Source organism: Clarias gariepinus, chromosome 25, assembly GCF_024256425.1.
Source record: "Clarias gariepinus isolate MV-2021 ecotype Netherlands chromosome 25, CGAR_prim_01v2, whole genome shotgun sequence".
In the NCBI taxonomy this organism is placed as follows: domain Eukaryota; kingdom Metazoa; phylum Chordata; class Actinopteri; order Siluriformes; family Clariidae; genus Clarias; species Clarias gariepinus.
In genome coordinates, this window is record NC_071124.1 from 3,466,473 (window position 1) to 3,610,651 (window position 144,179).

Here is a 144,179-nt window from a genome sequence, read left to right on the forward strand (position 1 = left end):
AGACACCAAACACACCCACGCTGGCCGACTTTATTTAGAGCTCACTGAAATATGTGTACAAACTAAACATGCATACTAACTTCGTTCCATTCGACAGACTTGGGGGAGTTAAAAAAAGAAACAAAACAAAATGACAGTCGGAATCTTGGGGGACTTCACGATGCAAATTTAAGAAACTGTATAGACCAGCATCCCTCGTGATGTGCAGGCTAAGGGACAGCCAAAGGCCAGACAGAATGAGCTCATACTGATGCAATCCCTTTATCTGAAACTTCACTGCAACACTCATGCATATTTAAAGCTGCAAGTCTTCTGGGTCCGCAAGAATTTTTAGTCCAAGAGTGGAGATTTGGAGCCACTGGGCAAAAGAGGATCTCCAGCCAAAACTCTGCACACAACACGAGGCAATCTGGAAGCAATCATACGTTTGTTATTCATAAAAAACGACCTTTTTAATCACAGCTTGAAAAAAAAAAACACATTGGCTTAGATCTGGTGCCTGTGGGAGTCTCAGAAATGTAATTCTACTGTATTACAAAACTCTATAGCTGTATAATCACACATCACCCGACTGGGCAACGTGAGGCGCTGATGTATTGTCTCTAAAATGTCACTTTGAATGTATAATTATTTTAATATTCTTCTTTGGGCCTCTATGGGGGTTTTCTGTTGTGCATTTGGAAACATGATTTTAAAATTGGCTCCCACGTATTGTTAAATTAGGCATGAGCTCAGACTGGCACCCGGTCCAGGGTGTAGTGTACCCCGCCTCATGCCCCGAGACCCCTGAGATAAGCTCCAGGCTTTCTGTGACGCTAAACAGGATAAGCGGTCTAGTGAGTAAGTGAGGTTTTAAATATCTTATATACCGTGAAATATTTATTATTTTTTAAACAATATTAATCGGTATGACCTAATAGAAGGTAAGCATGATTATTTTTGGTGTTAGTCATTTTAATCATGAAGGAATATCACTATTTTCAAATAGTCTTTATAAAGACTATTATAAACTTTATTGTCTTTATTTTTTTTATAACAAAATCCTGTTGCACTTATAACAACAGTTTGTGTATATATATGCTGTGCGGTTGGAACAGACAAGAGGGAAAATGAGGTTGCTGCGCTTAGGTCACTTCCTGAAGACACTTTGCATCTTGTTGCACCAAAACATTCGCTCCCATTTTATATCTTTCATACATAAAATTTTAACATTAAAACCAATAAACCATTAACATTAAACCTAGACTTTGGGTTTCCCTTGTGCCACTGGTCTGGCTCAGGCCCTTCAGATTGTGGCTCCTTTTGGCTTCTGGGTGTGTGTTGTGTTGTCTGGCAATGGATCCTTTGTGCCATATCCTTTGGGTGCTGTTGGATGCTGGGTGGGGGCTCCATAGATTGAACTTACTTGCATACTGTGTGTCGCCAGCTTTGGGCCTTTTGCCTGCTGGGAGGCTTGAGTGGTGTGTTGTTCTGTATTGGGAGTTCTGGTGCCTTTCTACCATGGCCAGCATTGTCTGTTTTTCAACAATGGCTTTTGTTTGGGATGAGACCAGATGGGCTTGCCTTTGCTAGTTATATAAGGGGTGTTCAAGCCATCCATGGGACTTGGCCTCGCATGAGCAGATAAATGAAGTAGTAAAACTGATTGACATTTACAGAAGACTTCGAGCAGAGTACGGTGATGAGACGTTTTAAAGCAGGCCATACAGGCCGTGAATGATGACCCTGGCCGAAGTGGCTCGGAGCCTGCTGCAATAATTCATGAGAGTGGAACGCCTGATCATGAAAAATCGCTTTCTGCTAATTTGTGGTAAAGGAACTTAAAATAACCTATCACAGCTACCAATCACAGCTCAGACCTACCTTGATGGTATCCAAGCATTAGAGGAACACTGGGATAAGTGCATTAGTGTAGCAGGAGATTATATAGAGAAATGAAGGGAGTTTTTACTCTCAGGACTGTGCGCAATTTCTGTTCGCAATTTCTGCACAATTAAAAGTCCTGGTTTGACTTGAACGGCCCTCGCTGTTATAGATATAGTGATATTATATTATAAGTGGAATGATACTCAACTCCAGCATGATAACTTACTACCAGGTCAGTCGTTAGATTTCCTGCAACAACTTGACGTTGTTTTTCATTTCTTCAAAGCCTATTGTTTTTTCCCACTTTTATGCATGACTACATCATAGATTAAAAGCAACATCGTTCATTGCATATGAAATCAAATCTACTTCGAATGACTTAAATCAAACGACCCTTTTACTTCATCCGCATCACTACCCGATCCATTTTTTATTACTCCCTCTTTGGTGCATTCTTCCTCCTTATTATTATAAACCTCCTGCCTCCTCGAACACTCCTTCCTCTGGCTGACCGGACCCATAAATCTCGCTCCGCCAGGTCTCCGAGTGATTGATAAGCTCTCAGTGATGCTGATAGGAGCTCGTTTGGGAGCTCTGAAATGGTTGCCTTCTCCCCCAGATGGGGCTCTCACTTTCAGAAATAAATAAGGTAAATCCCGAACAGCATTCGGGGGAGTCCCAAGTGAGATAAATTATCAATGGATAAATTGGAAGTCATGCACGAACAAGCTTGTTTAGGCACCTAAACAGATCAAGAGGAAATCTTTGAGATCTTTAATTAGCAAAGGATTTGAGTTTCTTCAAAGCCAGGGTTTAAGCTCAATGCTTAGTTCAGATCAAAAGGTCTCAATGGATTCAATTCAGTGTTTGGAAAGTATTGCATATTTTGTAAGAAAACTTGATGCATGGATAAAATACATAAGGTTCACACGCAATATGATGTATTTGCTGCTAAACACACATCCATTCATGATGCTTTCAATCAATCAGCAGAATTGAAAACATTAAGCTAGAGTCACTGGGGTGCAAAAAAAACGAGTGCTTCATCATGGCCTGCTAATCTAGGTTGTGTGTGTGTGTGTGTGAGAAAGGAAGCTTGCCATCCAGTGTTTTTGTAACACCCTCACCCCAAACCTCAGCACTTCTTCCTGCCATCCATGATGAAATGGTTTTCACAGCAAACCCAGAGCACTGGCCCTTATCTCCACCACCGTGACACCACATCCGACCGTCACGTGACTCACCCGTAACCTCTTCGTGTTTTTGTTTTTCTCGCCTCCGAAGCTGTAAACCACCAGTAGACGTGTCCCAGACGCGTCCTGTGATGTTTTAGATTTCTCATGTGTAAAGGCGTCACCAATCAACGTCAGCTTTCGTAAAAGAATGCACATTAAATATTGACAAGGTTTTTAGGTGGAGAGACACTTTTATACTCGGATGCGGTGGGGGGAAAAAAACAGAGAGTTCAGTTTGAAAACATTACAATTGCATGGACGTTCAAAATCCAGGAAGTAGAAAACAGGAAGCAGGAAACAGGAAGTAATGTGTGTGTGTGGGGGGGGGGGGACTTCATCTCGAATTTCTAGAATTGTTACTATGAGGATGAATTGTGCTTATCTATAAAGAGCGATTTAGTCCACTTTACACTGACTAACGTTACACTTTATCACTTCTCTGCTAAAAATGACATCATTATACATCTTTCTTTTTTTTTACATACAATATATGAACAGCTTCACAATTTTCTCATCAAATATGGTGCCAAACCAATTCAGTATGAATTCTGCTATTAGCTTTTCTTTTTTTTTTTTTTTTCATTCTTTTTGGACAGGTGCAGAACTACAGAATACTAAAAGCTGATTTATTCTTTTTTATTTTAAAAAAGCAGAGAAATCCACTTCCACAGCATGCATTTGGTTCGGGTTTTGTCTGAAAGCTGCCTCTCACCTAAATCCCATTTGGCGATTTGAGAGAGTGTGTGTGTGTGTGTGTGTGTGTGTGTGTGATTACTGACTAGGACCAGTGTGAGATGACCCAGGCCCTCTGAGTGATTCGTAATTGCAGCTTCAAGCAAGAGTCCGGGATTCTCCAGGGAAGCTAGGGGAAATAACTCGAAACTCTAGGCTTTGCAATGTTGAGGATGGTTGAATCCCAAATGGCTCGCTGCTCCCTATATAACTGCACTTCACTGGGTAAGAGAAAACGCCTAGGGCACTATATGTGCATTAGGGAACCATTTGGGAGCCAGTGCCCTACTTCCTAGATCAGCGCACCACACTAGACAGTATGAAATAATGATTCTATGGCTTTGGTAGTACTCTGTGTGTCTAACAGGAAAACATTTAGGATTCAGGGTTAATATGGTAAAAGCAAACCACATCAGGTTTCTGTACATTTCAGTATTTTGTAAACTTACCATAGTCCAGCTGTTTCAGCATCACACACACTCTATGTGATTATATGATTATATATGATTAGATACTCATCAGTATTCTGTACGTTTCATTATTCCTTACACCTTAATACTCCATACTGAGGGCGTTGGTGTCTCTATGGGAGGTTCCTTACCTGCCATGAGTAAAGCCCAGGTTGAATTCCCACCCAAACCCCAGCTACTGAATCCAGTGCCAGCATCCAAGCCCAGGAAGCCTCAGGAAGGGCATCCGGCGTAAAACCTGTGCCAAGTTGTGTGGATCGGATGGTCCGCTGTGGTGACCGCTCGATGGAAGCAAGACTAACAACAACAACACTTCAGTATTCTGTACACGTTACTGTTCCAAACACTACAGTATTTTATACGCTTCGGTATTCCATACACTTCACTACTTTCATCTGTACACTTTCACATTCTGTACAAATAATTATTCCATACACAATAATCTACAGACTTCAATGTTGTATTCCATACACGTCAGTATTCTGTACACTTCCATATCCAATGCACTTCAGTATTCCCTACAGTTCACTATTCACTTCCTTATACTTCAGTATTCTGTACACTCCAGTAGTTTGTGAACTTATCTTTCAGTATATGTCCACTATAATTTTCTGTACACTTCATTATTCCATACACATTGATATTCTGTATACATTAGTACTCAACTACTCTAGAGTATTCATTATACTTTATTGTTGTGTACACTTCAGTATTCCATTTGGTTGAGTATTTCCTATACTTAGCTATTCACTCCATAACAGTGTTCTGTATAATTTATGGTTTTCTACACAACAGTGTTCTGTATAATTTACTGGCAGCTACGCTATAGTACTCCTTACACTTCGGGATTCGCTACACCTCTCTCTGCACTACACAAATATTTTATGTACTTCATTATCCTATACACTTTAATATTCCATGAACCTATATATTTCTTAGAATGAACTATTACGTACATGTATATTCCAGAATGATGCTGCAGTGTTCCATACGCTTGACACTTCATGCCTTTGTATTCTGTAAATTTCAGTATCATGTACGCTACATAGTTTTTCTACATTTTCATTTCTTGCACGTCAATATTCTGTACATTTGAGTATTTTTTAACCAAATCCACTAAAAGATGTAAAAAAAAATGTACAGAACAGCGATGGTATGAAAGGGGGAAATGATTTCTTTATAGGAAATAGATTCATCATCATGTTAGCTCGTGTTTTCCAGATGGATGCGTTTAGATTTTTTTTTCTTCTAGTATACAGTACAGGAATGTGCTTTAATTATAGACTCACAGATCATCCATCTCGGTTCCTTAAAATCTAATCAGGATTGAGTTGGAATAAGCGAGGGAAGGAGGTTCGGAAGGTTGGCAGACATTCATTCCGCGCCGTTCTTCTTCAAGAATGCTTCTTTGAGAAGGACATTCACTACACATACACACCCTGACAAAAGGTTCGACCACAAAGAATGGCCCACACTTAAAGTGACAGCCGCATTGAGGAACGGCCTTCATGTGGCATCTCTGGGGGAAAGTGACATTTAGCGGCACACCCAGAGAACTGTCAGCTATTTACCGCGCACGACTCCGGGACTCACGCGGGCGGGCGGCCTATTGTAAATCACCGCCGACGGCATTGTGGGACACTCGCATTTAGGCAGACGGAGGGGAAAAAAAAACCTTCCTCAGGCACCTTCTGTCAGCAGCGTGACAGGACGGCGAGAGACTCCTGTCTCCTTCGTTAACTCGCCAGACTCTCCCCGACTTTGGGGCTCATTCGAGCATTCACCTGCGTGCGATGAATTCCTCATGCTGCATCAGAGTGAAGGTTTAATAAGCGTATACAAGGACAGGAAGTGGAGAACTCGGCCGGCTTTCAAAGAGAAAACAAAGAGTCCATCAGAAACGCAGAAAAGTTCGCGCTTGACATTTAGAACCCGCATCATTTCGGACAAAGTCGGTGAAATATTCCAGCAGCTCCCTGGCAGCAATTCCGTATCATTACCTTCCTCCTCCGGAAAAGCGGCTCAGCCCCGCTGTGACACATGCCACTCAGGTGCTAGAGCTGCATTTTTCAAGCACAGCTGCAGGGTTCTTCAACATAATAACTAGGTTATTTTCTCCAACTATCCTCCTCCATACGCCGGCACACACACTGGAAAAGACGAGCAGGTTGCTCGGCTTGTCAGTCACCGCACACCTGATTGACACCTAGACCATTATCGAGCTTTTTTTTTTTTTTTTTAATCAGTTGTTGAAAAATTTCAGTTTTTCCAAGTTATTTATTTCTCATTAATCATTCTGGAGTCAATAAAAGTTTATTTTATATATATATATTCTTCTTCTTTGTCTTTCGGCTGTTCCCTTTCAGGGGTCGCCACAGCGAATCATCTGATTTTATATATATATATTATATTATAGAAAATCTGTATTCATATCATACTTCTATATCTGTTTGGTTGTTTATTAGCATACTTGCACATGTCCACTTACACACTAGCAGACATGCGTACTAACATCATTACATTCTTGAACACTTGTATACTACAACACTACGACGTATATGTATTAGCATTAGTATATAATTTACTTGCATACTTGCACACTTCCAAACCCAATTTTTGAATTTTACCTTATTTAGTAAGCCTACTTACATACTAATGTATATACAGTATTTGTAGCACATATACACATACATATACATACAGAACAGAAAAAACACACTTCGTCAGTTTCTAGCATTCAAGCATACTTTTACTGCACACTAGCACACTCATATACTAAATTATATATATTATATATTATCGGACAAGCATGGTTGTATGGACATTTGCATGTTACAGTAGCATACTTTGTGTATGTGCAATACGTGTACGCTATATGTTAGACTAAAGTATTTGGCCAAACCTGTTAATTATTGAATTAAGATGTTTTAACCAATCAAGCCTCCTTATCCCCAGTAAAGAGCAAACTTAATGCTTCAGCTCACCAAGACAATGCTATACTTCCAAATTTATGGCACCAGTTTGGGGAAGGCCCTTTTCTATACCAACATGACTCCGTCCCAGTGCACAAAGCAAGGACTATAAAGACATGGTGTGATGAGTTCAGTGGGGAAGAACTCGAGCGGCCCGAACACAGAGCCCTGACCTTAACCCCATCGAGCACCTTTGGGATGAACTGGAACAGGAAGTGTGAGCCAGGCCTTCTCGTCCAACATCAGCGTCTGACCTTATAAATGCTCTACAGAATGAACGGGCACGGATTCCCACAGAAACACTCCCAGATTTTGTAGACAGCCTTCCAAGAAGAGTGGAAGCTGTTATAGCTGCAAAACCAACTGGGGACCGACTCCATATTGAAGTGTTTGGATACAATGTCATTGCAGGTCTGGAAAAACACTTTTGTCCATACCATATGTATGTATGTATGTATGTATGCATGTATGTATGTATGTATGTATGCCTACTTTCATACTTCTTTATTATCACACAAGCATGTTTATGTATAATTGAACATACTGTACTTACCTGCACACTTACCTGCTAACGTGCACTTTCAAGGTAACGTGAATAATAAAATATTTGCACATTGTTGTACATTTCCACACTTTCATACTAGTATATTACATACTATTACTCTTATATGCTAGTACTGCTGAATGATTTGACACATGAAAGAGACACACACACACACACACACACACACAGAGGATGTGTGAAAGAGCGTGGAGATATGGGCGGGCTGAAACTCTTCACTAAGCTGTGATTGGATGTCGCTGATCCAAGGACTAGTGAGACGGATGAAGTGTCATGGCGGTGAGGAGATTAGATAAGTAAAGTCCACTTGGGTTTATTTCAATTTAGTCTGATCGCTAGAGCGTTACAGAGGTCCCTAATGATGCAGGAGGGGGATGGGCGAGGGTGAGGGTGAGGGGTTACACTGTGTGTGTGAGTGAGTGTGTGTGTGTGTGTGTGTGGTGTTTATCCCTCACACATTCAGAACAGAAAATTGTCCAGAGATAAAGGAGAAGTTCACAAAAAAAGCATTTGCATGGGGGCTCCGAGGTTAATCTTGCTAACAAATAAGGGACGCGTAGAACTACCGGTCATTAGTTAGCATCGGAAACTCGCTCATCTTTGTCGACACAGACTCACCTTCAAATGTCTCATCAACGTTCTACAAGCATAAACAAAACGATTCAAAGCTTATGGTTGCGTCTATACGATTATAAATTCAAACTGGTATACTACATACGTACATACTTGCTTACTTGTATACTACAATATTTTTACTTGATTAGTGCATACTAGTACAGTACACTCACATTACAGGCCAGTATAGCTGTACAGTGCCATACATGCATACTAGCAGACTTACATACTCATTTACAAGTATACTCATACTATAAATTCCGTACTCACTCTGCAGACTAATATGATGTATGAGCGTTTTATCAAACTTCTACAGCACAGCAACATACTTATAATATTAGTACATATTTATACATTAGAACACACACAATGTATAGCTGACCTGCATGTTAACATTTATACTTACCAGCAGACAAGCATACTAAATTATTTAAATACGGCAGCACACATACTAGCACAGTTGCTAACTACTAGCATATTTTTTTAGCACAGTAGCACAGCTGTATGCTTTTACACTTGTCCATGTTAGCATACTTAAACATTTTCATTACAATTTTTTTGTACAATAGTGCGCTTCCGTACTAGCATACTTGTGTTACTGAAATTCTATAAAAAGAAGTTTCTGAAAATTAAACTGGTAACTTTGAATCACTCACATATAAATCGGTACATTTCAGGTAACAGGAAAACGGTAAAAGTAATATCAATAAATTTACATAAATTAACAATGCAGATATCTAAGAATCTTAACTTTTGTGCATGCAGTGAGTATAATATATGTGCATATTTCAGAATATGTACAGGAACCCGAGCCCTGATTATATTGAACATTAATAGTTAAGTGCACTTGACTGTAAATAATAGCAGTTGCATGTGTGTGTGTGAGTGTGTGTGTGTGTGTGTAGGGGTTTATACAGCAGTAGCAGTATAATATTGGTGCTAAAAGGATTTGTACAGTGTGTTACAGAGCAAGGTTACAGCTCGGGATTAAAACTAAAATACACAAAACATCTCTCTGCCTTGGAGCGCTTTAAGTGTTTTGCTAGTTACACAGATTTTCACTTTATCTGAAAATTAAGTGCACTTCTCCACACGCACTCCTGTTCCTGACATTTCAATAAAAGCTCTAATGAGTATTTTTTATAAGAGTTGTGGAGATCAGGTAGCGTGTAATGTAGTTCGTCCTTGGACAACACCTTCACTGCTGTCGAAAAAGAAATTCCTGATGAGAGAGGATGAAGTCAGGGAAATGGCGCCGCAGCTACAGGGCACGCACAGGGTGGAATTATTATTAGAAAACTAGAACATTTACGTACTTTCACACTTAAATGCTAGTATACATGTTTACAGGCATACTTGCACACTAGCACACTTTTTGCTAGGGTATGCAGACCACTTGCATATATGCTTGAATAGATGTGTACTGGCATACTTGTATACTAACCCATTTGCTTACTACCATACCTGCACGCTAGCACACTTTCATGCTAGTAGTACTGCATGTTAACACACATACATATTAGCAAAGTAACATTTTAACACATGAATGATGGCACACTAATTACTAGAATACTATAATACTTGCCTGCTTGCACAGTGAGATTCTTGCATACTTGGACACTAACACACTTATTGCTATAAGACTAAAATCCTTGCCTACATGCACACTGTGATACTAGCACATTTATTGCTAGGATACTATAAGACTTGCCTATTTGTAGATTGTGATACTAGCATACTTACATACTAACATACTTACACACTAGCATGCTAATTGCTAGAATACTATAATACCTGTCTACTTACACAATGTGATATTGGCATACTAGCATACTAGCCTACTTGCATAGTATTCTATCACACTTATTGCTAGTATACTATAACACGTGCCTACTTACACACTAGCTCACTTATTGCTAGGATACTATAACACTTGCCTATTTGCACATTTTAATACTAGCATACTTACATACTAACATACTTACACACTAGCATGCTTATTGCTAGGATACTATAATACTTGTCTACTTACACAATGCGATATTGGCATACTTGCAAACTAGCACACTTATTGCTCGAATACTATAACACTTGCCCACTTACACACTAGCACACTTATTGCTAGGATACTATAACACTTGCCTATTTGCAGATTGTGATACTAGCATACTTACATACTAACATACTTACACACTAGCATGATTATTGCTAGAATACTAGAATACTTGTCTACTTACACAATGCGATATAAGCATACTAGCATGCTTGAACACTAGCCTACGCATTGTTAGGATACTATAACACTTGCCTATTTGCACACTGTGATACTAACATACTTACATACTAACATGCTTGCACACTATCATGCTTATTGCTAGAATACTATAATACCTGCCTACTTACGCACTTCTGTACTTGCACACTAGCACACTTATTTCTAACATATTTACATGCTTTACATTTACACTTGCATAATAGAAAATTTACATGCTTGTGTTTTAGTATACTTATTGCTTTACTTACTATAGTTGGTAATATGCTGTACCAACATACTGGCATACTAGCATATTGCATAATTACACACGCAGACTTCCATGTTAGCCCACTTGGATGCTAACATACTTGTATGCTGGCACTCTTACTGCTAGAATACTATAACATTTGCCTATTTGCACTCCTAGATACTAGCATACTGGCACACTAGCACACCTACATATGCATATACTTCCATACGAAGGGACTTGAGGCAGACATGGTAACATACATACCTTTTTGTTCTTGCACGTTAGTAAACATGCATACTTCTGCACTAGGAGACCCACGTTCATGCTTACTTACATACTTAAGCACAAATATCACAATTATTGTTCTCATACTTTCACTCCAGTGAACTTTTCTGCATAACAAGACACTTGCTTTCTGGAATACTAGCATTCTATATATGCATACTAGCATATTTACATGCTAAGAATTTTTTAACGGGGTACTTACAGACTACTTCCTAAAAACTTGTACACTTACATACTAGCATACTAACTCATGCACATAATTGCATACTTGCACACAAGTACACTTAGAAGCTAGCATACATAGTACTTGCATACGTGCACATTAGAATACTGCTGCTCATATGTACACATATGTGGGCATACTAGCATACTAACAATCAGGTGAAAATGCAGCAGTATGGGAAGATGGAGTACACCTAATAATATCTAATGCAGTTTTCAGATTGTTATTTATTGTGTGTGTGTGTGTGTGTGAGAGAGAGAGAGAGAGAGAGAGAGACTGACTGACTCAGTGTGTCAATTAACTCAGTAGTAGACATTTGACACAAGACACCACCTGGTGGTTTTAAGAAGAACTGCATGCCAATTAGGAGCTACAGGAAGAGCTCTGTCTAGTGCAGAAGTACAAGTGTGTACAAGTAAGCAAGTATTTAGTTTGCCTATTATAATTATTATTTTAATTATTATACAACATTATACCTGTTTCTATGCATATTTGCACACCATTATATTTCTATTTGTACAGCACATTTCTATTTTCAGTTTCTATTTTTAGTTCTATTTTTCCTAGTTAAATTTTATTTTATTTATATAATTTTTTTATTTCAATTTTCTATCGTATTTCTTTTATTCATATTTATTACTATTATAAGCTTCAATTCTCTTTTTAAGGTCACTGGCGGTCGTGTAAGCATTTCACTACATTTCGTACTGTGTATGACTGTGTATGTGACAAATAAAATTTGAATTTGAATTTCTATTTATAGTTCCATGTAATGCCTGTAAAATGTCTTCTTCTTTTAGTTATTTCTGTAGAAGCATCGGTCATTCTCCAAATGTGTGTGTGTTTATGGTATGCCCTACACAATACAATAGCAACTACGATTACAACTACTTCTACAACTGTTGCCTGTTGTGTTACTATCATTGCCACTGGGTGTTTAAAAATCAATAAAGTATCTATCTATCTATCTATCTATCTATCTATCCATCCATCCATCCATCTTTAACAATTTAGAGTGGTTCCTTTACTGCATCTTCAAACTTGTCATATGAAAGAAAAAGTTCAGTCGCTCACAAACTTAGATTGCTTACAAGAAGCTTTTCCATATTAGTGAGTATACAGTTTTGTTTCGCCAAATAAATAACCTGTTTATGGCTAGTCTTAGATCATGTTAATCGGCAACTGGACAACTTACTTTAAACGAGCTGTTACCATGGAAACAGCAATTAATAGCATAATCCTGTGATTGTTTTCTATACAGCCGGTGTGGTAATAAACACCCTCGGACCAATCAGATTGCAAATATAAAAAATATGCTGATTGATAAAACAAGTGCTTCTGAGTTTATGTATAATATTTTATTAAGGGGAAAAAATGTGAGTACAGGACATGATTCACTATTTAACATTAAGTTTAACTTATTAACAGTTTTTTTCATGGTTAAAAAACAATCTAACATCTTTAGATTATTCCATATTACCATATAAGAGATCTGCCTCGTATAAACCAGTATATTAAGCTCCTCGTTCAGTCAAACACACATCGCAGAACGTCGATGATTCGGTGTCCCTGGAGGAAACCTCAGCCCTCATGGGCAGCCATCTTGGACAGAAGGTGTGTTGGTGCTCCACGTGATTTCTCCTCGGCTCAGCATCTGCTTGCACACACCCAGGCCGGGTTTGACGTGCAAGCTTCATTAAGAGCAACAAAGAGGAACCCAAGAGGAACGCACGTTTTACAACGATCTATTGGCGACGGCTCTCCGTCTGAAAGCTGGTCAGAGACGTGCTGAGAAAATACACTGGACCACGAGTGTTTACGAACTAAATTAACTACAGGAAAAGCACATTTTCCTTTATCACAAATATAGTTATTTGTTTAGATGTTTTTTTTTTTGCTAACACATAAGGAAACCTGGCTTTAAAGTTAGCTCTCTATAAAGCACTGGTCTTAACCGTAGATTTCATTGACGTTGATTTTCTTCGAACTCAAAAGCACATGTTAATAAATTTGAACAGAGATTATGAACAATAGTGTTCATGAAAAGGCTCATTACTATAGTAGTAGCCACACCCACTCAACTCTATAAAGCTCAGATACAAAATATGAAAATGAACAAAGTGAGAAAGAGCGCCCTCTAGATGCAGAGTGAAAGCAAAGTCTTCCAATAATGCAGCTCAGCCACCACAGCTCTTCAGCTACCGGAGACACTCCATCAGATTTTGCGAAGTATTCGCTCCCAGGAGTTTATCAGGACGTTATCAAGCCTTATTTACCGCGATTGTGTTTTGACTTAATTTTCTTTTCTGGTTTCTGCTTGTCCTGTTCTACACGGTTTGCCAATCGAATTTGCGTGTGTTTGATTTCCTGCTTTGCTGGTATAAAATAAACACAACATGTCTTACCTGCTATCTTATTTAACCTTTCATAGGGTGCCATTACTTTTGCCCAGTTTGCCGATTTGTCTTTTAAGGTTCAAATAATATGAAACTAATACCTTTTGCTGAATGTTCGTTAAACTGTTGCGTAATTTAAAAACTCAATCTTGATGTAAATACCCGTACGGATTATTAACGGATTAACTCATTTCCTGTAATTTGATTTCCAGACTGCCCTACGACTGCGTTTAGCAAAAAAGTGTCAGAAATTGTACCACGCTAATCTAGTAGCTATATGCTTTGCGCAGTAGTTAGCTGATTTAGCATCGCAGCTCCAGTAAAGAAACAGTATGTAATTATGCCTCGCTTGTTCCATAAGATATTTAAAAGCGTGGTTCTGAAATGAAAATTAAAATGATGTCTTTGGCTTAAGTGTGTGTTTGCATGATTACAGGTTGTTCGTGTTCCGTGTCATGCGAGTGCGAGCTTGACGTGGCGTCGTCAGAGCCTTTTTTTTGGGAGGAGCCACTCTGGTTGTCTTGATGATGAAGTTGTTGATGTTGATCATGAGGGTGATGATGGTGGTGATGATTATCATTGCGCACGGGGAATTCTTCTTCTATTGCGGTCATGTTTTGCTCAAAACCTCTTTCTGCAGGCGTGTTACCCGTTGTTACCTGCGTAGAGTTGGAATGCATTTAAAAAAAAACATAATAATAATAATAATAATAATAATAAAGGCACAAAAGTTGTTTGTGAAAAAAAAAAATGTGTTTTTGATGCGGCATCGTGCTCACCGTGCAGTTACAGTTGTTTTGCTGGTACGTGGCTCTGATGGCCGCCTCCACGTAGGGGTAGTGCAGGAAACTGTACGGCAGGACGATGTGAAACGTCAGGAGGCCGCATCTACTCACGCAGAGAGGACGAGGAAAGAGGAGTGAGAATTCACAAGGGGGTTTAACCAGTCAATAAGATGGCGCAGTGGTGCCGCTCCCTTAAAGTTAGGCAGAGAAGACTGCTACTTTAACATGTAATTATTTAACATAATAATTATTTATTTTAATATTGAATTAAAGTCATTTAGTCACACTATTCCGCTGCATTTCTTAATATAATTTATTTACAATAAAAAAATTTTTTAACTGTATTACGTTCGTTCGTGTTTGTGTACCGTGGCGTCGGACAAACCAGTGTCTATGTAGGCACGTGAATTTTTGAAAAGCATGTGACTTGCGGCTGAGCTCTAATTGGATTTTTTAAATCATCCTTGGGGCGCAGCACTGTGCGCCCCGAACCCTCCCACTTGTTCTTAGCAAATCAAAATTGTTTTAAAATATTTAGGCTCATGTGATTGGACCATTTTTAACGAGTCTCATTAACGCTCAGCAGATTGTTAGTTAATGTATTGAATAGTGATTGACGTGGAAGGAAGGAAATTCTGTAATTTGCTAAAATACCCCTGCGCAAGGCGATTGGACGAAGAAAGAAAAAAGGTTAAAGAGCTTGGACCAGATCGACCTGATCTCCTAATTAAGCATCAGTCACGTGATTAGGGCCGAGCTTACACTCGGTGCTTTGTGTCCAGCACTTGCGGAGCTGAATGATTAATAGTAATGATGCTTAATCACCTGATAAATGGCTATTTACTGACGATTATTAAAAGTTTAATTTTAGTTTTGTTTGCGTCCCCCCAATTTTTTTGCACCAGCCGCCACTGGGTTCAACTGATCACACACTATCGAAATGAATGAATATATTACGGTGTACGAAGAAAGGAAAGGAATCTAACGTCTGAGCGTACCGATCGTAGACTAAGAAGTCGTCCTTGTCCCCATCCAGCGTGTACCAGATGTCGGGGTTCAGCGGGCTCTGCTGGTACACGGGGATGTCTTGTGCCGTCCGTCTCTTCAGCTCCCAGTACATGGCTCTGGAGTGAGCGTCCTGGTCGTTCACGATCAGAAAGGCCACGCTGGTCAGGTTTCCCCGCGCCAGCTTATCACGCAGTTTTCCCAGCCTGCATTCGTCACAACGTTCCGGGATCAGATCATATAAAATTCAAACGAGTGCAGAAATTGTTCACAAGTAAGAATTATAATTTTTTTTATTAGTGTAATGTGATCAAGTATAAATTCATCTAAACGTGTAAAGAACTGTCCATGTTGTTTTGTACACGGCAAACGCGAGCTACAAAGCTAACTAGATTCTAACACGAGGCTGAATGCCGAATCCCTCTCTAACCCCTGATCTAGGGCACTACTTTTTGTGTGGAACGAGGGATTGTACACCCTACATAGTGCACTAGCTTTGTGTCACTAATGCTAACACTAATGCTAGCAAGCGTCACCGGAGTCCGCAGTCATGATTGATATCTGGGTAGTCACATGACTGCAAAAGGTCAACACCCCAATTTAAATATAAATGGAAAATACCAAAATAAATAAAAATGATCTTTTTAAAATACATTACAAGACAATTAAGAAGTGTGAAAATATAATAATAATTATTATTATTATTTAGCAAAATCAGCCTTTAAATGCTAAAAATTTTTAAATATTATTATTTTCCTCCTAAATGGGAGCTAAAGAAAAAAAGATTTATTCCACATTATATTATTGGTATGTAATAAACACGTGAACGTTAGTATTTGGATTGTCACAGCTGAATCCGAACTCACTTAGCGGCCTGCGTGAGGCAGAAATGTCAGCTGGCTTTCAGCAGTGCTACCACCACCACGTTTCCCAGCAGCTCCTTCATGGGGGAGCGTCCATCGATCTCCCAGTGCGGCGCCGCTTTACAGATGGCCGAGCCGCTGCCTTCCCTCTCTAAGAACAGCGAAGCCCAGAACAGGGCCGGGAGCGAGGCCAAGCACAGAGCCAAGAGAGTGCGCATGACCCCGTCTTTGTCCTTACCCTCTCAGCTATGGAAGGATGTGAGCTCAAATCCCACAAATTCTATCGTATAAAACAAAATAAAAGCATCAAAGGACGGCTCAGCTAGATGGATGAAAAGATGAAAATGTAAAAAGCAAGCTGATCAGAGAGACCGAGAAGTGAGCACGTACCTCTCGCTCTGCTTTAGGAAGAAAAACAAGAGGTGTCCGTTTACCCGGATATTTTTATCTGAGTCCAGTGAAGGCCACCCCCCCCATAAAACACACCCACACACACACCCCTACACACATACACACACACAGTGACCCCGTACAGGAGGAGGAGTCTAGTGTTGTTACAACATTCACAGCAAATCTCTTTACGACAATTTATTATAATCATTAATCTGAGAAGATCAGAGCAAAAACAGGGCAAAGATTAAAACATCAAACGTGACGAAAGCGTAGGCGTGAAAAAGATCGGAGGCAGATGTTGATCAGTCTCGAGCGTTCGTTTGTTTAGGGGGACAGCTGACCATTTGTCGCTGTTTGTTCGAGTTAAACAGTTACTAATCCCATCAGGTACAAGGTTGTGATAAACACACGAAATCCCACGCAGAGTCCTTTTAGACAAGATAGACAAGGCTGACTTTAAATACAAGCGGAGGATGGGACCACAATCAGGACTAATCAATAGTTTGCTTCCAAAAAGCCAGACGTTCTTGTTTTTTTTTTTTTATCTAATCTTAAGGAATAGCTCTCCAGACTTCTGTCCCTGTACCTGAGGAATGTTTTTTGTTTTTTAAGCCACACCGTGAGCTATGAAACATTCAAGCATAAAAAACCCTCTAATGTCAGGTATAAACCAGTGAGAAACATCAGGTGCAGATGATTAGTGGACTGCTGATGCTGAAGGGTTGGAACAGATGAGAGGGGAAATGAGGTCGCTGCTGAAGTTATTACATAAACAACCAGCTTTTAATTTTATCTTTACGCACTTGGCAGCCTGTCGCAGTACAACGTAACGTTTAGACATTTGGCCGACGCACTTATCCAGAGTGCCTTATATTTTTATCTCATTACACATCTGAGCAGTTAAGAGTTGAGGGCCTAGTTCAAGGGCCCGACATGGCAAAATCCTACGACACCGGCAGATCGGTGGTCATAGGATTTGAACCTGGGACCTTCCGAACCTTCTTAAAGGGTGATTATAAATGAAAGCAGACACTCCATTTATAAAACATTAGTGTTATTTATTATTGTTCTGTGAGAAAGTGTGAGCAGAAAGCATACACAATTTAAATGCTTAAACAAAGTGACGTATGCCACACATATGTGTGTGTGATGACATGAGGAGAAAAATAATCAGTTCCAGTTCCCTAAACTCTCCAGTAACTAATGGAGTCATTAATAAGTCAGTAAAGAAACAAACTCCAGACACTGAGAATGTTCTGAATTTTTTGCTAAAAAAATAAACACACTCAGAGTCGCGTTGCTATAAGGAAATGAATCTAACACCCTCTGGTGATGAAGCAGACTTAGCGTCACCACCGCGAGATGTCCTGTAGCAACACATTTTAGAGTGGTTTATTCCTCTTACGCTACAGCAACCAGACGAATAACAACTTTTATTGACTACAAAAATGACATCACACTTTTTTTTTTATCTATTTGGAGTCACAATAAATGTCTGTGAAACACGTTCAGCCTCTCCTCTCTGATAAAGCATCGACTCCTCAGTCACAGTTTAATATCCAGCGTTAAACCTTAATCTGTACGAGTCTCTGTAAATTAGCTGTTACTATAGAAACCATAGTGTATTAGAACACACACGCTAATTAGAAATAACACCTTCTGACCAATCAGAATCCAGAATTCTACACTTTACACACATTCTCTCTCAAACACACAACAAGCCAGTCTGTTATGTCATCATCCCGATCAGCGCTTCTTCGCTCGCTGTGTTCTCGTCCGCGCTGTCGCAGGCGGTGATGATCCCCAGCCCAAGTTCTGCCAGATCCTCCTGCATGCTCTCGCTCATCATTATCCTGGGTTCGAGACGGTTACACAGGGTCCGGTACGAGGGCAGGGGGTAGCCGAGCTCACGCAGGAACTCGTATCCTTTTACGCCGACGGCGCAGCGGATCTTTTGCGCGGTCAGGACGGTGTCGTGGGACCAGACGGCGCGGCGCGAGCGCTTGCTCAGGGTCAGGGCGCGGATCTGATCCTCAAAGAGGAACACCTGCAGGCCTTTTTCCATCCGGCTCAGCCGGTGCAAGCGCTTCTTCATCTCCTCCACCTGTTGGGGAAAAAAAAAAAGCATGAGGACGATAAGGACTTTCAATCCTGTCATGATGCTGTACAGAGTCTAGTCAGATCTCATTCATCCATCTTTAACAAGCTGATGATATCTTTATAAAGAATAAAGAGTTGGACCTCTCTCTGCAGCCTGGCCGTGTGCTGCTGCTGCTGCTCCAGCTGGGATTTATAGTGCTGACACAGAGAACATGGCCGCTCTTCCTCTGCTCTCAGCAGCTCGTCTTCCTCCAACTCGGCTCGGGGCTGCCGTCGGGCGTACCCGTGATCCCCGACCTTCAAATCGCTCTCTGCTGAATTTAACAACAAGCAGTGTCACGGTTCAGACACCTGGGCGATAGGTTATATCACAGATATTTACATTTTATTTTTTTCCCTTATTTTAACTTGATTTATTGAGGTTGACATATCGACCTATAGAGATGGGGAAAAATCTATTTGGTTATAAACCAGTTGATACGCCAGTGACCAGAATTCGCTGGTTTTCAGTTTGATTGTCCGTGACCGCTGATCGGCCTAACAGCTTGGACGTAACCGACTCTGAGTTGTGGTACTTTGGAGGCGTTTGCATCAATAAAACATCACTGTTTTTTTATAATCCTACAGGTGACAAAACCTGAACTATTTACACGTTATTATATCATGTGGTAGGAGTGAATTATTTGCTAAGTTTAGAAATAATAATTATGGTGGATGACAGAGACACATGCCGGGAATGGCTACATTTAATTACTCATTAAACTTTTTTTAAAGGTTTAAAATAGTAACTAAATTGGGGAAAATGTAATAGCGTATTATGATATTTATTAAACATTGTGATACGTATAGAATCACAGGTTTAAGCGAATTAGCACCAAGGTATCATGATATCATAGGTGACTGGTGAAACCCCATCCCCATCAGCCTTGTTTTATTTTTGTTCCCTTAAACGGCTATTCGTAAACACAACCCCTTTTTACCTGTCTCGGGTTTGTACGGCAGGGTGGAGTGTGTGTGCTGGGCGATGGGCGAGGGCGGGTTTGGAACGTTGAACAGCGTGGGAACTGCGTTGGGTTTGAGTTTCTTTCCTCCGGTGGGTGATCGGGCAATTCCCTCGAACTGACTTTCCTCGAAATGATCCTGCAAGCAATCAAGACACAAAAATATGAAAGATTATATGTTAGTCTAGATTTATGCTTCGCGAGAACAGCCATCTTGGAAGGGTCAACTTAACACTGCTAAGATTAATAATAATAACAATAATAATGATAATAATAAAAGTTCAATAAAAATAATTATATTTGCTAGGTAAATAAATGCTTATTTAATTATATATATATATATATATATATATATATATATATAAAATTATATATATATCAAACATGACACAGATTAGTCGATTTATCACAGCATGCGCGCTTCCTTTCCATAGACTCTCATTAACTTATGAGCTTAGCGAGACCTTTCCAATATGGCGGACGCGTTAGCGTGTTGTTTTTCTTTTTGCTCCCGACTGGAAAACATTTTCTCTCGCTCATAGTTCCACTTGCCTGGCAGAGTCTGGAGCAGGGGGTCGGCACGAAGTCCCTCCGACAGTTTATCAGCCACTTTCTCATTCGAATCGGATCTTTTGGAAAGCGGAAAAGTTGTTTTCCGATGGTTGTAGAATTTGAGCAGTTCGGAGCAGAACATCCACCCATTGTGATATTCTATTATTTCAAATGAGCTTAGCGATATTTCCACAGCTGTACCCGTATTCCTACAAATCCCGCCCTTCTTACGCTACGATTGGTTGGTAGTACTCTGTTCCTCTGTGTGATTGGAGGACTGTTTTGCGCGATTGAAGTTTTAGCCAATCGTATCAGGTTTCCGGAATACGGCTAAGAAAACAACGGTTAGCAACCATTAGCTAATAACACTATGACACGTCGCTAAATGATATTTGAAAAAAAACATCGTTAAAATAAAAGAACAAATAAAATGCTGTTGACGATAATAAATCGGATGGCAAGCTCTTTTTTTCAGATTATATACAAATATCATACAGATTAGACCTTGGAAATGAAGTGCAACCCGGACTTTCTTTGAGCCAAAATGGCGCCCGCGTTCTTCTACACGGAGTTATAATAACAGGAGGAAGACATGACGTCATTTCTGCCTGAAGTCAGGGGGCGGAGCATGGCGGACATTTTAGTTAACTCAAAACAAAAGATGCTTTTAAATTAATAATAAAAAAAATAGTAAGTTATTATTTTAACAGGAATGTCGTCCTAAATATAACATATAAAATTTACATCGAGTAAAGTGGAAAAACAGAACATTATTTATGGTCGTAGTACAGTATTATGATTATTATTATTATTATTATTATTATTACTTTTTGCAAAACGCACCCAATGGTTTTCGATGTACTACTCATAGAGGACGTACACGATCACCACCAAACTGGGTCGATATGATCACAAGACATTGAGGATGCAAAATTGCAAGGGGATTTTCGATATCTCAAACGGCCTTAAACTTATGGCGAAAAGTGTCTACTTCCTTAGTTATATAAAATCTGGTGACCTACTGGTACATTCGATGAGGAATTCCTGTGACGCTCACCGTAGGAGCTACTGCTACGTCACATTATGAAACATTTCCCCTGCATTTGCTGACTGTCTTTTCAGGTCACCTGAATGGCGATGGAACAGGTGCTTGGGCCCGATCATTATTGCTTTACAACTATATTTACTGTTGTTATTGCTAAGTAAATTATACTATAATTTTATATAAAATATTATATATGATCTTACATGTCAAATCAAATTCATGAGCAGACATTGTGTTCTGTGGAAGCATTATTCATAATTTAATTACTGTGAAGAGTTCTGACTATATATAAAACTACACACACACACACACACACACACACACACACACACACCAACTATTTCCATGAACATAAAGACTCACCTGTGAATCCTGAAGCGTGCTGGATGATCCGTCAGTGTCGCTGTGCCACCTCTCAATAGTCCGTGGGTGAGGCAGGCAGGTATTAAACATCTTTCGAACGTATCTGTAGGCACGCGGAGAACAGTAATGTAACGTCTGAGCGAATCTCTTCAGTTCTGCAGAATATGAACACGGTAGAACTTCGTTTAACTGTTTAGCGGTGTGTCTTTTCAAAAGGTCTGCCACACCGGTCGGAGATTTTTCAAACACCTGCAAGCTTTCGGAGCGCATCGAATTTTGCTTTTTCAGATCAGTAATCATCGATTTCAGACGAGCGTTACGTCTGTTCAGTCTTCGCTTATTTTGCAGCAGAATTTTTATTTGCTTCCTCGACGACTCCAGCTGTTGCTGTGAACGGCCAAGCTTAAGCTCGAGGTGAAGGTTTAGGGACGTGTGGGCGGGCTTCGCCGCACCGGATGACGCTTCTGGATTCGGCGATGCAGAAATTGATCCCGCGGAAGTGGAGGAAGTCGTCAATGGAGTGGAAGAGAAGCTTGATGCGGTGTAATTGAAGGAAGCCAATGGCATAGTGAGGAAAGGCGCAGATGGTTTGGATGTTGACGCTGGCAGTGACGAAGGAGTGGAGGAAGTTGATGGCATGGTAGGAAAAGTTATTGATTCCGTAGAAGTGGAGGAGGTCAATGTCTTGGAAGTGAATAAAGGCAATGGCAAAGAAGTGGAGGAAGTTGATAGCACGGTGTGAAACGTCGTCAGTGGTGTGAAAGCGGAGGAGGTTGTTGATGGAGTGGAGGTAGAGGAAGTCACAGTTGTGGAAGGTGAGGAAGTCGATGTCGTGATGGGAGAAGTCATTGATGGCGTGGAAGAGGATGAAGTCTCTGCTGATGAAGAAGCAGACAAAACTGCAGATTCCCCATGATCTACATCCTTGAATTGTTCCGAAGTAACATCTGAAGATAATCTCCCGGACTTCCTCTCTCTGACTTTCCTCCCTCTTTTACGTGAACGTGATGGACAATCCGGAAAAACCGTCGGGACCGCATTTGCACGAATCCGAACACAAACTAGACTCGTCCGATCGATGTCCTCTTCAGCGAAGTGTCTCGAGCACACGACGGCTGACCTCCCCGGGACAAAATTCTCTCTCCTCAGAGCATCTACCCAGCGCTGCCTCTGAACCGGGTCATGTGGGAATCTGCACACGAAACAAGGACATCCGTTCATACGTGAACTAATCAAGTAATTACGTAGCATCCAATAACGCAACATAACACTGCAGAGTAATGCAGTCTTTGTGATTAAGGGCGTTTTCTCACTGGGGTCCGGGACCCGTTTCCGAGCACAGTTGGCCGCGGGATCAGTCGATTTTTGTCAGTGAGCATGCAATCGTTCCAAACTCGGAAACGAATCCCTGGACCGGATGCAGAGGCGGAAGGCGGGACATAAGTATGCGCTTGTGCTTAAAGGAGGAAGTGACGTAGTTACTGTTTGACTCCGTACACAAAAAAACGTGGCTGCTAAAAAAAAATCTCTGTAAAGTTCAGTGTTTGCTCAAAATTTACACAGACGAAAACACCCAAAGACAATCAGACACTACACGCAACTTAGATATTTACGGAGGTATCCGTAAGTATTTAAACGCGCGCGTACAGCAGTACTGCACGCTACGCCGTGCAGAGTTGAACAAACTTTGGCTTGAGCTGCAAACAGTGCGCGTGCGATACTAAAGTGAGGAAAATATTTTTAAAAAATTAGGATGAAAACCATTCAGTGTGATTGAGTCGGAACCCCTCTGTCTCACGACACCATCTACCTTCATCATCCGAACCGGACAGCGTGAATCCTGGTCCAGCAGAGAGCCTGCGAGCGAGCGTGAGGAAGTTAAATACTAACGTTATTAACACTGGTAAAGAGAGTCCCGTATTATCACAGCATCTCCTGGGAGTTGTCTGTGGATCTTGTGCTTTCACATTAACTCACAACAAGGTTAACTTGCCCCTCATGTCTGCTTACTGTAAGGCCCCAGATCATTTCCCTGTCCAAAACAGTAGAATGTAATCAACCTATGTAGCTATTAGAGTTACAGGTACTTTACTCTTTACTTATTATTTTATGTATAACCTTTAAGTATCTACTCCAACACATCTCAGTGAGACTTATGAATATTGAGATGCTGATGATCCACATAAGCTCCACACACAATTTTAGGTTATCTGTGATTGATCTGTGATTACTGTGACAAAATTTGGATGTTGGAAGAATTAAATTTGTACAAGCTGTTATGGTTGCAACCTTCAGCTAATTTCTTGCTTTTATCCTTTCTTGCAGACAGACACTGGAGGAAACACAGACTGAGACCTCTGACAGTAGCACAAGACCAGCTAACAACAGAAGAAAGAGGAAAAACCTGACGTGCAGGAGACTCATAATGCCTGGATGAAATCTTACATTTTGATGGAGGATCGCTGACTACAGATACTGGGGAAGGAACATCCAGAGATCGAATAGGATGTTGATGAATATGTGGACTAACTGGACTTAATTTCATTAACACACAACCTCTTGCTATCCAAGTACAAGTAAATATAACAATACACTGGACAGCTACTTTTAAGTTACAACACTTGCTTGAATTATATTTAATAAAACATTTTGCACTCTAACCAGTATTTTGTCTCTGTTTCAAATCACCCACACATCATGGATTTTACAGTATACATTTATTTTCAAAAAACGGAACGGAACAATCGATCCCAGTGAGAAAACGCCCTTAGACACTTCAGTTACATTATGGCACCGTTGTGAAAATTCCCTGCAGGACTATAGGAAAAAATATTGTTGTCATCTTCAGTTTCAATATATTCATTCGATTTACATACAATATACATACATACATACATACATACATACATACGTACATACATACATACATATTTCAATAGCTGTTTCAAAAAAGGTCAATCTCAGATACCAACGTTGCCTTCTGCAAACCTTTAAAATCTACATGATTTTTCACCCTTTTTTTTGTAATATTAGTAAGATTTTTCTGTAGTTGGAATGGACTATCCGTTATTTCTTATGTGAAAATTCTTATCTCAGTAGAGATTTTTGCTTTAAGAACTCGGGGACAATTAAATGTATATTGGTTCTGCTGTGTATACAGACATAAAAATGTTAATTATTAATTAATATCCAACTCAAATTTAAAGAGTATATAAACCATATGATAGCATAACATGCTAGGCTTTATGTATTCTTATTTAAGTTATTCTTATTAGTGTTTTATTATTTTTTTAACTAATGTAATTAATCATTATTCGTTAATATTAAGTTGTCACTTTAAATGATACGTTCTAGCTTTGAGATTACATTAAAAAAAGATCTTTCTAAAAATATAAGAATTTAATTTAATTTCCAATTAAATTATTTTTAAAGAAAAAAAAAGTAAGAAAAAATTATAAAGCAAAATTTAAAAAGTAAAAAAAAAAATAATAATAATAATAATTTGCCAAATAAATAAATAGGTTTAAAAACAATTAAACTCAATTATAATATTTTTAATTAAGTATTTTAATTTATTTATTTTTAATAAATGTATAATATACATTTATTTTTTATTTTTATTACTTTGCATCAGAGTACAAAAGTAATGCATAACTCATGCTGTCAATTATTACCGGCGCTGTCCTGCAAGATAGAGCTGTTTATTATTATTATTATTATTATTGTCGTTGTTGTTGTTGTTATTAGTGTTTATTATAAGCCCGGGCTTGTATTTATTTATTTATAACTCACCTATGAAGCGTGATTCCGTCGCTTACGTTTCTCTGTAAACACCCGATCACTGAACACGACGGCATTCTCAATTAAAAAACAACTTATTAAGGTAAATATAATTTTAAATAACAAACTACATGTAGGATATTACTTATTCGGCATGCCTGTTACTTTTGAGTCAACTAAAATGGCCGCCATTCTTCCAAACAGCTTCTTCCACCGGCGCTTGTTGATGACGTCGTATTAATAGCTGTCCATGCTGCTGCCTGAGGTAAATACTTCATATGTTTTTTATATATATATTTTTTTAAAGTGGAAAATATAATCGTATATAATGTGTGACACAGTTTAGATTTAGTTTCGTTAACGTTTAATTCTTACTTTAGTATTCATATTCATGAATACATGTTTTTTGTGGATAAAAAAATTAAGATTGTATAATGTCGCCTGTTTTCTGTAGGACCCAAGGCCGTGTCTCAAATGGCGTCAAAATCCCCTAGATACGAGCGTATTAAGAACGTGTTTTGACGTCCTAAGTAGGGCACTTTGCAGTTAAAGTGTGGTCTTGGATTTGGAAACTAACCTTATCAACACTGGGGACTCACATGGAGGGAAATGTGGACACAACAAACACGCTTAGTAAATAGTCCAGGCACATTTAATGAAATGAATCAGAGATTTCATGTTAGTCCTAAAACTAAATAAACCAAGCACACTATAGTGTCTGTACTGTATTATTCATTATTTCTTTTATTTTTTATTGTGACCTGGAGAGCAGTTAGTGATGAGCTCTTCACTGGTGGTTCCTGTTATAGATGTTCAGAGTAATAACTTTAAAGAGTTATGGCCTGCTCTAGTGCTCGCCTTTAAAACCTCCTCCTTTATCGCCCTGGACACGGTGAGACCCACACACACACACACACACACACACACACTTTTATCTCATTACTCATTTCCCTAACCTCTGATTTTGTCCTGGTTGTGTCTCAGGAGCTCAGCGGGCTCGGGGCGAGGAAAGCTCTTCTAGCAGAGTGAGTATTAAAGCGGCAATCAGTAAAAATCCACATCGTCACTAAACCTAAAAAAAAATCGCCGCTTGTCTGAGATTCATGCACGAAAAGATTCTTGGTAACATTTCCATGCAGAAAATTTGACGAAACTCTTTGTTTTTCTTCTTTGTTGTTTAACGGCGGTTGGAGTCCAGTAGGTCACATTACCACCACCTGTAGACCTCACAGTCCCTCATCTTCCAGTCCCGCCTTTTTAAAATATCTAATGCATCCTTCTCTGACTTTATCTCGTTTTGACTTGACCGGCACTTCCACACACACTTTCTACTCGACACATTTCTGTTTTAGTAACACTCTGCAGTTAAAGTTCCGTAAGTTGCATCACCGCTACCTACAGATCTTTCTCTTTTCATCTTCCCTGTCCTTTAAAACAACCGAATAAATAAATTCTTTTAGGCTACTGGTAGCTTGGAGTAACTGGTAGCTTAAGCCCCCCCCCCAGAGATTCTGGTCTGATTGGGCTCCGAGTGGCGCAGTGGTAAAGCGCTCGCCCTATCATCCAGGGAGCGCTGGTTCGAACCCCGGGTGATGCTGTTTTCCTCTCACAGCCGGAGGCACAGAGAGAGCTGATTGGCCGAGCTCTCTCAGGGGGGAGTGATGAGAGGTACTTGTGCTCCCACATTAGTCACGGCGCTACAGCCAATCAGGGGCGTCTGTGAGCTCGCGCACACGGAAGGAGCGGCTAGCGCTTTCCTCCGAGTGTGTTACTCCGCCCCTAACGGTGCGTGAGCGAGCAGTTCGAAAAGATGCGGTCGGCTCGCGTCACGTGGTTCGGAGGAAACACGGGATAGCTTTCGTCCTCCCGACTGAGTGGTTGTAGTAGCCTTAATGTGTGTGGGAGCCCCCTAGTGACAGGGAGGAACTGGCCACGACTAGATTGGGGAGAAAATCGGGGAAAAAAGAATTGGACAGGACTAAATTTATAAAAAAAAAAAAAAAAAAAGAGATTCTGGTCTGATTTAGAGCTGAGACAGAACACCTACACCACCTTCAGTGGTGGGCCGCCCACGTTTCTCTGGCGGTTACTTACGGAGTCGGGTTGTCAGCTTGTCGCCCGATCGTCATTCACACACTATTAGCAATTTGGAACTAAAAAGCATTTATTCTAACCTGAATGTTTTTGGACTGTTGGAGGAAACCACAGTTCCCTGAGGAAACCCAGCAAGCACGTGCAAACTCCATGCACACAGACCACGAGATGGGAATCGAACCCTCGGCCCTGGAGGTGCGAGGTGACTGTGCCAACCACTAAGCCACCGAGCCGCCCCGATTATATTTGCCCCGTCTTTATAAGAATCTGTTTGAGAAGAAATGTGAAAGTAATAGATGAAATAAATCCAAATATTGTGTTAAAGATCATGTGTAATTTCTTACTGTACAGTCTGTAAATCCTGCGTAATGTTAATTCTATGTTATTTTGGTAACTTCTGCATGTATTGTAAATTTTTCAGCCAGAATTTTTATAATTTATTATTCTTAAATAAAATTACATTTAAATCTCACTGTACTCTCAGTCGTAGAGGAATCTTTCTTCTTCTTCTTTTTTAAGTCACTCGCAGTCGTCTGAGCGTCTGGCTGCGTCTGGCTTCGTCTCACACTGTGTACAGTTTGTGTACGTGATGTGATTTTAGACGGCCCTTTTTTCCGCCGCTCTTGTAGGTCGATCGAGGATCGTTATAAAGCGATATGCCACGCCGCGCGCACGCGCTCCATCCTGTCTCTGGGTCTGGCCTGTTACAGGAAACTCGATGGCAAAGTGAGTGTAGTGTGAGTCTCTCTGTTTATTTATTGCTTGTGACGCCGGTGTGATGTGTAACCGTGTGTGTGTGTGTTGGTGGTGATGTTTTTGTGCAGACGGACAGCACGTACCTGACTCAGGTGTACAACCTGACGCTGCTGTGTGCCGAGGAGTACGTCATCGAACCGCAGTCTGTGCAGTTCCTGGTGCAGCACGGGTTCGACTTCAACAAGCAGTACGCTCAGGGAGTTCCCTACGACAAGGGCAACGACAAGGTGTGTGTGTGTGTGTGTGTGTGTGTGTGTGTATCAGGACTCTCCCCTTACTGTATGTGTTGTTCCTGTAATTTGTCAGGATAAGATTCTTATTTGTTGAACGACAAAATGTTTTATGCGTTTATTTGTTTATTTGATCTTATTACTTATAGAGAGAAAGAGAGAGGAGACAGTAAAAAAAGAGAGCGTGAGAGAGGTAAGAAGAAAAGATAAAGATGGACAGAATGAGAGAAAGTGAGAGAGAAAAACATAGATGGAGAAACGGGGACACACTTAGTGAGAGAGATGGAGGGATAGAAAGAAAATGGAAATGAGAGAAAGAGAAACAAAGACTTAAAGATGGGTGAGAGAGACAAAAAGAGGAAGAGACAGTGAGAGGTGTATGAGGGAGATAGTAGATATTGAGAAAAAAGAGAGAGAAATTGGCAATGAGAGAGAAACCGAACGAGAGAAAGAGATGAGAGAGAGATACAGAGACAAAAACAGTAAAAAGAGTGAGTGAGGTAAGAAGAAAACACGACAAAGATGGACAGAGTGAGAGAAAAGAAGAGAGAAAAATATAGATGGAGAAACAGAAAGACACTTAGCAAGAGACGGAGAGAGAGAGAAACAGAAGGAGAGATTGAGAAAGATGAGAAAAAGGAGAGACAGTGAGATGAGACTGAAAGTGAACAAGAGAAAAAAATAAGAGAGAAATGAAAGACAAAAAAAAAAAGAGAGAGAAAAAGAGAGAAATAGTGAGAGAAGTAAGAAGGGAACAAGACAAAGATGGAAGAAAGAGAAAAACATAAATGGAGTAATAGAGAGACAATTAGTGAGAGTTAGGGAGAAGGAGAGATAGAGAGAGGAAAAAGATTGAGCAAGATGAGAGAAATGAGACAGAGTGAGAAATGAGACAGTGTAAGAAAAAGAGAAATGAAAAGAATCGTGACAGAGTGAGAGATGGATAGATGAATAGGTGAGTTAGTGAGTTTAACGTCAGATCAAACTCAGTGTGCCGTGTGTGATGTGATGAATATAAACGTACAGTAGTGAAGTACATTTTGTTGTCTAAACAAACTGACTGTGTGTGTGTGTGTGTGTCAGGGCGGAGAACCCCAGGGTGTGACGATGCGTACGCTGTTCGTGGAGCTCCTGAGAGCCAACAAGCCGCTGGTTCTCCATAACGGCCTGATCGACCTGGTGTTTCTGTACCAGAGCTTCTACGCTCAGCTGCCTGAGAGACTCGCGAGCTTCACCGCCGACCTCTCGCAGATGTTCCCCGCCGGCGTCTACGACACCAAGTACGCCTCCGAGTACCAGCTCCGCCTCACCGCGTCCTACCTGGAGTACGCCTACAAGAAGTGGTACGCTCACACACACACACACACACACACACATACACACACACACATCGAGAAGAAATAACAAGAGTTCGCTGTCGATGATTACTGAAATAGGTCATTAAATATGATAAAAATTACAAATGAATGATCAGTAAGTGGGAATAAAAAACCAAATGGTAATTATCTACTTAAACAATCTTATTTAAAAAGGTTACATGTTAACACAATTGTTACTTAAAAGTAGCAATTCATTTTATTTAAATAGCTTCAGACGCAGCAGGGGTGAAAGAGGCGTGAGCGCTTGGGGGCGGGGCCGGAGTGGGCGGGGCTTGTGAGTTCTAGCGAGCGTTTTTATTGAACGTTTGCATGAGTACAGGACGAGTCATCGAAATCTGCTTCACTGTTTCTTTAGATATTATATGACCTCTGAATTAAAGGAAGAACAAACAAGGGTGAGTCAGAAATGATCCGCACTTAGGTTATATTTAATTGGTTATATATCCGTCTCTCCAGTCATGGCTGTGCAGGTGTGAACGTGTTACATCAGTTCATTTCTAACTGCCGGGCGAGTAAAACCTGACGCCTGAAAGCAGAACTACGAGGATGAAGAGTCACTTCTGATGAAGAACTGAAGACAGCGTTGCATTCGTGTCTCTCGGCTCAGAATAAAACACGAGGGAATACGAAAGCTTGTCGACAGACAGATAGACAAAGTGTATTGGAAAACAAGTTGAAAACTTTATAAAAGTTTACATTTAAAATCAATTCTACAGCCAGAGTGTGGATAATTTTTGACTCACCCTTTGTATATAAAGAAATCTAAGAGCCTATTTCAAAGTGGAGCTCGTGTTTAAGTTCGGAGGCATGGAGGCAAATTCTGAGCCCTGTGTGTGTGTGTGTGTGTGTGTGTGTGTGTGATTTTAGCAAGCTGGACAACAGCAGATCCATCGACACCGCTCAGGCCGGACCTCACCTGTTTCTGGAGTTCTGTAATTACACCGGGCGTGTGCAGAGCTATGTGGACTACAGACCCTGCGGGGACAGCCACGCCCAGGACGGGCCGCTGAACGTCTGCGTCCAGTTCTCGGTGAGTTCCTCTCAGAGCCCTCAGATTCGTCTGATTAGTGAAACCCCAGCTCCTCTGCTTGCTATTATATCCCCCTCTCACCTTATAATAACCCCCTCTCACCTTATAATAACCCCCCCCCACCTTATAATAACCCCCCCACCTTATAATAACCCCCCCCACCTTATAATAACCCCCTCACCTTATAATAACCCCCTCACGTTATAATACCCCCCCTACCTTATAATACCCCCCGCACCCTATTATAATAACCCAACCCCTCACCTTATAATAACCCCCCTCACGTTATAATACCCCCCTACCTTATAATAACCCCCCTCACCTTATAATAAATTTCCCTCTCACCTTATAATAACCCCCCCTCACCTCATAATAACCCCCTTACCTTATAATAACCCCCTTAACTTATAATAACCCCCCCCACCTTATAATAACCCCCCCTCACCTTATAATAACCCCCCCTCACCTTATAATAACCCCCCTCACATTATAATACCCCCCTCACATTATAATACCCCCCGCACGTTATAATAACCCCCCTCACGTTATAATAACCCCCCTCACGTTATAATAACCCCCATCACGTTATAATAACCCCCTCTCACCTTATAATAACCCCCTCTCACCTTATAATAACCCCCCTCACGTTATAATAACCCCCCTCACGTTATAATAACCCCCCTCTCACGTTATAATAACCCCCTCACGTTATAATACCCCTCCTACCTTATAATAACCCCCCTCACCTTATAATAACCCCCCCTCATCTTATAATAACCCCCCCTCATCTTATAATACCCCCTCACCTTATAATAACCCCCCTCACCTTATAATAACCCCCCTCACATTATAATAACCCCTCTCACGTTATAATAACCCCTCACCTTATAATACCCCCCCACCTTATAACAACCCCCTCTCACCCTATAATACCCCCCCACTTTATAATAACCCCCCTCATCTTATAATAACCCCTCACCTTATAATAACCCCCCTACCTTATAATAACCCCCCTCACGTTATAATAACCCCCCTACCTTATAATAATACCCCCCCTTACGTTATAATAACCCCCCTCTCATTTTATAATAACCCCCCCTCATCTTATAATAACCCCTCTCACGTTATAATAACCCCCCTACCTTATAATAATACCCCCCCTTACGTTATAATAACCCCCCTCTCATTTTATAATAACCCCCCTCATCTTATAATAACCCCCCTCACGTTATAATAACCCCCCTACCTTATAATAATACCCCCCCTTACGTTATAATAACCCCCCTCTCATTTTATAATAACCCCCCCTCATCTTATAATAACCCCCCTCACGTTATAATAACCCCCCTACCTTATAATAATACCCCCCCTTACGTTATAATAACCCCCCTCTCATTTTATAATAACCCCCCCTCATCTTATAATAACCCCCCTCACGTTATAATAACCCCCCTACCTTATAATAATACCCCCCCCTTACGTTATAATAACCCCCCTCTCATTTTATAATAACCCCCCCTCATCTTATAATAACCCCTCTCACCTTATAATAACCCCCCTACCTTATAATAACCCCTCACCTTATAATAACCCCCTCACGTTATAATAACCCCCCTCTCATCTTATAATAACCCCACTACCTTATAATAACCCTTCTCACGTTATAATAACCCCTCACCTTATAATACCCCCCCACCTTATAATACCCCCCTCACCTTATAATACCCCCCTCACCTTGTAATAACCCCCTCTCACCCTATAATACCCCCCCACTTTATAATAACCCCTCTCACGTTGTAATAACCCCTCACCTTATAATAACCCCCTCACGTTATAATAACCCCCCTCTCATCTTATAATAACCCCACTACCTTATAATAACCCTTCTCACGTTGTAATAACCCCTCACCTTATAATAACCCCCTCACGTTATAATAACCCCCCTCTCATCTTATAATAACCCCACTACCTTATAATAACCCTTCTCACGTTATAATAACCCCTCACCTTATAATACCCCCCTCACCTTATAATAACCCCCTCTCACCCTATAATACCCCCCACTTTATAATAACCCCCCTCTCGCCCACTCAGCCCACATTAGCAACACTGAAACCGGAGATTCCTTCCATAATTACTAAACCAACATCTTCTTACAGAAAATCTCCATCATTTTTCTTGTCAGTACTTTAGAATATAATTGTGTTGCAAGTGCGCTTTAGTCAGAGCTGCTGTTATAGAAAATGAATCAACACCTTCTGACCAATCAGAATTCCTGTTATATAAAATAAACTCTTGTCATATAGCTGATTTCAGCTGCTGTAATTTTAGCTGCCACTAGATGTCGCTCTGGCCTCTGTTTTCGGTAGCTTTAAAGCTTAAATATGTATTTTTTTTTCCTAAAAAAGACAAACATAAGTGTCGCCTGCCGTTTTGTTTCTATGACAACGATTATACATATAACTGAAGCCTATGAATTAAGATTCATGTTCATGAGTCATATAAGAATAAATTTATATAATATACAGAACGATGAACTCAGGTAAACTCGTGGTGGTGTTTGTCGCTGCAGGCTTACGGATGGTGCCCCAACGGCTCTCGCTGCCCCATGTCACATGACACAGACCTCATCATCCGGCAAGATGAGAAGAGCAAAGAGGACAAGCGGAAGAAAAGGAAGCGCAAGAGAAAGAAGAAAAAGGCTGCAAAGGAGGAGGGGGAGGAGGAAGACGAGGAGGACGACGAGATGCCGCAGGATAAGAAGCCTCACACCGAGGACATGAACGAGGACCCTGAAGAAGAAGACAAAAATGTTGACGGTAAACACTGCGCACAGGACGGAGAACTGCCGAGCGCCGAAACTCCGGCTGCAGATCCTGTGAAAGAGGGGAGCGACGCTCCTCAGAGGCCCGATCCCACGTCTGACGGCAAAAACCGGAAGGTGGAAGCAGGAACGCACAGAGCCGGTTTCGACGCCTTTATGACCGGATACATTTTCGCCTTCGCGAGCCTCAACGCAGACGGATCGGACTCCTGGATTCCCGAGTGCGCCAATAAGCTGTATCTGAGCGGCAAGAGCGTGCCGCTTCACATCGCCAAGAGCAGCTTCTCGAAGTCCACGAAGGCTCATGTGACCAAAATGGAGCAGGTCTGGAAAGGACAGTTTCCCAAAGCGGAAGAGATCGTGTAATGGAAATTTTGATTTTTGTGGGAAATGTGATTATTTTTCATAGTGCCCTCTAGTGGCATAATAAAGAATTTTGATTTTATGTAAAACATGAGAGAATTATTCTTTGTTTTATATAATATTCTAAAATTTAAATTTTTGATTCTCTAGAAAAAAAAATGTTATCACAGTTCATGAAGGAAATTCTTTCTTGTGATTAAAAAAACGGTTATCACAAAAAACAAATTTTCTTTGTGCGTTCTTGTTTGCTTTGGGAAACTGTGATTTAATACTTTTCTAGAGTGCCCTTCAGTGGCATAATCAAGAATTACAATTTTATAATATTACATAAAACGGTAAAGAATAAATTGCGCAATGTTTTACATGAAATCAGAATTCTTTATTGTTCCACTAGAGGGCACTCTATAACACACTAAATCGGAGTTTCCCAAAGGAAACGAGAATGCATGAAACATTTTTTTTTGTAATAAATGTGATTTAACAAATTTTTTATATAGTGCCCTCTAGTGGCACAATAAAGAACTTTGATTTATGTAAAACACGAAGGACTTAAAGTCTTAAGTTTCATGCAAGACAAAAAAATTCACACATCATCTGCTCAGGGTTGTGGAGGGATAAGAGGCAGGAATACACACTGGAGATGGTTCCATGCAGGTCACCGTGCACAAACACATACATTTACATCTTGGAGCATTTTAGCATCACCAGTCGACCTACTTGCATGTTTTTATGACTTTAAACAAAATCGGAACACCTAAAATATTTCAGAATTCCGGTTAACTTAAAGAAAAACCAGAAACTGTAACTTCATTGTGTAAACAAATGAACCTCTTTCCTAGAATATAGATTTCATTGTAGCACCGCCCCCTTTCCTGGACTTATCGAAGGGGTGTGGCCAAGCAGACAATTACAAATCTTAGAATTACACTAACAAACACGTTCCAGGCAGAATTACTCCCTCAAGATTAAACAACACGAAAGCAAATCATTTATTATCTTTTTTTTTTAAACAACTGAATATACATACATGCACTTAAACATAAAAAAAAAAAATGAAACCTTATGAACGGAAACAAAGGAAGGTCCTGATCTGTCTTTGGTAGAAATTATACATCTCGACATCGAATACAAACCTGCGCGATGAGGGGAAAAAAAACAACAACAAACAGCCAGGACTAATGACGTCTAAACACCTGACGTCTATTTACACACATCTTGTGCTCATCGAACTGTATTAACACGACATTTTCACACACAGTTGACCAGCAGGGAAAGTAAGACATAGAAAGTAAAATTCTTTTCATTTTTTTCTTCTTTTCTTCTTTATAAATATCAAAATAGAGCATCTCTCTCTCTATATTACTATAAAACTAGTTTGCTTCGGTTAGATTTATTGCATAGAAATGTAGTGACAAATCCAACAACAAAAAAAAAAAAACGATTAAAAAGATTAAACCCAACAAGTTCTTCGATTCAAGTGCAATTTAACGACGTTTTAAGTAGTTACAGACACGGACGTGTTTAGTTTTTTTCTTTTTTAATCTCTCAGCAAGAAAAACACTCGCTCAGGACAGGGTGAAACTGCGCGTACGGAATGTTTCTGTCTCTTCCAGCGATCAGGTGTGCTAATTACAGTGCAAAATTACAAGTGAATAGCTGTAATACCCAGGAACAATCTCTAGCTTTTTTTTAATTTTCTGAAACAATCGTTTTTCTCTCGCAGTCGCAAAAATTTTGTCCGATTAAGATAATCATAGTGCTCGTAAAGAAACAAACAAAATACATTCATTTGATCTCCGTGTGTGTGTGAGCTCACGAAGACATCTGGTTGAAAACATCAGGCTGCGTTGTCTTCAAGGACAAAATAATAATAATAATAATTCTCTGAGTGTTAAATAATACGACGTTTTCTCAGATGTCGCACCGGGACACGAGGTCGGGTGATGCGGGCGCGCGGCATGGAGCGAGAACGATGGAGCGCGGTTCCTGCAGGTCGGCTGATGCGCTCAGAGGAAGCGGGTTCCTGTTGGTCAGGGAGAACAAGCTGGACGTGTTCTCCTCGCTTTCGGCCTCCATGTCCTCCCCGTTTCCGTTAGGCAGCTCGTTTCGCTCCTTGTCCTCGTCGTAGTCGATGTCGAAGAAGCTGCCTCTGCTATTTGAGCAGTCCATGGCTTCCTCGGTCTCAGACTCCGGTTCCACTCTGGAAGGCTCGCGAGGTCTGTAGGGTGGGATCTCGGGCACGGCGTATCTCCTCGCCCAGCTGCTAATCGCTTTGGGCCGCATGTCTCCGGCCTCGCTCCTCGCGCCGCAGAAAGCCTCGGACAGCGCCTGCTGCGGAGACACGGGGAGGGAACGGCACTGTCGTCCTGGCAGCTGCCACAACTCAGGCCAGGAGTTTGTCTGAGGCTGGTACGAGCTCATGCTGCCTCGCGGCGAGTGCAAATCGAACATGAGCGAGAACACCGACTTGCTGGGCATGTCGAAGAATTTGATCTTGCCGCCCTTGAGGTCCTCGCGGGCGCTAAAAGGGTTGACCTTGGCAACGGCCCGTGGCCCGGGGTTGTAGTAAGGGTCCTGGACGTTCACCTTACGCCCCGGTTTGCGGGAAAAGATATCCGACTGGCTGCGCGAAAGCCAGATGTTGCGGCGTGGGCGGGGCGACTTGGGCGGGATCTTGTCGTCCTGAAGGCCAAGAGGGTTCAGTCTCTTTATACCCTGGAACTTCTCGCCTAAACAGGGACGAAGAGACGAGAACACACCTTTTACATGCTGAATATTGGACTTTTTAATACTCGTGTCATATTGTGCAGTCCTAAAAACTAAAGGCAATTGCACAACATACCCACTTCTACATTATTTACAATCTAATTAATATGACTAATAAAAAATAAACACATTATAAATAAGATAAGAAGAATTAAAAATAGAAATCCACAAAGTTTTCCACATATAACATTTGAATGGACTGCTGCATCACTGACCACCAGGGGGCGTCATGAAAAAAAAATAACCCCATGATGGACGCCGGCCAGAACTGAAGGTAAGCGAGCACCGTGGAATGTACGTAGCTCTAGACTGAATTTGTGGTATGTAAGGAATTACAAACATTACACACATTGCGACTTTCGAAAAAAAAAAAGCCTTTAGGTTTAGCAGACGACCAGAAACAAAAAACAACAACAAAAAAAAAACCTAAAACAAAATGCGAGCGCTGCTCAGGTGGCTAAATGTTCCCGTTACAGGAATAGAACAGAACTGAAGGGATGCTGAATGATTGATGGGACGCCCAGTGAGAGCGCCGGGTGCTCGCGCACTTCCTGGATTAGCTGCCAAAGGAAATTAGAGAACAGGGTTATAAAAACGAGAGTGTAACTGGAGCTGGCGGGGGAGAGAGGACAGCTCGCTCTGAGAAAAGATGCAAAGTGGCCGCGGATCGCCCCGAACGGTGGTGGGGTGGGTGTGGAGGAGCGTCAGGTGGAAGACCTGGCTTTATCTTTTACAGCTTCCTGATTCAGATGTAGGAGGAACTCTGCACACTGCCCGTCTGCGTCTGGGAGGACGTTTATTACTTTATTAAGACGCTAGTTTCCATGTCCTGATAAAGATTAGGTTCGAGGATCCTAATGATTCACTTTAACTATTAAATATACAGCAATGGTGTAAAGTGTGTGTGTTTGTTACACACCTTTAGGGATGCTCTTTTTATCCATCTCTGCTTGTATATGGATCCTCTCTCTCTCTGCTTCTTCAGCTTTCAGACGCCGCTGGATGTCCTCCAGCCTCTTGACGATATCGGGGAACGAAGGCCTGAGCTTTGGGTCCATCTGAAACACGAGAGAGAAGGCAAAGTGCTTAACATGGAGCCTAAATCTTTTCCCCTTACTCCAAATGCCACCAATCGCTATATTATTGAACAATAAAACAATAAAAACAATACACAATGACATGTCAGGTGTGTGCGCGCCCAAGCGTCTGGTCCATGACCTTTACATCATTTCCAACACTGAACATAAAACATAAAGCGTTTTCTGCACTCCGGCCTCAACTGAATTTGATTCGTACAGGTTTTAAAGTGTTCGAAAAAAAGGTTTGAAAGTTTTTAATGAACGCTGAAATGCTGTGTAAATTGTGCGGCTTAAATTTCACGTCAGTATTGCACAAACCACCCATAAGCTAAAAAGAAGAAGTAAAAGAAGAAGTTGTTGCTATAATCTTACAAAACGTGAGTATTTTAAGTACTTTACAAAGTGGTTTGTATTTCCTTCGAAAGCTTGAGGTAAATTTGTATGTAATCGTTAGATTTTTAACTATTTAAGTTCTACCAAGTATGTTTACCTAAATAATTGAAATAATCGAAAACCCGTCCGTCAATTCACTGAACGGGATCGACCAAAAAAAAGACTGATCTAATCAGACCATTTTATTATTGCTCAAACTATACAACACACTCGAATATAAAAACGAAAACACCTGATACTGAACACGGGAAATTCCGCTATCTTGGAATGACAGGAATCACATGAGCAGCAGAGGTTTTCCTTCATGCATGTTACAACACAAACACTGCGTCCAAACCAATGCACTTTATAAACTGTGGATTTAACGAAACAAACAGTTAAGAGGCGTCCACTGCATAATTACCGCAGTGATTAATGTGGTTCGGCTGCAGCAAGTTATTTAACCCTAACTGACTCACTGCAGTGAGGAGCTTCTCATTTTTTTAAACGACCTTTTTTAGGAGAGGTATCCTGTGGGAGAAATGTTCCTCTGCTTTAGAAGGGTCAAATTATTGTTCTGCGTCAAGCAAAGAAAACAACTAAAGGAGATTGCTTAAACTACTAAAATTGAGTTTAGAACTGTAAAACATGGAAAGGTAGTGGTGACCATCTTCAAGGAGGTCAGAATCCTGAATAAGCGTAATGAGACATCACAAACACTTGGTGAAAAACAATCAATCAAGCAATCAATTTTTTTGTCATTAAAACAAAAAACAAACAAACAGTAGAATCTATGGCTATGTTTAACAGTGAAGTAAGAGCATTTCCTCACGAACAATGTGAAGAGAGCTGAAGGAAATTGGGATTAAACCGCTGTGTAGCCTTAAAAAAAGGCTATCACTGCAGCTAATCGGAGAATAATGGTCCAGTCTGGTGGGAAGCATAAAGAATGGACTATGGAGCGATGGAAAAAGGTTTTGTGGTCGGATGAGTCCAGATTTACCCTTTACGTCTAGTGGAAGCAGTATAATGATCTGGGGTTGCTTTAGTTGCTCAGGTCCAGGTTTAACAATGTCAAGGCTTAACGCAGTGGTCCGACTCTCATCCTCAGTATAAGATCTCGGAGAGCAACGAATACGACTGGACAGATATGTTAATGTTGTGAGGTTGCATAAGCTTATGGAAACGATGCCACAGGAGAAATCAAAACAAAAGGTAAACAAGGTGAAATATTATAGCCTACAACTTTTTTTAATGTTGTTTTTGTCCGGGAGGAGTATAATCAATTAATGGATTGATTTGGAGACGTACAGACATGAAACGTCTACAGTTCTAAATTAAATAAAACCTCTTTACGCAGTGGATACTCACGTTGCAGCAGTTGAAGGCGAGCTGAAGGAAGTCAGGAGGACAGTCTCCGACCATGTGCTGGAACACGTGATAATCCAAACCGAAGTTCTGCCAACACACACACACACAAACTAATTTTAAACAAAGGTTATTCATCTAATGTTAAACATTTCAGCCTGTATTATGAGCCGTAATCAATTCTTCTAGAAGGAGTTTGTAGATTAGATCATATCTAAATTATTTATTTTTTTTAAAGGAATTTCTCAAAAAGTTTCGAAATAAGGCTGTGTGAGTGAGACACTCGATCATTTCTTTTATATACACCGAGACTGTACATGCAGTTTCAGTTTCAAGGGTTTAGTGAGATGAGCGACGAACTGACTTCGGTGCGAGGCAGGAAGTCGGGATCGGCCTGTATCCTGGCGATGATCTCACACAAGATGATGCCGTAGGAGAAGACGTCGGCCTGGAGACGGACACAAAGGAGCGGTTGTTTTATTATTGTTATTATTAATATTATTATTATTGTGATCATCTTTGACTTGTTTGTGCGTTCCGGGTCTCATGGGTTCACCTTTTCGTTATACGGTTCGTCTCGCAGAACCTCCGGAGCCATCCAGAACGGAGAACCCACCACCGCCAGCTTCTCTCCGTCAGCCCTGCGCGTACAACAGAGAGAGGGAGAGATTGTAAACATTCTCAGACAAGTTCGAACACGTTCTATGAAGTACCCCCTGGAGGTAAAGGGGAAGTTTTTGATCATGTTAATGTGGATGAAAAGAAAGAGAGAGAGAGAGAGTTCTTCAGTATTATTAGCTTTAGTATTATTAGCTCTTCTATTAGTGAACTACTGAACGCTATGTTCTGCCAGATCAGATGCACTTACTACCACACACACACACACACACACACTCGTGTGGTGACTTACTCATGACTGGGGATTTTTTCTGCGAGTCCAAAATCTCCAACAATCGCAGTGTAACCGTTTTCATCTGACTTGATCAGGCAGTTCTGCAAACACACACACACACACACACACACACACACACACAAGGTATAGTCATGAACTGCTAAATAAAAAAAATTCATTCTCGCCACCCCTCTGCAGCTTCATATTTTAACGTGGAGGCTGTAAAAAAGTTTTAGCGCCCTACCACGTCGGTTTCCGATAATCATTCAAGAGTGATTTATGCGTTTGAGATAATTTCGGAATGATTTATTTATCTTGTAAGCCTGACACGGCTTTGGCTTGGCGCGCTGGGAATTTCCTGTTCATGTTCAGGTAGCAAAGTTAAAAGCAAAACTAAGTGCGCCCACTGAGAGGCTGCGTGTGTTTACATTCCACGTCTTTCCTTATCGCCGATACGATCTGGAGAATATCTCGGTTTCTCGGTTACGGTTTGCACGTGAGACGTCAGGAGGTCATGTGTATCTGAGGGCAGGCGCTATTTTCGGGTTCGTATGGAAAAGTATGCGGTTCTGCAGCTTGGTTTTTATCATATCTGGACAAACAGAGAAGAGAAACCGATAATTTTTTTTTAGATTCCAGATATGAATGAAGATGGTGTCTAATGTTTAGCTTTAGAACAAAAAAGTATGTCGAACTAAAGTTGTTTCTTATTTTTGGTCTGTTAAAATATAAAGAGATACATACGGAAGAGGGCGGATCAGACGCCGCAGTCCTCGTGGTGTGATGCGTCGCCTTGTGTGGGACGCAGCACGAGCAAGCGGTTTTTTTAAAAACTCAGTGAAGCGCGAGTGTAGCGTCGTTACCTTAGAGGTGAGGTCTCGGTGAAAGATGCCTTTGGAGTGCAGGTAGGCCAGACCCATGGCGATGTCTGACGCCAGTTTGACCCGTGAGGTCCAGCTCAGGTACTTGTTGCTGTCCAGCAGCTGCTCCAAGTTCCCACCGTTGATGTACTGCAGCACAAGACGAGAACATTCACTCACATTGACACGGGACTCGACAAGCAACAACCGGAAATGCGGAAATGGAGTATATTTTTCACTTAAACAAATCAGAAACAAATTCTCACTTTTGGAAGACAAGCGAATTTTTTAAATGAATGTTACCTTTTTAAAAAGTTTTTAAAAATGTAAATTTTAATGAGCGAGGCCTTGATATGCGAGTGCTGTAGTACGCTTTGTCTGTCGAGTGTCACGTGATCACAACTGATCCAATGGTTCTTCTCTCTCTTGCAAATGTAGTTCATAGTTAGTCCTGCCAGAGTCCCTGCTTGCACTCTGCACTAAATGCAGATTGACCCCTGCTATCTGTTTTCACCCAGATGAGGATGGGTTCCCTGTTGAGTCTGGTTCCTCTCAAGGTTTCTTCCTATTACCATCTCAGGGAGTTTTACCTTCCCAATGTCGCCATCATCCTTAGCTTGCTCATCAGGGACAGCCTTATCATTTTGATTCATTTACATTCACATTTCATACAGACTTAAATAATTCTTTTGATTGTGTAAAGCTGCTTTGTGACAATGTCAATTGTAAAAAGCGCTATACAAATAAAATTGAATTATAACATTGTGACCACGTGTGTGCGTGCTGGTTAAGCATTTTTTAAAAGCATTTTTTGTGTTTGTGTGTGTCGTCCTACACAGTAGCCTCTCTGTTCCTGCTCCTTCTCTCGTCTAACATAAGTCATGATTCTTTTCAAAGGTAGGAAAGTGCAGGTTAATTTTTTTTTTTTACTTCAAATTTTGTATTAATTACTTGTATATGAATATTTTGGGTTGTGGAAAGAATCACCTGAGTTGCTATTATTTCTTATGGGGGAAATTTGCTTTGATATACAAGCACGTGTCTGGAACAAATTATGCTCGCAATCTGAGGTTTAACTATTTCTTTTTATATACATTTCTCATTAGATACACAGATTTTTTCAATTTCCTTTTTTTCTTTTAATTATTTAATTTTAGACATCCTTTTATATTGTGTTTTTATTAAAAAAAAATATTTTCTCACATTCAATTTTTTTCTTTTTATTACTTCACTTTTTTCCATATTATTTTTAACAGTTTTTTTGTTTTTTGTTGGTTTTATTTATTGCCTTCCTATGATTTGCCGAGTTTACTTAAAATTTTTTTTTATCTTTTAGCACCTTTTTTAGCACCTTAACTTTAATATTATATAAAAATATTTTTTCTGTTTATCTTATAATGAATGTGTGCACCAGAAAAAAAGTTATTAAAATTGGATTTTGTATGTTTATATTTGTAATTTTAACTCATTCTGGAAAATATTAGAATAACAAATTTAAAGATAAATTAGATTTTTCTTATCGGTGGTCTATTTTTGAAAAACATAATATTTTGCACATACACAAACAGTTTATTCCGAACCAATTATTAACGTTAAGACCTAAGGTAAACTTTACAACTCTGAGTCTCAGTATAACAGAAACTCCACCTGGTTGTCAGTGAGACCCGTTACAGTACATCATGAGAAAACCAACGGCATCAGCGCAGACAGATTTCCCAGCATGAAATCCCATCCTTCTAAAATACTAAGTGGTTTAATTTTTTTGTTCCACCTAATACGTCTCAGCTCGGCTGCTCTATTAATCATTTTTTTTCCCCGTGCATTACGTGACGTGACCTGACCACGAAACAAAACATCTCAGTGTTCCTCTTTGCCCTACTTTCATGTTTTCCTGAAGCTAAACGGAAATCAAACTGCATTACGACATCGTGAACAGGCAGCCGAGTAAGCATTAAAATCAGATCAGCTGTGCTTCCTCATCCTCCTCCTCCTCCTCCTCCTGCGCTCACTGACCGTAAATAGAACTGTTCTCCGAGGCTTCTGTCTGTCCATCTCCTTTATCATTTATGTTTAATCTGTGCTAATGGACTCTCTAAAGTTCACGCTCTGAAACATGGGAGGCGTCGTTTACACTAGTGCAGACAGGCAGGGTGAGGACGAGGGCAGCGATGACATCATTGTCTTTCGAGATAGAAAAGAATTTCACGATGGGATGCGCAAGATTCCTCTTTTGCCTCACACCATGACGCAGATAAATAAACAGTTCTACACAACAACATTTTCCAATTTTACATTAGTGTTGTTTGTACTGTACTGAGACCACAGAGTGTTACATTCTAAATTCTGATTGGTCATTAGGTGTTCTATAAACAGTACCTCTCTTTATATTCAAGTCAAACTGGGACTTTTGATTGTGCAGAATAACAAAACACAGTTCTAAGAGTAAAAACTCCCTTTATGTTTCTATATAATTCCCTGCGACACTAATACACTTATCCCAGTGTTTCACTAGTGCTTGGAGAGCATCAAAGTAGAAAGTTTACTCAGTACACCAAAGTCATGATCAGACTGTCTGCTTCACGCCAAAAACGCTGACCGCCCAGGAACTCCTTTAATGTTTGCCCAGACATGTGGAAATGTCTCAAAGCGAGGTCAGGAGTGTACGGCGGATGTGGCAATAACTCCTAGCCAAGTTTCTGTAATGTGTAAGTAGTGTTGGTAAATGATTGTATGTCCAGTTCACACAACAACTTATCCGGGAGAAATCCCCAGACTGTAGCTTTCGGACGTCTTCATGACCGAGGAATTTACGCTTTAAGGTTTCGCAGTAACACAATGTAACAAAACATATTTCTTAAGCAAGAGAAAGAGAGACTGTTGAGGAAGCCAATGGTTATAGCTGCTGTAACATAAGTGGAAAACTGGGACTCGCTTGTTTTACAGATCGAACCTACCTTCAATATAAACTGATAAAATCTATGTTTTAATAATAAAGTAAATCTATAAAAATGTACGGTGTGGAGTGACTCTCTTCAGGAAGTGCTGTTATTATGTGTATCTCCACCGCTTTTTGATAACGGCACCGTGTTTTACACCCGTCTTGTCATTTCGAGGGTCCCTGTTTTGTTTAAAAGGTATGATCTTTCTGCTTTCACAGAGCGCTCGAATGCAAATAACGTCTCCGATGTCCAGACGGGAACTAGACACGGGGGACGCCGCACTCTCGCGCTTTCCTGCTCCTGTGTAGGCGAATCAATCAAAGAGAGAGAGAGAATTTTGAGACAGATGAACGCAGCTGATGTAATGGCTATATTTAAGCAGAGGTAATAGTGTACGTGTCTCTCTCTCTTTCACTCTCTCTCTTATTTCTTTCAGCTCATACATCTGAGGCTAAATATACAGTCTTGCTTCTTTAGGCTTGGATATTTTTTGACCTGTTTACTTCATTTGACCCAAACACAGCTGACCTGGTAGGTGTTTAATGAGAATAAGGAATATCAGATTAATCAAACCGTAACCAGATGGAGTACCTTATTATAATCAAGATATCATTTAAGCTTCGTTATTGTCTTGCTAAGCCAATTGACCTCGCCACTATCCCTCCTTGTGCTTGTAAATGTCCAGATTCCTCTGGAAACATCCTTCTCCTTTCTTCTCCTCAACTTCTGGCGCAGTGTTAAGGTGCTCGTCGCTGTCTTTATGAGATCGCAAGGTTGATCCTCGGGTGATGCCACCACTATCCGTAGCGACACGTGCCAATCATTTAAGGGATTGCATAGTACTTTTCTTCTAGTGTGTTACGTCACTCTGTAATTGTGAGTGAGCGACAAAAATACAAACAAAATACATTTTATCTGATACTATCAGGTTCTTCGTAATAAGTCGATTTTTAAAACAGCAGTGGTCCTAGAATCCATCCCTGAGGAATGCCTTTAAGCACAATATGATTTTTTTATTCCAATGTTTTAGAAGATTTTTAATATTGTGTTACGTCACTCCAGAATGGTGAGTGGTTGGCATTCACATGCATCGGAGGATCCCTAGTTTGCTGGCTGTCGCTGATGTTTGATCGCCCTAATATGACGGTGGGGCTTGGAAATGACTAAACTAGGAAGAAAATCTGTGGGCCTAGGGTTATCCTACGTTACCCATAACACCGCACTGCTATTGGTGGAAAGGTAGTCTAGCTCGTAGGCAGGACAGCATTCTGGGACTCGAAGTCTAGCGTGTACACCAACCACACCAACTGCAACACTCCCTTTGTTATGAATACTCTGAATGGAAAAAATTGCTAAATGGAAAAAAAAATTCAGCATTGGTTTTATGACCTTGAGACAAAGTGGATTTTTTTTTTCCATTAACCTTGTCATAAAGAATAGAGCGGAGAACAAACAGACCCACTGTTCCATCTCGATGGGGCGTTTAAGATAAATAAATAAACATATCTGATGAATATTCCCAGCCTCCGTCATTGGATTAGGTCTGGGACGTGCCAGGTGGCCGATGTGCGGCATGTATTATTTAGTGTTACGCTGATGACAGGCTTCTGTTTGTATATAACACACAGGAGGCTGCGATCGTGGTGTGTGCTGAAGCTGCACATGGCACTGGAGCTCGTCTGTTATTTATCGTGTTTACCTGAAGATCCGGTTCACGCAGGAACGCCGGCTGATAACGCCTGGCATCTGTAACTCGCCCGGCATCCTTTGAAATATCTGTCAATCATCAGTCACATGTGCGCTTTAACCCACCTGATCGATACTAATCTCTCCCACATACACACACATGGAGTCAAGCCTGAGGGAATAACTGTTTTGTTCTTGAATAGAAATTCTGCCTGAGGCTCTGTTAAATAAAGACTGGATTGTTTTTGCCATCTTTTCACGCTGTGTACTACTCCACACGATCACAATAATCCGTATTGTCGTGAGCAATGAGTTGAAATGAAATTTTTGTAACTGAAACAGGAATTTAGCTCAAACAAACTGAGCCACCGTAGAAAATAAATGCTAAACAGGCACACTCTGACACAGCAGCAGTGTTTTCCTTGCTTGGGTTGAATGCATCATGGTTTGATTCGTAACCCTGTCTTTAGGGTGACAAACCCAAGAGTCAATGTTTATTTCCTGTGTACGTGTCTTACAGAGCAGCGATGTGACAAGCAGCACACATATCGAGATTTCTCAATTCTTCCTATGCAGGAAGCCGTGATGTGACAAATCCTAACGCTCTAGTTCTATCAAAGCTCTATAAGTGCCTGTACTGTATATATACACTAATATTTCTCTAATAATAGCCCAATCGAAACAATCAGACTATTCAGACTAAACTTCAGACTATTATTCACTGAGTTTCTGCCTGAAGTAGGAACTCTTCCACCATAATGATCAATACAAAATGCGTCTTTCCCTTATACCATCAGGTTCTTCTTAACAAGACAATTTTAAAACATCAGTCCTAGACTCCCTGAGGAACGCCTTTAAGCCTAATATTTGTTTATCCAATATTTGAATAGATTTTAAATATTTAACATTAACATATACAAAAACGATCATAGATGAGACCGAATGCTTGTAACCAATCATAATGCAGAAGGCGCTATTTATCAGCACAAAAATGGGAAGCCCAATCCAACCTTAACATTTGAATAAAAAAAAAAAAAAAAAAAAATTCTTTTGTTATAATTGTGGTAGATTAAATTATTCACACAGAGTAGAAACAATTTGGATGTCAAATAAATTATAATCTTGGTTAATCACTTGTAAAAAGGATGTAAACCCACATCTTATCCCCGCAGTTAGGTAAACAGTTAATTTGGCATGTTTAATTGGAAGGATTTTAGATTAAATAAATATTGTCTGAGTAAACAGAGCTTATTAAATCTTATCCTTCTTTAAACATATATGATGCCACGGAAATGCTATTTTACTCGCGTTGTATTCGTACTAATGTGTTGCAATTTTGCAGATAAAATCAAGCATTTTCTAAACATTTTACCATCATAACTATCATTACAAAATACATTTTTCTCTAATATCATCAGGTTTTTCCTAACCAACCAATTTTAATATAGCAGCGGTCCTAGACTTCATCCATAAGGAACGCCTTTAAGCTCAATATGACTTTTTTATCCAAAATTTGAATGTTTTTTTTTAATATTCAACATTCTTAACATCGTTGTGTATCGATGACAAGTTTACAGAAATTAATTAGCTTCAACTGAGCACATGATGCAACGTTACTTGCTTTATAAATAGTTTTATTATGTCGAGAATGACACGCTTAGCATAGTATAAGGTTTTTCTATGGATGTAGAAAGTTGTAATTAGTGTATCTTTAAGGAACATACAGTGTTGGCCAAAAGTATTCAGACAACATAACCCATGTATTATAGTTCTCTCACTGTACCATAAAACAGATGATCACTAATTACTTCGAGCCTATCTTGCTGGAAAACTAGTAAAAAACTGGCTACTTGACAATAGTGGTGAGCTTCTGGAGCCATGGCATGGGCCATCTCCAGACCAAAACCCAACAGAAAATAGTTCTTTTGTGAAGAGGGAGCAGAAGCAGTGAAGAAACATGATCTTCAGGAAGCGATCAAGGAGGCATAGATTAAGCGAGTGACCCCAGAGTACTGCAGATGTCTTCGTTTTTACTCTACACCCATCCGGATCTAGCAGGTTTTAAAGAATAAAGGACTCCTTACATAATCATTGACCTCCACCAACCAGTCAGGGCAAAGGCTAACATTCAAAGGAAAGCACTCCCTACTCCTTCCACTTGTTTAAGATCACAGACTCATATGATTGGCTAGTCTCACTATGATTGATTTTCTTGTTAGCAGTGCCAGCATGCCATCCATCCCTGCTCCTTGAGAAAGTACAACCAATTTGCTCTCGATGTTCACGGTTACAGATGGCTTTAACATCGCACCGAAATCTAATTTGCAATCTGTTTATGATTGATCGTGCCTCACCGGTAGGACACAAATGCTAAACTTTTAAAACTTTTGTTGTGTTAACATGAAACGTCTCGTCCATCGATATACTCTAAAGATTCGTGGAACAACTTTTTTGTTAGCAGTATTGGTACTAGTGCTGTAAAAGATAGCAGTTCTTTTAACAGCCTAGTTTTAGAACAGCAGTAAACCTAGACTCGATCCCTGAGGAATGCCTGCAGTAACTCGGGTTACAAATGCAATTCAATTCATATTTTTTAATGTAAATACATTCCAGAATGTGCTCGAATTATAATAGTTCACATATTACTGGCTCAGAAAGTACGCTCAACAGACACACTCCTACTGCATTAACGACTGCAGTAGCGGTAAGAAGCAACCCTCCAAGCTCTTTCTCATTTTCTTTCTATTTCTATAATTGTTTTACTCTCAGGTTGTTTAAGGGTTGATATTGGTGGGTGTAGATTATAGCAGCACATGGCTCTGAAGTTTAGCTCTTACTTTTGTCATTGTGTAGAAAGTCATCAATAATAATCATCAGTAAACACCAGAAACTCATTTGGAATTCTGCTTCATTATCATTTTATGATTAGTTTCCTGTTCACAGCTCATGTTAAAGATTTATCCTTCACCAGGTGCATACACCATGATCTGATGTATGCATAATGATGGATGATGGGAGTTCAAACATCTACATTTCTAAAACCTGCAACTGAATCTCTGAAGTCCTTGCTTTTGCGCACTACAAGAAGACGACCTCGGGGACGTGTGCAGGCTTGAGTGGTTTAAAGTGGCATTCCTTTAGAGTTTACGAGTTTGCACCCCCGTACTCCTACTCACCCGCTAAACACACTTGGCTAACTTTTAATTAACCCTGCTCCTACAGCTGCTTTTATATTTTGCTGCCAATCACTGCGTGATTACACACACACACACACACACACAAACACACGCAAAAGGGCGACTCAGACATTCTTACTGCACACAAACATGGCTTTATTGCTACACTAAGAGAGTTTAAAATGCTCTTCATTCCTTTTTAAAGCTCAATTCTTAACAATTTAACACCAAATTTATAAATAAAAAAAATGCATTCACACCTTCAAAAAAATTCTTAAAAGCCAGCTTCATTTTTCCTTGGCTGGATTTTGCTTTTAAATGAATAAAAGTGTGGAGACTTTTTTTTAGGTTTAAACACAAACTTTGCAAATACACACAAAGCTATGTTAATAACTTTAGACACAGACAATGTAACCTGACCTCTTGCATTCATTTTGTTGCTTTTTTTTTCTCTCTCTCCCCTGGTTTTGAAGGCGGTATCTTGGGAAACCTACCACCTAAAGTTTAGTCGTTTTAAGTTTATGAGAGAGGAGGGGTGGGCCTTGCTTCATGTCGAGTTTCGTGTGCATATTTAAAAGATTGTGGTGACTGACAGAGAAAACCAAGACGAATTTTGGGGAGATTTGTCAAAGCGAGAACTTAAATAGGTTTCAGATGAAGAAAAGTCAGTTTGGCGCAAATTGAAAACCAATCCTGATAACACGGAAACACAATTTTTTTTATCTATATATATAAATTTCGGGAAAAATCAGACGGTCCCATTTCTTAACAATAATAAATAACACACTATTCTCAACTGTAGGTAGGTTTATTGTGAGCCACAGCTTTGGAAGAAAACATTTTCCTATTAATAAAAAAATAAATACAAATTTTAATTTAATGAAAAAATTATTTGGATGTTTTTATCTTTGAACGACTAATTATTTAAAAAAATTGGACGATGCAGCTTGTGTTGAAGATGTGATTTGTAAGGAATATTGTAAAAAATTCATGGTAGGGTTGGAATCAACCAAATTGTTTTATAAACTACACCGGACAACTCATGACAAGGATGCTTTAAGTATGAGCTGTTGAATGCCTTGAGACTTACCTCTGTAAGGGCATGGAGCTGACCTTCCTGCACGCAAACACCCATGAACCTGCAAAAAAAACAAAACCAAAAATGTTATATTCATCTCTTACTCTATAAAAAGCAGGACTTCCTGTCCCTGTTAGCAGTCACTGTCCAGGATTTATCGCTGGCGAAGTGAAAGAGTGAAAGCAAAAGCTTCTCCAGCTTCTAAGCCGTGTCCTTTCAACAAGTTAGGATTGATCGACTGCAGATGGAGCACATCCTGTAATTTGTCACTGAGGATTAGAGATAAGTGAGATGCTTCTGGAAACGCGCAGTGTGCATGTGTGAGGGTTAAAAACGTCTACGTTTTTAAATCGGTGCTTTTAAAAGTGATATTTCTGGAATATTCATGGTCTGCTAGGTCTGTGACGGATCATGACACTCACAGTTAGGATCGTATTGCTTTTTTTGGTCAGGGATTGGACTGTTAAAAAAAAAAAAAAAGATTAATACAACAACAAAGACCGCTAGATCACACTAATTAACTAGATAGATCGAAAAACTGTTAGATATATTTATATATAAATGCAGTCTACATCAGTCAGTATGACAGATGTGTGAAACTAATTAGCATCGCATCATTAGCTATGCAGGTGAAAAAATAGACAGAACTTATTTTCTGGGAATTATATACAGTTTTGTATAGTGCTACTTCTGCAAACAATGCACAAGCAAAGTGTGTGTGTGTGTGTGTGTGTGTGTGTGTGTGTGTGTGTGTGTGTGTAATATTGTGAACACGGCATCTGACACTCTTAGCTGAGACGTCAAGACGAAGCGAAGAAACACAGGGCTAAGGGATAACACTCGCACCCTGATAACACATCACTAACACATCACTCTGCCTCCTCGCCCGTTCTCGCTTCGTCACACACGTCGCATGGAGGACACGGTGATTTCTGAACCGCTTTGTGTCTGAGACATGTTTACTGTTAATGTGTGTGTTGCATTGTAACTCCGGCATGACCCAGAATTCATGTTGCAGGTGAACGGATGTACAGGAGTGTGTGGACTGTTGCAAATACAAAGAGGAAAGCAGCTGAAGAAGTTAGAAAGTAAAAAACACAAGATCTTCACAAGATCTCACAGACTAAGAATAAGAATATAAAATAAAGCCTGGAAAGAAAAATTTTAATAATCCTTATTTGGTCATCCACTAACCGTTACATCATCATAAAAAAATATTTCTGTAAACGCAGACAAAAATTAAACAGTAGAAGTGAGAAGTCTGCAAATGGGCGCCAAGGGAAACGGTTATGGATGCAATAACTCTCTTTTATGACTGTGAATGTTACCAAGAGTACAGTCGAAAATGAAGCACGGACTATAGTGATTAGTGATTTGTTGAGAAGCGGGATGATGAGGGGCTGGTCATTAGGGAAGAATGGTGAATAGTGATTGGTTTTTAAGGAACAATGGCGATCAGTGAACAGTTGGGAACAATGTAGAGTGGTCATTTGGAAAATGTGATTGGCCAATGGGAACGATGGCCATCAGTGATTGGCCAATGGGAACGATGGCCATCAGTGATTGGCCAATGGGAACGATGGCCATCAGTGATTGGCCAATGGGAACGATGGCCATCAGTGATTGGCCAATGGGAACGATGGCCATCAGTGATTGGCCAATGGGAACGATGGCCATCAGTGATTAGTCATTTGGAGCGATGGTGGTCAATAACTGGTTGTTGGCGAACAACAGATATCAGTGATTGGTCCATGTAAACAGTGGTGATCAGCTAATCGTTAGGAGCACTGGTGAGCAGTGATTGGATTTACATACTTGTGATACTTGTGTGTAGGAGGGTCCCTAAAGCCTAATCAGAAAGTCAATAAGTTTATTGCAAGGCTCTGTTTTATTAGTCACTGAAAACCTAAAGGTATTGTGACAAACACACCGAGTTGCCATCAAGAAGTGTGTGCATCCTTTAGAGCCTCCTACCCTGTGTCCCCCGTTCTCGCCCCGACCGGGGCAGTTCCACACCACACCGATTTAGGAGTGACTCTGGGGAGTTATGGCGTAATAAACATCAGGTCTGACATTTATTGCTGCTGCTCGTAGGGTCTTTTTCCAAATAACAAAGACCCCCTTAGTCAGCGCTCGGGGCCTTCCGCCTCCGTTCTGCAGGACACAACAATGACGTGATTGTGAAAAACACACACAGGCCTCCCCTCTCTCTCTCTCACTCTTTTTTTTCTCTCCCTCTCGCGCCCTCCCTTTTTCTCTCTTGGGCCTGTAGCTCAAGCACACATTCTGCTGTACAAACACAGAGCACGGAAATAGCGCGAGGCCGAAGCGAGCCGTCTGAATCGCAGTTCCATTTATAGACAAATGTGCACGTCGAGCTTTTTTTTTTTTAACGAGACTGTAGTTTTCCACAGGCGGTCACTCAGACCCTGAATCACAGACGCTACGAATCGAGTTAACAGGCGAGGAATGAGAGTTGCAGCTTTTACGCTGCTCCGTCTTTTCCCTGAACTTTGGTCAAGTCCAATAATCAGTGACTGCCAACTTCCAGGCTTCGGATACGGACCAAGAGAAGTGTGTGTGTTTGGGTCGGATAAACAGCTCGAGCAATAAGGAATCTTCCGTACTAATGTCTACTGCAAACAAGAACCAACCACACTAATACAGATTTAACGATCACTCGGGTTCATGTTCAATTAACGTTACAATGTTGCCATAACAACAAGACTATTTTATGACATCACAAACAAGCTTTATCTAGATCATATATTACTTTGCAAACTTGAAAACTTTTTGAAACTTAGATCCTTAAAACCTCGGATTCTATTTCTGGTAATTAACCATGAATAAGATTAATTAAGACCAAAAGGAAAAAAAAAATGATGATCGTTAAGATCTAAAACTACTCTGTGGGAGGAGTCAGGTACAAGCCCAATTTGTTATACAAACATTAGAGATGATTACAGTCATGTTGCTTAGGATAATTTTAAAGTTTGAGTATATTTGATATTTTCGCTTTCTGTTAATTAAATGAATCGTGTTGAAACACTAGCTTAACACTAAAGCACGGTGAAAAGTTGAAAGTTATCCCCGGCTTCTTGGTTGCTAAGCTTCCATCACACACCATCAGATCAGTGGGACAAACAACGGTTTCTATTAGTGACAATTGTGCATGTGTGTGTGTTTTTTTACAGAACCTATACATTATGATTACAATAGATATGATATGTGTGTGTGTGTGTGTGTGTGTGTGTGGGCGTGTGTCTAACCTGAGGATGTTGGGATGCGAGAGTCTGTTCATAAGTTGCACTTCTCGCAGCATGTTGGCTCTGTTACTGCTCAGCTTGTTCATCTTTAGGGCCATCACCTGGTCTGAGGCTCTGTGACGCACCTACACACACACACACACACACACACACACACACAATCATCATATGTGCATGATATTTACTTTTGCTCAAGCAAAAATGTTTAAATATATTTTATATTTAAAAATATAATAAAATGCTTAAGCTTTCAAGAAGATAATCCGAGACACAATGTGATGATTAATAAAAAAAAAAAAAAAAAAAGATGATTATTTCCATTTAACAACGTGTTCGATTCTATACGCTACAGGATTGTTAAAAGAATGCAATAAACAACGTGTCGTTAATAAACGTGTGATTCGCGGCTGCACTACGGTCAAAGCTTCTGGAAAACTAGTGAACACATTAAAACCAATCAGAATTGACAGATTTTACACAGAGTTTACGGTGTAAAATGTGGTAGAAGAAATTTAATAATGTGGTGGAGAAAAATTATTTAAAAGTGGGCAGGACATGTACGTTTTGGCGAGGCATTGACTTTTTTCCTGGAGGTAATAAAATAATAACAAGAATGGGTCACGTTTAAATACACTTTTAATTAATTATGGATCTGCTTAGTCATGTTAGAAGATTGAGAAGATCCCAGAGCTACACGCGTTTAAGCTTCATGCAAGCGACTTGAAACATCGAACCGTTTCTTCATTCGCTTCCTCTCCAGATCTGCGGTTCTCTGATGGACCAAATATGTCGAAGAGCAATAAACCACAGGAAGCCTCGGTGACAAGCGTGTGAAGACAGAAAAAAACTTAACTAACTTCCTAAAGCTGAGCTAGATAAGAAAATGTGTGAAGCAGAAAGAGAAAACAGTCACTGCGTAAAAACTGTTACTGAAGCGTGTTACGGCAGGTTATGGACGTTAATGCAATTAACGTAATGCGAGGCTGTTACGGCAACGCTACTGGCGAGAACCTGAGGTGAAGTTTCATAAAAAGCTTTAACTACACAGTCCAGTTATTTTCTTTGGATCATACCAACCTACCTACTGTTGAATTCTTAAATCTGATTGGTAAGAAGGTCTTGATATATTTCGCTCTAGCAGAAGTGCTTACTCGTCCTAACGTGCTGTTGGTTCTACAGTAACAATTCAGACACCATGTTCAGTTAACATTTACGGAAGCTCAGGGAGGGTCTCCAGCGTCAGGTCAGGACCTTGTAACACAAACTTAAAATAATGAATTTTTCAAAAAGAGTTTAGTGGTGATTTACTGTCGTGTAAGAGGAATAAAACACTTTAGGGATATGAAGTTGTACAGAACTAAGCAACGTCTGGGTAGTAAGAGTAACTCGGACCCATCCCACCACCCTGTTGATTCCTTTCAGGTCCCCTTGATTAGATTTTGTCTTGCTGAACCAACCCACATATACAAATACATTTTGGAAAATCGGACTACAATATCTGGACCTGATTCTGGATCTGAGGAGAACACGAGGAGTCAGATGGCAGTGTAAAATCTCCTCATGCTAATCTACAGCCCACCTACAGAGCGGGCAGTCTGGTTAAAACGCGAGCCCAGACAATCCCTCTCCAGTAAGCACCTGTCTGGACAACCTGGTACACGAGCACTGTACTGTGGGGGAAGGCTCTCTTTTTAGATTCGCTACAAAAACAAATCCTTTAAACGTGGACTCCATATTAATTTAACACCACTCCTGTTTTATTGAGCTTCCAGTCTCCTAACACACACCAACACTGAGTGTAGATCAATCCCTGCTATCTGATATCACCCAAATGAGGATGGGTTCCCTGTCGAGCCTGGTTCCCCTCAAGGTTTCTTCCTATTGCCATCTCAGATAGTTTTTCCTCTGGACGCCGCCCATATTGTTTTAATTCTGTAAAACTGCTTTGCGACAATGACCGTTATTAAAAGTGCTACATAAACAAAACTAAATTGAAACGTGTTTTGCAGACTGGCCAGCTAGCTAGTTTTAAGTAAGTGAATGATAAGTTGAAGAAAAAACCTCTTGCTGTCCTTAACCAAAAGTAATAAACAGTTCCTTCATGCTGTGCCCTCTAATAAGATGTGACCTATAAGATTGCCACAAGATTTGCAAGTTCCTTAAGCACTTGCGACTGCGCCCTTTTACCTTTTTCAGCAGATGAATTTTATTTGGTGTGACCTGCAACGAAACTTTTCTCCGATAAGTATATAAATAAGCTAGGGAAGCTTGGTTTTTTAGTTAGTTAAACTGGTGTTCTCTGTCTTTCTTCTATACTGCGAGCTTCAGTCTCATAACACAAAAGCCAAACAAATGCACCATTTCCAACACAGCACCACTGGAAGCTCCGCCCATTCCCTAAAAATAAATGAATTAATCAATTAATAATTAAAAAAATTACTAAAACTAAAAACAACCTCTGACTGCCAACCTCTGACTTTCATCTCTCTGACTGTGCAGTTTAAATGCTTTCTAGTAATGGTGAAGGCAGGAGAACGGCTGGCTGTTGTGGAAAAGAGGTATTTGTACACTTCTTATTTTTAAAGCCAAGGCTGTGAAAAACAAACACATTTTCTTACAACCTAACAGACAGCAAGCAGCCTGTGATTATTTATCACTATTATTATTTTGTGATGGTTTATTCGTCAAATTTTACAAAATGGTGTACTGAGGTAAAGTATCTCATTATAGTTTTGGTCCCAAATAATACCTCTAGGTTTAGGGTGGATATCAAACATTTGTTTTACTGTTTTTTGTCTGTTTATTCTTTTCACAAACAAAAACTAACATTGTGTTGTTCTTTCAAATACGAGCGTCCAAAAGACCTAGCAAACTCTTTCTACGGTGATGATATTCAAATGCCTCTACACAGGCCATCTGTTTAAACCTCCAGTGAAACCTTTCTACTTGCCTTTCCTAGGAAACCTTTCAGCCATGGAGACGAATTCAAATGCGCTCTGAAACCAATCGTTCGACTACAGACATCGGTTTCACAGCTTATTTGAAAACTCGTGCGATCTCTTAAGAAGATCTGCAATTAAACTGGTTATCTGCCAAAACAACCACATCCATTAATCGGATCAATTTTCTAGCTTGTGACAAGAAAGAATGCGACTGGTGTTCCGTGGTATTCTGTTTGCTCCTACGAGATAACGCGTTCATAAAAGGCCACCTGGAGAACAAAAGGAAATCATCAGGCAGACATTTACACCGTTGTCACGGATGGAGATGAGTACCTGAGCCTGGGAAAGCCTAGTCATGAGTGAGTCTGATCAGAACCAGTCTAAAGCATGACTTTATCTCTGCAACGTTTGAAACTCTGTCATAATTCCTGATTGTCTTAAATGATCTTCAACATGAATACACCATGTTGTCAGTCCTACATCCTGTCTCGCCCGCTGAAGCATAAAACACTAGCGGCTACGTCCAACAAGGATCACCATTCCAACAGTGTCTGGTTCATTCGCTGTGACAGAGGGATTGATCTTCACGGATGGTTTGATGTGAGCAGACGAGCAGCCCTGTGTGCCCAAAACTTATCTCCCCAACTATGCAGGACGCTTGCAGGGTATTGCATCAGAGCAATTCGTGCAAACTATCAAAAGATATTATGAGTTCAGATTTTTTTGACAATATAACATTTAAAAAGAAGAAAAAAAAAATAGATGATCTTAACTCTGGACCAAAATCTCTGAAAATCTGAATAATTCTTCACCTTTAACTTAATGTGTACCCCAAAAAAAAACATGCTGTTATAGAAAAATAATCAATCATGGGGTGCGGGGATAAAGTAAATTAACTTCCTCCCATAGCCGCAGAGCAGTTTGCTGTAGTTTTATATTTATTAAAGAACTATTCAAACTAATTTCACTGTCATTATTTCTTCACCAGCATCTCTTTCTTTTTTCTTAAAGTTGATTTTATGAAAAAAAAAAAAAAGGACAAACATCTTACACCAAAAACCGAAAGTGAAAACTTGTCCCTGATATCATCACTGCTGGTGTACCTCAGGGATCAGTTCAAGGTCCGTTTGCGGTTATAAAACCGGACCTTTTAAAAGTACCGAAGGCTTTTAAAAGGACAAGACTTTTGATCGTAATTAAATAGTTTAACAAACCCATTACCTTATAGACCTCCGAGAAGAAGCCGGAGCCGATGCGTTCGCATATGAAGTCGTCAAGGCGCGTCAGACAGGAGAAGGCACTGATGAGGGCACGGTAGGAAGAAGGACACACCCTGTCCAGCTGGGCGGGGCCTGTCTCTGCCTCGAACACTCCTCCGTCCAGGTCCTCCAGCCGATCGGGCCGCCTGGGGAACCCGGCAATGGAATTGCGCTTGCTCCTCTCCATCGCTATTGCTGCACGACTGATGTGATGGACGAGTCTTTAATCAGACTTTCACATTTTCTAGGGTGGGACTGTCCTCCGCAGACCTTTAAATAAAAAAAAATTATAATAATCATAAGAGACCATAATATCATTCGTCGTCATGGTAATTGTTTATCTAATTGCACCTGTAATGACGATGTAAAAGCCACCCACACACACACACAGCTTATCTATTTAAAATACTAGAAGTCATTGTTTTTTTCTCTCACGTGCCTATTTATATAATACAATCCGAATTATGTAAAAATATTAATACATTTGAAAAGAACACTAACATTTCCTGCAATTGTAAGCAGGATTGTTTGCTCAGTAAGGCAGGGATGAACTATGAGGCAACACGGGCTGGTGTGGAAAACAAACCATGGCACAAAGAGCTCGTTTCTGGACCCAAAAACATAAACTTTGCTCCCTCTGTGTTTGCAGATTGATTACAGGCGTCCCGAGTTTGATATGTTTGCCTGGATGGGGTGCTCACAGCTTTGTGCTCAGATAAACATTGATTTAAATCCTCCTACGATGGGGCAATAATTTGTCACGCATCACTGATGCCAGAAGGTGGCTTGACTGGCAGGATAAACTCCTTCTGACTCTTTCTGCAACATTGATTAACAAAAAGGGCAGCATGACCATTGCGTCACTTGTGTCTCATCACCAGAGAATGACAACTGACAAATAAAAGCATGTAACGAGACAGGTTAAATATGTAACTGAAGTGGACCTTGACTCGATCCCTGAGGAACGACTGGAAGCAAATGTGATGCAAGCCTGTCACATGCTGTGATAATGACAAGACAGCTGATGAACTACAGCCTTTTCTATTGACACAATTAAACTGATAAACACATCTTAAACATAAAACTCACCAAACACCAGCTAGATGGCGAACAACTAAAAATCGCAATAAGGACATGTACAATTATTTAATCGCAAAACATGTCAGGAATTTATGCAGTTTGTCAATGATACATTTGTTTATTTCTGGGGGTTTTTTAAACACTTTTGAGATGATAAATAAATATGGCCAAGCATCAACTAAGCATTATTGTTTGTACCATTATTTGGTGTTAGTCTAGGGAAATACATTTCAATACAAAGTAATACATTTAATATTATATACTGCAGTTTACTTTAAAATCGCAATACGTGTTAGCACACTTCCGTAATGTCCTGGATTGATTAATAGAGCTCTGGATCGCATGTAAACCGGTTTCATGCTTAGAAACATTTTTTTATGTATTTCAAAACAAGGTTAGTCTGAGTGCACCCTGCTAACCTTTTAACCATTTTTTTGTTTTTACATTTTCTCACTAACTTCACTTCTTAAACGGCTTTCATACAAACTACTAGTAAAGGGATTCAACAGGAGGCAGGCGATACGATATCATCATGAAACCGATTTGTTTTGTATTGCGATTTTTATAACTATCACGATTTTATAAGATATTCTGATTTAATATTATATTATTTATTTATAATAGTATATAATTTTTTTTCTTCAAATTTTGTCAGTTTGTTGCGTGAACAGTAGTTAAGAGCACTGCAACAAGTCATCTCAAATGCAAATATTATTGTCTAAAAATATTGTGTGTGTGTATATATATATATATATACACACACACACACACACACACACACACATATATATATATATATATATATGTGTGTGTGTGCGTGTGTGTATGTGTGTGTATATAAATATATATATATATTACACCCACACACGCACGAAAAAAAAAAAAAAAAAAAATTTGAAGTCAGCATGGTGATACATGCATGAACTGCCACGTGAAGAAAAAAAAAAAAAAAAAATCACGATACGCAACTGAAATTATTTCCCCCCTATCTCTACAAACAGTTCCTTAAAAAAATTTCTTACTTCCCCACATTCATCTAAAAACTCAGTGGACATATAAACTGTAACTCTGCAAGTTTTTATTTCTAAACAGAAAGAAAGAAAGAAAGAAATTAAAAGGACATGCTGTGTAGTTTTGCCAGGACATAAACACTAGCTTCTCTCTCAGGAGGTTGTGCACCGCACCCCGATTTAGAACCAGAAACGGTAAGGTGGCCAGCATTCCTCCAGCTGTTTCTCTCGGACTCTGAAGTCTCTTCGTCTCTGATGTGGAATCTCCCGTATTCTGCGTGGACGAAGGAGCCGAAACGAGCGCTGATGGTGCAGCTGGAACAACACTTTAAAGTCTATATTTAAACAAGCATCTCACTCCTATTTTTCACCAGCATGGGTTCAGTTCTCCAGTCAGGATTTTTGAGAATCAGTCTGCATTTCCATGAATTCAATAGACTAACGTGTTGTAATTAGATGTGCCAACGCAACTAACTTGACTTAAATTTTGAGCTAATTAAAAACAGAAAAGCACAGGCGTTCCTCAGGGACCGAATCGTGGTCCGCTGCGGATATAAAACAAAACAGTCATGAAGCCTTCCACACATATAGTGTTAAAGTTCTTTGAACAAAAGAAACACTGCAATGACGGACACTTCTGATTCAAGAATGTGACTCGACTCAGGAAGTGAATCAAATGTGATATGTGTGCGGTTTTCTTTTTTGAGGTTTGAGGCGCTAAACTGAACCAAAGGACAAAGCTGCAGTGCTGCACAAATGTGATGTTATGGTTATCTGAACCGACAAAATGAAGAACAATAAACAATGCACATGATGCACACGTTTTTAAGCTACTTGAATATATACGTATAAAATCATTTATTTTTCATGCGTGCACTTGGTAAAGATCTTTATTATGTGAGAGCTGTTGACTGTGGAGTCCGTGTGAGTACAGTGGCCTCACTGTCATGTCAAGAAACCAGTTTGAGATGTGTTTACCTTTGTGACATGGCGTACGGTCTTAAAGGGAATGGACGTGGTCAGCAACAATACTCGGATAGGCTGTGGTGTTTTAACCATGCAAGTGTGGCAAGAACATTTCCCCCACACCATTACAACCACCACCAACAACCTGAACTGCTAATACAAGGCAGGATGAATGCATGCTTTCATGTTGTTTGCACCAAATTCTGACCCGACGATCCAAATGATACAACAGAAATCGAGACTCATCAGGTGGCGTTTTTAAAATCACCTTCTGCACAATTTTGGTGCGCCCATGAGAACTGTAGCTTTAATTTCCTGTTCTTAGCTGACAGGAGCGACACCCGGTGTGGTCTTCTGCTGCTGTAGAACATCTGCTCCAGGCTTTGACGTGTTGTTGTTTGTTCAGAGATGCTCTTCATCGTTCCTTTTTACAACCATTACAGCCATTCTCCTCTGATCTCTGGCATCAACAAGTCATTTTTACCCAGAATACTGCCCTCACTGGGTATTCTCTCTTTTTCAGACCATTCTTTGTAAACCCTAGAGATGATTGTATGTGAAAATTCCAGCAGATCGGTTTGAACTTCAGGAGATCGTCTTGACCAGGTCTACATGCCTGAAACCATTGAGTTGCTTCCATGTGATTGGCTGATTAGATATTTGTGTTAATAAGCAGTTGAACAGATGTACCTAATAAAGTAAATAGATGTCAAAGGTCTCAGCCAAGAATGAATGAAAATTATTAGTACAATAAAAATACCTGAAAAAAAAAAAAAGGAACCGGTATGGGAATGAAAACCCCAAGCTGAGATGACGCTGGACGGTTTGTCAGGATTACTACACTTTATCTTTACGAGATAGCATGCTTTGTATACTAAATAAAATATACACCGAGTAGTTGAAAGATATTAAGCTGATAACAGAGACACTCTGAACCCTTGTGACACAAGAACAACACAAACAGCGTCCGCTGATACAGACCTCATCTTCGCGTTAACGATTGTTTATAAAAAAAAATAAAATAAAAAAAAGCTGAGCATACGTGTTGCATGCAGAGAGCATAATACACACTTATAATGGATGATACACTACTCGCTCAAATCAATGTTTTTAATATAATTCCCTCTTAATATTATTAATAATAATTTCATTCCTAGCGAGACACTTTGAGCAGTATAAGAAACCGGACATGTTTTTGTTTAGCCACTTCTTCAAATCCAGGCTTCAGCAACTAGCAGCCAAACCACTGAAAATGTCCTTTGAACATCAACATCACTCCACAGCATTCTCAGACACTTGCTGAAGGCTACAGGTGTGTTTTTTTTTTCTGGTCTAAGAATGAACAATTGCATACCTGACATTCCCCAGATCAAAGCAGAGATCTCAGAAAAGCTTCGGGTCACTTTCAAAACCGAATCATCTGCATCGGATATTTTCATTCTGACTGCTTTCGATTGAAAATGACAAAGATTCAGTGTCCAGTATTTTGCATGCAGGGACCCAATGATGAAAGGATAAATCCTACCAAGGCACAATGCAACCGCTAGCAGGAATCAGTGACAATCAGAACAAGTTCACACACTGTGAGGGTGGGGAAGTGAAAAGCATCCCGGCTGGAATATCACTCCAAGGTGTTAAATCAACACCTAATGTGATAAATTAACTCTTTGTACTGTCCATTTGGACTTATATAATTAAACTCGACGTTACAGCGAACACATCACACCCCCCCCCCAAAGGGCCGTCTTACCCAAGCGAGCTGCACCAAAGATACGAAAGCTAAATTTAACACAGTAACGGGGAAACTCAACACATTGACGGGCAGTTCATTACTCTGAGAGTCACTCTGACACGAAACGCCGGCTTGACAATGTAAAACTGCCAAACTGATACTCTAACCTATAACTGTAACATCTCTACACTTAACACCTTCAGTGCAGATTCAACACACAGGCTTTATCGGTTTTCTATAGGACAACAAAATAGGCCTGTCTTGACCCCGTATTGAGCACGAGATGGGCCCCTTTGGGGGGTTGAGACGGGTCCCTTTGGAGGGTTGAGACGGGTCCCTTTGGAAGGTTGAGACAGCTTCTGTTGTAGTCCTTTAAAAATCACAAAAAGGTATATATCAATCCCCCAAAAAGCAAACTCAACTACCAAAAAGCCATCTAGACCCCCAAAAGACCAACTCCTCAATCTGCACCAACTCAAACTTCACAGGATTGACTTAAAAAGATCAACTCAACCCTTTAAAGGGCAAACTCAGCTATTTTGGAGCCAGATCAAGCACCAAGCTCAACATCTCAAATGTCAAACTCAACCCTTAAAAATTCCAAATGTCCTGGACAGTGAACAGCTACATTAAATAGAACTATTTATTTCCTTCTGGAATCAACATACAGCACATGAAAGAGCTTTCCAATGGTACCGAGATCACATTACTGAAACGAAAAAACATGCCAAGTTCTTCAACCCTTGGAAAGCCAACTCAACTCAACCTAGTGCGACCTTATGGTGTAACTCCACCATAACTCAACCATGAAAAAGCTGATACAAAGGCACATAACTTAGCACTCTGAACAGCAGCTGTTGTGAGTTTTTTTGGCGATCGTCAGCTGGCATCCATTGCATTTGCTGCCTCTCAGTACACCACCACCGGTCCTGAACCAGTTGATTCTGTAGGCGCGAATAGAGAGAACTGTCCACTACTAATTAATCGACTGCGGATGGCAAATAGACAGTTTTTTTTTTTTTTTTTTTACAAAGTGTCGGCAAATATACTTGGACCGCCTGCCCAAGTATACTTTATGTGTGGGGAAGCGCTGCGGATGGACACGGTGACAATCCATCAAAGAGCACACATATACACACATGTTTACATTAACACAACACAGGCAATTTGGGAACGCCAATTAGCCTAATGAGCAAAACGGTTTTCCTGGAGGAAACCCATCAAACACGAGGAGAACATGTAAACTCCATTCACCCTGTAAACTCCATGTAAACACCCCGAGGCGGGAATCGAACCCTCACCCTGGAGGTGCAAGGCAATAGTGCTCACTACTGAGCCACCATGCTGCCCTTGGGAAGTAACATTAAAAATAATTGCCACGATGAATTGCCTTTACTTAAATTGTTAAATTTTTATAAATAAATGGACTAATAAATAATAATATATAAATGTCAAAAATGCCAACGCGAACCCCCAAAAGCCCACATCAAACTTCAATAAAAGGCCAACTCGACTCCTCTAAGGGCAACCTCAACCCCTAAAGGACCACCAGATCATGCCGCATTTGGGATGTAATGGTATAAATAATTGCCATAATGCATGGTTTTAACTAAATAATCATTATTTTTGTATAAATAAATGGCCTTAACTTTCATTAGAGCCAGACATGATGCTTGGTGAGCAGAAGACCCAGACCTGCATGTGTGTTTCAGCCTCCAGGTGGATGCACTACATGAACACACACACACACACACACAGATACACAGACAAACACTGCAGAGCATGCAAAGTGCATATTAATGCAAGTGCACAGGCTTGCAAACATGTGCTCCTGACAACCAGAGACATGCAACAAGTGAAGGAGAGAAACACTGCGCTATCACTCCTTTCACTGTGTGTGTGTGTGTGTGTGTGCGCGCGCGCGCGCGTGTCCCGTTCACATATACACTCATATAGAGGTGCTGTACTTAAACTAAACTCGATTATGCATGCAAACAGATTTTCCTCTTACCTGGTCGTCGGTGTTAAAGTTGTTCTCGAGTCAGACGCCTCGTTTAAGTCCATTGCACTTCAGGGGACGACATGATCAAGTCGTTTCCTCCGAAAGAACATCCATAAACAGCTAGACTTCCAAGGAGAAAGTTTTCAAGAAGACATCTGAACTCCGAATTGCACTCGGTACGATTTGCATTAAACGTTCGATGATCTAAAAGATGAATAAATACTTAAATAATAACAACAACAACAACAATAATAAGAGGAATAAGAATAATAATAACGGGGGCGCGCGAGCAACCCTTTAAACGTAGAAGCCCCCCAAAAAAGTAAACAGTGCGCGCGCGACGGTGTCTTCTCTTAATATTTTCCTTCGCTTCCCAATCACACAATCCCCTTTCTTTATAATAGCTTATAGTTTTTTTTTTTTTTCAAAAAACCCAAACAGCGCCACAAACTCGTCCGTCAAAACCGTTTTGTCGAGTTAATCTGCGTCAAAACACAGCGAACTCTACACTCCCGACTTCAACCGTTCCGCGGGCCGTATCCCAAACAGCTCCGGATTTCTACCAAAGCACACTAGGTGCGCGGGTCCTTAGCATTGACCTTGTACCCTCAGTAGGGCGAAAACGCAGGAAGTAAAACAGCGTTTGATATTTAACCAGCATCTCCGCCCTCTTTCACAAGCTCTCGTTTTCTGCTTCGCTCGTAATTGACGGTTAAATAATCCAATCAGGGGTGAGAATAGTTTTGATTGACATGTTTGCCATCCAGTCAGTGAGCACACATGTGGCCGTGCGCGCCAATCCAACGCTTTTCTGTCGCCCTGCCTGACCAATGATATATCTGTATATTAGATGTTTGTTTTATTTAGATGCATTTTATTCAATAATTTAATTCGTATACGCTAAAACAGATTTAGTTTTTTTAATTGATAAAGGTCAAATGTTAAATAGGTATCTCCCTACAGAAATGCATTTTTTATATAGAGTCTACGCCCGATATAGTGAACTAGGACGCCATTTTGGAATAACCACAAAATTTGTTGTTAGCGCCATCTACTGGCTGTTAAGTTAAAACACTTCATTAACTGAACTCCATGTAAAGAGGGAAGTAAAGTAATATACACAATATACAGTATCACACACTTTAATATGGAGTTGGTCCCTCCTTTTGCAGCTATAACAGTTCCACTCTTCTTGGATGTTGGAGTGTTTCTGTGGGAATTCGTACCCCTTCATTCTATAGCGTGTTTATGAGGTCAGGTACTGATGTTGTACCAGAAGGTCTGGCTCACAATCTCCATTCCAGTTCATTCCAAAGGTGCTTGATGGGTTGAGGTCAGGGCTCTGTGTTCGGGCCGGTCGAGTTCTTCCACATCGAACCACATCTTTATAGTCCTTGCTTTACAAATTACATTTATATCTCCATATACATCTGAGCAGTTGAGGGTTAAGGGTTTCCTTAAGGGCCCTAAAGGGTGTCCTTAACAGTGGCAACTTGGTGGTGGTGGAATTTAAACCTGGCACCTTCTGATCAGTAGGGCAAACCTTAACCACTGATCTACCCCAGCCCCAATAATAAAAAGGTTTGGCCAAATATCCATCATCACCTTGAATTTTTGTCACATTTCTCAATCCATATGTGACCCATTTCGCAGTGTGTCAGGGCACATTATGGTGGCACGATGGCTTAGTGGTTAGTGGTTCTCCCTGTGCTTGGTGGGTTTCCTCCGGGTACTCCGGTTGACCAGAGGTCCTACCACGGTTGTAAAATGGGAATCAATACAGTGGTATTCACAGGCCCTAGATGGACTACACTGGTTCCTAGAGGGCACATTATGCTGCTGAAAGAAGTGTACTGTAACAGTGTTCAGGCAGGTGGTACGTGTCAAATTAACATCCATACGAATGGATTTCTAGGCCGAACAGGCCAAGAGCATTACACTATCTATGAACGCTCACCTTCCTCCCATAACGCATCCTGGTTTGTCTTCGTACCGTAAAAAAGAAAACGTAATTCATCAGACCAGGTCGACGTTTCCATTGTCGTACATCATAATTTAGCTGTTTAAAGCCTTACGCTTGCTTATTTTTCTTGCTTCCAACACATTGAGTTTTGAGAACTGACTGGTCAGTTGCTGCCTTATACAGTATATCACCTAATAACAGCTGCTAGTGGAATGAGATAATCAATGTTCACTTCACCCATCAGTGGCTGATCAGTGTGTAATTAACTTGCTATTAAATGTTAGTTCAGAGCAATTTTAATCAGGACAAAGCAACAAACAGTTTTTCCCAATCTGGATTAACATTGGTAGAATGGATTAGCAAAAAAAAACCTTAGACAAACCACGTAGACAAACCATGGCAGGTTCAGCTTTACACAGTATCTCAAGCAATAAGAATGTGAGAGTAAAATGGCTAAGATGACGAGGGCCAGGTTGCAGCATGGCCGCGTTCTTAAAGCCAGTCCCTAATCCCCTGGTCTAATCTGGTCACTGGGTCGCTAGCGTGCTGCCTAATAACCACGCCACGTCTCCTTTCCTCTTTTACACACACTCCATTTTGACATCAAACACAATCATGGCAACTGCCAGACACTTCATCTTCTCAGGTAGGCTAAAAATAAATCATGATTTGACTGCTGGGTGGGCATGTAGGGAAATTTATCAGAGCTTGTCATAATTCATCACGGCTCCACATCTGTTGTGAAATGACAGCTGCTTTATTGTTATTTATTGATCTTGCAGTGCTCGTCGGGAGCATAACTCTTGTGGGAGCTTATGTTGAAGAACTCGATGACAGGTATGAGAGATGATCTGTGAAAATGACTTAATTACTATCATTAATGACATAAGTGTACATTAATACAGTGTTAATAATGTCAACCAAACAGACACTGCATTTATTAACTTTCATGCAATAGCCTCTATTTATAAAGAAAGTAATGTGTAAATGAATTTAAAATGTAATGTGCATTAATCAGTGTTTAAATACTAAATAATACAAAGGGCATTCAAGTCAAACCGGGACTTTTGATGATGGTTCTTGTGAATCAAGGCTTGAAAGCGATTGACATTTACAGAAGGCTACGGTGATGAGACTCTTAGCCGCAGTAAAACGTTTCAACCATGCAAACTTTTTAAAGAAGACCATACAGCCGTGAATGACGATCTTGGCCCGAGGTGCGAGTGGAACGTCTGATTCTTGTGGAAGAGCCATGGAAACTGTACACACATTCATTCACTAAAACCACTGGGAGCTATTACCACATCCCCTGTACAGTCCTGACATCGCTCCAAGCCATTTCCACATGTTTGAGCCATTAAGGGAGTCTCTGGGAGGCCGGTGTTTCAGACAGGAAGCAGGCAGTTCGATCATGACTCGGTGAAAGCACTAGTGAAACGCTGGAATAAATGCATTCGTGTAGATAAGTCCGTATAGCGAAAATAAAAGGAGTTTTTACTCTCATAATTGTGTCCTGTCAAAAATCCTGGTTTGACTCGACTTCCCTTATTTTATTATTATTATGAAATTATGTAACAGTTATGCATAAAGCAAAAAAATTATAATAATTAAAGCATGCACTGCATAGTGATTATTCAGTATTTAAGTTATGCATGAAATGAATATCAATCATCGTAGGTCTTTATTATTCAGTTGAAATGAAAAAAAAAAATTTCAGTGCAAAATGTAAATTCAACATGACGTACTGTATTATTAATATTTCAGCATTTAATGTTTTTTAGACAGTGTGGTAAATAATCAGTTCAGTTATGAAACTGAAATTTAAAACCTGAGCTTCAAAGGAAATATTTTTATTCAATTAGAGCTAAAAATAATTTTCCAAAAATTTTATGGTTACAAATGTTTTTTAAATTATTTTTTAAAAATAAAGCATTATAAAATGTTACAGTATATAATTCTTCATGCTTGCTTTTTTTTTTAATACCTGTACTGTAGATTTAATGAGCTGCGTCAGAGTGAGCCCTGGCTGGTGGAAGTAAGTGCACATCTAGCAATTTTCTTTTTCACCCTATATTGTATATGCAGCATGAACCGCTCTCATCTGATATGCTTTACAGTTTTATGCTCCCTGGTGTGATTACTGTAAGACGTTCGAGCCAGTATGGTACGATGCTGCGGCCGAGCTGAAGAGTCAGGGCTCTCACGTCAATGTGGGCAAAATCGACACCACTGTCTACAGCGGTGAGGCTCATTTAACACCCGTGCATCAATTACACAGCAATAAAAATCACTAAGGTGTAGTATTGATGCAGGAGAAGTAGGAACGGTGTTTAATCTGTTAATAAAAATGAAACATCAGATGCAAAACGACTTAAACCCAGACAACCAATCATGTTGTGCCACGACAGTCTATAAGTTAGTCTGTAATGTCTAATTAGATTAGGTGAGAATGTCTAAACCCTTCAGCAGCGTGCGTCTGCTCTACATTAATCTCCTTCTGATTAAGCGCCAGATGGACAGTCAGCGTTTTCATTAACAGATTCGTTTGCATTTACACTGAATTCCTGTGATGGAGGTTCTTTTAAAGCTGCCATATGTTGTGTAATATTAAAAAATAATTTTCTAGCCTTCAAACAATATATTGCAACTATGAGAATAATAATTCACTTTCCTCCCACAGTCCAAAAACATGCATTATAGTCCATATGGCACATACTCTAGTATTAAGCCTCAGTTTCTGTCAAACGCCACACGGATCCACTAAAACTTCTTTATCCTGTAATAAGTTTACTCTTTACTGCTAATAAATAAATACCTGTCTCACTGTGACACCACTATCATTCCCGGGTCAGTAATTAATTAGCATTTTAACAAACCCCGCCCACTTTCTTCCTAATTTGCTCAAGGGAACACCTGCCGACTGGAGATTGTGAAGGCTAGGACGTTTCCATATAAATACATGAAATCAATGTCTTTTTTCTTTCTTCCTTTTAGGTGTGTAACACACTTAGAATACTGAACTTTCTGCCGTCTTTCTCACAAGTCACCTATGATCGTCTAGTGACGCCGTACCATCATGCCTCTCACTTAGACATTCGTGTTCACACATTTTAATTATGTTCACAGTGTTTAAAGTCTGCCCTGATTAAAGCGAGCTTTCTTGGTATTTTTCTAAAAAAAAATACAAGTAAACATATTTATTTCTGTATGTCTCACATGCAGCAGATAAAGTTCACTAGAGATCTCTAATGAGTAGCCATGATAATCTTCATTAATGAACTGAGTTAAATTAAGTCACCAGCTCTAATTTTTTTTTATTTTATTCTAGATGCTGTTACAGAGTTTAATATCCGTGGATATCCATCTATAATCTTGTAAGTGCCTGAATAATAAGATTAGATAGGATTGTACATCACCTAGGAAACTACCATGTATAATGATTATTATTGTTATTATTATTATTATTATTTCTTTTAATCATGTCTTTTTGCATTTCCTCTTAAAACAGATATAAAGCAGATTTTAAATACACTAACATCCTCCACTGCAAAATAGTAACTCCTCCATGTTCCTACTGAGATTAATAAGTAAAGCCTGTAATCTGGAGAAAAACGATTAGCAGTAGAGCACACAGAAACTCTCATCTGGTGTTTATTTTAAGACCTAGATCATTCGCATAAACACATTTACAAATGAGTTAGAGGAACATTTGCATACAGAAACCTTCTGCAATATTGGTGTTGTATAGTTCTTGCAGAAATCATGTATAAATTGTTTACTCTTGAGCAACAAACCGAGCTATTTCTGTCCAAGGATAGATAATATTGCACAGGGTTATCTTGCCATAACTGTTTTATAATTTTTTTAAATGTTTTTTTTTTTCCCTCTACCAGTATAAAAGAAGATAAGTATTTTCACTACAACGGCCCAAGAACAAAAGATGCCATCCTTGAATTCACCAACAGAGTCTCCGGGTAAATTGATGTACTTCTTAAAAACATAAATATCACTCAGAATCATCTGATTCATTTCTCGGCAAACGCCATAAAGAACGAGTTTTAATTAAGAAATTTACATGAAACTATTAAAATGGTAAGTTATGGGGAAAAAAACAGAACTTAAATAAGCAGTTATTGCTCTATTCCTTTCTCTTTATTTTTCTTTATTTCTCTTTATAGTTTGACACAGCATTAGACTTTACTGTTCAATGTACAAATGTAAGGTTTAGTCAATCGGAACAGATGTACAGTGAAGTCCATAACTATTGGAACAACAATCCCCAGAAATTTTTGTGTATATGAATTTTTTTTTGAAATATTAAACAAAATATTAAGTATACTGTATGTTATTTTACTCTTGTTAGTTACAGACTTTAAGAACAGCAGCTCTGACAGCTGCATCGTATCTGCTAATAATTATTAAAACTCTTTTAATAATCTGATTTATTAATTTTTTTATCTCGCTTTGAAGCACAAACAATAATAATAATAATAATTAAAAAAAAACTCCCAAAAAACCACAAGAAGAAGGCTGTGGCTAGGATACAGACTAAATGCTAATGTTAGTACATGGTTACAGAAATTAACAGGAAAACTCATGAGGAGACACAAGGAAGCACAGAAGTTTCAGTAACAGATGGCAAAGACTGAACTCAGGTTTTAAATAGACTGACTAAACAAACATAGCCAGGTGCAGGTGAATACTGTCACAGTGAGGTGCAGTGCATTCTGGGAACTGAAAAAAAGGTGACTTAATAGTACCCAGGAAAAAAAGAAAAGCATGTATGCATTCATTCATAAACGTTTTGTTCAAGAGGATGTTTCTTTATCATTAGTGGGAGGAAAGCGTTTCCAAGATGGTTAAATCACATTTTTTTGTATTAGAATTATTACATTTAAAAGGATAGTTAGAGTTTATCTTAAATCAAAACTGAGGTGCATATAAGTACATTAGGGTAGGTCTTGTTCGTTATAAGTTTTCCTGCTCTGCAAGCACGTAAGCACTCAGGGCCAAATTCCACAACCCTCGTTCCGTGCAAAAATGCATTCCAATGTTCAGCCGAGACTCACATAAAGCTTCTGAAATCCCACTGAGTGACATTGAGTTAGTATCTTTAAAAAATTAAGGTTGGCCTCTTTTCTTTCATCTGAACTACCTGTATGACTAACCAGAACTTTTTTGGAAAAAGAAAGAGGTAAATTTATACTAATACATCTTAACTTTAAAACACATGAAGGTCAGCTGTTCTGAAACAGTTCCTACACAATTCATACAGTATTGTGTCAAGTGGTAAAAACCCATCAAGCTCCATGATGAAACTGTCTCTCATGAAGACCTTCCCAGGAAAGCAAGACCAAAACTGAGCTCTGCTGCAGAGGAGACGTTCATTTAGAGTCACCAGCCTCAGAAATCACCAATTAACAACCAGCACCTTCGATTAGAGCCGTTATGAAGCTTTACAGAGCAGAAGTAGCAGATAAACATCTCAATATCAACTGTTTAGAGGAAATTATTGCGTGTTTTGAATAAATAACTTCAGCATTGTTTTACAGTAAAGAAATAAATAAAAATCAGCAAAGACCATGGAGTTGAAAGGGGTGTTCAAACCTTTGACTGGTAGTGTATATCTCGATTTTCACTTGAAAGTATCTCTTTAGGAGAAAGAAAGGAAAAAACATGGCAGCACGACTTTTAAGAGCTAAATAAGGACAGGAACTAAAAAAAAAATGCTATAGCATTAGAGGAATAAAACACTTGCTGTTATGATTAAAAAAACAGTATTTCTACTTTATTACACCACCCTGTCGTTGCTAATTAGCCTATAACAGCGTGACACGGAGTGTTTCATTCCCAACATAATGACTTTAAAGCCATGTATGTAATGATATAGAGGTGTCACAATGCTAAACTCTTTCTTCAGCTTTCTCTACTGTATCTGACATCATTCTTTCTGCCCGGTCCAGCCCCTCTGTGCGAGCTCTGACCAGCGAGCGTCTCTTCCAGCACGCCCTAAACCGCCATCAGCTGCTCTTTGTTTACATCGGAGGGAGGTCACCTCTTAAGGTAAGCCCTCTGTAAACGTTCTATAGGTGCTCACAATTACGTATCAGAAAACCGGTCCAAGCACTTCCATTAGATCCTGCGTATAACAAATTGGACTTGATTATTCGGTTCAACATGAGCGATCGCTCTGCAGTAACTAATTGATGTCCAGAGCTTGTGCGGAGTAATGATTTTATAACGAGCCCCTCAGCCCTCATTAAGCCTTTAATGGACTGCATAATCATTTTGTACCGCACCTTTACAGTAAACGTATGTGTGTATACATATATACAGTACAGTACATGATACTCATTTTTCTGTGTCTGGATTTTTTAAAAGAGTCAAGCAGATACAATTGAGGTAGTTATATATTTTTAAATGAAAAAGAAATAAGTAAAACAATATTCAGTCATGCATTAGTCTAAACATTACGATTTAAATTATTATACAATAACATACAATAAAACAACAATATATTGTACATCTCTCTCGCTCTCTCTTTCCCTCTATTATATAAGTTATAATTAATATTTAAAAAGCAACCTAAAATAGAAAGCAGGAAGCAAATTCAGGGAAAACATAATATCCAAGGGTGAGTCAAAAATTATCCACACTCTGGCTGTAGAACTTGTTTTCATTTACTTTTGAAAAAAGACAAACATCATTTTTCGAGATAATCTTCTTCACTTTGTCCATCTGTCTCTCAACAAGTTTTAGTATTCCCTCATTAAAAATGTTTTAGGCTGAGCTGTGAGCCGTGAATGCACCGCTGTCTTCACTTCTTCATCAGAAGCAAATCTTCGTCCTTGTAGTTCTGCTTTCAGGGGACCAAACAGGTGAAAGTCTGATGAATTGAGATCAGGACTATAAGGAGGATGCTTTAACACCTCGGTGTGTCGACAGTGTGGGCAGAAGTGTGCGGACGTGCATCATCACCATGCGAGATCACGACGCCCTCAGATATCAGTCCTTTGTGTTTAACCTGAAGTTTAGTCTTCAGCTCCTCAATAAGTGTCTCACTGTAATGAGCACTGTTGATTGTTGAACCTTTTTTCTGATGGTGTTCCAATACTTCTGGCCCTTAAGAATCCCAGGAAACTGTAAGTGTTGATGAATTTTACAGCTGAGGGTCGACTTTTGAACTTTTTCTCGTTCTGTGATTGAGGATGTTTCCGTTCCACACTCTGACGTTTACTCTCAGGCTTGTAGTGATGAATTTGTGTCTCGTCTCCAGTAATGATTCTCTTTAAGAAACTTTCACCTTCCTTACAGTATCGCTCTGGATTTTGTTTGCCGATATCCAAACGGTTCTGTTTATGCGCCTCTCTGAGTTTCATTTTTTCTCACACTGCAGTTACAAAAGAACTGATTTAACACGTTCACACCTGCACAGTAGTCACTGGAGAGACAGTAGCCTTGAACAGAAAGCGCTGATAAGACCAAGAGAAGTTTTAAGATAACTAGAGTGCAGATAACTTTTGACTCTTGCTAGTAAATAAGTGTCTATCTTTTTTAAATTACTTGGAAAACAAACGTTCCATAAAAATTTCAAGTTGCTAACTTTAGCCATTTTTGAAGTGGTAAATTTATATGTGTACCAAAAATTGCCATTTTTTCTGTTATACTGTCTCACTTTAAACAATAATCATTGAATATGTTAATTATTCATGATTCTTTATGAGTATTGATAGAAAAGATTGGTGTAAAATTCTAGAAGCATATGACCTGTAAACAATTGTTGCTTAAATTAAAGCATTCCGGTGAAATCTTAAAAAGCAAAAAATCTGTAGTGTCCGTAACCATGTCAAATTCATGTTCAATATCTTACCAATTTGGCATTTTTTTGAATAATCCACTTTTAAGGTTTATGTTTTTTCATGTGAAATCTAAACTGGCCAAGTTTTATCTGAATGACAAGTTTGTATTTGGCAAATGTGTTTTTTTTTTTATCTGATAAAAATATAAATGTGTATGCGTATTTACAAAAAATGCAGCATGGATCGGGAGATAAGCAGCAATAAGTATAAAAAACATATGAAAAAATTAAGTAAGCATTAAGTTATGAAAAACAGTGTTATATGATCCTATCTGAAAATTCTGAGACACTTTTAGCACCAATACCATGTTTTAGCATGAAAGTTAAAATAAATTATTTTCTGGTATCTGTTGTTTTAATTATTATCAAAAGAGGTATTATTATGTACATTTTCCAATGTTTTGACCTCCAAATGAGAACAAGGATTATATATAAATGCTTATTATTTTAATTGATATTTTTTTGTCTTATTTAGGGTCAGTTTTATAAAGTGGCGTCAGAATTTGTCATCCACAACTACTTTTTCTCCGCCACCGTGGATGTTGTACCTCAGGTGAACTTGTCCCTGTTCTTCCCACATTCCCACTTCACATGAAGCTCTTTCTTTGAGTCGAGTAAAAATAAATGTTTTCCATTTCAGACGGTCAAATTGCAAGACGTTCCCTCGGTCCTGGTGTTCAAAGACGGATCGTACGACGTCTACGACGGTGAGGACTCCTTCATAACCGTTACATTCACACGGGTCGGTTTAGGCGAGCGTACAGTCGCGGGTCAGCTCCAACCGGTTTCCTCTCAGCGCCTCTCGGATGGTTCCGTCCCAGTTCGGCTGTGGAGGAAGTTGGTAGTGGAAAACCAGAGCGTCTAAGCAAAGCGTGACCAGGAACGGGCTGAGGTAGTAGTCGTTAGGGAGACGTGAGCAGCGATGGAGCACCCTGAGGATGAACTCGACGCCGGCGCTGTCCTCCTGCATCACCACGTTTGTCTGCTGCACATCACCATTATCGTAGAACGCCTTGTGGAGCCAGAAGTTGAGCAGGAAGTGATCGGAGCACTGCGCCTGGACACGGAACACGGCCGTGTCAGAGGAGGTCGGCACCACGTGGATGCTCAGGACGTCCATCATCGTCGTCAGGGGCGTGCATTAACACGGGGGATCCCGCTCAGCAAAACGGAGAAGTCCATGTTCTGAGGAGATACAGCGTTAGTTAGGAGGTTACTTAGTCTGAAGAGTGTTAGCAGAGCAAATACAGAAGGAGAAGAAGAAGAACAGGACGATAATTAACCCTGTCCTGAAGAACCAGTTTGACTTATTTGACTGCCCTGTTTTTTTCCCACACTTGTTTAATCTAATATTAAGTAAAGACATTATAATTAACCCTTAAGACACACGCCAAGACACACTTTTTTATTTTCTCTCTCTCACACACACACACACACACACACAGACACACACGTGCACGCTGTCTAATAAACGCCTACAGGAAAATCGCGTGCACTTTACAAAGATCTTCAAGTGTAACGTCAGTAGAACACGATCACGTTTGGAAATTTGTACATGTGACCTTAAGTAAGCAGGTTACACTATGGAAGAAGTGATCACATGACCACAAGCTGTACAGTATGAGAAAATAAACCAAAAAAGGTGTGAAATATAAAAATGTGCTCTATGTGCTAAAATAGTACCATGTAAAAATAACTGAATCGTGTGATAAAATTCTGCACAAAAATCATAAAAAAAATTATGTATTAATTTTTTTAGAAAATCAACATGAAAATAAATAAACAACAATTTTTTTTAAAATGTAAAAACAAATGACTACATTCACTAGATGTGAAAAACAATCCAAAGTGACAAAATGTATTAATTTTCATCATAATTTTATTTTATTACAATTTTTATTCCAGTTAAATTTACATACCTTTAATCTTCCGCTAACATTTTCTATCCAAGGAGTCCTCTCTTTCTTAAATGTAAATATTTCCAATATTAAAATATCATTAAAAACTATATAGGCTAATATAAAATATATTAAAAACAAACAAACAAACAAACCAAAAAACAAACAAAAATAACCCTGACCTTCCTTCTAAACTGTACGAACGCTGCGTCTGGCTGCGTGTCCACCATCCACCCTCTTAGTCAACTGACTGAAAGTATCCTGCTTCTTAAAAAAAATGTTTCCTTGTGTGGTTAATGTCATCAGATGCCGTTTACTTAACACACCACTTTTATCCGTGCCAGTTTCAGCGCTGCTGGTAATAAAGAAAAGCACGATAAGATCCATTACATCTCATGACCATCAAGTTCAGTGAGGTCTCGACATACAACACGTGGTGTCTGCAGACCTGTGGCACGAATTTACAACCTCGATATTGACTTAAAATAACAGCTATAATGTTTTATATGCTGTTTGACTTATAATAACCACATGATGTATTGTTGACTTAGGACAAATGTTTTGTAAAAATTTATTATTAATTTTCTTTTAAATTAAGCTTTCAGCATTTTTATATTAATATAAAAAATGTTAAAAGTTAATTGAACTTTTGATTTTTAAATTTAAATTGTAACCTTTACTTAAAACACTGTTATTGAAGTCGTAACAGTAAAACGTTAAATTTGTTTCCTGAGTCAATATTAATATTATTACAGTATATTTCTACTGAACAAGGTTGCATTTACACACACACAAAAAAAATATGCCTAAAGCCTCAAAACAAATTTTAGCTGGATAGTCGTACTGCTAAAAGTGTTGTTGTTGTTGTTGTTAAAGCATGCATTTAATTTCTGTCCTACATGTGCAGTTATTCTCATCGTCATTTACATCGCATTGTTCATGAATAAACCATGAATTCTCCAGAAATTCATTTTACTACGTGCATTAAAGTCTGAAGAAACAAGAGATATTAATCATGATCTAGCACTGAACAAGTGACAAGGGAGTGTTATTGCATCATAAAATAAAACAGCCAATGATGTTCCAGTATACAAATGTATTCTATTTTACTATGTGGGGGCATGTTTGTATTTTCATAGAAATAGGATTTCTTGCAATTTCTTGCAAAAAAATTACTAATTTCCTGTGGATTCACTTTTAAATCAAGCAATTTATAACTTAATTAATGCAAAAAAGGTTTTAAAAGCAATTTCAGATTTATTTATACATTTGTTTCTTTTTTAGTTGATACTCATTCATTTTTCTGACGTTTCTTTCATCTAGAGATACGCGATGTCAATCTGTCCTCCTGGGTGGACCGGGAACGTTTTCCTCGTTATTTCCTGATGGACAGCTTCTCTTTGTACCAGATGGGTGAACGAAGTACGATTACACGCTAACAGGATGCAATCACGTTTCACACGGCTGCAGAGAAAGCAGACATTTAATAGTCGTATTCATCTACAAATCGTTAGTCATTTTTATAAAACTCACTTCAGGTCCACTAAGATAAAGTGATCGGAAACAAATGCATAAATTGAGAAGATAAAGTCTAGCTGTTTAATTGAGGCAAAAGTAATGACACCCTATATAAGGAGGATGGGTTGGTTAGTATCTTATGGTAGCTGCGGTGGCTAAGCTGGGGGCGCTCTTGCACTGTTTAGTTGTCTGTTTACCTTTTATGCAATTTTGTGGAAGTCACTAAATGCGAATCAGCTGTACTGGGAAAAAATATTTATTATTTATAGCTGATTGGCGTTCCTCGAGATTCGTAACACAATCAATTTATTGTACTTTTATTTTACAAATTCAGCAGGAATTTAAGTTACGTTTGCAGTAGAAACATTTACGCACAAGTTAATTAACGATTATGCCAATTCTAGCTAGTATGTCTTTTTTAAATAGATGTATAATGCATTATTGTCTTTCTCATCGTTTTTTTTCAGCTAAACTTGTAGCTGTAGCTGTCGTGGATGAGAGAAATCCGTCTCCAGAAAGTTTTCGGTAAAAAACTGACTTTTGATCACATTTTTACTAAACATTACAAAGAATAGTAATATTTTTGGAAAATCTACAGTACTGTGCAAAAGTCTTAGGCACCATGTTTTTTGAGTGCATGAAGTTTGCGTGTTCTCCCCGTGCTTGGTGGGTTTTCTCTGGGTACTCCAGTTTCCTCCCTCAGTCCAAAGACAAACAGATTAGGCTATCAGGCATTCCCAAATTGCCCGTAGTGTATGGATTGGAACCCTGTCCAGGGGTACAAGCCACACCCCAAAAAGTCTCTTAGGACAGGCTCCAGGCCCCCGCGACAATGCATGCAGGATAAATGCCACAGAAAATTAATTAATTAGTTAAAAATGTTAGGACTATTATAGAGTTAGAATAAAAACATTTCTTCAAACATCACTATTCCAGCACAAAATTACAAGTTAAAGGAAAGTAAAAAATTAAAAGGCCACCTCTGGCTGGGTTTTGCATGCAAAAAAAGAAGCAGGTACAAGAGTCCAGTGTGTGGTTCTGCAGGATACTCAGTAAAACTTAGTACCTAATTTCTGTATAAAACACCAATTTTACCTAAGACTAGAAAATTCTTAAAGCATTACACCAAATACTTACTTTGTTTTATTAATTACTGTTTACTGGGGTTTATAGTTCCCACCCCACCCTTTTTTTTTAGACATTCTTGCTCTGTCGTATTCATTTGCATGTGCCTAAGGCTTTTGCACAGTATTGCACACTGCTCATATTTCCTGTTAATTCCTTTCTTTAGGTGTAAGAGCCTTGTGGAAAAGGTGGCCAGAGAATACAGCGACCAGTACAGCACGTGAGTAGACTAAAGTAATTATTTACAGCCAAGATAATAGAAGATTCGAGTATAAAATGTCGGCTGCTGAACGTCTCCATCTGTGTGCATTACAGGAAGTTTCAGTTTGGCTACGTGGATGGAAACGACTACATCAATGGCGTCATTATGGGGTGAGCAGGATGAGTCCAGTGCTGGGAGCTAACGCTGTGCAAAAAGTATAAGCAAAAGATTTCTGATATTTCTTGTGATCAAGCTTGGATTATGAAAGTGGAATTTGAAGTGATGTAAATGATGAATTCCCAGCTTAATATTATATAATTGTTGGTATATTTTGTATATTCTGTTTGGTATATTTGGTATAATTGTTTGAAGCTATATGAAGAAATATTAGAAAGTTAGTGGCCTTATTGTATAAAATACACAAGGGTAGTGATGTCATGGGCCTGGCTTGAACACATAGCACAATATATCCTCTGTAAAAACATCTGCTGATGCTTCTTGACACATCATCTGTGAAGTTCCTGGAATCCCCAGCAGTTTTATGTCTTTCGAAATCAAACACCATCCTCCAGGCAACCCAGCTAAGGCTGATCAAACCACAGGTGGTGTCCAGATGTTTAGCTTGCTACTGTCCCAGTGGAGGGCTCTTAGCGTCTCGACTCCTGTGATGTCTGGAATGCTGAGGCCTCTTCTCAGAGATGGAGCAGCAGACCTCTTTTGGCAAGCACCTCGCCCTCTAGCTGGCCCACTGGTAGTCAAAGGCTGGACCTTTGGGACAACTTGTTTGATCGATCCAGACAGCAGGACAATTTCTGGTCTCACAGTAGTAGTTCCTAAGACTAGGGAATTTCATTTGCCATTTGAGAACTCTCACAAAGCACATGCAGATGTTTTTACAGGGAATTGGGGTTGATTGATAGCGCTGATGGAGGTCTTAGCACAACATATGGTATCTAGTGCCCTTAAGTGAAGATCATGGATGTGGACCCTCATTTTGTGTGGCCGAGCTTTTGTCTTTTTTTATAAAATATTATTTTTTATGAACTCAAACTTCCGTGAATTGTGAACTCATATAGTTTTCGTTCCACAGCGAGTTGCCCTTGCCTTCTTTTATCGTGATGAACATGTCCATTGATGGATACTATCTCCCTGAATCTACAGTCGATACCGTTGAAGATTTTCTCCGGTTCCTTAATAGCATCCTGACTGGAAGATCTCAGGTCTGATCACTTCCACTTTACTTATCCAGTAAAGTCTTTTCCCGGCTTATTGTTTAACAGAAAATGTATATGTTTCAGTTACTCGGAGGGAACGGGTTCATGCGGCAGATAAAGAGACTTTATTATCGTGCGACGTCTGCTTTAAAGGTAAAGCGCTGCATCACAGAGGAACGAGAAGTAAAGATGCATTTCACTGAACAAACGTTGGAGATTTTATCTTTCTGTGTAATTCTTTAAAAAAAAAGATATCTCACTCTCTCCCTCTTTCTCTCTCACTCAGGCGAGTTTCGCATCGGCTCCCTTTCGTACATGTTTTCTTATTTCCTTGCCGTTGGTCGTGATTGGATTTATCGTCATGGGAATCTGCACGTCTGAGCATGTGGATAATGAAAAAGCAGACGATGGCACTCGTCCTGCGGTCACTCACAGGAAAAGAGCAGCAGTGAAACGCTCAGAAGCCAAGAAAAAAGATTAACATGACAGTGGCTGTCAGCCCTGGTGCTCGACTGACATTATATTTTACTGCTTTTTCTGCTCCAACACACACACACACACACACACTGATTCAGCAAAGGGCTGTTAGCTAGACAAATTAGTTTAATTATCTGTATTAAGCAGCAACAGGGCTGGGCAGCAGTGCGTTTGCAATATTAAAATTCATTAATAATTTATGTTCAAAGAATAATAATAATAATAGTAATAATAATGATAATAATACATATTCCTTTGGTTGTTTAATAAAGAAATGTTTTTTGTCATCATGCTCCACTACAGAAAGGAATAAAACATGATGATATAAGAAAACAATCAACGACATGGTGGAGTAATGAAGCAGACCTTCATGTAAAACTAGACAATTACCAAACTCTAGCATGTTTTATTTAAGAACGACACATCACCCTTTTTAATTTTTTTTTAAAAATCCATTTATAGTTCCGTTTAACGTTGCGGAACAACCACACAGCGAGGTACTTCCTGTTCCGCTTTGCTTTTTTCGCTCACAACACTTGCTAATTTACTAGCCACTTCAGAGCAAAACTGTTCTTATGGTGTTGTTATTTTAACCTTATGATGTGGTTTGTAAAAATACTGTTTCATTATACTGTATATACTTCACACAAACTGTCTGTGTGTGTGTGTGCGTCGCATACCTACCTTTTTATTATGGAGGATAGGAGACAGGATGGAGGTCGGTTTTGGACGCTAAAAATGGAAATACGTGTTTTTCGAGCATTTAGATCGTTTTTATGTCAGCATATGATTTTTTTTTCTGATATTTGCTTTTATTTATCTTAACTACTAATATGGTATTTGATGTGATTTCAAAAGTAATAAGGAAGGAACTGGGAAAATAAAATCCTCACTAATGTAGCTAGGTTATAAATTTCATTTCTTTTGGCTTGGTAAATTTTGTCCAAGTTGTGGGAAAAGGTTTTCACTTTTTATTTTTATGAATTAAAAAAATACTATTACTATTATCACTTTTTCTTTTTGTCTATGTGTTATTTTTAAAACCTCTCTCTTTCTTTAATTTTTAAAAATACTTTGGACGCAGTATACCTGTACATATGGCTCTTGAGAATTTATTCAAAACATTTATTATGTCATGTGACTATTATATATATTTCAGGTAAGTGAATACATAAATGGTTGCACAGTGGCTCAGCGGTTAGCACTGTCGCTTTGCACTTCTGGGACAGATCTGAGGTCTGTGTGCATGGAGTTTGCATGTTCTCCCCGTGCTTGGCGGGTTTCCTCCTACAGTCCAAATGCATTACGGTTTGGCTAAATTGCCTGTTGTATGTGAATTCGCATGTGAACGTTGACTGGAGGTCTTACTATTAGATCTAGGATTTTGTATAGGTGGAAATCTATATAAATAACAGACAGGTTTTGTATGTATGATATCTTTACATTTGATACATTGGAGGACCTAAAGCCAGTCTCAGGTAATTTTCTATCTTTCCAATCTGTTTGTCTGTCTGTCTGTGCAGCCAGATTTTGTCTCAGCATCACACAAAACTGTCTGGACAGAATTTAATAACACTTTTGCAGTACTAAGATATCTGCCTGAAGTTTCACCTGCACCATAAGTGAAATCGAAAAATAAAGAGTGAAGAGTAAAAGCGATGTTATGAACAGTTATGTGTCGGATTTACTTTAAAATAATAAACACCTGCACCAATAGATATTAGAAAAGATAAACTTGATTTTTTATGGGATTAGTTTATATTTTCACCTCTGAAATAACAGCGCTGAACTGAATAAATAAATGAGTCATTGAAAGGCAAAACTTTCACAAGGAGTGTATTTGTCCAACAGCAAAAGAAGTACAACATAAACTTTTAACAGGGCGTAAACATAAACTTTTCTTTCCTCTCTTTCCCTTTGATTGTAATAAGATGAAATGACAGTAGATTTAAAATCGTGCTGTGAACTAGGAACAGCTTGAACATCTATTTTCTAATGTTTAGCTGCCGGGTATCCAGTGGAAACTATATAATGTTCCCACACCAAACATTTTTTTTTTTTTGCTTTTCAAATAACAGATTAAAAAACAATAATTAGGGTGTTCATCTTTGGTATAAGGCTTCAAAATGAAATAATATTAATATCACTGATTACATTAAAGCTGATCAGCTTTTTTTTTTTTTTTTTAGCTTATATGAATAACACATGCATGGATGATATGCTGTATATGTAAAATAAAACAGCATTTCTTGTCCCTATTGTGATTTTATTTGCTGATTATTGTGCTTTTTAACACATATTGATTTTACCAACCACAATAATATTAATCATCATCATCACCATCATCATCAATATCAGAAACCTTTAGGTCACGAGGACATGTTTTGCATTTCCGGTGTCCACGCGCCCCCTATCGACAGGAAATAAACTGCACCCATGATGAGAAGGAGGATCCATAACGGGGGACGGAAATCATATTATAACAGCGAACAAACGGACAAACAACCCGTTTTCTTTTATGCCGAGCTCGTTTAAGGAATCTCGTTTTGTTTGTTAAATATTAGTTGACATTTAGACTGGATGCAACTTCCGGTTATCACTCGTCTTTTCTCATCATTCGTCTTTCTCATGCCAGGACGCATATTTTAAGATTTTTTTTTTTCTTTTTTGGTCTTTAGAAGCAGCTAATCGTGTTCAGACACGTCTCGAGTGAAAATCCGCCTCAGGGACGCGAGGTATAGCGGTTTAGCAGGGCTTGTTTATACGCCGGAATAAAGGGGACTTGTTGCCGCGCATGCGCAGACCGAGCTTTTACTGAGCGAGCGAGAGAGAGAGAGAGCGCGCGCGCGCGCGCGAGAGAGAGAGAGCTGCAGGCAGAACAGCAACGTGATTGCTTCTGAGAAGAGAAGTTTACCTGCGCATATTTGCCTTTTGTACAGGAATTATCACTGATATTTCTTTACAGACATCATGGAGATAACCGCTGGAGGAGATTCCCAAAGAAAAATGGAGGACTTGTGGTGTCAGACGCAAAGGATTCAACAAGAGAGATAGGGGGGAAAAAAAAGAACATGGGCATGTTCAGTCATGGATGATGCATGTATTGCAGAAGCGTTCTTCTCAGAAGCAGAGCTCAGGACGGTTCCCGTGCCGTGTCTGCAATGATTTAAAATAAAGGACGTGTTCGTAAACCTGGAGGTTTGCTCATGGTCTGCTTAGACCTGCCATTTTTTCTAACCACAGAAACTTATGTGTACTGTATGACTTTAACTTCAACAACAGCAAGAACTTGGCAAACACGCATTCCACAGTCAGTGTGAAATTCCTCTTCTTACCTGAAAGCATACTTCGTCTGCTGGGTTTGGAATGGAATTGTCCTGGACGTGAGTAGAAATTACAAGTAAGGATTTTTTTTTTTTAAGAGAGAAAAAAAAGAAAAGGAAAAAAAAAGTCCAACATCTGTTTTGTAGATCTAGATCATGGCTGTATGCATAGCGAAGTCTGCGCTTCTGCTGTGTCTTGTGAATTTGGGATTTTCCTTCTCCGGGATATTTGACCCTTCAGGCAAATACGGCACTGGCAGCGAGCATGACGAGCAAGCTGATTTCCATACGGACACTGGCTCTAACACAACTACCACCGCTGCCACAGAGCGAGCATTTCACATGCCATCGAACGTCCACCCTAACCTTTATTTTGACCTGACAGATGTGCGCCGGCTGAAAAAGAAAGCTGCCGGGACTCACGGACATATATTCAAAGTTATACGGAACGCTGTGACAATCATGATCGACAACCCTATGGTCTACCTGCCGCCCATGAGCCATGAGGAGTTTGCAAAGAAATGGAACGAGAATTACGGGAACAACCTTCCGCCGCTTGCACTGTACTGCCTGCTTCAACCTGAGGATGGCGCAGCATTCCAGTATTTAATCAAATACATGGATCGTATGGCGGAATATCCTGACTGGATGGTGACCAGTGCTCCAAACGACGAGGTCCCGATATCTCATTCACTCACTGGCTTCGCTACAGCTTATGACTTCATTTATACCTATCTGGATGCCCAGAGAAAAGTTCAGTACCTTAAAAAGATACGCTCTGTCACAGCAGAACTTTACGAATTGTCCAAGCATCGAGGTTGGGGCCGGCAGTTTTTACAAAACCACCAGACTACAAACATACTCGCCATTCTTACAGGAGCTATCGTAACTGGAGTACACAAAGACCGTGAAACCATGATGTGGAAGCAGGTAGCTGTGAACTACATGGAAAAGACCATGTTCCTCTTGAATCATATAGTAGACGGTTCCTTAGATGAAGGCGTTGCATACGGGAGCTACACAGCCAAATCCATTACCCAGTACGTTTTCTTAGCATCACGCCATTTTGAAATTGACAACAAACATAATAACTGGCTAACAGCTCACTTTATGTTCTACTACGGCACTGTGCTGCCTGGTTTTCAAAGAACCGTCGGCATCGCAGATTCCAACTACAACTGGTTCTATGGGCCAGAAAGCCAGCTGGTGTTCCTGGACACGTTCGTGCTCAGGAACGGCTCAGGGAACTGGCTGGCGCAGCAGATCAGAAAGTGTCGGCCCAAAGATGGGCCCATGATGCCGTCTGTGTCGCAGCGCTGGGCTACTTTACACACCGAGTTCATCTGGTACGACGCAGAGCTCCCTCCTCAGCCGCCGCCAAACTTTGGACAAGCAGACATGCATGTTTTTTCAAACTGGGGGGTGGTGACGTACGGCGCTGGGTTGCCTGCAGGACAGGACAATACGTTTGTGTCTTTTAAATCTGGCAAGTTAGGTGGGCGAGCCGTGTACGACATCGTTCACGCTAAGCCGTATTCCTGGGTCGACGGCTGGACGAACTTTAACCCGGGTCACGAACACCCGGATCAGAACTCGTTCACTTTTGCTCCAAATGGACAAGTTTTTGTCTCGGAAGCTTTGTACGGACCAAAATACAGTTATCTTAACAACGTGTTAGTGTTTGCACCTTCCCCGACTAGTCACTGCAATGCACCATGGGAGGGGCAGCTAGGGGAATGTTCCAAATGGTTAAAATGGGGAGAGAAAGAAGTAGGAGACAGCGCCGGTGAAGTCATCGCGGCGTCTTCACACCAGGGCACTATGTTCGTTAGTGGTGAAGCTGCGTCAGCCTATTCGTCCGCCATGAAGCTGAGGAGTGTTTATAGAGCCCTGGTTTTACTCAACTCGCAAACCTTGTTAGTGTTGGATCACGTCGAAAAGCATGAAAAGTCACCCCTGACATCGTTTAGTGCCTTTTTTCACAATCTTGACATTGACCTGAGATATGTTCCCCACAGATCTTTGAATAAGTACAACGGAGCTTTGATGGACGTCTGGGACGCCCATTACGAGATGTTTTGGTTTGACAGTCAGGGAGTCAGTCCTGTAGGCAGGATTCAAGAAGTAGAGCAGGTCGCAGAGTTTAAAAAGAGGTGGACTCAGTTTATAAACGTTACGTTTCCCATGGACGGCGTAGTCAGCAGGGTGGCGTATCTAATGCATGGCCCGTTTGTCAAAGTTTCAGACTGCAGGTTCGTTGATAACAGCAAAAATGGAGTTAAACTCTCAGTTACTCTGAATGACACAGAGACTACCGTTTCCATAGCAACAAACTACAAAGATATTGGTGCCAGACACGCCTACTTAGGCTTTGCAGGATTTGCAAAAGCTGAGAATGCACACAAGATAATAAATTTCGGTCAGGGAGTTCAGGTTTTACCCAGCCAGGTGAAAAAGGACTCGGCGTTTAACTTCGGTTTTATGATCAATGTCATTGCGGTGTGGGTTCTGTGTTTCGCCGTTGCAGTTTTAACCTTAAAACGAAAGTTTAACATTTCCTCTCGTAAACTTATCCGCTGCACTGTAATTTCAGTGCTCCTATTCTGGGTCCTGGAACTCTTAGTAACATCTCACCATTGTCAGGAGGTGCTGTGCGGCATCATGTGGAGGGAACTCCGTGTCTCTGAGGAAGCCGTCACCCGATCCGCTTTGTCTCTCGATCGCAGCCCAGACCCTCTCCCATTCATAATCATCACCTCCCTTCCTGGATCTGGAGCTGAGATCCTTCAACCCCTTTTCGACAACAGTTCCGACTTTGTGTATCTCAGTATCCCCTCCGCTTACCTCCGTGTCCCAGAGACCAGTTTCTCTCCTGACTCTTTTGCCGACGCATGCCAGTGGTCCAGAGCAGACGCCCAGAGCGGAAAGTTTCAAGCCGTTCAAGGATGGTTCCATTCGATGTTGCATAGCATCAGACTGCACCTGCAGAACGTTCAGCTATACAAGAGCAGTATCGACCTGGGTAACAAGGGCAGTGCTCGGGGAACGCGCAAAAGGCGGAAGCTCCTGATGGAGATGAGCGAGACCGGAGACAGGAGGTCTACTTCAAGAGAAGTGGAATATATCAAGGAGTTGAGGCGGCATTTGTCAGAATTTCCGAATGCCTGTCCTGTGCTCAATTTTCGGAGCGGGAGCTGGTCCGTAAAACTTCCGTTTGTTCAAGAAGTCATCGGACACTCGATGCGATCAGTGCAGATAGTGCGTGACCCCCGTGCGTGGATCTATCTCATGCTGTACAACAGCAAGCCGAGCCTTTACGCCAGCAAAAACATTCGGAAACACTTGCTGAACATTTTGAATCAGGGTAGTGATAGGACGGGACAGGCGTGCACGCGATTTGACACTGCATTTCAACCTTTACGCGAGATCCTCGCTCAGCCAGATGTTAACCCAGTGCTCATACTGGCTCATCTCTGGCTCGCTCACACTTCTGCCAGCATTCGCGCGACCGCCGACTTACCCCCGAACACCTACCTTCAGGTGAAATTTGAGGATATTGTAAACTTTCCTGAAGACAGTGCAGAAAAGATACACCGGTTTATCGGTGTTCCTGTCGCTCCAGCTGCCTTAAACCAGATCGTGTTTGCTACATCCACAAATCTGTATCATTTAGTCTATGAAGGTGATATATCACCTGCGAAAATTAACCTGTGGAGAGAAAATATGGATCCTGATCAGATCAGACTTATAGAACACGTGTGTGGGACCGTCATGGACACGCTCGAGTACAAAAAATATGTGTTTGTATGAAATATATGGAGTTTGTATAAATGCAGAACAGTTTCTATAAAATTTATGTTTAAAAAAAAAAAAAGAACATTGTTTTTACTTTTTTGTGGAATTAAGATTAAGGGCAGGTATGGTATTTGTGTAGCAGAGGGAACATTGACCATAAAGTTTTGGCACCACTGACACTTTTGGAGAGCTCCAGCAAGTTCAGCAGCAAGAAATACTATACATCAAGGGCAGGGAAAGAAAGGTAAAAAAAAAAACAAGCAGGCTGGGTTTATGAGAAACAATATCTTATTGAGTTCCCTTAGGATAGAAATTCACCGGAAATTGTTTTAAGATTAGATTGGGTTTAAGTGTTAAAATGCAAGAAGGATATTTTCGGAAAGATAAAGGGGAGAGAAAAACGGGAAAAGCTGAATGATGACATGAGTGCTTTGGGCTGCTAGAATTTTAAAGTACTTGAAGTCACGGTTCTTCTTGTGACTTTTACTCACCGTATTTTGAAACCACAACATTGGCTTCTTTCTCACTGTGCTGCACTACACGACTTTGCTTTAGAGTTATACTGTTATCATATTTTGGGACATACAGCATGTTGGGATGTGACTGTTTAGAATCAGAAGTCCTCGAGGACTCGATTTAAATTCCAGCGATGGTGGAAACAGCAAGGAGAGCTCATGGCTTAGTCTGTGTCATTGCAGTCTATCTGCTTTTGTGTATGTCTTTATATATATATATATATATATATATATATATATATATATATATATATATATAAAATCATCATTTATTACCAGGTTAAGGAGCTAACTTAAGCTTACCTTATACTGAACGTTAATGTTTTTTTGCTATACTTGAATTGATGTTCTAGGACCTGTAAACAGTTAATGAGACAACAAACAAACATGATCTTCCTAGGTGACCTGAAGTCTTGCAGACATCCTGTAGTACTGTGGATCTCAACCCTGTTTCTATAAATTTTAATGCTTTTCATGTCACCTGAGACAAGTAATCAGCCAACTAACAGGTAAGTGTTAAGTGGTAAAAGTGGCATGGTGGCGTAATTGGTTGCACTGTTGCCTCGCACCTCTAGGGTCGAGGTTTCGAGTCTTGCCTCGGGTCTGTGTGCTTGGTGGGTTCCCACCAGGTACTTCGGTTTCCTCCCACAGTCCATAGACATGCAGATTAGACTAAGTGACATTTCCAAACTGCCCATGACAAGTGCTTTTGTGCTTTGTGATGGATTGGCACCCTGTCTAGTGGGTACCCCAGTCTCATGCCCCGATTCCCTCTGTACAAGATAAGTGCGACAGAGAATGTAAGTCTGATCAGGGAAAACACAGGACAGGGGTTAAATGTGCAGGACTGGAGGGTTTTTTCCAGGCCCAGAGTTGAGAACCACTGCCATATTGGAACAATCAACATTAATAAATTTCCTGAGGGTAGAACTTACGTACCACCGAACAAGGGCAGTGCTCTAATGAACAGCTAAATATTCAGTCATTTCATTAATAAGCTATAATAAGGATCATCTTATCATCATACTGAGGGGGAAAACTAATAACGATAACATAGAAATTGGGCGAGTTTTTATAACGAACCTTTCACAAAAGTTGCTATTGTAGAGTTTCTAACTTGTATAAAGTATACTTTTACTTCATACAAGTATTTATTTGGATGACTCACTCTGATGGCACTAATCACAACTTGACTCATATTTCGTAATAAAATATATCTGTGTTTTTATAATAAGGCGCCGTCCAGAGTGGATGCGCTCCAGCTGTATGCCGCCTCCCCCCCCCGCTGTGTTCTTAGATTCTGGAGCTTCACATGAAGATTGTGGGCGTTTCTGTGTAGAGAGAAGCCGTGAAAAAACATTTTTGTGGCCTGAGCTGTTTTATAATCAAACTCTGGAGAGAGCAAACATTGGCCGGGCTTCAAGATGTTGCGATTCCTGGCATGTTTTCGCTGGGTGTTTACCAGAACAGCCTTCTGGAAGTGACCCTACAAAGGCCTGGCTAATCCACAGAGCAAAAAACAACTACTCTGTACGCCCTTGTTATTTTTATTTATATATTTCTTTTTTAAGGAGACACGACGCTAAAATGATTTGTCATTTAAAGTGCAATTGTACAGGGTATCATTCGAGCTGTAGAGAAGCCATTATTCCTGCACTAAAATGATAGAAAGTAATGTAGTTTTCGTCTAAGAGTATTATTTGTCAGGAAAAACTGGAACTGATGAAGCAGTCGGAGTTTATTCTGCTCCAACGACCCACTTTGTCAGAAGTTTTCGAATGATTATTGGAGTAGTAAATTGTACTCTTAATAGGACAAAAGCACTTTAGGTTCATTCTGTTGGATACAGAAATCCATCACCGGTATACAGGAAATGAGATCTTTTTCTGCTCTTCTCTGGGTCGCTTGTGCCGAACATCATGCTAAGATTCCTGCAGCATTAGCAGAGAGCATGCCACACACACTCTTTTACACACACACACACACACACACACAAACCAGATGCGTGTCATTCTCTCCACTCCTCTGACCTTTAAGAATAAAACGTCTCAGCTCTTTCAGACCGCTGGTTCCCAAAACAGGATCTGGAATTTGACTGATTTTTTTTTTTCAGTAATGGAAATCATAACCTAGTCTTGTTAAAGATGTTATGTTTCTTACTGAGTTTAAGTATGAGAAAGTTGTTAGAGTTTTAGCCTGAAGATTGGAAGAGAAGTGAATCCCAGATGAATTGATCAGGAATCTAAAGCTCCATGGCTCCAAATAAATTGCTAAATACACAATTCTTTAATTAATAAGCTTCAATAAGGATTGTCTTATCATAATACTGAGAGGGAAAATATAAAAAGTTCAATAACTTACTGTTGTTTTTGATGACATCTTTAATATTTAAGAAGAAACTTAATGGTAATACAGCTCAGGATATGACCAGATTATAATTATCTTATAATTAAATGACGACACTATACTGTATATACAGTATCAGTCAAAAGTTTATTTAATTGTTGTGTAAAGGTTGGTAGTGTGTGTGTGTGTGTGTGTGTATATATATATATATATATATATATATATATATATATATATACTTTTTCTATACGTATATTAGTTTTTGTTCATAATTGTCTTTTTAGACAAAAACTATAAATAGTTTTTTTAATTCTATATATTTAAATATTATTTTAATATATTATAATATTATAAAAATAATACAGTCTAATTTAAACAAACAAACAAACTATATATATATATATATATAGTAAAAAACACAGGTGCATTTCAATATATTAGAATATTATTAAAATATATTTGAAAAGTTTGTTTATTTTAATAATTCGATTCAAAAGTGAAACTCATTATATGGATTCATTACACACAGACTGATACATTTCAAGTGTTTACTTCTATTAATAATTTTTTTATTATTATGGCTTACAGCTAATGAAAACCTTAAATTTAATATCTTGTTCATTCACTTTTCTTTTTAAGTCAAAAAAATCTTAAAAAGGTTGTGATCCAACCTCGCACAGTTCAGTACAGTAAAACGAGACAATGTTCCCCCAAGACCAAGGTGCTACATACAACATAAATTAACATCATAAATGATCAAAACTAGCTAGCTAAGAAACGTAATTAGCTAACTAGCTAAGACAACAAATTAGCGCCATAAATTAACAAAACTAATGTACATAAGAACTATACAAAAGACAAAAAGACAGCAAAGTACTATATCAGGTGCATGTTCAGATGTAAAAACAAGCGCAACAACACGACACAGCGCCATCCTCATTAGCTTTCTTGCTTGAAGCTAAAATAACAAAAAAGCAAAACCTAAAGTTTCTCAGCTGATGCTGGAGACTCCTTTCACAAATGTTAAATCTCCTTAAGCAAAACTTTATATGTATATAAATACAACAGACAGTTAGTATGCTTAAAAGAAAGGTTGTATGTAGTGTCGCTGTGAAAGTGCTTTTACTATGGAAACAGTAACGTATTAAGAGTATTGAATCGGCACATTCTGAACAGATCTAAGTGATCTATAGTGCTTCTTCAGGGAAACTGAAAGAAGCAAGAGACATACTGTACTGTTCTGTCTGATTTCCATTCCTATAGCTAGAATTCATATTTTGGAAATGCTGCGGAATACATTTTTGTTCATATGCTATAGCTGCACCTGCAATAAATTAGCTTAAGTGCTGCAGAAAAGCAGTGGCGTAAACATCCGTAAAATGGCATATTCGTTTTGACCTAAAATATAACAGTCATTACTGAAAGCCTACATATACGCTTTTAAAACTGCATTTCGACAAGGCATTATGGGGAAAAAACAACCAAAGCACTCAAACACAAATAAAATAAATCCAGTTCACACACTGGTTATACAGTACAAAGTTTCTATCCATCCATTTTGTAGAAGTTCTAATGAATTAGAAATGATTGGATTTTTATTTGTCAGGATTCACCAGTTAATAATGCGAGTCTATTTGTTTAATCATTGTGTATCTTGCTTTAATGTCTTAAACATTTTTTAAAAACATAAACAGTAAAACAAGCTCTCGTCCAGCAGAGCGCGCTCTAACATCGCGTTTGAGCTACTGGGACTTTTTTTCTGGCGTTAAAAACGAGCATTGAAATTCCTGTAAGTAAAAAATATATATATTTATACACTAATGTAATATTGGGTATTTTATTTAATTTGTTACATTAATAATAACAGAAATAATTATCTAATTATTTGACACTTCAGTAGATTCGTAATTAACACACATCGTGAGCTGGCAGCGTGCTTCTTCACAGCATGACATTATTTTTTTCCCTCCAATTGTTTTTTTCCCTGCAGGCTGTAAATACAGTCCATTACGCCTGACGTATGCTCTGTGTTCAGACCAGTTTGTCGTTTCTTCCCTTTTAATGCGTTAATCAAGCTCGTTGGTACAAATGTTCTCAGCAAGATCACCTGTGTTACATTAACACCTTCTGCTACACTGTAGGCATGACTCTCAAGCATACACCTTGGATCAATTTACACCTCGGGTGTTAACGCCAGGGCATTAAAAAGTCTCCTAAAGGTTGTGTGCTTCAATGGTTTTTATTAAAGGATAAGACCTCGCCCTTTTTTACGACTTAGTTAATTTTTATAATAAGCTTTGGCGGAGGCCAAGATGTACAGTATTTCCTTTCGACTTATTGTACCATTTTCACTTTGTTAGGAAGCGTTGTGTATTACCCACTATCAGTATTAACTAATGATAGTAGCTCGGTTGGGTTTAACCTCTTGCTTCACTTCTACCTTTAGAAAGCCATGCGGCAGCGCTTTAGTCCTAAACAGTAAACAGACCAGCTTTTAAAGGATTAGCTTTTCGTAGTAATATCATAACACAATCTGCGATCGATAACTTGCCAAGTGTGTGTAGCTGAATTGCATTGTGAATCCAGCATTTGCATCAATACAATATATAGACAAAAGTATTTGTCCAAACCTGTTATTTATTGACTCCAGATGTTTCAATCAGGCTCCTTATCTCCAGTGAAGGACAATCTTAATGCTGCAGCATACCAAGACATCTGGGACAATGCAATACTTCACTAAACAGTTTGTTGAAGGCTCTTGTCTATTCCAACATGACTGTGCCCTAGTGCACAAAGCAAGGACTATAAAGACACGGTATGATGAGTTCGGTGTGAAAGAACTCGACCGGCCCGAACACAGATCCCTGATCTCAACCCCATCAAGCATCTTTGGGATGAACTGGAACCGAGAGTGTGAGACAGGCCTTCTTATCCAACATCAGTGTCTGACCTCATAAACACGCTATAGAATGAATAAGCACGAATTCCCACAGAAACACTTCAAAATGTTGAAGTCAGGAAGATTGGAAGCTGTTATAGCTGCAAAAGGAAAGGGGGTCGACTCTATATTGAAGTGTAGGTACAGTATTTGGATACAATATCATTGACCAAATACTTTTTTGCATCTCTGTAAAATTACTTTATATACTGAACTGCTGTGCTGGAGAATGAAAGATGTGACTGAAATAATAATACTGGTAATAATATTAATAATAATGATAATAAAAATAATAAAATTAACAGAGTACTTTTCATGTTAACTCAGGGAATAAAAAAGGAACATCCGATTATATAAATAAAAAAGAATTCAATTCTTTGTCACATTTACCTTACAGCACAGTGAATTTTTTTTCCCCACATATCCCAGTTAGGAAGCTGGGGTCAAAGTTCAGGGTGAGCACAGCACATAGGCGCCTGACCCCCTGATCAGTTACCCAGTAGCCCACAGACTTAAACGATTGAGCCCAAAAACCTTCTAAATATAAATATACTTTATGTGTCTCAGGATGGAGAAACTTTGTTTAAATGTATTTAAGTCCTGCCTTGTGTAAATCGTGCTCTCTGTGAATGCAGAAGTCATTCCAGATGATATTACGCCAATCTGTTCTAATCGTGACGTTCCAGATGGGACTCGAAACTTGGTTTTGTTCCAGACCTCCTGCGTCCCTGGAGGTTCCCGTAATGCAGGGGAAGAAACCAGGCTCATGTTTGAACATTCACCCCGAGTGCCGAACGTCGGCGCCGTGATTAGTTTACTCGTAGCAGCGACTTTGATGAATTATGTTGCGTCGTGAGACCGAGTGCCATTTATTCTTCTTAATGTCAAGCCCTCGGAAAGTGCACGCTGATAGAAGCATGAGAGAGCTGTGCTTAATACAGTAAGGAGTCCAATGGGGGCTGAGGGAGGAGGCAGGACGCTGACGGTGGGGGTGTCCGGGGGTATGGAGCATGGGTCATGCGGATTACGATGATGATTATGAGGTTTATGATGATTAGGTTGTTTTGAAGTTGAAAGTAAGATCGAGCACTTTTTCATGTTACAGTTTTCTGACCTTGGAGACTCCTTCCAGGGTCAAGGGTTCGATACCTGCTTTGGATTGGTGTGTGTGGAGTTTGCATGTTTTCCTCGTGCTTGATGGGTGCACCGGTGTCCTCCCACAGTCTAAAGACATGGGCTAATTGGTGTTACCAAATTTTACATACAGTAGTGTGTGTGTATGTGTGTGTTTGTGTGTGTGCCCTGTGATGGATTGGCCCCCCGTCTAGGTAGTACCCCACCTCACGCCCCATTTCTCAGGGGATAGGCTCCAGGCCTCTCGCAACCCTGTACAGGATAAATGTTAAGAGAACAAGAGTGTGTTCACGTTTTTCTTTCTTTTTTAATCTTTAAAACTTTTCCTTTGTTACTGATAACAACAACAACAACTTGTGGTATGCTAATCAAACGGTTGCTGATCAAAATGGAAATTATGTGGGGATGATGCTTCTAGAAAAAGCTACGGAGGATCAGCTCCTTCCTCTTGCGTGAACTCACAGACGCCCATGATTGGCTAGCGTTGTGATTGATGCGAGAGCCCTAGAGCGCCACCCGGTCCCTCCCCTTTCCTCCCCCCGAGAGACCAATCAGCTCTTTCTCCCAGCATCACCCGAGATTCTGACTTGCGATCCCTAGATGATCTTCGAGCTCATTAACGCTGCACCACTTTTGATTAGCAACCGATAAGCGGCAGTTGTTGTTGTCAGCATGGGAGATTTAGAAATTCTAGATTAATCTATATTTATAAAAACAGAAACGATAGACAAGGACAGAAAAGCGTCTCAACCCTGGAGATTCTAACGCGATGCGCAAGGAGGAGAAATGATGGACGAGACTGCTCAGGATGGAGCAGGAGGGTTCCTCTACGGTTTTATACCAGCGATAAAGCAACCAAAAAAAGTTTGCACGAGAAGCACCATGTGTCATTTGGGAACTTATTTTTTTCTTCCATCCTCTATCCTGTGTATAAAAATTCTCCATTATGTCGAATCAAATACCTTGGGGATTTTTTTCCCCTCCCTTTTTTTAAACTTGTGCACACTGCAGTTCAAAGCACACACACACACACACACACTGTAGCAGACCCTAGCATTAATATTCAACTCTATTAAAATGTCTGGCTTCTAAAACTCATAGAACATATCAGAGTTTTTTTTTTTTTTTTTCTTAATAAAATTCCCAGGTTAATCCTAATTAGCATCCCGACCTCATTTTATCACCGTAATAGGACGGCCAAATTAATAACAATTAGCGATCAAATTAAACAACCAAAGTGCTCTGGTTCTGTCTGGGCATAAATGTAAATGCAGCTCATAATGAAGCACAGGGATCTTTCATGGCGTCTTTTTCTAGCGAAGGTCTATACGATAGTTGAAGGACGATTGATGTGGAGAAAAAAGGAAAAAAACAAGAGGTGGTTTCGAGCAATTGGATTCATTTAGGTACAATTTTCCACACCTTGCGACTGAACCTGGGCGCTTTTGAGCCGCCGCTGCTCTCTTCCTCTCTTGCGATACAATCTAAATGCTAATCAATTCCTGCAATGAGGCTGCTTTAGCGACGCTGGATTCTGAACCGCCCTCCCTCCGGTCCACAGGGACACAAAAGACGAGGGGTTTTTGTTAGCACACTGACATTTAGTGGGTCCCTTACGAATCAAGGCTAACCGCTACTTATTAGATTATGGCTTGATGGGCTTGCAGAGTCAGGGAGGAATGAAAAAAAAAAAAAAACGAACAAACAAAGAAGAACAAGAAGCTTGTAACTGCTTTCCACTTTGTCTGAACAATTCATACAAGGGACAGTGTTAGGACTAAGTATGAGTATACTTCCTTTAGAGTGAACCATTACTCGTTGGGTAGTGTAGAGGTTTCAGTTCGGGATATGTTACAGCACTGTAATGTACAGCACACCAGGGGAAACTGGATGGTTAAAAGTTTTAGAAGTCTCAGTCCTGATTGATCAAAAGAAAAAAAGTTTTACATGATAGATGTTCGAGTCAAAGCTGAACTTTTAATAACACTACAAAATAACAGAACACAGTTCTAAAAGTAAAAACTCCCTGTATGTCTCTATATAATCCCCTGCTACACTAATGCACTTATCCCAGTGTGTTTCACTAGTGCTATTTCTCAGTATGTTAGAGCCATAATCGGACTGAATCACGTCTGAAATGCTGGCCTCCCAGGAACTCCCTTAGTCGCCATGTGGAAATGGCTCATAGCGACAGACAGGCAGATGCATCTCTTCCATACGGCCAAATCACAGTTCAAATGGCTTACCACGACTAAGAGTCTCATCACAATACTGTGCTTTATCAGTTTTATGCCTTCATACACCAGAAATTTCATCACAAGTCCCAGTTTGACTCAAACACCCCTCATACTGTATGTATTCACAAAATTACATACATTCATAGCTATTGTAGGGAATTCAAATATAATTTTAACGTAATTCAACAGTTACTGTACAAAACAAAGGTAAAATTTACTTACTCAGTCCCGGTTTGACTTGAACACTCCTTGTAGAACAGAAGCTCAGACAAATAATATGACCATATGATATTGTTTCCATAGAAATAAAAAACAATAAATGTATCCCTTCACATGTGTTTTTGTCTTGTTGGAAGGAGTCTCCAGTGTCAATGATTTGTAACAGTCAGAGGTAAAGCCGTAATTTTCCACATTCCACTCCATAATGTTATATGCAACTATAAAAAGTATGACAAATTGTCCTGAAGATGCCACAGTCGTATGTAGCTAGGAGCTGGAGTTAAATTGGATCTCTACCTGTCAATCATAGCAGTACTCTGGGGAAGAGAAGGCATAGTGTTTTTCTGTGTGTTAGTGCATTACGTGACCCTGTGAGACTGGACGAAGCATATCTCAGCTTTCACTCTCTTAGTAGCTGATGTATACAGTAGAGGGAAAGCTGAGCAGGTGGGTCGGAGTTTTCAGGCGACTAAACTAAAGAGCGTCGAAAAAAACGCTAGAGAAACTAGAGAAACGACCATAAAGCTGCTTTGAGATAACCTGTCCTGTAAGACGTGATCGATATGATAAGTATTCTGCAAATTCACTTCTGAAGAACCGATCAGTCACAGCTGAAGACCTTCTCACAAACCTTGATGGAAATTTGATGGCCAGAGAAGTTGATGATGTTTTAATGACATCATCTTTATACATAATAAATAGATAGATAGATCGATAGAATATGAAGTTTTAACGACTTTTAATGATGGGTGCAAGGGGTTTCAGAATTTGTATTTTTTCAGATTTGTTTAAAGATTCAGCTGGTCTGACTTTGCACCAGAGTACATTGCGAACAGTAAGTGGCACATTAAGAGCTCAGTAACTTCACACTGGATGATGATGTTTTTTTCTGGGTGTGTGAGTGTGGGTGTGTATGTTTTTGTGGGTATATTTTTGTGCCCTGCAATGGGATGCATCTCCTCCAGGGTTTTCCTCTGCATTGTTCCCCGATGTAATAGATGGATGAGTCTAAAATGTGTTTCTGCAACTACCACTACTACCATGCTTAACTTTTGTGACATTTGTTAGCATTTGTGAGCAATTTACTTTTACAGAAGACTTCAAGCACAGTACGGTGATGAGACTCTTAATTGCAGTAAAACATATGAACGCCATACATCCGTGAATGACGATCCCGGCCGAGGTGGTTCAGAGCCCGTTCCTGTCGTTTCTGTGAACATTTAGTGAAATCAGTAAAAATTAGCTGATAACTTTATGCAGATGAGACGCATCTGTCTGCGGGAACCATACACACAATCATTCACCAACACCACTTGCACATTACAGAAACTTGGGTGGAAGTTATTGCCACATCCCCTGTACAGTCCTGACCTCCCTCCAAGCTATTTCCACATGTTTGGGGCATTAAAGGTGTTCCTGGGAGGCCAGCGTTTAAGACATAAAGCAGGCAGTCTAATTATGGCTCTACCTCGATGGTGTCCAAACACTAGTGAAACATTGGAATAAGTGCATTAGTGTAGAAGGAGATCATAAAGAGAAATAAAGCGAGTTTTTAATTTCAGTAAATGTATATACAGTAAAGCCTGAAAACACACACACAACACGAACTAGCGCAAATCCAAATAGACTAGTCAATAGCTTAATGAGCTAGCTAAATATAGACAAGCGAAGAGTTTAACAAGATCCTTTTACTTACTCTAACTAATGAAGCCCCAAAGGAATATCAAGACAAAACTGCGTTCCAGAGAAACGACATCTTCCAGCGCCGAAGCTGATAACACCAATTTTGAATTCATGAGCGAAATTAGCATAATTACTGTATAGAGCTAGTTTGCTAGTCAGGATGTTGCACATTCCATGCTAAGGGGTCTTGCATTTTTTATTTTTTATTTAGCTCAACTTTGATAAATTTAGAATCTATTAAAAAGACTTTAATGTTAGCATTTCACCAGGGAGGAAGACTGGCACCGAGACAGCAGGACGAGGACGGTCCAACGATAAAGCGGATGTTTGCTTTGGCGTGGAAAGTCAGCGCTATGTGTGTATCTGGGAATTTAATCGAAAACACTACAAGATTTAGCAATAAAGAGTGCAGGCTTATTAATTTTTAATAATTCTGTAACTATTAATTATTAAAAACATAATAGACGCCCTAGAGGGACACTTACAGTATGTGTGTATGATTTAGCTACAGGCTGATGTGAAGCTGTGGAAGCTCATGGATAAACAGAGATTCGTACTCCATTTTGAAAGATCAGTGCTCAGTTAAAAAAAAAAGGCAAGCAAACAAACAACAACAACAACAAAAAACCCATTAAAGCTTTCAGTACACCAACGCTCGAGCTTAGCAAAAAAAACAACAACAAAAAACAACGACACTTTGCTAGTTAATTTAAAACTTGACCTGCATACAAAGAATTAAATAACCGGTTGAGTTTTGCATCATTTTTCGTGTTGTATAAGCATTAATTAAAACCTGAGCGGCGTCTCTTGGGTGCGGTAGTCCACTTCACGAGTACAGCGAAGACAAATTGAACGCAACCTCACGCTAGAATTTTCCCCAAATGAAACGTGAAACCGCAGTGCGCTGTAATTAAGAAGACGATTGCCCCTTAAATGATCTCGAGTTTCCTCGAACCGCTCACTATTCTTTAATTTTTCATCGGGGTCCCTTCATCCCTCACCTCATTTCAGAGCTTCTATCAACTACCAGACAAAGGTTTCCTCCCTTTACCCTCTCCATAGCAGTGGTGTGACCCTTGAGACTCGCACCAGGCGTCCGCAATCTAGTAACGATTACCTGCTCAGAGAGAAGCCTCTTTTTTTTTTAAAGGGCTCTCAGAAATGCCGACAGAGAAACAAGGAGCGGGTAAGACCCCTGTCACAGACACTATCGACCTCGGCGAGACTTCTCGCAGGTGTCAGGAGGATATGTCAATAACCAGACTGTCTCTGCTAGACGGCAAACTAGCATTTTGCTAACTTTTGACACTGATCCAGTTTTATAGTTGTTTTCAAAAGTCGTGTACTGAATAAACTTCTTTTTTAACTCAGGTAAATAGGAACTCAGGAAATATGGGCATGTAGGTGGAGCCAGGAATATCAAAGCTCATTAACTGGCCAAACATCATAATCATAAATTCTTCCTCATAATAAGATAAGCTTAAATATGTTTCAACAAAAAGGTTAAATTATTCCCTCCCTGCTTGATCAAAACAACAATAATTTAACCCCCGGAGGGTTAAACCCCGTGTTAAAGTGCTTACTCTATTACCCAGAGATCGCAAGTTCGAATCCCAGGTGGTGCTGTAGTCAGGGGCCTGGAGAGAGCTGATCAAAGGGGAAGGATGGGAGGCACAGTTCAAAAAGATGCGGTTGGTGGCGTCACGTGGCTCAGAGGAAACGTGATCATTTTTGCGTTCCCTGACTGGTAGTTGTAGCCTTGATGAGGTGTCCTAATGATGGGTGGGACACGATTGGATGCGACTAAATTAGGGAGACAATCGAAAAAGAGTATAAAGAAACTTTATACATATAAATTGAAACACAAAATAGCACAAAACCACCTCCACAAAACACAAAATAACTAAACTGCGAAATAACTAAAATTAAACAGCTTTTAATTCACGCAATCATGATTTTGTAAAATCCACAGTTTCACATAATTTATTTATTTATTCTGCTTTGTTTCGCAAGTACGATTTTTTTGTCGCTCATATTTAGCAAAATTTTATACTTTTTACCAGTAATTATTATAAAATCCGCCATCTTTAACTAGGGAACAAATCCAATATGGCCGCTTATTCACTGTATTTGCTCACTGTGCAGGACAGGACCCTGGCTAGAGGACTAAATGAACAATTGAACAATGTTTGTGATTAAAAGACAGAAACAACATCACTTATTTCAGGTTTTTTTTCAGCATCATCATTTGACAAACCTCAATATTACCATGTAATTTTGTTGGGGTTAAAATTTCGGCCAGCTTTAGTTCACTCTCTAAGGTAGATGAGAAACATTAGCCTAGTATAAGAAAATTATAATTATATAAGAAAATTATATAATATATCTTGCGTCTAGTCAGCAACCGACAATCTCAAAGAAACTCCTCGGATATTACTGTACTTTAAGACTACATGATTCTTCATGAAACGTGTGTCCTGTTTTTCTTATTTTTAATATTTACGATCCTTTGATTCTTAGATTAGCCACATTGTTCTAGCGGATGTGTGTAAAGCTCAGCACGTTGAATCTACAATAGTGTGAAACAGCAATAAAAACTCTTATAATGAAAGCTACTGTACATAATAAAAAAAAAAAAAAAAAGAGCTCAGTGTGTCCTCATGAAGTTAAAGAAATCCTGCATAAATAATCAGGTGGATAATCAGAGTCGGTCGTTGTTGTGCTGAGAGAGACTCACACTTATTGGTTAAAAAACAAAAGATGATTGAAGGGATTACAGCCCTGACTTACTCACCTAATTCACTTATTTCATACCAGGTATTTAATTTTCAATGCATAATATTAAATATTTGGTTTGGACAAACGTGTTGATTTTCGTCATTGCTTTTGTATTATTTCAAAATTTGCTCAGCTTTATTATATTTTTACATTTTTTTTTTTGGGATATCCCAGCACACTTACACTACTGTGCAAAAGTCTTGACCCCTGCTCTCTGTTCATTTCTACATATTTTGCTTCCAAAGTGCCAGACCGCCATTTTTAATGTAGTTGTGAAAAATAGTTGTTCATATAATTTAAATACTGTATATTACTTCTTTCACAGTTTCGCAGTAACATTTCCTTATCACTGATATTTAGCGTAACTTCATACTTCTTATCTATAGTTAATGTACAATCTAAGATCTAAATCTGAATACTAAATATTGTAATAAAGAGTTTTTTTTAGAAATAGTTAAAAGGTTAAAGTTGAAAAAATAAACTGATCAGCTAAAATGTAATCAGTAATATTATTACTGTATTTCATTAGTAGTCTTGAGGAATACTTCTCCAGACGTATGACTCCTTTTTGAGCCCAGTCCCTGTACCTGAGCAGTTTCAGAGGGATGTCTTGTGTTTGTTATGTCACACAGGGACCTATAAATCATTTAAGCACAAAAAAAAAAAAAATCAACTAGCGAGAAACAGGTGCAGATGAGGATCAGGCTGGTGTTACATAAGCAACCCGATTTTAAAAGGAGTCTTTAGGCATTTTGCACTTTTGCCTGTTACGGTAAAACATTTGTTCCTGTTTCTTTCATTTAATCTTCATCATTAAATTGACATTAAAATAAAGAAATGAAATAAGCAATTTTTGGGAAACCAGACTTTTTTTTCTCTCCCAAATTTCATCTTCAGCTCCCACCCACCAGCCTGCAATCATACAGTATGACAGCTCCTAACTAGTGAAGTTAAAGGCATGTAACCTTCAACCACACTTCCTTCTTTTTAAACTGCTTCATTGCAGTATAGCTTAACCCACTCAGAGAAAAGTGCTATCCGCCCTCTTCTGCATACACGACCTGACAGGCTCCTATGATTGGTTAGTGTTTCTGTGATTGACAGGAGAGAACGTATTGTGTTCCAGCCATCCTTCCCAGCCGAAGAGCACGTCCAATTTATCCTCCTTGGCTCCTGGGCTGTGGAAGGCTGTAACATTTGATGATTTGTGATGTTTCAGAAAGCTATTGCAAAATTTGGGAAAATTTATTCACATCTGCGATCCGCGAATGTGAGTCAGCTGATACGGACTTTAAGCTTCCTGAGTGTGAGTTCAAGCCTGGAGCTCTACACCAATCTCCATGAAACATCTCCAAGCTGAACTGCTTTTGTACAATCAGGTTTTATTACTCCCCAGCTTAAAATCAAGAGGAGTTTAATTCCAGAGACGCACTCTCCTTCTTCTATGGCTAATGAATACATTTGTATGTTCAGTGCCGTTCGGTGCTTTTGATCTGCTTCTCTTTGCTCTCATCTACATCTTTAAGAGAAACTTTTTTTTTTTAAATAAAAAAAGTCTTCTTATGTTGTGCCTCTAGAGAATGGGTGAATAATTGAAACCAAAAAAAAAAAAAAAAGCAAAGAAGCAAGTGAAATTATGGCCTTTAAACACAAGCAGGGAGAAATCGGGCATGGAGAAGCTAATTACTGCTCAGTTTCAGAGGGACAGAATGACGTTTGACAAAGATGTAACAGGTGGCACTATTTGTTCGCCGACCGCAGGGTAATTTCGACAGGATCATAAGTGTTTGTGTTCAAGCTTGCTTGATATGAGGGAGCGCAAGAAGCAGCGGTGGTAAATCAGTGGGAGCAAACAAAGAACACCAGAGAATAGCACCTCGGAAAAGCAAGGGAGAGAAAGAAAGTGAAAAGTTTATAACTGGTTCTGCTCTCCATTAGCCATCAATCACGGGAGGTGATGAGGACGAGCGATGGCAATCCGCTCTGCTGTCCCACCGCACATCAAACTTACAGCCGGGTATTATGGAGCACTTTCACGCTGCCATAATGTCGCCTTTCTCCCTGGTGATTTTCCGAAAACGCCTTCTCGGATTCAGGCATCTGTCCAAATGTCCAAAATGTTCCTCGTTTCCTTGGTTTGTGTGGGACGCTTGGAGGACGCAGGCCATGTGGCGGCAGCCTGTAATGTGACAAGCGATAAACATTAGATAGAGAAGCAAGAGAGTAAACTAGATTTTTCATGCATTTTATTGCACACTGTGGAACCATAATGCTGAAGCTTTACATGTTAAAGCAAACATTTATCCTCGAACCAATTCTGTCGCGTTGTGCTTCCAGGAATGTGTGTGTTTTTTATTATCCCTGCGACAATTTATGTGTCGTTTTTGTTAAAATGACATCTACAGCGAGACCCCGGACGCAAGCGCTCCACGCATAATCCCAGAATGCATTGCTGCTACGTTCGAACTGTATATGACGCAGGTCCAATGTTAATTCATCTCCTAAAATAACAAAAAAAAAAAAAGACTTCTCGGAAAAGTTCTGCACGTTATATGGAAGCCTCCGTATGGCGTCGTTTCTGTCGCCACATGAGGCAGTTATTATCAAGGTTAGCCTCTTTTGAAAGCTTAGAAAGCTTTTCAATAACACCAGGCTCTAGCCTCTGCAGAACGGAGCAGGCCATCCAGCCGAGACTTTTCATACTCTCTCCTAAAACAGGGCAGTAATGGCTTAGTTTAATGGCTTTAAACTACTCTCTCAGTGATCAAAGTCTCCCAGCGTTCCCCCGCAATGACTCACCTCAGCCGGCAACATGAAATCCTTTCCTCGTCCCACCTGTGAGGTTGTCACTGAGGTCTGGGAAAATGGAGGTTGTGGTACATGTCGCTGTGCTGCATCAACTTACAGCCAGAGAATACAATCGAGATATTTAATTGCAGTCACCAATGTTGAAAAATAAAAAAAAGGTTTTAAATGTGCTAGCTAAGCTGCTACTTTAAAAGTGTAGCTTGACAAAATGGCACAAGTAACATCAACATCAACACATCAAACACGAAGCAACACCCACCTTAACATAGCTCATTACTAAAGTCATCGCTAATAGCCCTTATTATTTATCATACGGTAATTTTCGCTAGCTAGCACCTTGAACGCTAAAGAGTGTGTGGATGCTAAAAAACTGCAAAGGACATATGTTCTACACAACTATGCTAAATTAGTTCCTTTTCCCCCTCAAAAAGCGAAGAGGCTCTTCATTAGCGTTAGCATTACTTGTTTTTAGCATTGTTGTTAGCGATTATCCAGCTGAACACTAACATTAGCAGTAATCTAAAGTGGCACTGCTGACTTTGGCACAAATCGAAGAATTCAGTTGCAGAAAGAAAAATGTATTAAAATAATAATAACTAACAAACAATAAAAGAAATTGATCAATGAACGAAATTGATATGCGACAAAAAACGGATTAGGAAACATCAAACAAACATGGACAGGAAGTGAGAGAAGAGGATAAAATATTTAAAAGAAGGTGAGATAGAGTGTCCTCTCGTGGCTTAGAGAAAAATCAGTATTTCAGTAAAATCAATAATCAGTAAATCAGTAATTAATATTTCACAATAGTTTATTTAATATTTATATGCAGGATATTAAAGAAATATTTGGTATCTACACAGATTGTGTCTTAACTTAAAAGTAAACCATCTTATAAGATGGTGATGGGACAGGGGTAGCTTAGTGGTTAAGGCATTGGACTACAGTTCGGAAGAACCCTGGTTCAAACCCCACAACCACCAAGTTGCCACTGTTGGGCCCTTGAGCAAGGCCCTTAACCCTAAACTGCTCAGAGGTATCCCTAAACTGTAAAATGTTTACAGTCATGACATTGTACTTTTTTACACTTAGAGTTTGTCACATATACATTACACGATACAGGGTCACCTGGTGGAGCTGGTGCTTGAACCTCCAACCTTTTGATCAGTAATCCATAACCTGAACCCTCTGAGGTGCCTCCAGAGGCTTGTACAGTGGACACTATGCATGGTTTCATGTGCTTCTCTTCTTACCCTGACACGCCCATCGCTCTGGAATAGGCTCAATCTAGACTCATAAGGTCACATGACCTTTTTCCATTACCCCAAAGTCCAGTCTTTATGCTCTCTAGTAAACTAAAGCCTTTTTTCTTATGAGTTTCACCAACAAGTGGTTTTCTTATGGACACACATAATTTGTAAAAGGGTACTATCCATAATCTATCATCAAGTCACATCCTGTCTCAAGCTGGCGCAAAGAAAAAGTAAGCTTCACGTTAAGAATGCAGCCAGCAGCTACTGTAGGTTTGCGATTTGGATTAGTACCCGTATCCTAGCGCCCTTTAGACGATCGCTCATCCCAGCTGAATGTAAAGTGGGGAATGTTGATTTTAATCCAGTTTTCCAATCTGAGTTACACCCCAGTGCCGATCCAGATCCCCGCTCTTCACTCTTCACACGCTGTTACTAAAATGAGTAAAAAATATCTTATTTATTTTCAAAATGTATCTTTGAAAAGGATATTGAAAAAGTTAATCTCTTTCCAAAGTAACACAACCTCTAACGTCCGATGATTCATTCGGAGAGAAACGTAGACATGACTTGAAAAGCGAGATGAAAATTTGCAGCTGATCAGGTTTTAAAATGCGCAACAGCGAGAGCACTGACCGTGCAGGAATATGTGTGTGTGTGTGTGTGTGTGTGTGTAAGGATTAAAAAGAACATTGCTGCATATAAAAAAACTTTATATCTGTCAGCTGTGTTTAGGAATTCTGATAGTTTCTTATCTCTCCCAGCTGGTCAATGCTGATTTTTTGTCCTACGAGACCTGAAAAAAAAAATCTTAGGTAGGTTTCGGAAATGTAAAAGCTTTTGACGAGAATCTGAAAATGGGAGAAACCTAGTCGGAGAATGAGGTTTACACCAAATGGACGTGCGCAGCTCTGAGCCAATGGAAATTTCATTATCTTTTGACTTGCATGAGTTCCCCCCCACCTTGGCCTTTTCCACATTTTGATGTGTGGCAACCTGGAACTAAAACAGTTTTAACTAGTATTACACAACCTAGAACTTAGAAAGTAGAGGAAAACATCAGTTTTAATTGTAAAATTACTTAAAAATAAATATTACTGTTCCGCTTGCCTTAATGTTCCCCCCCCTGTTTTGCTGGTAAACGTCTAAATGTGTTCAGTGTAACCAGCTGTAGGGAATCTGTTCCACAGCCTGGAAATGGTATTCATGGAAACTCTAAACCATCTGGTGACGTCGGCTTGCGTTGCACCGAGTTAAAACATTCCAGTGGTCATCTCCTTGCTGATACTTCCCTGATGACAAATGCACAATCAGAATTTTTTCATTCTTTGTGATGCCAAGGCAAGCCATTTAGTGACATGACATTTAGTAATACGCTATGTGTGTACCAAATTTCATGCATGTCCCCTTAGGAGGAAGTGAGTCAGGTTGTCTACTGTACATAAATAAAAGAAAGGTTGTGTCTGTACGTTGTGCAGAACCCGTTCTTTCAATGATATCTTTATGTTTCATACATCGGAGGACCAAAAACAGTCTCTAAAAAATATACAGACAGAAAATTTTCGAATACAGCAGGACTGGCAAAGTTTCATCAAATTCTGTCCATCCAGTGTTGTGTGATGCTGTGATAAAAATCTGTTTGGACAGAATTTGATGAAACTTTGCCAGTCCTTCTGTATTTGTCTGAAGTTAAATCTGCGCCAAAATTGAAATCAAAATGTTAAGTAGAAGGGAAATTAAAGTATGAGCAGTTATGGGCCAGATTATGTCAGAGCATAAGGTGGGTGTGGCTATACGCATCACTCAATAGAGCCAATCAAAGCAGTTGTTTAATAGAAATGACCATAATGACCATAAGGCACCCGAATCTAAAATTGCTAAAATACACGAAATAAGAGCGCTAAAATCAAAATGTTTCTTTGATTTCTTTTAATTAATAAGATAGACAGAGAGTTCTGCCGTACAGAAAGACAGACAGACATGTACGAGGGCTTCAACCTCAAATAACAATATCACTGAGTACATTAAAGATCATCAGATTATTTTTAACTTTAACATTTTAACTATTTCTACAAACTCTTTAACCACCAACGACGCGTACTAACGCTAGTCCATCATAAAGAAACGCTCTACTGAGCAGGACGGTAATTTTAACGTTACCCAGAAGCACAAGCACACGTAACAAGGCAAACAAACATCAGGTTTTCATAACAGTACAATTTTTTGTTGCATTTTTTGAAGTGCTATGTTTCTTTTGTCGTTGACAAAAACAGTTTAAAAGAGTCAACCTTTGTGAACTTAAAGTGTCAAAGTAACAGAACCTACAGTACAGAAGATCTATCAAAACAAGTCCAGGACAGTTTATAAGTTCTGTAAAAATTTTTGATCAGGATTTGGTTTTTAAAAATATCCCAAAATTTGAACATCTTACAGAGCAACACAAAGTCCCTCAAGCCATCAGTACTACCTCTTGCTATACCTCATACTTTGTGTAGGGTCACACGGCCTGGAGACTCTTCCAGGTTAATAAAGACACCATGGTACAACTCAGGGCATACCCTGGAGGGGATGCCATGGCACACACACACATAATCACACACTACAGGCAATTTGGAAACGTCTATCAACCTACACTACATGTCTTCAGACTTCAGGAAGAGACTGGATCTTCTGGAGGAAACCCACCAAACCAAGCATGGCGTGAACATGCAAACTTGTGCAAAACAGTCCGGACCAGTGAGCCAGCATGCCGCCCCACCATTGGCTCAATAACCAGAAAAGTTAAAGGAGATGATTAAACCATTTTCTAAAGTAGATCTAATAAAAATCATAGCTTGTGAAAAGAGTCTAAGCATCCTACCACCACCTTGCTTCATTGCTGCAAATACTTTTATTGTTATTATTTTCTTGATTATTATAAGAAATCAATCTAAATATTATGTTTTTAGTTGCTTTGCAAAAATTCTTGATTTAATACCCTTCTTCATCAATTTCCACAGGCTTGTTTCTCTTTTGCATAAGTTACAAATTATGTCCACCATGACATACTGCTAGCTAGCAATAGCTAGGCTACTCTTTGATCTGTGTGACAAAGCATGAGGTAATCCAGTAGGTTTGATCATCATGTAATCCTTCTATTATTTCTTTTATTTAAAATAAACTTTGACTCTAAAAAGTGAAAATACATGTACACAGTAGCCTAGTGAGTGAAGTTTTTTCCACGGCCTGCTGTCGTGACTGATGTCATGTGACTCCAAAAGGACAACATGTCAAGGTTAGGATGTTATTTACACACTTCCTAATAAAACCATGTTTAGCATAGCAATTTAATCCGGACGTAATTTTCAGTAAGCGGATGCTGCTGTGACTGATAGCGTTACCTCCATGTGCGAGTCAGCGTATCGGAGGAGAAGCGCATAAATCCAGGAGAGAGGGGCAAAAAAAAAAAAAAAAACATTGGAAGACATACATCTTCATAACTCGTAAACAACTCCAAGGGACAGCTTTAATTGGATTTCTCAATCAATTTGCAGGGGAGACAAGATATACACTGTGAAAGTAGATAATCTTGTGAGCTGAAGTAATAATGGCTTTTCTGTCTTATTGATCATCTGTTGCGTGCCTCGCCACGGTCCCGACTTATGCCGCGAATCCGGGGAACAGTTGGTCGCCATCTGTTATCGCGTTCAGGCTGATCAATTGTTTTTATTTCCTGCTCGGTTTTACACATTCGAAGGATGAAAATAAACTCGGAACAGCTTCCGGGAGGGCATTTATCTGATTAGTGAATCGATGATGCGAAGGCCTGAGCGCTGGCGATGGCCTGATAGGGGATGTGTGGCACCTTACACAAACCGTGATGGAAATAAAAAAACGAAAGAAAAAAATGTGTGTATATGTTTTTTTTTTAAAAATTATTAAGAATTATACTACACCAAAGTTTACAGTCATGACATGATTAACTTTTTAAATGCAATCGAATATCTACATGGCTTAAGGACTGCTTTAAATTAAAAATTAAAAGTTAAACACTTTTGATGTGAATCATCCAGTAGGACCGACGCATTGCAGCGGGAACCATTTCATAGCTGTAGAGGGAGATAAAAATAAGTTGTTGTAAGTTGTAAAAAAAAAAAATGTTACAAAGCATTAGTCTTTAATGAACGATTACATTGTACCGTTGACAAATTGCTGCTGAATAAGAGGAATGAAAACCCATCAGGACGTACTTGTTGGTATTTAACCAACAAGAGCTGCTCTTTATAACCCAGTAAACAGTTATTACGGATAGTTAGGCTTTTAATTTGAGAAATCAGGATACGTGGGATATAAGCGCTAAAAACCAACAAAGCATTGATGTAACGTGAGAATCAGAAATTTGTTGGACACGGAGGAAAGGCGAGACAAGTGTAATTCCATGCGAAGTCTTGTACTTATTTCTATCAGGTGGCTTGTAAACTAACAGCTCCGGGGGCCGAAGTGGATGACAAATATTGTTCATAATGGCTGAAAACTAATGAAGCATGAGATGGCAGCAAGAGCTACAACACGGCCAGAGGCTAGCTCACTCATTCCTCTCTCTCTCTCTCTCTCTCTACTTCTCTGCAGTTCCTTACTTCCTCTTTTCCTATATTTTTCCCCCCTGTACTGAATCCAGGGCATTTTAAAGTGAACTTGGCATGCCGTTGAAACACCCGCGTTTGTCCGCTAAGCCTGACATAAGACCAGTGTCATGTAACGAGCGTGAGCCGGAGGCGGTTGGATGCAATTTCTGACTTTCTTCATTGGAAAAACCTGTTCTCTAAATTCACTTTAAAACATAAAAAAAAAAAAAAACAGATTCAAGCACCCAGGGTAAACTCCACATTCTCATCAGACGTCCTTACTCATATACTCAGACTGCAGGCAGAAAAGACAACAACAAGTGGAGCTTGAAACAACGAAGTGGTTTTATATTCCAAATCACATCCACAGAAGAAAAACGCTCCATGTTGTTCTGTTATCGGAAAATAATCACAATGAAACAGATTTACTGTTATCGCACAACAGTGGTTTTTTTTATTTTATCTGTTTCGAGTTCCATTTGATCTTCTATACACATTCTTCTTCTCACGTGTATTATAGCAAAGCTTTCCTTTATTCGTGTTCCGTAAAGACTTTCACATGGAGGAAAAAAACTCCCTGTATTATCTAACACTGAAGACTCCATCAGTACAATAAATCAGTGATACAGATTTTCTTGTGGTTCATGATGTAATTTGTTTATGTCACAGACCTGGCAATGTGAATTAGCTTTTTTTTTTTTAACACAGAAACAATAAGCATGATAACATTAAATAAACGTCTCCTTATGGAAAGGCATATTTGATCAAATCCAGCTTTTTAAAATTATTGTTATTTAAAATTATTAGGTGCAACTGTCTGTTCACATATCAGAACTGAAGAGAAAAACAACAGTGATCAGTGCAGTTACAGTACATGGCCAAACTTAAGAATATCGTGGCCTGATTTTAAATCTGAAATCTGAAAGCTCATGTAAACCTTTAATCAAAACTCTGATCGAGACATGAGACAAAAAAAAGTAACAAATAGAAACATCAGGAATGAAATTCCTTATGTGTGTCAACAAACTTGGTGTATAAAACTTGTTTCTGTATATATATATTCTGTTTCGGTTGATTCTGATTTCTTATTTAAATTTTGATTTATCTTGTTCATATCACAAAATAAAAAACAAAGTCTTAATTATACAAAAATACTACAACACTAAATATAAATAAGCTGTACAGGAGAGATTAAACACTTCCTTTTTAACATGTACTGTACATATACTGTTAACACATTTTTTTAAAATGAAGGAAGGAAGGAGAGGAAGACGGGTGAGAAGGAGATTAGTGTTTGAAAGAAGAGTCCTCTTACATAATGAAACTGGGTAATTTTACTTCAGGGGCTTCCTCTCTTTTTTGTTTCCTGGCCTCTGGTTCGTACATGGCAGATGACTTTATTAAAAATCTATCTAGAAAGGTTAGTTTTTTTTCTCGGCTGCACAATTGCGCAATTGCACTGCACAAAAAAGACTCCACATCATCGGTCATAAGGTGTAGCACTCAAACACGGTTTTGTTCGGATGATACTTTTCAGTAAAGGCTTGGTCGTCACTCCAGTTTGCACAAAATTCTTTTATTACGTGAGCAAAACTGATACTCTGTGATGCACTTATGCCTTTGTTCAGCTGACAGTGGTTTCTGGGTTGTGTTCCGAGGATGGATTTGTGAACAGAGACCAGTTTTATACAGTTTTATCGGGCGTGAACCGATTTGTTTGTGAACTGTATATGGCAACTTTAAGCTTAATTTCGAAATGTATTCATTTATTTATTTATCTCTTGCAGTCCACCTGCAGTACCCTTGGGGCCCACTAGGGGTGTACAGTTTGGGAAACACCCAGTATTGCCACATGTATTAAGTAATGAATACATTCCTTCATTCATCTTCTATCTGACTTTACCCTATATAAAGGGTCGCAGGGGGCCAGGAGACTTTGGGCACAAAACAGGGTACCCCCTGGACAGGGTTCCAATCCATTGCAGGGCACGCACATACTACGGGTGTAATTTATGAACCAGAGTATATGAAGGAAACCAATCAAGCGTAAGGAGAATATGCAAACTCCACACACTCAGACCCCGAGGTAGAAATCAAACCTGGACCCTGAAGGTGCGAGGCCACAGTTGTAACCACTAGGCCACCGTGCTGTTTTGTTCATCTTTAATAAAGCTATCAATGCTGTTAGTTCAAGGACCCAAAATTCAGTGTTCACATAAATAAATAAATAAATAAATAAATAAATAAATTTATATATATTTTTTTTTCTTTAACCCCTACCAGAGAAAAAGATCATCCACCACCACCACAGAAACACACAGTACGCTAGACATCAAATCTCAAGAGCGCTAAACTTTAAACCTGACACGGCTCGATCCCCTGCTGTGCTGTATCTACATTCAGGATCGTTTCTTTACACAAAGGCTTGTCACATTGAATAGGGTTCACCGACTGCATTCGCTTACATTTAGTCCGTCACCTGATTTTATTTCGGCACAGCAGTTAACGCAATTATCCAGTGTCAAAAACGGCTGTCACAGCTCGTGCTGAAAGCCTGCATTACTGCCTGTCAGTGCGAGCGGATGCCTCTGTGATCATGTTAATAATACGGGGAGCAACTCGTTGAACATTATAACAGGCCATAGTTAGGAAATGCGTATCCACATTGGTCATTTCTGACCATCTGCTGCGAAATCCATTAGCATGGTGTCACTAGCGTACACACACCCGGACCTCCTTTGCTTCTCCGCTCATCTATGGAACAGTTTTTTTGGACTCGTGTGTCTGCTCCTGTTTCTGTAAAACACTTTAGGTTAACCAGGACGTTCTCGCGGCTAATGGAATGTAGCGCGCTACAATGGCATATTAACACAGACCACCGAATCACGAAAGTACATCAGAGACTGTATTTCCTCAGACAATTGAGAATCTTTGGGGCTCGTCTTCTACGATTCTAAACATCCATCATGGACAATGGTGTGTGGTGTGATAGCGCAGACACCCTAACAAGGGAAAACAAACTATTGAGATACAAGCACACAATAGTGATTAGGGTCTCCTCAGGAAAGATGGCTGCATTATGAGAATGTTCATGGGGGAGAAAAGTTTCTGAGTTCTCAAGGAAAAACAAAAGCATGCTTGATGTATTCCACATTGCTGCTTTGAAGGGCCTGTGATATGAAACACACTTTACTTACTCGTTATGTAAAAGCATTAAAATAATATTCCTGACACAGCTCCTGAAAACAGTAATCAATTCTTACGAAAAGCAGTTTGTGAATTACCCTGGCTAGAAATACCTTGATTAATTAATTATATTGATCACACATTCTAGAAACATCTTTGGAGAGCCAGGATGTACAGTACCTAAAGACCCAGGAGGTAACTAGAGAGCTAGGATGTATACGGAGAGCTAGGCAGTCACTGGTCAGTTAGGAGGAAACCCAAGAGCCATGAGGAAAACAGGGAGCCAGGGAGTGACCAGAGAGCCAGGAGGCAACTGGAGAGCCATGTTTTAACCAGAGAGCCAGACAGTAACCAGACAACCAGGAGGAAACCTGAAGAGCCAGGAGGTAACCACAGAGCCAAGAGGTAACCAGGCGGGAACTGGACAGCCAGGTTTCTCCGAAAGTTCAGAAAATTTTTCTAGAATGTGGGTGACTTTGTGGACATTATAATTAATTAATCATTCATTATTTCGGGTAATGCTATATCCTGGTCAGGGATGTATGAATCTAGAGTCCTTTCCGTACAGGAAATAGTGTGTAAAATAAGAGTACACCCTAAATAGAAGAGCGGACCATGACAGGAGAAGACATATTCATTCAATCAGTCATCACAATTAGGAACAGGTTAGAGTAGCCAATCCACCTAATTACATGCTTTGGGAGGAAAGTGGAAAAGTGACAGGCTACTAGAGAGTCAGGAGGTAACTAGAGAGCCAGGAGGTAACTAGAGAGCCAGCAAGTAACTGGAGAGCCAGGATTTACACAGAGAGCTAGGTAGTCACTGGACAGCTAGGAGGAAACCCAAGGGCCATGAGGAAAACAAATAGCCAGGCAGTAACTAGAGAGCCAGGAGGCAACTGGAGAGCTGGGATTTAACCAGACAGTCAGACAGTAACCAGACAGCCAGGAGGAAACCTGAGAGCCAGGATGTACCTGGAGAGCCAGGAGGTAACTGGAAAGCCAGGAATGAACCACAGAAACTGCCAAGCCAAGCAGAAACTGGGCAGCCTGGAGGAAACCTGAGATCCTGAGGATGTATCCAAAAAGCCAGACAGTAACCAGACAGCCAGAAGAAAACCTGATAGCCAGGAGGAAAACTGAGACCCAGGAGGTAACCAGAGAGCCAGACAGTACTGTAAGTGGACAGCCAGGAGAAAACCCGTGAGCCAGGAGGAGAACAGAAAGCCAGGAGGAAACCAGCCATAACTGCACGGCTGTGATTGTAAATCCAAATTTTTTCCCTGTCGTTTTTTTTTTTTTTTTTTTAGCACAGTGGTGTTGCTAACAATGCCGTATTGAATTTTTTTGAAAATATTATTTTCTTCAGTTTGATTTGATTTCGTCCCAAAGAACCTTGTTATCACACCCACTCTGGAAATCAACAGATTCTACACTGTGTATTGTACTTCTCTAAGCTGAGTAATTATGTAAGTTTCCCATCACTGGATGCTGATTGGGTGTGCACTAGATTCTCTCTCTCTCTCTCTCTTTCTCTCTCACTCCATGACAGTTTTAGCATTCCAAGTGCTTTATGAAACCTAATTGCATTATTTGAGGCTGGAGTCTACGAAAAAGTAATTAAATTATCTACGGGTCCCTCAGAGGGGAAAGAGAAACAGAAAGCAGCGTCATGAATTATTCATATAATGTAGCTGGAGCTCATTAAGTAAAATGGACAACTTCATGTTTGTGATTACTGTTTTTACTGTAACGTGTAATTAAGCATTCTAGAAAAAGACTGCATGCTGATTTTAAAGGTAAACAGAAAGTCACTTTTTCGTTTCGTTATAAATAGCGTTGGGACCCGACAATAAATCACTCGCAGTAATTAAGGCGAAGTAACCGGCCAGCGTGTCACTGAAACGCTGATTTATTGTTGTAAAAGTCCAGCTCCGTGCTGCGTCGCTGCTCTAATTTGTAAAGAACGCTTAAAAATGGTAGAAACTGTAACTATTATAGCAACATCATTATACCCCGTTTAGGCAGCATTTCTACACCAGTCACAACTAAAAACTTTATAGCAGTTCTGATTTGAGCATGTGTGTGTGTTTAAGTAGGTGTGTTATATAGACGTCAAGAATCCAGACTGCCCTGGATGTAACATGTTAAAAAATACTGTGGATTTTAATGTACTGACAATTATGTTCACTGCTGTAGCTTCTGGAAAATGTCCTGCTCTTCTTCAGCAAAGTTCTCTGAGATATCCAATGCCATGTTTCAGTTTAAAATTAGAAATATATATGATTAGGCTGACAGTTTGCGGGATATAAACTAGATATGAGGGTCTGTTAGCCTGCTTTTTGCATGTCCGACTGCTAGCATATTTTTAGCATGTTGATCATGACTCCAGAATGAGTCCATGTAGTGCCCTTGTTCAGGGATTAGAGAGGAATTTGGGATTCAGCCTTGGGTTATAAGCTAGTTAGCATTGTAGCTTGTGTTAGCCCTTGAATGAAGAAGTGAGGTGAGTCATGAACCTGTCGGCAGACTGTTGGAAGATCATGCTCACGGTAATTAGCAGTAATTGAAGAATTGAAATACAACATGGCCAGTTCATAAGCAACTTGGAACGACTTAGAAGCAGTTTTTAAGGACACTGTGTGTTGTTTAAGATGACATCAGGTTATCAGATGTGTTGTCTCGCTGAAAGTGCGTCCATGTCTGGGTTGGAATGTGGGTTTTGGCAGGCCGCTGCGCGTCCCTGTCCTCTCTTTCTGGTACCCCATTCTGCCACTGAATCTTTCAGACCGTACCAGCCTACTTTTTCACTCGTGGTTAGGGGTATTTTGTACTAGAAGTGTGTATGTATGTATGTGTGTGTCAGGATTCTGACTAAACCTGTTTAATCCCCTGTCCTGCTCCCAAAGGATTCTGGTCAAGGCTGCCCAGTCCAATAATAATTCGGTCCAAACCAACCTGCTCCAAAAGGAATCCTGAGCCATCGCGCCCACTCTCAGATGAAAAACGCATCTGGTCTGAAAGGGATTCTAAACCACGCTCTTTGCTCCAGAACACATTCTGACCAATCCTGTCCACTCATTTACAAATTCTAAACCTGATTCAGTCCTTCATTAATTAATTAATTAACCAGTCAATTATTAAGTCGCACATGTCAGTTTTGTGCTATTTTTGAAAAAAATAAATTAAAAAATTAAAAAATCAGTTGATGGATACGTTATCTTCCTGAATCCAACAGAATTGAGAATACCTAAAGATTGATTTAAGGCACTCTAAGAAAGACTATTTAATCTTGCTACTTCAGTTGTGATATGAAACCTTGCTACAAATTTTTTTGCCATAAGTTTAGCGGCTTTTTGGGGGTGGCAGGGAAATCCTGGTGGCAAATTGAGCCAGGGGCTTCCCTTCATAAACAAATTCAGTTATAAACTTGGTATTAAAATGAATGGACTTTATTCACCAGGAACCTGAAAACGTCGATGACTCAAATCGGCTAAAATGCGACATAATAGCTGATTTGGTGTGACGGGTCACAAATAAATTCTGAACAATGGCACCATTTCTCATATAAATTGTAACCAGTCTTGTCTGGTCCCAAAGGATTTCTGACCTATCGTGCTCACTCCAAACGGAATTCTCATTAATCCAGGTTGGTCTAAAGGGATTTATAAACAATACTGACTGCTACCAAGAAATTCTGCCAATCCTATCTGCTCCCAGCAACCCTAATCCCACCATCTCCCGAAGGAGTTCCACCAATCCTGCTTGCTTTGACCAATCTAAATCGCTCCTGCTCAGTATTAAAAGGGTTAAAACACTTACCACAGTAAACGATTCCTAAAGCCTGTGACTGGTTTGAAGTTGCAATCAGGATGGCAAGTATTAGTCTTATGATGGTAACTGTCAGCCTGTGTTTTCCACAAGTCACCTCTAAAAAGCCCCTCAGTCAATATTAAGGTCACTACAAGCCAAAAGCCACATTCACTTGTTGTTGTTTTTTTGTGTCTCCCTTAATGCCTTGTGTGAGACAACAAACAAAGCAGAGGCTATTGGCATGCTGCAGGCTGGCATGTCTTGTGCCAGTGTTGTCACATGTTTTGGAGTTAGTACACTACACCACTGTGTCTCGACTGTAAATGAGCTTACAGGCTGCTGGACCGATCAGCCTCCAATATCCTCTTGTCCTTAGGTGACCTCTAAACAAACAGAGCAACATCAGGAGATGCTGTTAGTCTCCGCCCTCCTGTGGCGGCGAAGTTTATTAGGAACTGGACGTTTCCGGATATTGGATATTCCGACAAAGCTCATGTGAGAACTGTAGTCTCTGAACTTCTGCACTTAGTTCACTTTTTATAGGACTTTCTAGACTTGTCCTATTCACCATTAAAACAAATAGTTTTTTTTGATTGTTTTTTGGTATAACTGGGGTTCTAAGTGTTGTGGAAGTTTCATTCAAGTTTCATTCTTTAACAAAGAACATGTTCCTCAAATTAAGATGAAACTGTTTACATAAAGAAATGATTTTTTTCACCTATCCCAGTTAGAAAGCTGCGGTCAAAGCACAGGGTTACAGCACCCGTAGAGCAGACAGGGTTAAGACCCTTGCTCAAGGGCTCAACAGCAGCAACTCGGCAGTGCTGGGGTTTAAACCCCCGAACTTCCAAACAGTAACCCAGAGCCTTATCTGTTGGAGCCATCACCACCCCATGTGGGGTGCATCCATTTACTTCCACAAAGAAAAAAATTCCTGTGGAGAGGTAGTTTTTAGTATTTAGTATTTAATATTATTATTATTATTATTATTATTATTATTATTATTATTATTGTTGTTGTTGTTTTTTTTTTCATGATAGTGTGCATTCTTAGGAAAATGTGTTTCTCAGGGATTCATAGGATGGATATGGGATTTGGCTTTCTTAACCCTAAATTGGGTGATGAACCACATTTGATAATTCAAATTTCATTTGTCACAATATGATATGCAATGAAATGCTCATTTGACTGCCTGTGACATAAAAAGAAAGATTTCTCTGCAATTAAATAAATTAAACTAGAGAGTACAATTAAATATAAAAAGAAAAAAAAATCCAATAAAATTAATAAGAATATGATTTTTTTCTTAACATAAAGATGATTAAATTTAGGCTGAAAAATGTATACTATTTACAATAACTCCCGTGGCATTTGTATATTTTTGTTTTATTATATTTATATTTAAATATGTATATTTATATTTTCCTATTTTTGCACATTTATATGTTGAAATAGATGTGCCTTTAACTTTATCTGTGTTTATTACATTTTTTTTTTTTATAAACATTGACAGGCAAGAATCCATATCCCTTTATAGGACCCTCATTGAAAGTAACATCAAAAAATCCTTGATATATAATTTATCCATCTCGGAATATGTGTAGTCCAACTAGTGCCAGGGGTAGCTCAGTGGTTAAGGCATTGGACTACGGTTCGGAAGATCCCAGGTTCAAACCCCCAACCACCAGGAAGGCTCTTAACTCTGAACTGCTTAGATGTATAATGAGATAAAAAATGTAGGTCGCTCTGGATAAGAGCGTCTGCCAAATGCCTAAATGTAAACTAGGGACCATGGTGACCATTGCATTTATCCACATTTGATTACCGTGGTACAGAACAAATAGACAAAATCAACATTCAGACATCACAGGCACTTTGGGAACACCAATTAGCCTAATCTGCATGTCTTTAGACTGTGGGAGGAAACCGGAGTACTCGGAGGAAACCCACCAAGCATGGGAGGAACATGCAAACTCCATAAACCCAGACCCAGAGGTGGAAATCGAACTCAGACCCTGGAGGGGCAGAGCGACAGTGCCTGTGCCGCACCACTAATGACACGTGTGTTCCGACTCCTTTCTACCAGAACCAGCATTAATTTTTTTTCTTAATTTGAGACAACCCATGTCAGCCTTCACTCTCCACATACTGTACATTAATGACCATCGGCCACCCATGCCCCTGTCGCAGGTTCACTGCAGTTGCTCTGACCCTGTCCTCTAGCCATGACAATTTGGCCCTTGTCAGAGTAGCTGGAGTTATAATATCTCATTAAAATGGCACCTGGAAGTGGGTGGGATATATTAGGCAGCAAGTCAACATTTATTTCCTGAAGTTGATGTGTTGGAAGCACAAAAAATAGTGTAAGAATTTCAGAGTGACTCCACAAGTCTTACAAAAGGTTTGAATGTTGCCCTATGAAGGGTTAAGAACTTGTTGTAGGGTTGGAGGGTTCTCCAGAAACCATCAAAGTTTCAGAATGTCCTAAGAGATCTTCAGTATTGCTTTTTTATGCTAAGAAAGAAAACTTTTCTCTCTGCACCCATTCCACCCTTAAAGGACACAAGCTTTGTAGCAATGCCACAGTAACACTGCTAATAATTAATGAAATTTCGCAAGGGTGAGTTAGCGTTATGCAAATGAGGTCATACTAATCTCTCCAATTAGCTTTCATCTGCTCTTTATTATAAGGACGTATCCCCTTGAAGTGCATAAAGTATTTACACGACGGAAAGTTAGCTAGTCAGCAGTTTAGCGTGAGAGGAAAAAATCATCTTATCTTAAAGAGAAGAGCAGAAGAAAAGAAGAAGAAGAAGTGGCTCGATTAAATGAAGCGAAAGGCACAGCGAACACTTCACTTCAGCATCGATCAGATGACGGGGAAAAAAGAAACGCAGCGCCTGGAGAAGTGGGGGGAAAGTGAAAGCGGTCAATCTGGATTGTACAAAATGGCCCTGGGATGTGAACACAGCGCCATATGGGAGAGAACCAGTGCATGTATTTTAACGCTACCACCAAGTTATGGCCTCCAGCTGAGATAACCAAATTAGCGTCAGCAGCAATAACTGCTCGGGTGTTGAAGGCGAGGAAAACGAAAGCAAGATGACAGCACGAAGCAAAGGATATTTCCGATTCCGCTCAGCATCTGTGTGTCTTTAGGATATGTGTGAGTGAGAGCAGAACCACACTAAAGCCTTACCTCTGGAGAACATTTCTTAAATGTCATAAATGGAGCAGTTTTCAGGGTCCTATGTAGAACCTATATCCATCCATCTAGGAACCTCTTGTAGTCCAACTAGGGACAGTGGAGACCAATGGTGTTTTCCACTGTATTTATTCCCATTTTATGACCTTAGTGGGACCTTAAGTCAACATTCCCACATGTACTCACACACTATGGGCAATTTGGGAACGACAATTAATCGAATCTTCATGTTTTTAGACTGTGGGAGGAAACTGGAGTGCGCAGAGGAAACCCACCAAGCACGGGAGAACATGGCAGGAATCGAACCTGGACCCTGGAGATGCAAAGCAACAGTGCAAGAACCTATATGAATTTGCCTAAAGATACAAATCAAATGATTATTTAGTGTTATTTGTGATTTAGTGTTAGTTATGATTAAATGTTTATGATTATGATTCATGATTTAGTTTATGATTACTGTAAATCATTTAGTGTTTTTTTTCCCAACAAGGAACAAATCAAAGAACACATTCAGTAAAAGGGTTTATTAAGCATTCCTTGGATATGCCAGGGAAATATAATGTTTTAGCGTTCTCTATTGAACAAGAATATTTTACAGTTCAATAATTTACTCTTTTAGAAGCCTCCTTGTTGGTTCTTTGAATAGATTATTGTTCTAAACTGTTTTTTTGGGGGGTTACATTTTTTTATGTATGGTTCTACCGAACAACAGGTACGAATCAAGGAGCAATTTCCCTGAACCCAAAACCTGGGTGCTGCTGTGGCCTCCCACAGCTGGGGACCCAAGAGAGAGCTGATTGGTCCAGTTTCTCTCCGGAGTTTACGGGCGTTCCTGCACTTTCGCATGAGTCATGATGGCATCAGTGATCTCACGTGGAAAGAACAGATAGCGTTATCCTCCAAGTGTAAAAAAAGGAGGAAGGAAGTGGAAATGCTGTGTGTGATAGCGTTCACTCTCGCTTCCTGGTTGGTGGTTGAAGCTTTGATAGAGAGTGACCTAATGATCTAAATTAGCGGAAAAAATATGAAAAATTTAGCATGGAGTGTAAAAAAACCCAGCAATTTAAAATTTAGGTTTAACTTAGCATGTTTATAGTTTTTTAAACGTTTGTTTTTTATGGTTAAGAAAAAAAAAAAACTTTCACACGTTTTTTCACAGGATCACGTAGTCATGAAAACACGCTTGTGTCTGTTTTTTTTTTCCCTTCCTTCCGCGGTTCACAACGCACTCGAATCCATTTACATAATTTAATGGATTAGTCCAATTATTGATGCATGACGCTGTTGTTTACTGGGTCTGCTGCCTTGTTAGCTCTCAAACCACGTGGTTCTCTATTCTGCAGAAGATAAAAAAACCCCAGAAAGACACACACACAATCACGCTCAGTCACACACACACACTAACCCATAACATTAACCTACAATGTGATGCTGCTGTTTCATCATGATGACGGAGAGATTTATTGATGCTCTACTCCTGCCTTGCCAATAATAGAATACAGTCTAATGGAAGCAGACAACATGATGCGCAAGCACACACACACACACACACAAACAATATTTCAGTCCTTAACTTAACACACACACACACACACACACACACAGATTGCTGTAGATTTGATTTTTGCAGCCTCATCCTGCCAGGAGGCAATTCATATTCGGCGCTATTTATGGTTCCCGTTGCGGGCATCAATATCGACTTGACACATTTTTGACACGCAGCCAACTGCAGAATCAGAACCGTCGAATAATTTCATGTTCCCTCCCTGCCGACTTTATTTAGCACCCTGACATCGGTTCTGTTTATTTATTTATTTATTTATTTATTACTTATTGAACATGAGGCATCAGCGATATTTCTCCAACAGAGGTCTGGATCTTCTAAAAGCGCCCGTGTGATCTGTTCAGAGGTGCGGATTGAGTTGGAGGTTCAGCAGGGTTCTCGGTTCCGTTCGATAAATCAAAAGAAGCGTGCTGTTTCTGCTTTAGAAGGTTCAAAGTACAAAAAAATGAGCTTTTTATTAAGGCTTTTTCACTAACATGTATGAACATAAGTGTTTGTCAAGAGTTATACCTTAATAAAATGAATGGATTTTTATACATTTTTATAAGGAGACATGGTTTAAGGTTCCGCATAGAACCTTCTGTTATAGGGTTCTCCATAGAACATTCAAGGGTTCTGCAGATCCTTAGTCCTAGGTTAAACATTTTCCCCCAAAAAATGTATACTTTAATAAAAAAAAAATAATAATTCTCTTGACATCATTCTTTTAATAATTAGAGTTAAAAGCTTTGGATCTACAATACGTAGAGCCTTTGAGGGTTCCCCAGACGAACAATTCTTTTAGGGTTCTAGGTTTTCGGTAATGTTTTTGCCTTTGTAATTCATACTCATGCATGAAAATTGTGTTCCTCATCAGTTTGTTAAATAGATCCGGCTTCTTGAAAGGAGCATTGTAAGATACTGTATATAAACTCTGTTTTTCCAGTGTCTGTGATGTTCTACTTAAAACTTTCAAGGGTTTACAAGACAAAAAAAACCCTCTAAAGTTCCCTCAACCTTAATAATGTATACTTTTATAAAAAATTACATGGGAGAGTCAAGAATGATCAGGGTGTAGTATTTATTTAAATAGACTTTTAGAAAAAGACAAATCCATAATTTTTTGACATAATCTCTTTGCTTTTCAATACACTTTGTCCATCTGTCTACAAGCTTTTATATTCCCTCATTAAAAATGTTTTAGGCTGAGTTACGAATGCCACGAATGCTGTCTTCACTTCTTCATCAGAAGTGACTTTGCATCCTCGTAGTTCTGCTTTTAAGCGACCGAACAGGTGAAAGTCCGATGGAGCGAGATCAGGACTACAGGGAGGACGCTTTAACACCTCAGAGTGTGGACAGTGTGTGTGCATCATCCGCGGACGAGACCACGACGCCCTCGGATATCAGTCCTCTGTGTTTAATCTGAAGTTTAGTCTTCAGCTCTTCAATAAGCGTCAACGAGCATTGTTGATTGTTGAACCCTTTTCCTGATAACGTTCCAATACTTATGGCCCTTGATGTTCCCTGAAAACTTTAAGTGTTGATGAATTTTCCAGCTGATGGTCGACTTTTGAACTTTTTCCGGGTCGGTGATTAAGGATGTTTCCATACGCTCCTGTACTCTCAGGATCATAGTGATGAATCCGTGTCTCGTCTCCAATATTGATTCTCTTCAAGAAACTTTCATCATCATCCTAAATCTGAGTATCGGTGTGAATTTTGTTTGCAGATAATGAAAAACGCTCCTGTTTATGCTGTTCCGTGAGTTGTTTCGGCAGCAGGTACAACCTCAGACCACAAAACAACACACAAATCACTGCCTGCTGCTCTTCGTTGGTGCAAATCACAAGTCAATTTCTGCTCGCACCGCAGTTACAACAGAACTGATGAAACACGTTCACACCTGCACAGCCGTGACTGGGGAGACAGGAGCCTTGAACGGAAAGCGCTGATGAGACAGTGCGGATCATTTTTGACTTACCCTCGTATGTTCCTTACAAGTTTTATAGATAAATCATAGTTCTTAGCTTGGCTTCTACACCGAACCTTTCCAGGTTCCCCAGACTAAGAATCTATAACGCCCTTATCCGTGTCTGCTCCAGAGCTGCCGTGGCTGACCTCAGCCTTCTAATGTTTAAAGCTAAGATATACGAAGAATAAAGGACTTTACTGTGCAGTAACACACTGTATATGTGATGAATAAAGGCTTGGCTTGGCTAACACTCTAGAATAAAACAGCAAGGGTTATATAAAGGACAGTTATGATAAACTTTATGGATAAGCCCCCCCAAAATTTTACGGCTCTAAGTGTTGATTTTTTGTTGTTGTTGTTGTTGTTGTTGTCGCTGCCTGCTGTTTTGCTGATTGTATAGTATAAATGAGCTGTAATTGTACGTGTAATCACACTGTACATTATAACTATATTTCTTTTTGCATTAAAAGTCATTAGCAGTTCTTTCGCATGTTACAGGCCTGTAAGAGCAATCCTGCGATCAAATATTAACACTTTATGTAGACCCAGAGGATTTGAGTTTAACAAGTGACAGCAGTCAAAACTTTGTTGCCCTGACGCCGACCTCATGGTGTTCAATTCTCCGTCCCAGACTTTTGGTTAATACCTGAAACTTTAGACTGAGTTTGCAGTTTATTAAAATCATACATCAGCCTGTGCAGCCCCGCGCATGTTATTTACTTTATTTCCGAGCTCCTGGAAACAGGCTGGTTAAGACATTGCATTGTTTCATAGCAGATGTTTACAACAGCGCTCAAGCTTTCTGACATGTCACTCCTATTTCATCACTTTTTTTTTTTTTTTTTTTTTGCTGCGGCTAAATCGAGCCCAGCGCCGCCTCCTCCTCCTCTCCGTGCCGACTTTGACACCTACTACAGTGCAGCCTGACAATATCTCACTACAGCTCTCACCTAAACAGACTTAATAGGAAATCTGACATATTTCTGCAGGAAAATATTTTGCCCCTGTCAAAGGTGTTTCGCTGGAGTGGCCGAAATCCGAGCATGACACGTCACAGATTTTTGGCGAGCAAATAGCATTAGGCGTCTGAGAATTAATTGTATCCTTGCAGGAGGGGAGGATTTCAAATGCAAATGTCAGCTCGTTTTAGCAGGTAATACAAAACTGCCAGGAGGCACTCAGTACGCTGCCTCTCATCTTTAGAACGGAGGGAGATTTATTCACACGAAACACACACACACACATACAGTGCAGCCTGCCTGATTCTCCTTGTCCTCTACTTTCCTAATAAAAAGCCAATAAAAGCTGCAGCTCAATCCTTTTTGCAATCTTGCTCGCCGCTCAGTGTGCCGTGTCACCGGGGCAGAGATAAGTTTCACGGCTATTTTATCATATTACAGATAATTAGTAAGAACTTGGCAGCTTTCAAACCATAAGATGAAAGAAACCGGAGAGTGTTTATGATTTAGTTTTTCGCTAACATCCAGGCCTTCAGACCTTCACAGAGCGGACAAATCCGATTTCTTCGCTAGACCGACAGGCACGTAGTGTAGCACCTGTGATTTGTTACCAATTAACAAAGATGTAAAGTATTGTGACCTTGCACTTCCAGGGTGCGGGTTCGATTCACACCTCAGGGTCTGTGTGTGTGGAGTGTGGCATGTTCTCCCCGTTCCTGGTGGGTTTCCTCCTGGTACTCTGGTTTCCTTCCAAAGTTCAAGAATGCAAATTAGGTTAATTGGCATTTCAAATCACTCATAGTGTGTAAAGAGTGTGTGTGTGTGTGTGTGTGTGTGTGTGATTGGTGCCTCATGCACCAATCTTCTGGGATAGGCTCAAGCGCCCCCATGACCTTGCATACAGGATAAAGCAGTATAGATAATTAGTCAGTGAGTGAGAGGCTAGTTAGTTAACGTGCATATTAACATATTATGCAAAATTCACTTTTAAAAAAGATTTTCAGATAAAAAAACTTAACTGGTGTTTTAACAAGCCAATAAGAATTGCCCCTAATGTGACCTCATATAAGAAGACCCCCTCCCGAGCTTGTTGCTCAGCTCTGTCGCTCTCCTGAAGGGCGTGGCTCAGTAACATAGTCACTGAAATGGCACATTTAAGGGTGAAGTGAAATAACAAAGGAAACTTCAAAGCACTTTTGTAAGTCGCTCTGGATAAAAGCACCAGCCAAATGCCTGAAATGTTAATGTAAATAAAAGGGAGTTTGTGGTATGAAAAAAGCATTATATGAGAAGTATATGGGACCTATAGGTAGAACGAGATAATTCATTTTTGCGTTCTTTAGGAGGATGGAAGGAAAAACATAAGAGGGAAATATAAGAGTTTTTAAAAGTGAGTAAAAAAATTCCTTTTAAGTGCCTTGTATATTTCTGGTTTATTCTTTAGTTCTTTTATCATAATTAACCACAATCTTATTGAAAAATACATTTAAATGAATATTCTTTAGACCTACACTGACACAAATATTTCAAAAATATTAAATTGTGTACAACGTTGGTAAAACTGCACTAAGACACAACGAATCAAGTTCTGCCTTCGTGCTTTTGGATCATCTCTGGATTGGATTGATCTGAGCAATCATAACGTAAAGGGTGGGATTAACTGGAAAAAGATAGGAACAGACATAACCTCAGTTATAATAGATAGATAGACAGATAGATAGATATTCTATTTACAAATAAATAAGCAAAAGACGAAGGTAACATGTCTAGCAAACTCCCTTCTAACACAGACCTGGATATCCTTTTACTCATCTTATAAAAACATATGGGAACTAAGGACAAAAGCAGGACAAGCTGCAATGCTTAATGTGAAAAACACTTACACTAAACATGACATCATATTAAGTGTCTGTTAAACTGAAATCCTAGAAGCAAAAGCTTGGTAGATTTGCACGGATTTATTTTTGTGACGTCAAGCGAGTCCATTTACGCCATTGCACTCTGTACATTTCTATAAAGAGAACTTTAAGGCAGTAATCTCCTAATCTAAAATCAAACAGTCCGAACCAGACACTGGCTCCTAGCCGCGACAACAGTACAAATTCTTAAAGGTTTCATTTTTCTGGATGCTGCCTAAGGGACAGAGACGTAGCCAGGGTGGAGTGGGACACACACACACACACATACACACTATCTGCTTAATCTCGCTTTTCATCATGAATTGATTAACTGGACCAGTAAAATTAATTACACCCAGACTGCAGTGTAATTACTGACATGATGGCTAGCTCCCAAAACTTGGATTCAATTATCAGCGTACAAAGAGACGCATAGATTGAAGAAGAGATGGAAAAAACGACGTATAGACATGTGATCTGGGCATTTGACTGCCGAAAACCTCTTTTGCACGATTGCTAGCTTGGATGCGTATTCAGACCGGCATTTAAAGTCAGTCCTACAGTAAACTTTACATGGTGTGTATGGGTGACAGATGTTGATGGCGCATGTGATATCATTGTGATGGTCCATATGTCTGCATTTCCTAGCGAGTGTTTCATGTCCTGGTGCTTCAACAACGAATCACTGCTTCGTTTAGATTCTAGATCATTAAACCCAGAGACACCAGTGAGATCTCATTAGATTTTGTCTTTTTTAAAAACTGTTGCTTGATGCACATACTGGGAGAAAAAAAGAAAAAAAAAAAACATACCCCTACAATCTCTCCAAGTACACAGCCGCCAGAACAAACTTCCTGTGCTGGTATCACGTGATCAGTTAGTCTACATGCTACCGAAAGAAAGTCTGGCTGCTTATGAGTTGTTTTTTTTGTTGTTGTACTGTATAATTCTATTTTTCTCCTCTGCCTGCTAGAATTTTCTTGTTAGCAGTGTTGGCATCTCTGTAAACCTAATAAACCCAGTATATACAGTGTGTGCGTCTTCAGTAGTGGTGTGTGGTATGATTGTGTAACTGTACAAATATAGGGAGAACTTGGAGAACGTGGGCTGTGTGAATTCTTTTTTATGCTAGAAAACCGACATTGAGGGTGAGTAAGAGAGGTGCCAAAGTGTTTTTTTTTTAAACAGAGAGTAGAAAGTGAGTGAGCTGAGAGTCTCAGGTGGGGTCTTAATTCAATTGTTTTAAACAATTCTTTTCTACATTTTAAAATGGGTGTTTAATTGTTGACCGGTCGTGCTGAGCGAAGTAGTTGTGGCCTCTGTTCCTATTTTTTTGCAATAAGGGAGGCGTGTCCTCTGTGCCTGTCCGTCCTATTGAAGGAGGCGGGGCCTTTGTGCCTATCAGTCTGAGTAAAGTGGGCTTGTTCACCTGTAAGTCCTGGTGAAGGGTGTGTGTCCTCTGTACATGCATGTCCTCGTGAAGGAGGCGTGTCCTCAGCAGTGTTGGGTGTAACAAAGTACTTGGATTACTTTTTTGATGTAACGAGTAATCTAACACGTTAGGACCGCCGTTTAAGTACTCAGTTATTTCGTTATATTTTCAAAAATGTAATGTCATTCTGTTGGTGTGTGTGTGTGTGTGAAAGTTGTTTTCATATTCTGCATTGTACAATAACTAGTTACTTTTATCAGAAAGTAATGTAACTCATTACTTTTAAATGACAGTAATTTTGTAATGTAATTAGTTACGTTGAAAAGTAACGTCCCCCAACGCTGGTCCTCAGTACCTGTTACAGTAGCTGCAGTGAAGCAGGTGTAGCTTTGCTACTTGTCCTCCCAGTGAAGTAGCCATGTCTTCAGTACCTAGAAAGTCCTCTTGAAGAAATCTTTGTGGTGGGGCCATGGTGTCTGTACCTGTAAGTCCTAGTGAAGAAGGTGTGTCCTCTGAGGTGTGTCCTCTGTACCTTTAAGTTCTTTAAAAGGAACCCAGTCCTCTGGAGGCATGTCCTCTCTACCTGTTAGTCCTTTTGAAAGTGGCATGTCTTTCTTACCTGTAAGTCCTAATGAAGAAGGTGTGTCCTCTGTACCTGTAAGTCCTTTTGAAGGAATTCTGTCCTCTGTACCTGTAAGTCCGCTTGAAGAAATCCTGTCCTTGGACCTATAAGTCTATGTAAAGAAGGCATGTCCTCTGTACCTGTAAGTCCTCTTGAAGGAAATTTGTCCTCTGTACCTGTAAGTCCTCTTGAAGAAATCCTGTCCTTGGACCTATAAGTCTATTTAAAGAAGGCATGTCCTCTTTACCTGTAAGTCCTCTTAACGGAATCCTGTCCTCTGTACCTGTAAGTCCTCTTGGAGAAATCCTGTCCTTGGATCTATAAGTCTATGGAAAGGGGGCATGTCCTCTGTACCTGTAAGTCCTCTTGAAGGAATCCTGTCCTCCGTACCTGTAAGTCCTCTTGAAGGAATCCTGTCCTCTGTACCTGTAAGTCCTCTTGAAGAAATCCTGTCCTTGGACCTATAAGTCTATGTAAAGGGGGCATGTCCTCTGTACCTGTAAGTCCTTTTAAAAGAATCCTGTCCTCTGTACCCGTAAGTCCTCCTGAAGGAATCCTGTCCTTGTTAGTCTTTGTAAAGGGGGCGTGTCCTCTGTACCTGTAAGTCCTTGTGAAAGGAGAGTGTCCTCTGTTCCTCTAAGCCCTCATACAGGAGATATGTTCTCTGTTCCTGTAAGTCTTCATGAAGTAGCTGTGTCCTCTGTACCCATTGGCCCCAGTGAAATGGGTGTAGCCCTTGTGGTTGTCCATTTTCCTGAAACTAACATGCTTTTTCCTTTAAAAATTAAAATTTTCATATAATCATCATGAATCACACTGCACTGCAACAACTCTAAACCGTTCAGTACGGAATGACTGACTGCTGTAAATGTAATTTTCTCTCACAAGTCCACTGATTACACTGATTACTTATAACACATCAACTTATCATAACTATCAATTTGCACTACATCATCTTAGAGAGAAAACTATACGCTTCCAATTCATAATCTCCAAAAGCCTGATTAAACTCATCACAGCGTCATCACACACTGTATCGCACTCCACGTATCACACTCCACTTTTACACTGATCAGACTCTCTGCTCCCTCAGCCTCATGTTTCCCCCCTCGTACACAGCATTGTTTGCAGCCCTGCTCGTTCCTCCAGTCACAGACTTTTAATTACAAGCCAAGAGCTGTCATGTTTTTGCGAGCGTGGTCATTATATCACGGTGAAAGTTTAACCACAAGACTGCAGCTCGTGGTCATAACTCACAACAGCAGGCTGTCATGTAGGAGGACGCTCATTAAATAAATGTGAAAGTTGTACTGCGAGAGGGATGGGCTGCAGTCAGCAGCAACAAAACCACGTTAATTACATTTTGCCTGACAGCAGCGTGGGTCGACATACGAAGTCAAATCGATGGGTTTTAGTAGCCGTGCAGCTGTAATTTAAAGCGAAACGCGTCCACACCTGACAAATAGGTGTCACGTTCCATACAATATTTCGAAAGTTTATGACTCTAGTCATCGATAATGGCGAAAATGTTAGAATTATATAAGGCACAAAAGTAGTTAGGGTGCATAATCTGATCTGCATGACATATTCTGTTTCTACCACTGTCTGCCTTGACAGCATGTAGGATACACTAGTGTATTTAGTCAGCTTGTACACTCCATTTATTTCTTTCTCCACTGTGTGTAATCTGTCTACGTGTCTACACACACTTCAGCAACCTTTTAGGTGTTTTTTTTTTCTCTTTTCTTTTCAGTTTTATTTCAATTTACTGCTTGCAAATTTCCATTTCACTATCTGCATCCATCTTATTATTTCCATTTGTTATGCAATCTCATCATACAGCATACGGCATCTATAAAATGTTTATTATGTCATCAACTCATGCACACAAAATCATTCAGATTCTGAAGCTTCTCATCAGAAAAGTTTTTTTTTAGGAAGAACATTAAGACATTAACCTTGATTCTCACTTATAGGGCAGTAAACTGATGACAGAATTACAGGCATTCAAGGCTCACCAATGCCCATGGGGACTGAAGGCAAGCCTGTGTGGTCCAGTGCCATAGAATGGCCAATGCAGCACAAATCCCAGAGACAAAAATCAATCAAGAGAGTCACAACATACAATAAGGGCACTAGGCAAAGAGCCTGCAAAAAAAACCCAGATCCCAATCTGATCAAGCACCCATGGGATCCACCGGACAAAACAAGGCCGATCCATAGAGGCCCTACTCCTCAAGCCACAGCACCCAAATGATTAACTGCCAACCACCTTGAGTGATGCAGTGGTTACTGTGGCCTCGCACCTTTCTAGAGGTCGAGAGTTCGAGTCCTGCCTCGGGTCTGTGTGCATGGAGTTTGCATGTTCTTCCAGTGCTTAAATGGGTTTTCCTTCAGGTACTCTGGTTTCACTCCATGATCTAAAGGCATGCAGATTAGACTAATTGGCATTTCCAAGTTACCCATAGTGTGTGCGTGAATATGTGCCCTGTGATGAACGGGTACCCATCTAGGGTGTACCCCGCCTTGTGCCCTGAGTCCACTAGAATCGGCTCCAGGCTTCCTAAAACCCTGTATGAGATAAGCAGTGTAGAGTATAAGTGAGTAAGTGTTATGGCTGATCTGAGGCTGAAATGAATGAATAATTTCGTTACTGTTCCTGAGATATCCTCTAGATTTGGTGACTACTGTGGTGGATTCCTACAAATTCAGCGACTAACACTTATTTTTTCATTAACATAAACTGAAAATGCACTTTTATAAGGCTGTTTGTTTTTTTCTTCCCAAGATACATCTTAAGTATAAGACTCAAACATCTGATAAAAAGTTCATAGAAAAAACTAAATAAGGAACTGATCAAATGTACAAGCTACAGTAACTGGGTTATCTTTGAGCTTATCTTTTTTTCATGTTTATGATAAATAATTTTAGTGCTTTTTAAAGTAGATGATACAGTGAGAAACATCCTTTAATGCATATAATATAATATAATTACAGATGTAAATATTTTTGTTCCCCAGAATACCACGCAAGCTTAAATAAACAGTGTTTATATTGGGTTTAAACACAAACTCTGTACAGTGTTAAATTGTATTTACTGTACTGTAGGTCTGAAGACCAACTGAAACATGTAACTCTGTGTTTGTGTGTGTGGGTGACATCATTAGAGTTAAACTGAAATGCAAAAACAAACCCGTATAAACTGCGAAAATGCTATCGTTAGCGCTTAGACTGAAAAAGCTGCTGTTTTTTTCAGTCTGTTTTTTCACGGGTTTTGGGAAAATTTGAGGGGTAAGAAAAAACTAGAAAGTCCTGAAAAGCCAAGTCACATCTCTATCTCTGTCACCTTTTCAGCTTTAGACCCAAGTTTACTGTAAAACGTGTCAAGCTGCAGTCGTTTTTCCTCTGTGTTTTTCTCATTTTTGTTTACAGGAACTCATTTTTTAAATATTCTTTGATTAAATGTATAAAGAGAGAGGGATGAATGAATTCAATGTTTAATTTGGCCTTGCCACACTTGTTTCAGTGGATGAATATGAAATTAAGTGCATCATGTAATGGTGGAAAAGGCAATTATGTTATACCTGAGGTACAGCGCAAGGATCAGGTTTAATATTGTTTCGAAAATTAAAAATTTCAATCAATGTAACGGAATAATTTCCAACTGAATGTTGCTGCCTGTTTGAACGCGTTTATTTATTCAAGGTGTTTAGTTTGGTGGTGATATTGGCGGTTGTGGTGGTCACAAAGGTGGTAATGGTATTGGTGATGGTGGTTATATTGATGGTGATTGTGATGGTGGTTTTAGTGATGGTGGAGGTGTTGGTGGTAAATATAGAAGTGATTGTGCAGGTGGTTGTAGTGGTGATAGTGGTAGTGGTGATGGTAGTGGTGGTGGTTATAGTGGTGGTGGTGTTAGGTATAGTGGTGGTGATGGTATTGGTAATTGTAGTTGTATTGGTGGTGATTGTGATGGTGGTAGTGGTGGTTATAGTGGTGATGGTTATATTAGTGGTAATTGTGAGGGTGGTTATGGTGGTGGTGGTGATGATTGTGGTTGTTGTGGTGCTGGTGCTGGTAGTGGTTGTGATGGCACTGGTGCTGGTGGTTATAGTGGTGGGGATGTAATTAAAGATGGTGGTGTTGGTTAACGATAATTAACGGTTCAATTACTTCTCGCATGGACAAGTACAGTGAAATTATTTTTTCGCATATCCCAGTTAGGAAGCTCCCCAGCAGATTCAGACAGGATACAGCGCCCCCTGGAGCAGATAGGGAAAAAAGTCTTGCTCAAGAGCTTAACAGTCGCAGCTTGGCGATGTGGCTCGAACCCCCAACCTTTCCATCAGTAACCCAGTGACCCACAGCCATAACCGATTGAGCAACCACTGCCCTATTACAGTGTTGATGGTGATAGTGTCGATAATCATGGTGTCGGTGGAGGTGTTGTAGTGGTAGTGGTGACAATGATGGTGATGATTGGGGTTGGTCATGGTGATACTGGAGGTGAATGTGATTGTAAAAGGCACAATGATTCATGATTTCAGGTCGAATTCTATGCTCTGATGAAAACCTGACATCTGTACCATGGTTAAAACAAAAATCATAGATATGAGTGAGTGATATGGCTGAGCGATATGGCCGAACCCGTTTTGACTGCTCTAATTTTCCACTTGTCCTTTTGACATAACGATGGAGTCGGTGAAACCTCATTGAGTTCCTAATGATAACGGTGTGACGGGTCAACCGTCTATCGCCGTTCCACTGCGGATTTATTTTTTGGGGTGGAAACAGCTGCGAAGAGTCAAACATTCCCTTCCTTATTCACATCATAAATGACTTTTGCAAAGCAAAAAAAAAAAAAAAAAAGGCATCAGGCGACGAAATGAAAAATGGTGTATGAGCCTTATTATATTATATTGTGCACCTCATCACTGTCTTATGAAATTGCATTTTCTCGAGATTTGCTATGGCTGGAGGTGACTGATCATTCGGTTACGTGCGAGTGCTCCGTGTCAAATCTGTGGAGCGGTTCTCTGTCGTTCCCTTACGGCCGAGAGATTTATTAGCCATCGCTAACACCTACGTGAAAGACAAAACTATGCTGGAAAGTCATACGTGACCTTGATGAGTACAAAGGACCTTGGAGACTGAGCGGAGAACCGATCCGAGACGTTGTTTCGATGGAGATCACAGCGATTTAAGCTCTGTTCATTTTTCCCTCCATTTATTTAGCGTCTTTAGGTCGGCTGTTTGTTGCACCCTGTAATCCTACTGGGTTTGTCATCTCTTACACAGTGCTCTCCTGTGAGCTATCCTACTTCCACGCACACACAACCACACACTCACACTCTCACACACACACTCTCACAAATGGAAGCATGTCTTGCACTAGTTGTCAAATAGAGCATCACATCCACTTTGACCTTCATAATAGAAAAAAAAAGCATATCAAGGGAACGTTAATCTAATACAGCTCGTCCATAATTGATGACACAGCGTGATCTCATGTGCATATAAAACCACGCTGATGTGCGGTACAGTAAAGGACAAAAGAAAAAAAAAAGCTAGGCTCGAGTCCAAAATGTCTCAGTTTTTGGCAGAAAATTTAATTCATTCTCCTCTCATGTTCATGATTCCACTATTTAACTTTTTTCCCCACCTAAAATTTATTTCACTTTAGTCAGTAGGTTTTAAAAGTAAATAATTACTTTTATATGAAAACTTAAATACTAACTAAGACTAACTCCCTAATTTTTATTTACTCTCTTGTTCTGATATTTTCATGCATGTTTCTTTTAACTTTTGTGTTACTTAAGTTTTTTTAGGTACTTTACTTTTTCCCTTACAGTATATATCAGGTGCACATGCATAATATTTATTCAATTCAATTCAATGTAATTTTATTTATATAGTGCTTTTAACAATTGACATTGTCGCAAAGCAGCTTTACACAATTAAAAGAATTATTTAAGTCCGTATGAAATGTGAATGTATATGAATCAAAATGATAAAATTGTCCCTGATGAGCAAGCCGAGGACGGCTAGGAAAAACTCCCGTGAGATCCCTGAGATGGAAGAAACCTTGAGAGGAACCAGACTCAACAGGAAACCCATCCTCATTTGGGTGAAAACGGATAGCAGGGATTGATCTGCATAAAACTATGTGAGACTGGAAGTTTAGTATAACAGGAGATGTGTTAAATTAAATGGAGTCCAGTTTTTTCCTGGAGGTTCAGGTAGACTGTAGGAAATTTCAGTCCTGAACTATTGAGCGACTGAAGTCACAGGTCTTCAGAGAACAGCTGTCTGCATCAGTCGAGAACGGGATTGTCTTTGTGGAAAAGTGGAACCGTCCCCAGTCACCTCACTCATCCCAGGCAGACCACACTGGGCATCCATGCGACGAGATCTCCAACCAGAAGCAGGACCCCAGGACGAATTAGACAGGTCCAGAGGGCAGAGGAGGTCTGGATCACTGGCAGATCAGGAGCGACATGTATAGCTCGACAGAGAGATAGGTAGAGGAAAAAGGAGAGAGGGAGAGGGAAAAAAAAGAAGGAGCAGAGAGCAAAATAGATAGAGAGATGGCAGTTAGGTATGGTCACAGTCGAACAATGTATAATGTGAATGTATATTTAGTGCTGAGTGCAAGCAGGGACTCCGGCAGGACTAACTATAGCCCGATATGGACGGGACTAGTTTTACAGGGGCTCGTTAGAGAAATTTCTGTTTCACAGACGTACTTTGTGATTTTAATCCCGTCCGAATCTGCCATGTCTGTCTTTCTCTCACACGACCTCTGTAAAAATTCCGGAGCAAATTACCTACTGTTTTTCAGCAAACTTGGAGGTCCTCTGGGAAATCTAATCCTGTCCGAATGCATGCAATAAACCGAATGCATACATGAAATGATGTCATCTGAAAAAAATTTAAACTCAAATGTCGTTTGGAAAACTAGTCCCGTCCAAATAGGGCTTATGACAGCTTAACTAAAAGGGAGCGCCAGAAGAAAACACAGATATGAGGGCTCCCTGAGATGTAAAGCAACCAATCACCTCAACGTCCACAAACCTAAGTGATCAATGAGAGTGGGGAAGACAGCATCTAAACATACCAGTTCACCATAATACTCTACGTCCATGAGTCCCCCAGATCTGCTCCTTTACCCAAGGCAAATCAATTTACAAAAATGCTTGATTAAATGAATAGGTTTTTAGCCTAGACTTAAACACTGAGACTGTGTCTAAGTCCCGAACACTATTTGGAAGACTATTCCATAACTTTGGGGCTTTGTCAGAAAAAATTCTGCCCCCCTGCTGTAGTTTTAATAATACGCGGTTCTGACAAGCAGCCTGCATCCTTTGATCGAAGTAGGCATGGCGGATTGTAAAACACTAGCAGTTTACTCAGATACTGCTGCGCGAGACCATTTAATGCTTTATATGTCAAGAGTAGTATTTTAAAATCAATACATAATTTCTCAGGAAGCCAATGCAATGCGAATAAGATAAGGGTGATGTGGTCATATCTTCTGGTTCGAGTGAGGACTGCATTCTGGACTATCTGAAGCTTGTTTATGCACCTTGTTGAACAACCAGACAGTAAAGCGTTACAATAATCCAACTTAGAGGTAATAAAAGCATGAACTAGTTTTTCTGCATCATTTGGTGACAATATATTTCTTATCTTGACAATATTTCTGAGGTGAACGAATGCTGGTAATATTATCTACATGTGCTTCAAATGAAAGGCTGGAATCTATAATCACACCGAGGTCTTTTACTGTTGCACTTGATGAAACAGAAAAGCCATTTAAAATCACAGTGTGATCAGAAAGCTTATTTCTAGCTGCTTGTGGTCCTATGACTAGAACTTCTGTCTTATTAGGATTAATCAGTAGGAAATTAATTAACATCCAATCTCTTATGTTCTGCACACATTGCTTAACTTTAGTAAACAGTTTTTTCTCATGTGGTTTTGCTGAGACATATACAGTAACTGTTTGTCGTTAGCATAGCAATGAAAACTAATACCATGTAAAGGGAAAAAAGCAGTGGGCCTAAAACTGAACCCTGTGGAACACCAAACTCCACTTGAGAACATGAGGAATGGTCACCATCTGAATCTACAAACTGATAACGATCAGTTAAATAGGATCTGAGCCACAAGAGGGCCATTCCCTTAATTCCTACTACAGTTTCTTCATCTGTGAAGAAGAATACTATGATCAATAGTGTCAAAAGCTGCACTGAGGTCGAGTAACACAAGTATAAGGATGCAATCCTGATCAGAGGCCAATAGGAGGTCATTTACTACTTTAACAAGTGCTGTCTTTGTGCTGTGATGAGGCCTAAATCCTGACTGATACAGTTCGTTTATGCTATTTCTATGTACATAGTTGCTTCCAGAAAGTTTCCAGAATTTTAGAGATAAAGGGGAGGTTTAATATCGGCCTGTAATTGGAAATCTGACAGGGGTCATGGTCAGGTTTCTTGATTAGTGGTTTAATAACTGCTAATTTAATTTAGGAACATACCCACTGCTAAGTGAACAGTTAATTACTTTCAACAAGGGTTCTGTTATTGATGGAACAATCTGCTTAAGAAAATGTGTCGGTATAGTATCTAATTCACAGGTTGACGATTTTGAAGAGGAGATGAGTGAAATTAGTTCTCTTGCTTCAAGGGGAGTAAAGTACTCTATTCTAGGTTCTGATGCGATGTGATTAGTTTATCATCTGTATCACTTAAATTTATCCCTTTCTCTCATTTTTATTTACATTTTTATTTAAATTATATCTCTTATGCTTTCCTTTTTTATTTGTCTCATTTCTCTCTTATTTTTGTTAATTTTCTCTTTTTATATTTTGTGGAAATTTTTTTTGTCTCTTTCAGCATTTTCATTAAAGTTTTTCTTGTTTTCCTTCTTCATGTCCCCACATACTGTATTGTTCTTTTCTCTTTATTTATTTATTTGTATTTTATAAACATACATTCATAATAATGATTAATATGTTTATGTTTTGCTTTTATTTATTTTTGGCTAATAAACAAAATGCCAGTTTTCTTATTATTTGTACTGTACAGATTCTATTTATCTTTTCCTGTTCTTCTTAGAAGTGACTTTATTAAAAACAATTTAAAAAACATATCTTTATATATTAATGTCAATGTGCATTATATATATCTTTTTCTCTCTCTTTTTTTAAGGTTTCTTAAAAAAATTCCTCATGCTTTTCTTTTTTTATTTTGTCTTATCTCTAACTTTTCCTTCTTTTCTTACTTTCAGTGTTTTTCTTTTCTTTTTTAATATTTTCTTTTAAAAACATTCCTGTCTCTTTAAATTTTTTATTAAATTTTTATTTCTCGTTTTTCGTTACATTTTCTCCTTACATGCTGCATTGTTCTTATCTATTTATTTATTTGTTTGTTTTTTATTGTGCACACAGACATTTTTAATGTCAATTCATGTTTATTTTTGTTTTTATTTTGCTAATAAAAAAGTCATCTGTTTTCTTATTACTCATACATATTCTATTATACTTTCTTCGCTTTCTCTCTCTGTTAGAAGTGACTTTATTTATATTAATAAAAAAAATCTTTATATATTGCTAAGAAAAAACATCTTTATTGTCCTCAGTAGGGGGTGGTAACGGGTAGACATAATGCTGGTTGTTGTCATAAGTATTCCTTCATCTAACTCTAAAAGTCTTTATTTTCAGCTTCATTTATTTAAAAAAACTATTCAGGAGGAGGTGTTGTATTTCAGTGGTTATATTTTAGGATGGTTTTGATGGATGACGCTTCCTCTATCTGGAGTCTCTAAAGACTTGCTTGAGTTCAGCACTTGAATCAGGTCTATAGAGCTGACCCACTTTAATGTCATCCTCCAATAATATGTTGGTGTTATTAGTGTTATTATTACTTGCATTGGAATTATCCGAATAAATCACATGCCTGGGCCCCTGTGGCTATCACGGCTGTGGAGCCGGTAGCGTGATTTACCGCTTGGTGCCGAAGAAAACACACACTGACCCACTTCGGGTTTCAACTCAGGGCTGTCTTTAACTCAGAGCAATTAAAGCCGTGTGCTGAAGTCGCAGTCGATATTTAAGCGGTCTGACAGATGCGGGCGTGGCCACGAGGCTGCGCTCCTTACAGATCTGGATATGATTTAGATCCCAAATGTTCTGGCGGAACGGTTTCGCTGATGCACAATTGCTTAACGGTTCTCAAAATGTTTATGGCCTATTATAAATCTGACGTCATATTTCTTTTCCTTGGGAATGCATTCCAGTGAAATCTAAAAGCAAATTAAAGCCATAATTCATAGAATATATTACAGATACTAGTTCTTCTAAAAACGCACGGGTTCAGGACCACAGCAGAACACACGAAGCTCGCAGCTGTTTCCACGGGCGACATCATTCTTCCGGACGTTCATTAGCGAGAGAGCTGTCTCCCATTAATTCTCTGACAGTTAACATTAACGCTAGAAAACATTAATTAATGCCACAAATTACCTAAAGCCCAGAGGGACGGCGTAACCTCAGCGCGCTGTTTATCATCCATCCTCCCACTGCAATTATCTAACTGTCCACAAACAGGTACACGGGACCGCACGGCCGATCGGCTTAAAGTAGCTTGTCAGGTTCGTATTATTCCCTCATTTGTTTGTCGGATCCTTTGTAATTATACAGAGATGATCTGTCCCCTGTGACAGACGATTTAGTGAACACATGGGGAAATTAATAACGAGTATACTCCAGAGAAAGGCAAAGCCGAATGACCATCTGCATTCCAAAAACGATGGGTTATGAAAACTTTATAATTCATGTTCCTTGAGGTCTGTAATCAGATTTAAACCAGATGTGGGAGTGGCCTAAATAAAATTTTTGTCCTTGATGATATGGGTTGTAATTATTTTATTCAAAGTGAGACGTCTACTCCAGAGATAGCATTGTCTAAACAGGATGTTGACGCCGTAGTAACAGGTTTAACAAGTTTAAGCTTACTGTTTGGAGCAAATTTTACCTATGATGCATATCAGTTATCCCTTTTACCCCTAGGGGTCGCCCAATTGGATCATTTGATTCCCAAGATCTGGCACATGTTTTACCCCGGATGCCCTTCCTGTCGCACCCCCTTCATTTTCCAACGAGGCTTAGGAAGTCACTTGTACGAAGCGGCTGGGTTAAGGACCTAACAGTGCAGATGACCCCTGACTCTCCACCTCAACCGCCTAAGACTCCACTGCAACACCAATAATACATATGATATTATTTTTATGTCTACTTAGCATTATAAATATAAATACGCCAGAAATACTTTTAGAACATAGTCCAAACAGGAGTGAAGCGGTTAAAGAAAACTATTTGAGACATGTGACCTTGCTGTGACCTTCATCCTGTTTGGATCAGCTAGAAACTTAAATTAGTTTACCTGCTGGTTGCCGGGATAATTACATATAAATCCTGCAAACATTCAACCACTAGGTCTAGTTCAGGAGTGGACAGGGTTCGCATTCGTTAAGACGTTGGATTATTGATGGGAAGGTCACGATTTCAAACAGAGCAAGATCCTCAACCTTCAGCCCTCAGCTGTTCAGAATTGTATAAGGAATAAATTTAATGCAGGTTCATCTGGATAAGGCTGTCTGCCTAATGCCATGACTTCAAATTTTATTGTAGTTCTTGAGATGTTTTGCTAATGTGAATTTTAGACAGAGGTGGCTGAAGTACACAAACTCAAAACTCAAATAGTACAAAAGTAAAACGTGCTCCTCAGCATACGAACACCTGGCATTAAGAATTTAAAAGGTGAGGGGTTTTCGCCTTACGGAATTGAAAGTTTGCAAGAAATGTGCCTTGGCATGCAAAGCATTTTCAGCCTACGAACGATTTAGTGAAGACACAGGACTATGGGTCCCAAGAAGGTTATCAAGGACTGTAACAAGAAGAAAAGGGAGCCACTTTCAGTTCGGCTTTTAAATCAGCTGGTGCCAAGTGGAATCATAAATTAAGACTGAGGTTTAATGTGTATTAATATCATATTTTATTTCATTTACATTTACAACATTTTTTCAAATCTTTTTTATTTGCAACAAATATGAAAAAAAGTGGGAAGAAAAGAAGTGTTACTATTGGTAATATTCTTGGGTGGCTGAAATGTAAATTATCTACATTTACATTATTTTCTATGGGGAAAATGTATTTTGTAATACAAAATTTCTTATGAATATTTTCATATAAAGTATTTTAAACATACTTGAAGTCGATGCTGTTAATAACACGAATGTGCAAGTTTAGCAATTTAAATTTAAATTTATTTCCCTCTGGGATTAATAAAGTTATTTGAATCTTATTAGAGAGTTGTTTTCTGTAGAAATCCACAGTAAAATGTTTGTCATTTATTAAACACAATGAAAGTTTAAATCAATACAGGTAGTCCCAAACATATGGACATTTGAGTTATCTTGTATGTAATATTTACAATTCTATACAATATTTTGATTGTGTATAAGTAAATGTATAAAATGTCTAAATTCCGGCATATTCCATGTGTGTGGGGGGTGTCAGGGTGCAGAAGAAATAAGTAGGCCTCACAGGTTTCAATTAATCAGTCCGGGAGCACGATGATAGAAAGTGTCTGTCCTGTAAAGCTGTCCTGATGGTGAATAATGCAAATTTTAAAAAATCTCACAATTGAAAAACAACTCTGAAACTATATGGTGTCCAGGATTCCTCTCATGATTTTATAGGTGCAGAGACAACACTGTTACATCTCACTTTTGAGATTCATTTTCTTAGGTGTGGTTACGGTTTTAGGACAAAGATTTAGTCAAGTGAATTGGTACCCTTTACATTGTATATTCGTGTTAATGGTGTATAAACTTCACTTTGTTGGACTTGAGAACAAATCGGACTTACGAACATGCTCCCAGTATGGAACTCGTTTGTAATTGAGGGACTACCTATAATACATAAAAAAAAATCATCTGTATTCGAATGACTCACAGCACAAGTTCATGTAACCTCCTAGACGTTACAAGGCATAAAATGTATAATAAGATACATGATTGAAAATTTTGAATTTTGAAATTCAAAAGTGGACTGGGTTCACATTCGTTAAGATGTTGGATTATTGATGGGAAGGTCACGGTTTCAAACTGAGCAAGATCCTCAACCTTCAGCCCTCAGCTGTTCAGAATTGTATAAGGAATAAATTTAATGCAGGTTTATCTGGATAAGTCAAATTATATTATTATATGACTGGTTGCTTTAGACATGGCTAAGCAGAGAGATTTTATGTAGATAATAGATATCTATGTACTAATAAATAGTGCTGTAGTGGTTAGCCTTTAAAAAAAAAATAACCCAGAAAAATTTACTTATTTTCTTTTTTTTTTTTTTATTTTTTTTACAAAGGCAGATAAAAAATATAATAACTAATTTACAGAAGCTAATGAAAAGGAGGTCCTGGATATAATGACTTATTGATGATGAAAATATCTAACATTAATGGAATAAATGGTCAGGCAGCATTGTTAGTGTCTTTAATTACTTCAGTAAATTAGCCAGTGGCTATTATTGCTGCTTTGTATGAACCAAGTAGTGTACGCAATTAAATATACACACACACGGCACGCATACAGAATACAATAAGGTTAAAGGACGTGTCAAAACATTATTAAAGACGTTGTTAATGGCGTGAAACATAAACCAAAGGTGTAAGAGTTCTCAACTCGTTTGCTCAGTGTGTTAGCTAGTCCTACCTATTTGAGACGCATTAAAAGGAGCCTAAAAGATTAGGTTACAGCATGGTGTGAGTGACGGCATAAATTCTTATGTTTAAATTACAAAAATCGGTGCACTTTTGTGTGTGGATTGTCATCTGAAAAGTAGGAAGTAAAAGTACAAGTAAAAGATATCACATAGGGAAAATACTCAAATAAACTACAGATATACAAAAAATACTAAGTAGAGTAATAAAGTATTTGTACTTCATTGCTTGCCACCTCATTAGTGGTTAGCACTGTGCCCCTGACCTCCAGGGTTGAGATTTCGATTCCCATCTCGAGGTCTGTCTGTAGACGGAGTTTGCATGTTCTTCCCGTGCTTGGTGGGTTTCCTCAGGGTACTCCAGTTTTCATCCCACAGTTCAAAGACATGCATAATTGGCGTTCCCAAATTGCCCATTGTGTGTGTGTGTGTGTGTCCAGATTGTACCCCATTTCATGCCCAAAAGTTCCATCCCAAAGGGAGACCCTGGACACACGATAAGATGAATTAATTAATAACCCCTTGGCAACCTCTGATCTCAGACTGATGGCAAAGTGGACGGATAGTTAATGGAAAAAGGGTTTTGAGATTCTAAACATGAACTTGCACGGCATGAGTGAACAAAAAGGAAGATGTTAAAGAAAAGCACATTCAGAGATGTTTGACCTTGATGTGGCCTTGTTTCTGTTTTTTTTAACCTGTTTTGAACTTTTGAGACACCACGGTAATGAGAACCTCGGATGAACAGATGGACAACCGGAAAGTATAAATGCCTCTGTTACAAACACATAATGGTATATGGAATATGGAATAAAATTTTTAGAATTGTAGAAGTGACAAACCTCCTAGGTTTGATTGAGAAAGTTCCTATGAAAGAAGGTCTCAGACGCAATGGCTGTTAGTGTTGTATGTTTAGTCTATCTGTTTTTTTTTTTTTTTTTTGCTGTTGAAAGTAGACAGACAAAATAAAAATACTGTCCAAA

The 144,179-nt window shown here is 39.6% G+C and overlaps 6 protein-coding genes across 8 annotated transcripts; 3 read left to right on the top strand and 3 right to left on the bottom strand.

The window, feature by feature from the left end:
• Positions 1-12,815: 12,815 nt before the first annotated feature.
• Positions 12,816-16,837, bottom strand: selenop2 (selenoprotein P2). Its single transcript, XM_053486821.1, has 4 exons — positions 16,517-16,837; positions 15,644-15,856; positions 14,640-14,748; positions 12,816-14,519 (listed from the first exon to the last, which is right to left on the bottom strand). The coding sequence occupies exons 1-4, from the start codon at positions 16,729-16,731 to the stop codon at positions 14,271-14,273; spliced, it is 786 nt and encodes a 261-aa protein (XP_053342796.1). The 5' UTR covers positions 16,732-16,837; the 3' UTR covers positions 12,816-14,270.
• A 1,106-nt stretch (positions 16,838-17,943) lies between these two features.
• Positions 17,944-25,933, bottom strand: si:ch73-382f3.1 (uncharacterized protein LOC100151273 homolog). 2 transcript variants are annotated; one of them, XM_053486106.1, is made up of 5 exons: positions 25,760-25,933; positions 21,968-23,159; positions 19,987-20,146; positions 19,148-19,317; positions 17,944-19,010 (listed from the first exon to the last, which is right to left on the bottom strand). In XM_053486106.1, the coding sequence occupies exons 1-5, from the start codon at positions 25,822-25,824 to the stop codon at positions 18,636-18,638; spliced, it is 1,962 nt and encodes a 653-aa protein (XP_053342081.1). In that variant the 5' UTR covers positions 25,825-25,933; the 3' UTR covers positions 17,944-18,635. The 2 variants fall into 2 exon arrangements, with proteins under 2 accessions (XP_053342081.1, XP_053342080.1); XM_053486105.1 differs by having other exon boundaries at positions 19,148-19,320.
• Positions 25,934-26,326: 393 nt separating this feature from the next.
• Positions 26,327-34,947, top strand: toe1 (target of EGR1, exonuclease). 2 transcript variants are annotated; one of them, XM_053486494.1, is made up of 8 exons: positions 26,366-26,380; positions 26,520-26,639; positions 26,732-26,772; positions 28,471-28,567; positions 28,666-28,824; positions 29,911-30,170; positions 31,074-31,236; positions 33,809-34,947. In XM_053486494.1, exons 2-8 carry the CDS (start codon positions 26,526-26,528, stop codon positions 34,424-34,426), a joined length of 1,452 nt encoding a protein of 483 aa, XP_053342469.1. In that variant the 5' UTR covers positions 26,366-26,380; positions 26,520-26,525; the 3' UTR covers positions 34,427-34,947. The 2 variants fall into 2 exon arrangements, with proteins under 2 accessions (XP_053342470.1, XP_053342469.1); XM_053486495.1 differs by having other exon boundaries at positions 26,327-26,639; positions 33,809-34,946.
• A 441-nt stretch (positions 34,948-35,388) lies between these two features.
• Positions 35,389-65,327, bottom strand: tesk2 (testis associated actin remodelling kinase 2). Its single transcript, XM_053486493.1, has 11 exons — positions 64,906-65,327; positions 58,069-58,376; positions 53,909-54,030; positions 50,652-50,700; positions 41,764-41,910; positions 40,919-41,001; positions 40,565-40,649; positions 40,373-40,456; positions 40,012-40,098; positions 38,109-38,247; positions 35,389-37,152 (listed from the first exon to the last, which is right to left on the bottom strand). Exons 2-11 carry the CDS (start codon positions 58,291-58,293, stop codon positions 36,335-36,337), a joined length of 1,839 nt encoding a protein of 612 aa, XP_053342468.1. The 5' UTR covers positions 58,294-58,376; positions 64,906-65,327; the 3' UTR covers positions 35,389-36,334.
• A 2,115-nt stretch (positions 65,328-67,442) lies between these two features.
• tmx3a (thioredoxin related transmembrane protein 3a) lies at positions 67,443-82,123 on the top strand. The gene is made up of 16 exons (XM_053486215.1): positions 67,443-67,505; positions 67,642-67,696; positions 68,855-68,894; positions 68,977-69,100; positions 70,188-70,233; positions 70,753-70,833; positions 72,823-72,922; positions 75,193-75,270; positions 75,358-75,424; positions 77,939-78,037; positions 78,601-78,658; positions 79,425-79,478; positions 79,574-79,630; positions 80,551-80,680; positions 80,759-80,827; positions 80,961-82,123. Exons 1-16 carry the CDS (start codon positions 67,475-67,477, stop codon positions 81,153-81,155), a joined length of 1,284 nt encoding a protein of 427 aa, XP_053342190.1. The 5' UTR covers positions 67,443-67,474; the 3' UTR covers positions 81,156-82,123.
• A 1,480-nt stretch (positions 82,124-83,603) lies between these two features.
• Positions 83,604-88,352, top strand: dsela (dermatan sulfate epimerase like a). The gene has a single exon (XM_053486697.1). The coding sequence runs from the start codon at positions 84,631-84,633 to the stop codon at positions 88,282-88,284; it is 3,654 nt and encodes a 1,217-aa protein (XP_053342672.1). The 5' UTR covers positions 83,604-84,630; the 3' UTR covers positions 88,285-88,352.
• Positions 88,353-144,179: the final 55,827 nt, after the last annotated feature.

Bases quoted from the DNA above. Each gene is read 5' to 3' on its own strand.
- si:ch73-382f3.1 (XM_053486105.1), bottom strand. From the start codon at position 25,824: ATGCCGTCGTGTTCAGTGATCGGGTGTTTACAGAGAAACGTAAGCGAC. The intron at 23,160-25,759 runs GTGAGTTATAAA...TTTCGTGTGCAG, and splicing joins GACGGAATCACGCTTCATAG to ATTCCCACATGACCCGGTTC. The intron at 19,321-19,986 runs GTAAAAAGGGGT...TGTTAAATTCAG, and splicing joins GCCGTACAAACCCGAGACAG to CAGAGAGCGATTTGAAGGTC.
- toe1 (XM_053486495.1), top strand. From the start codon at position 26,526: ATGAGCTCTTCACTGGTGGTTCCTGTTATAGATGTTCAGAGTAATAAC. The intron at 28,568-28,665 runs GTGAGTGTAGTG...GTTTTTGTGCAG, and splicing joins ACAGGAAACTCGATGGCAAA to ACGGACAGCACGTACCTGAC. The intron at 31,237-33,808 runs GTGAGTTCCTCT...TTGTCGCTGCAG, and splicing joins ACGTCTGCGTCCAGTTCTCG to GCTTACGGATGGTGCCCCAA.
- tesk2 (XM_053486493.1), bottom strand. From the start codon at position 58,293: ATGGAGAGGAGCAAGCGCAATTCCATTGCCGGGTTCCCCAGGCGGCCC. The intron at 41,911-50,651 runs GTAAGTCTCAAG...CTTGTGCTGCAG, and splicing joins AGCTCCATGCCCTTACAGAG to TACATCAACGGTGGGAACTT. The intron at 41,002-41,763 runs GTAACGACGCTA...GTGTGTTTGCAG, and splicing joins ACCGAGACCTCACCTCTAAG to AACTGCCTGATCAAGTCAGA.
- tmx3a (XM_053486215.1), top strand. From the start codon at position 67,475: ATGGCAACTGCCAGACACTTCATCTTCTCAG. The intron at 69,101-70,187 runs GTGAGGCTCATT...ATTTTATTCTAG, and splicing joins CGACACCACTGTCTACAGCG to ATGCTGTTACAGAGTTTAAT. The intron at 79,479-79,573 runs GTGAGTAGACTA...TGTGCATTACAG, and splicing joins TACAGCGACCAGTACAGCAC to GAAGTTTCAGTTTGGCTACG.
- dsela (XM_053486697.1), top strand. From the start codon at position 84,631: ATGGCTGTATGCATAGCGAAGTCTGCGCTTCTGCTGTGTCTTGTGAAT.